At 37.8% G+C, this 131,746-nt stretch overlaps 4 protein-coding genes across 15 annotated transcripts; 2 read left to right on the top strand and 2 right to left on the bottom strand.

Annotated features, from left to right (window-relative positions):
* Nucleotides 1-21,690: 21,690 nt before the first annotated feature.
* Nucleotides 21,691-26,217, bottom strand: LOC117335840 (probable splicing factor, arginine/serine-rich 6). Of its 2 annotated transcripts, XM_033896081.1 has the most exons (7): nt 26,062-26,190; nt 25,685-25,696; nt 25,066-25,106; nt 24,033-24,369; nt 23,273-23,374; nt 22,659-22,795; nt 21,691-22,322 (listed from the first exon to the last, which is right to left on the bottom strand). In XM_033896081.1, the coding sequence occupies exons 4-7, from the start codon at nt 24,102-24,104 to the stop codon at nt 21,989-21,991; spliced, it is 645 nt and encodes a 214-aa protein (XP_033751972.1). In that variant the 5' UTR covers nt 24,105-24,369; nt 25,066-25,106; nt 25,685-25,696; nt 26,062-26,190; the 3' UTR covers nt 21,691-21,988. The 2 variants fall into 2 exon arrangements, with proteins under 2 accessions (XP_033751972.1, XP_033751971.1); XM_033896080.1 differs by lacking the exon at nt 24,033-24,369 and having other exon boundaries at nt 26,062-26,217.
* An 8,199-nt stretch (nt 26,218-34,416) lies between these two features.
* Nucleotides 34,417-46,119, top strand: LOC117335451 (ADP-ribosylation factor-like protein 1). The gene is made up of 6 exons (XM_033895456.1): nt 34,417-34,487; nt 35,099-35,233; nt 36,495-36,576; nt 40,070-40,181; nt 40,605-40,780; nt 41,027-46,119. Exons 1-6 carry the CDS (start codon nt 34,484-34,486, stop codon nt 41,055-41,057), a joined length of 540 nt encoding a protein of 179 aa, XP_033751347.1. The 5' UTR covers nt 34,417-34,483; the 3' UTR covers nt 41,058-46,119.
* Nucleotides 46,120-47,699: 1,580 nt separating this feature from the next.
* Nucleotides 47,700-74,426, bottom strand: LOC117336082. Its single transcript, XM_033896451.1, has 7 exons — nt 74,082-74,426; nt 71,441-71,574; nt 70,295-70,463; nt 55,217-55,543; nt 51,397-51,591; nt 50,679-50,864; nt 47,700-49,563 (listed from the first exon to the last, which is right to left on the bottom strand). Exons 1-7 carry the CDS (start codon nt 74,209-74,211, stop codon nt 49,202-49,204), a joined length of 1,503 nt encoding a protein of 500 aa, XP_033752342.1. The 5' UTR covers nt 74,212-74,426; the 3' UTR covers nt 47,700-49,201.
* Nucleotides 74,427-74,503: 77 nt separating this feature from the next.
* LOC117335825 (DNA polymerase delta catalytic subunit-like) lies at nt 74,504-118,883 on the top strand. Of its 11 annotated transcripts, none has more exons than XM_033896043.1 (28): nt 74,504-74,544; nt 75,728-75,804; nt 76,290-76,402; nt 86,579-86,695; nt 87,872-88,044; nt 90,894-90,987; nt 91,778-91,946; nt 92,888-93,132; nt 93,588-93,754; nt 95,787-96,032; nt 96,915-97,025; nt 97,712-97,903; nt 99,488-99,576; nt 100,780-100,896; nt 102,182-102,295; nt 102,873-103,020; nt 105,154-105,249; nt 105,434-105,571; nt 108,782-108,954; nt 110,412-110,564; nt 111,792-111,894; nt 112,352-112,484; nt 112,889-112,999; nt 113,364-113,517; nt 114,725-116,011; nt 117,913-118,006; nt 118,360-118,461; nt 118,719-118,883. In XM_033896043.1, the coding sequence occupies exons 2-25, from the start codon at nt 75,764-75,766 to the stop codon at nt 114,819-114,821; spliced, it is 3,294 nt and encodes a 1,097-aa protein (XP_033751934.1). In that variant the 5' UTR covers nt 74,504-74,544; nt 75,728-75,763; the 3' UTR covers nt 114,822-116,011; nt 117,913-118,006; nt 118,360-118,461; nt 118,719-118,883. The 11 variants fall into 11 exon arrangements, with proteins under 11 accessions (XP_033751934.1, XP_033751932.1, XP_033751928.1 ...); XM_033896041.1 differs by having other exon boundaries at nt 118,617-118,883; XM_033896037.1 differs by having other exon boundaries at nt 118,562-118,883.
* Nucleotides 118,884-131,746: the final 12,863 nt, after the last annotated feature.

The raw sequence follows: 131,746 nt of genomic DNA, 5'->3' as shown, positions 1-131,746 counted from the left end.
GGCTGTTTCGAGACGTGTAGCAGTAAGAGGTGTAAACTCTGTCCGTACACTCACAACACCAATTCATTCAATTGTGAGACTAATAGACAGAAATACCGCATCCTTCAGTCAGTCTCCTGCACATCGGCCAATGTAATATACCTTATTGCCAAGTGTAGCATGCAGTATGTAGGGGAGACCAAAACACCACTGAATCTGAAGATAAATAACCACCGTTGTTCTATCAAACAGAAACGCCAGGACTTGCCAGTAGCGAGACATTTCAACATGCCGAGCCACACATGGCACGACATGCAGGTTGTCCCCATTGACCACTGCAGGGGTTGGAATGACCAGCAACGCCTGAATAGGGAACGACATTGGATCAACCAACTACAAACCGGCTACCATCTCGGCTACTCCAACAATGTTAGAGGTTTTACACGGCGAGATACTTTTGACTAGCGCCGTGTAACCTCTAACTGCCCATAGCTGATTTTCCCGATGCTGACGATGAAATTTTCAAAGTTCGTTTATTGCAAAAATATAGCGTGTCAACTTACATTTAAATGATCAACGGTGTCCAATATATATTTCTGTCCATAATCCAATGATTAAATGAGAATAATTTCGTAACAAACACATATTGTGAAGTTTTCTTCTTCCGAAGCGGAGCAGAGCGCAAGCAGACAATACTCCCGTTAGTGATAGTAAAAATACCACGTGATTTGCCGGTTAATACAAAAATGGATTACAACCTATGTCCTACAAGCGGAATACAACAAAGTCCGTATCATTTCGTTCCGTTTGAAATAACGACCAACTATTTTGTATCAACCTTTAGGCAGCCATTTTTAAAAACGACTAGAAAAGTGCTACAACGACATGGGCATGTATTTTGTGTGTTATATTATATATTTGTGTCTGTGACATACATATGGGATAAATATTGCATACATGATACGTAGACATCGTTGTAATGACCTGTCAACCTCTTACGTGTTTTTTTCAAGCATATTTAGTTCCGCCCGAAATCCGGGCGGAAACTGCATCAAAGAATTAGTGCTTCGGAAATAAGAGGTCGCAGTCGGCAAAATAATATCCGATAGAAAAAGAGCCGACCAGCGACCTCTTATGTTATAGGAGTACCATCTCGGCATGAATGAGAGATAATCCTCCACATGTTACGTAGTTGAGGGACTCTCACAATAGAAACTCCTCACTATATGTCAAAACTGCAGATTTATTCGCCTCTCTCATTCACTTGGAGTTAAAATGACGGAATAAATATCTATTCTCGCCACACACAACAAATATTGTGCACAGATTCATAGCATATAGGAGCACATGTGTTATCAAAGGACCTTACAACGGACGGGGAAACCCCCATCTGGGGAATTCCCGCCTTTTTTCCACCTGTAGTCCTACGCCATCCTATTTTTAGTATGTTCTTCAAACCTTATTCCTATAATCTCTATTCTCGCTTATAGGAAGTACCCAATCCATATTTTAATTGATCAGACCAACCCCTACAGGCCCCACAGACACACCTTCCTTAGGGACTTGGTTTACATGAAACAGCAGCTGATTGGCTGAATAAGTTGGGCGAGTACATGTTGTCGGTTTGTGACGAGTCGTCCTGACATTCGGTTTTCGTCACGATAATAGGATCTTTCGACCACCTTTTTGTTTGGTTTCTATTGTCTAAATTTTACCTTTCTACACAATTACATCTATATGTTTTGAATACTTGTTCCATTTCATTTAAACGAACTAATTTTAATATGGGATTGGCCACCCGATATTGTCACTGCAACCCGCTGTTTGGGCCGAGTTTTGCGGGACGAAATGTACATATCGAGGGAGGGGAAAAAACAATAACAAAAACATTCATGACATAACACGCGCTGCCATCACATCGAATCGACCCGCGATGCTTTTCTGTTAAACCTTTAAGTTATATTATTTATCTATTTACTTATTTATTTGTTCATTCATTCATTCATTTACTTTTAGCATCTGTACACCACCAAAGATGTTTCCTTATTAATCATAATAGGCCCTCGGCGAATTTAGTATCGGCCGAGGGGGATCATTTTTACAACATTATGATACTTTTTGTTGTTTATACCTACTATATTTGTGTAACTGTTCCATGTTCTATATGTGATCGTATGTAATTTACCTGTGTCTTGATAAAGGGGCGGATTGCCTCGAAAATTTGACAATTTACTTGTCTGTACTGTCGTTATTACTACTTGACATATATATATATATCTCTATATATAGTGCTCTGTTTGTACTTATAAAGTCCGTTTTTAGATTACATTATATATTTCCTGGGTAGATATTAAATAGTGTGATTATGAATAAAGAGAAACACTCGAGGTGCAGCTATCTAAGGATAAAACTCTTTAGATAAGATAAAACAATATAATTATGTATTTTACACGCAGCTTCCCAAAACACACATACGCACTCGCCACATGCATGTTGCACGCACGGGAGGCCGTCCTTAAATGACCTAAGCTGTTGATAGGACGTTAAATAAATAGTCAAACCAACCTAAATCAGCTTCTGTGCAGGCTGAGTTTGTAATAGGCCGACTTCAGTATGGTCCGAGTTTGAAATAGTCCGACTTCAGTATGGTTCGAGTTCGAAATATATAGTCCGACTAAGTATGGTCCGAGTTTGTAATAATCGAATATAATAATGATCCGAGTTTGTATTAGTTCGACTTCGGTATGGTCCGAGTTTGTAATTATCGAATATAATGATGATCCGAGTTTGTATTAGTTTGTGGTCCGAGTTCTCCTGTAACGTTCCATAAGATATGTGTATATTTGAACTAAATTAAGTTTATCAGTGGAATAAACATTCGGATGTAACACATTTAGTACTGTGTTCTTTATGTAAAACCTCTTCTTATCTATGCTAGATCTACCATCTTTTTTACGTAGCTGTGTTTGATGAAGATTTATCTTTAAATGTTAACAGTTAATGGTATAAGGGTATCGATTTTAATTAATCAAATAATTTACACAATAGTACAGACCCAAATCCAATAAATAAAAATAAACACCTAAATTCCGTGTGATTTGGACGTACTTGATCATATATATAAGATCGTGCTATACATATTTTAATTTTCAATGAACAACATGTGCTTTTGCTAAAACACTTATTACTTAGTTACAGAGACAGGACTTATTTAAACATTGAACGTCTGTCTTTGGAAAGTTATGGCAATTCTCATAGGATTGCAGAAACATAAATAGCGCACGTTAGCCCATTCCAAATACAGGGGCATGTCTAGTCTTATATTTAAAATAAAATAGTATTTTTTTATTTTCCCAGTCTCGATATGTACCATAAGGCACCGACCTACACTGCGCCAACAAATAATTACACTATACCGTCACCCTATTAATGAAACAGTCACATTATCGATGATACTGCTCGCTCCAGTGTGGAAATAAACAGTCACCTAACTGATGATCCTTTACACACCTGTGTGGATATGGGGTCATCTTATTGATGATCATGTACACACCGGTGTGGATATCGAGTAATCTAATTGATGATCCTGTACACACCGGTGTGGATATCGGGTCATCTAATTGATGATCCTGTACACCGGTGTAGATATCAGGTCATCTTATTGATGATCCTGTACACACCAGTGTGGATATCGGGTCATGTTATTGATGATCCTGTACACATCGGTGTGGATATCGGGTAATTTTATTGATGATCCTGTACACGCCTCTGTGGATATCAGGTCATCTTATTGATGATCCTGTACATCGGTGTGGATATCGGGTCATCTTATTGATGATCCTGTACACAACGGTGTGGATATCCAGTCATCTTATTGATGATCCTGTACACATTGGTGTGGATATCAGGTCATCTTATTGATGATCCTGTACACACCGGTGTGGATATCATGTCATCTTATTGATGATCCTGTACACATTGGTGTGGATATCGGGTCATCTTATTGATGATCCTGTACACCGGTGTGGATATCAGGTCTTCTTATTGATGATCCCGTATACCGGTGTGGATATCAGGTCATCTTATTGATGATCCTGTACACCGGTGTGGATATCGGGTTATGTTATTGATGATCCTGTACACATTGGTGTGGATATCGGGTCATCTTATTGATGATCCTGTACACCGGTGTAGATATCAGGTCATCTTATTGATGATCCTGTACACACCGGTGTGGATATCCAGTCATCTTATTGATGATCCTGTACACATTGGTGTGGATATCGGGTCATCTTATTGATGATCCTGTACACCGGTGTGGATATCAGGTCTTCTTATTGATGATCCCGTATACCGGTGTGGATATCAGGTCATCTTATTGATGATCCTGTACACCGGTGTGGATATCGGGTTATGTTATTGATGATCCTGTACACATTGGTGTGGATATCGGGTCATCTTATTGATGATCCTGTACACATCTGTGTGGATATCGCGTCATCTTATTGATGATCCTGTACATCTGTGTGGATATCGGGTAATCTTATTGATGATCCTGTACACACCGGTGTGGATATCGTGTCATCTTATTGATGATCCTGTATACACCGGTGTGGATATCAGGTCATCTTATTGATGATCCTGTACACACCGGTGTGGATATCATGTCATCTTGTTGATGATCCTGTATACCGGTGTGGATATCAGGTAATCTTATTGATGATCCTGTATACACCGGTGTGGATATCAGGTCATCTTATTGATGATCCTGTACACACCGGTGTGGATATCAGGTAATCTTATTGATGATCCTGTACACCAGTGTGGATATCGGGTCATCTTATTGTTGATCCTGTATACCGGTGTGGATATCGGGTCATCTTATTGGTGATCCTGTACACACTGGTGTGGATATCGGGTCATCTTATTGATGATTCTGTACACACTGATGTGGATATCATGTCATCTTATTGATGATCCTGTACACACCGATGTGGATATCAGGTCATCTTATTGATGATCCTGTACACACCGGTGTAGATATCGGGTCATCTTATTGATGATCCTGTAAACCAGTGTGGATATCATGTCATCTTATTGATGATCCTGTACACATCGGTGTGGATATCAGGTAATCTTATTGATGATCCTGTACACACCGGTGTGGATATCAGGTCTTCTTATTGATGATCCTGTATACTGGTGTGAATATCAGGTCATCTTATTGATGATCCTGTACACACCAGTGTGGATACCAGGTCATCTTATTGATGATCCTGTACACACCGGTGTGGATATCAAGTCATCTTATTGATGATCCTGTACACACCGGTGTGGATATCAGGTCATCTTATTGATGATCCTGTACACCAGTGTGGATATCATGTCATCTTATTGGTGATCCTGTACACACCGGTGTGGATATCGGGTCATCTTATTGATGATTCTGTACACACCGGTGTGGATATCAGGTCATCTTATTGATGATCCTGTACACACCGGTGTGGATATCATGTCATCTTGTTGATGATCCTGTATACCGGTGTGGATATCAGGTAATCTTATTGATGATCCTGTATACACCGGTGTGGATATCGGGTCATCTTATTGATGATCTTGTACACATCGGTGTTGATATCAGGTCATCTTATTGATGATCTTGTACACATCGGTGTGGATATCATGTCATCTTATTGATGATCCCGTATACCGGTGTGGATATCAGGTCATCTTCATTGATGATCCTGTACACAACGGTGTGAATATCAGGTCATCTTATTGATGATCCTGTACACCAGTGTGGATATCGGGTTATCTTATTGATGATCCTGTACACCAGTGTGGATATCGGGTTATCTTATTGATGATCCTGTACACCAGTGTGGATATGGGGTAATCTTATTGATGATCTTGTACACACCGGTGTGGATATCGGGTCATCTCATTGATGATCCTGTACACTGGTATGGATATCGGGTCATCTCATTGATGATCCTGTACACATCTGTGTGGATATCAAGTCATCTTATTGATGATCCTGTACACACCAGTGTGGATATCAGGTCATCTTATTGATGATCCTGTATACACCGTTGTGGATATCAGGTCATCTCATTGATGATCCCGACACATCTGTGTGGATATCAAGTCATCTTATTGATGATCCTGTACACACCAGTGTGGATATCGGGTTATCTTATTGATGATCCCGTATACCGGTGTGGATATCAGGTCATCTTCATTGATGATCCTGTACACCAGTGTGGATATCGGGTTATCTTATTGATGATCCTGTACACCAGTGTGCATATCGGGTTATCTTATTGATGATCCTGTACACCAGTGTGGATATCAGGACATCTTATTGATGATCCTGTACACCAGTGTGCATATCGGGTCATCTGATTGATGATCCTGTACACCAGTGTGCATATCGGGTTATCTTATTGATGATCCTGTACACCAGTGTGGATATCAAGTCATCTTATTGATGATCCTGTACACCAGTGTGGATATCAAGTCATCTTATTGATGATCCTGTACACCAGTGTGGATATCAGGTCATCTTATTGATGATCCTGTACACCAGTGTATATATCGGGTCATCTTATTGATGATCCTGTACACCAGTGTGGATATCGGGTCATCTTATTGATGATCCTGTACATATCGGTGTGGATATCAAGTCATCTTATTGATGATCCTGTACACCAGTGTGGATATCAAGTCATTTTATTGATGATCCTGTACACCAGTGTGGATATCAAGTCATCTTATTGATGATCCTGTACACCAGTGTGGATATCAGGTCATCTTATTGATGATCCTGTACACCAGTGTATATATCGGGTCATCTTATTGATGATCCTGTACACCAGTGTGGATATCGGGTCATCTTATTGATTATCCTGTACATATCGGTGTGGATATCAAGTCATCTTATTGATGATCCTGTACACTGGTGTGGATATCATGTCATTTTATTGATGATCCTGTATACACCAGTGTGAATATCGGGTCATCTTATTGATGATCCTGTACACCAGTGTGGATATCAGGTCATCTTATTGATGATCCTGTACACCAGTGTGGATATCAGGTCATCTTATTGATGATCCTGTACACACCGGTGTGGATATCGGGTCATCTTATTGATGATCCTGTACACAACCGTGATGATATCGGATCATCGTATTGATGATCCTGTACACACCGGTGTGGATATCAGGTCATCTTGTTGATGATCCTGTACACACCAGTGTGGATATCAGGTCATCTTATTGATGATCCTGTACACTGGTATGGATATCGGGTCATTTCATTGATGATCCTGTACACATCTGTGTGGATATCAAGTCATCTTATTGATGATCCTGTACACACCAGTGTGGATATCAGGTCATCTTATTGATGATCCTGTATACACCGTTGTGGATATCAGGTCATCTCATTGATGATCCCGACACATCTGTGTGGATATCAAGGCATCTTATTGATGATCCTGTACACAACGGTGTGAATATCAGGTCATCTTATTGATGATCCTGTACACCAGTGTGGATATCGGGATATCTTATTGATGATCCTGTACACCAGTGTGCATATCGAGTTATCTTATTGATGATCCTGTACACCAGTGTGGATATCAGGTAATCTTATTGATGATCCGGTGTGGATATCGGGTCATCTTATTGATGATCCTGTACACATCGGTGTTGATATCAGGTAATCTTATTGATGATCCTGTACACACCGGTGTGGATATCGGGTCATCTTATTGATGATCCTGTACACAACCGTGATGATATCGGATCATCGTATTGATGATCCTGTACACACCGGTGTGGATATCAGGTAATCTTATTGATGATCCTGTACACATCTGTGTGTATATCCGGTCATCTTATTGATGATCCTGTACACACCGGTGTAGATATCAGGTCATCTTAATAATTATCCTGTACACACCAGTGTGGATATCAGGTCATCTTATTGATGATCCTGTACACAACGGTGTAGATATCAGGTCATCTTATTGATGATCCTGTACACACCGGTGTGGATATCGGGTAATCTTATTGATGATCCTGTACACATCGGTGTAGATATCAGGTCATCTTATTGATGATCCTGTATACACCGGTGTGGATATCATGTCATCTTATTGATGATCCTGTACACACCGGTGTGGATATTGGGTCATCTTATTGATGATCCTGTACACCGTTGTAGATATCATGTCATCTTATTGATGATACTGTACACCAGTGTAGATAACGGGTCATCTTATTGATGATCCTGTACACACCAGTGTGGATATCGGGTAATCTTATTGATGATCCTGTACACCGTTGTAGATATCATGTCATCTTATTGATGATACTGTACACCAGTGTAGATATCGGGTCATCTTATTGATGATCCTGTACACCAGTGTGGATATCGGGTCATCTTATTGATGATACTGTACACCAGTGTATATATCGGGTCATCTTATTGATGATCCTGTACACAATGGTGTGGATATCGGGTCATCTTATTGATGATCCTGTACACATAGGTGTGGATATCGGGTCATCTTATTGATGATCCTGTACACACCGGTGTGGATATCGGGTCATCTTATTGATGATCCTGTATACACCGGTGTGGATATCGGGTCATCTTATTGATGATCCTGTACACACCAGTGTGGATATCATGTCATCTTATTGATGATCTTGTACACACCAGTGTGGATATCATGTCATCTAATTGATGATCCTGTACACAACCGTGATGATATCGGGTCATCTTATTGATGATCCTGTATACACTGGTATGGATATATGGTCATCTTATTGATGATCCTGTACACACCAGTGTGGATATCATGTCATCTAATTGATGATCCTGTACAACAGTGTGGATATCATGTCATTTTATTGATGATCCTGTACACCAGTGTGGATATCGTGTCATCTTATTGATGATCCTGTACACACCAGTGTAGATATCAGGTCATCTTATTGATGATCCTGTACACCAGTGTAGATATCGGGTCACCTTATTGATGATCCTGTACACACCGGTGTAGATATCAGGTCATCTTATTGATGATCCTGTACACACCGGTGTAGATATCAGGTCATCTTATTGATGATCCTGTACACACCAGTGTGGATATCGGGTCATCTTATTGATGATCCTGTACACACCGGTGTTGATATCATGTCATCTTATTGATGATCCTGTACACCAGTGTGGATATCAAGTCATCTTATTGATGATCCGGTACACACCAGTGTGAATAAAGGGTCATCTTATTGATTATCCTGTATACACCGATGTGGATATCGGGTCATCTTATTGATGATCCTGTACACACCAGTGTGGATATCATGTCATCTAATTGATGATCCTGTACAACAGTGTGGATATCATGTCATTTTATTGATGATCCTGTATACACCGGTGTTGATATCATGCCATCTTATTTATGATGCTGTATACACCGTTGTGGATATCGGGTCATCTTATTGATGATCCTGTACACCAGTGTGGATATCGGGTCATATTATTGATGATCCTGTACACACCTGTGTGGATATCGGGTTATCTTATTGATGATCCTGTACACACCAGTGTTGATATCATGTCATCTAATTGATGATCCTGTACAACAGTGTGGATATCATGCCATCTTATTGATGATCCTGTACACACCGGTGTGAATATCAGGTAATCTTATTGATGATCCTGTATACACCAGTGTGGATATCGGGTCATCTTATTGATGATCCTGTACACACCAGTGTGGATATCGGGTCATCTTATTGATGATCCTGTACACCAGTGTGGATATCAGGTAATCTTATTGATGATCCTGTACACACCAGTGTGAATATCAGGTAATCTTATTGATGATCCTGTATACACCGGTGTGGATATCGGGTAATCTTATTGATGATCCTGTACACCGTTGTAGATATCATGTCATCTTATTGATGATACTGTACGCCAGTGTAGATATCGGGCCATCTTATTGATGATCCTGTACACCAGTGTGGATATCGGGTCATCTTATTGATGATACTGTACACCAGTGTATATATCGGGTCAGCTTATTGATGATCCTGTACACCAGTATGGATATCGGGTCATCTTATTGATAATCCTGTTCATATCGGTGTGGATATCAAGTCATCTTATTGATGATCCTGTACACTGGTGTGGATATCATGTCATTTTATTGATGATCCTGTACACATCGGTGTGGCTATCGTGTCATCTTATTGATGATCGTGTACACCAGTGTGAATATCGGGTCATCTTATTGATGATCCTGTACACATCGGTGTGGCTATCGTGTCATCTTATTGATGATCCTGTACACCAGTGTTGATATGGGGTCATCTTATTGATGATCCTGTACACATTGGTGTTGGTATCAGGCTATTTAATTGATGATCCTACACACCTGTGTGGATATCAGGTCATCTTATTGATGATCCTGTACACCAGTGTAGATATCGGGTCATCTTATTGATGATCCTGTACACACCGGTGTGGATATCAGGTCATCTTTTTGATGATCCTGTACACCGGTGTGGATATCAGGTCATCTTATTGATGATCCTGTACACACCAGTGTGGATATCAGGTCATCTTATTGATGATCCTGTACACACCGGTGTGGATATCGGGTAATCTTATTGATGATCCTGTACACACTGGTGTGGATATCAGGTCATCTTATTGATGATCCTGTACACACCGGTGTGGATATCCGGTCATCGTATTGATGATCCTGTACACAACGGTGTGGATATCAGGTCATCTTATTGATGATCCTGTACACACCGGTGTGGATATCGGGTAATCTTATTGATGATCCTGTACACACTGGTGTGGATATCAGGTCATCTTATTGATCATCCTGTACACACCGGTGTGGATATCAGGTCATCTTATTGATGATCCTGTACACACCGGTGTGGATATCGGGTAATCTTATTGATGATCCTGTACACATCCATGTGGATATGGGATCATCGTATTGATGATCCTGTACACACCGGTGTGGATATCGGGTCATCTTATTGATGATCCTGTACACAACGGTGTGGATATCGGGTCATCTTATTGATGATCCTGTACACACTGGTGTTGATATCAGGTAATGTTATTGATGATCCTGTACACATCTGTGTGTATATCCGGTCATCTTATTGATGATCCTGTACACACCGGTGTAGATATCAGGTCATCTTAATAATGATCCTGTACACACCAGTGTGGATATCAGGTCATCTTATTGATGATCCTGTACACCGGTGTGGATATCGGGTCATCTTATTGATGATCCTGTATACACTGGTGTGGATATCGGGTTATCTTATTGATGATCCTGTACACACCGGTGTGGATATCGGGTTATCTTATTGATGATCCTGTACACCAGTGTGGATATCGGGTTATCTTATTGATGATCCTGTACACACCAGTGTGGATATCGGGTAATCTTATTGATGATCCTGTACACCGTTGTAGATATCATGTCATCTTATTGATGATACTGTACGCCAGTGTAGATATCGGGCCATCTTATTGATGATCCTGTACACCAGTGTGGATATCGGGTCATCTTATTGATGATACTGTACACCAGTGTATATATCGGGTCAGCTTATTGATGATCCTGTACACCAGTGTGGATATCGGGTCATCTTATTGATAATCCTGTTCATATCGGTGTGGATATCAAGTCATCTTATTGATGATCCTGTACACTGGTGTGGATATCATGTCATTTTATTGATGATCCTGTACACATCGGTGTGGCTATCGTGTCATCTTATTGATGATCCTGTACACCAGTGTGAATATCGGGTCATCTTATTGATGATCCTGTACACATCGGTGTGGCTATCGTGTCATCTTATTGATGATCCTGTACACCAGTGTTGATATGGGGTCATCTTATTGATGATCCTGTACACATTGGTGTTGGTATCAGGCTATTTAATTGATGATCCTACACACCTGTGTGGATATCAGGTCATCTTATTGATGATCTTGTACACACCGGTGTGGATATCGGGTCATCTCATTGATGATCCTGTACACTGGTATGGATATCGGGTCATCTTATTGATGATCCTGTACACATCTGTGTGGATATCAAGTCATCTTATTGATGATCCTGTACACACCAGTGTGGATATCAGGTCATCTTATTGATGATCCTGTATACACCGTTGTGGATATCAGGTCATCTTCATTGATGATCCTGTACACAACGGTGTGAATATCAGGTCATCTTATTGATGATCCTGTACACCAGTGTGGATATCGGGTTATCTTATTGATGATCCTGTACACCAGTGTGGATATCGGGTTATCTTATTGATGATCCTGTACACCAGTGTGCATATCGAGTTATCTTATTGATGATCCTGTACACCAGTGTGGATATCAGGTAATCTTATTGATGATCCTGTACACCAGTGTGCATATCGGGTCATCTTATTGATGATCCTGTACACCAGTGTGCATATCGGGTTATCTTATTGATGATCCTGTACACCAGTGTGGATATCAAGTCATCTTATTGATGATCCTGTACACCAGTGTGGATATCAGGTCATCTTATTGATGATCCTGTACACCAGTGTGGATATCAGGTCATCTTATTGATGATCCTGTACACCAGTGTGCATATCGGGTTATCTTATTGATGATCCTGTACACCAGTGTGGATATCAGGTAATCTTATTGATGATCCTGTACACCAGTGTGGATATCAGGTCATCTTATTGATGATCCTGTACACCAGTGTGGATATCAGGTCATCTTATTGATGATCCTGTACACCGGTGTGGATATCAGGTCATCTTGTTGATGATCCTGTACACACTGGTGTGGATATCGGGTCATCTTATTGATGATCCTGTACACATCGGTGTTGATATCAGGTCATCTTATTGATGATCCTGTACACACCGGTGTGGATATCGGGTCATCTTATTGATGATCCTGTACACACCGGTGTGGATATCGGGTCATCTTATTGATGATCCTGTACACAACCGTGATGATATCGGATCATCGTATTGATGATCCTGTACACACCGGTGTGGATATCAGGTAATCTTATTGATGATCCTGTACACATCTGTGTGTATATCCGGTCATCTTATTGATGATCCTGTACACACCGGTGTAGATATCAGGTCATCTTAATAATGATCCTGTACACACCAGTGTGGATATCAGGTCATCTTATTGATGATCCTGTACACCGGTGTGGATATCGGGTCATCTTATTGATGATCCTGTATACACTGGTGTGGATATCGGGTTATCTTATTGATGATCCTATACACCAGTGTGGATATCAGGTCATCTTATTGATGATCCTGTACACACCGGTGTGGATATCGGGTAATCTTATTGATGATCCTGTACACATCGGTGTAGATATCAGGTCATCTTATTGATGATCCTGTATACACCGGTGTGGATACCATGTCATCTTATTGATGATCCTGTACACACCAGTGTGGATATTGGGTCATCTTATTGATGATCCTGTACACCGTTGTAGATATCATGTCATCTTATTGATGATACTGTACACCAGTGTAGATAACGGGTCATCTTATTGATGATCCTGTACACCAGTGTGGATATCATGTCATCTTATTGATGATACTGTACACCAGTGTAGATAACGGGTCATCTTATTGATGATCCTGTACACGCCTCTGTGGATATCGGGTCATCTTATTGATGATACTGTACACCAGTGTATATATCGGGTCATCTTATTGATGATCCTGTACACCAGTGTGGATATCGGGTCATCTTATTGATAATCCTGTACATATCGGTGTGGATATCAAGTCATATTATTGATGATCCTGTACACTGGTGTGGATATCATGTCATTTTATTGATGATCCTGTACACATCGGTGTGGCTATCGTGTCATCTTATTGATGATCCTGTACACCAGTGTGCATATCGGGTTATCTTATTGATGATCCTGTACACCAGTGTGGATATCAAGTCATCTTATTGATGATCCTGTACACCAGTGTGGATATCAAGTCATCTTATTGATGATCCTGTACACCAGTGTGGATATCAGGTCATCTTATTGATGATCCTGTACACCAGTGTATATATCGGGTCATCTTATTGATGATCCTGTACACCAGTGTGGATATCGGGTCATCTTATTGATTATCCTGTACATATCGGTGTGGATATCAAGTCATCTTATTGATGATCCTGTACACCAGTGTGGATATCAAGTCATTTTATTGATGATCCTGTACACCAGTGTGGATATCAAGTCATCTTATTGATGATCCTGTACACCAGTGTGGATATCAGGTCATCTTATTGATGATCCTGTACACCAGTGTATATATCGGGTCATCTTATTGATGATCCTGTACACCAGTGTGGATATCGGGTCATCTTATTGATAATCCTGTACATATCGGTGTGGATATCAAGTCATCTTATTGATGATCCTGTACACTGGTGTGGATATCATGTCATTTTATTGATGATCCTGTATACACCAGTGTGAATATCGGGTCATCTTATTGATGATCCTGTACACCAGTGTGGATATCAGGTCATCTTATTGATGATCCTGTACACCAGTGTGGATATCAGGTCATCTTATTGATGATCCTGTACACACCGGTGTGGATATCGGGTCATCTTATTGATGATCCTGTACACAACCGTGATGATATCGGATCATCGTATTGATGATCCTGTACACACCGGTGTGGATATCAGGTCATCTTGTTGATGATCCTGTACACACCAGTGTGGATATCAGGTCATCTTATTGATGATCCTGTACACTGGTATGGATATCGGGTCATTTCATTGATGATCCTGTACACATCTGTGTGGATATCAAGTCATCTTATTGATGATCCTGTACACACCAGTGTGGATATCAGGTCATCTTATTGATGATCCTGTATACACCGTTGTGGATATCAGGTCATCTCATTGATGATCCCGACACATCTGTGTGGATATCAAGGCATCTTATTGATGATCCTGTACACAACGGTGTGAATATCAGGTCATCTTATTGATGATCCTGTACACCAGTGTGGATATCGGGATATCTTATTGATGATCCTGTACACCAGTGTGCATATCGAGTTATCTTATTGATGATCCTGTACACCAGTGTGGATATCAGGTAATCTTATTGATGATCCGGTGTGGATATCGGGTCATCTTATTGATGATCCTGTACACATCGGTGTTGATATCAGGTAATCTTATTGATGATCCTGTACACACCGGTGTGGATATCGGGTCATCTTATTGATGATCCTGTACACAACCGTGATGATATCGGATCATCGTATTGATGATCCTGTACACACCGTTGTGGATATCAGGTAATCTTATTGATGATCCTGTACACATCTGTGTGTATATCCGGTCATCTTATTGATGATCCTGTACACACCGGTGTAGATATCAGGTCATCTTAATAATGATCCTGTACACACCAGTGTGGATATCAGGTCATCTTATTGATGATCCTGTACACCGGTGTGGATATCGGGTCATCTTATTGATGATCCTGTATACACTGGTGTGGATATCGGGTTATCTTATTGATGATCCTATACACCAGTGTGGATATCAGGTCATCTTATTGATGATCCTGTACACACCGGTGTGGATATCGGGTAATCTTATTGATGATCCTGTACACATCGGTGTAGATATCAGGTCATCTTATTGATGATCCTGTATACACCGGTGTGGATACCATGTCATCTTATTGATGATCCTGTACACACCAGTGTGGATATTGGGTCATCTTATTGATGATCCTGTACACCGTTGTAGATATCATGTCATCTTATTGATGATACTGTACACCAGTGTAGATAACGGGTCATCTTATTGATGATCCTGTACACCAGTGTGGATATCATGTCATCTTATTGATGATACTGTACACCAGTGTAGATAACGGGTCATCTTATTGATAATCCTGTACACGCCTCTGTGGATATCGGGTCATCTTATTGATGATACTGTACACCAGTGTATATATCGGGTCATCTTATTGATGATCCTGTACACCAGTGTGGATATCGGGTCATCTTATTGATAATCCTGTACATATCGGTGTGGATATCAAGTCATATTATTGATGATCCTGTACACTGGTGTGGATATCATGTCATTTTATTGATGATCCTGTACACATCGGTGTGGCTATCGTGTCATCTTATTGATGATCCTGTATACCAGTGTGAATATCGGGTCATCTTATTGATGATCCTGTACACATCGGTGTGGCTATCGTGTCATCTTATTGATGATCCTGTACACCAGTGTTGATATGGGGTAATCTTATTGATGATCCTGTACACACCAGTGTGGATATCGGGTCATCTTATTGATGATCCTGTACACAACGGTGTGGATATCAGGTCATCTTATTGATGATCCTGTACACAATGGTGTGGATATCGGGTCAACTTATTGATGATCCTGTACACACCGGTGTGGATATCGGGTCATCTTATTGATGATCCTGTACACAGTGGTGTTGATATCAGGTAATCTTATTAATGATCCTGTACACATCGGTGTAGATATCGTGTCATCTTATTGATGATCCTGTACACCAGTGTTGATATGGGGTAATCTTATTGATGATCCTGTACACACCAGTGTGGATATCGGGTCATCTTATTGATGATCCTGTACACAACGGTGTGGATATCAGGTCATCTTATTGATGATCCTGTACACAATGGTGTGGATATCGGGTCATCTTATTGATGATCCTGTACACAACCGTGATGATATCGGATCATCGTATTGATGATCCTGTACACACCGGTGTGGATATCAGGTAATCTTATTGATGATCCTGTACACATCTGTGTGTATATCCGGTCATCTTATTGATGATCCTGTACACACCGGTGTAGATATCAGGTCATCTTAATAATGATCCTGTACACACCAGTGTGGATATCAGGTCATCTTATTGATGATCCTGTACACCGGTGTGGATATCGGGTCATCTTATTGATGATCCTGTATACACTGGTGTGGATATCGGGTTATCTTATTGATGATCCTATACACCAGTGTGGATATCAGGTCATCTTATTGATGATCCTGTACACACCGGTGTGGATATCGGGTAATCTTATTGATGATCCTGTACACATCGGTGAAGATATCAGGTCATCTTATTGATGATCCTGTATACACCGGTGTGGATATCATGTCATCTTATTGATGATCCTGTACACACCAGTGTGGATATTGGGTCATCTTATTGATGATCCTGTACACCGTTGTAGATATCATGTCATCTTATTGATGATACTGTACACCAGTGTAGATAACGGGTCATCTTATTGATGATCCTGTACACCAGTGTGGATATCGGGTCATCTTATTGATGATACTGTACACCAGTGTATATATCGGGTCATCTTATTGATGATCCTGTACACCAGTGTGGATATCGGGTCATCTTATTGATAATCCTGTACATATCGGTGTGGATATCAAGTCATATTATTGATGATCCTGTACACTGGTGTGGATATCATGTCATTTTATTGATGATCCTGTACACATCGGTGTGGCTATCGTGTCATCTTATTGATGATCCTGTATACCAGTGTGAATATCGGGTCATCTTATTGATGATCCTGTACACATCGGTGTGGCTATCGTGTCATCTTATTGATGATCCTGTACACCAGTGTTGATATGGGGTAATCTTATTGATGATCCTGTACACACCAGTGTGGATATCGGGTCATCTTATTGATGATCCTGTACACCAGTGTGCATATCGGGTCATCTTATTGATGATCCTGTACACAATGGTGTGGATATCGGGTCATCTTATTGATGATCCTGTACACACCGGTGTGGATATCGGGTCATCTTATTGATGATCCTGTACACAGTGGTGTTGATATCAGGTAATCTTATTAATGATCCTGTACACATCGGTGTAGATATCAGGTCATCTTAATAATGATCCGGTACACACCGGTGTGGATATCAGGGCATCTTAATAATGATTCTGTACACACCGGTGTGGATATCAGGTAATCGTATTGATGATCCTGTACACCAGTGTGGATATCGGGTCATCTTATTGATGATCCTGTACACTGGTGTGGATATCATGTCATTTTATTGATGATCCTGTATACACCAGTTTGAATATCAGGTCATCTTATTGATGATTTTGTACACACCGGTGTGGATATCGGGTCATCTTATTGATGATCCTGTACACCAGTGTGGATATCAGGTAATCTTATTGATGATCCTGTACACATCGGTGTTGATATCAGGTAATCTTATTGATGATCCTGTATACACCGGTGTGGATATCGGGTCATCTTATTGATGATCCTGTACACTGGTATGGATATCAGGTCATCTTCATTGATGATCCTGTACACAACGGTGTGAATATCAGGTCATCTTATTGATGATCCTGTACACCAGTGTGGATATCGGGTTATCTTATTGATGATCCTGTACACAACGGTGTGAATATCAGGTCATCTTATTGATGATCCTGTACACTAGTGTGGATATCGGGTTATCTTATTGATGATCCTGTACACCAGTGTGCATATCGGGTTATCTTATTGATGATCCTGTACACCAGTGTGGATATCAGGTAATCTTATTGATGATCCTGTACACCAGTGTGCATATCGGGTCATCTTATTGATGATCCTGTACACCAGTGTGCATATCGGGTTATCTTATTGATGATCCTGTACACCAGTGTGGATATCAGGTAATCTTATTGATGATCCTGTACACCAGTGTGGATATCAGGTCATCTTATTGATGATCCTGTACACCAGTGTGGATATCAGGTCATCTTATTGATGATCCTGTACACACCAGTGTGCATATCGGGTTATCTTATTGATGATCCTGTACACCAGTGTGGATATCAGGTAATCTTATTGATGATCCTGTACACCAGTGTGGATATCAGGTAATCTTATTGATGATCCTGTACACATAGGTGTTGATATCGGGTCATCTTATTGATGATCCTGTACACAACGGTGTGGATATCGGGTTATCTTATTGATGATCCTGTATACACCGGTGTGGATATCAGGTCATCTTATTGATGATCCTGTACACACCAGTGTGGATATCGGGTCATCTTATTGATGATCCTGTACACTGGTATGGATATCGGGTCATCTCATTGATGATCCTGTACACATCTGTGTGGATATCAAGTCATCTTATTGATGATCCTGTACACACCAGTGTGGATATCAGGTCATCTTATTGATGATCCTGTACACACCAGTGTGGATATCGGGTCATCTTATTGATGATCCTGTACACTGGTATGGATATCGGGTCATCTCATTGATGATCCTGTATACACCGGTGTGGATATCAGGTCATCTTATTGATGATCCTGTACACACCAGTGTGGATATCAAGTCATCTTATTGATGATCCTGTACACATTGGTGTGGATATCGGGTCATCTTATTGATGATCCTGTATACACTGGTGTGGATATCGGGTCATCTTATTGATGATCCTGTACACTGGTATGGATATCGGGTCATCTCATTGATGATCCTGTACACATCTGTGTGGATATCAAGTCATCTTATTGATGATCCTGTACACATTGGTGTGGATATCAGGTCATCTTATTGATGATCCTGTACACCAGTGTGCATATCGGGTGATCTTATTGATGATCCTGTACACCAGTGTGGATATCAGGTAATCTTATTGATGATCCTGTACACCAGTGTGCATATCGGGTCATCTTATTGATGATCCTGTACACCAGTGTGCATATCGGGTTATCTTATTGATGATCCTGTACACCAGTGTGGATATCAGGTAATCTTATTGATGATCCTGTACACCAGTGTGGATATCAGGTCATCTTATTGATGATCCTGTACACCAGTGTGGATATCAGGTCATCTTATTGATGATCCTGTACACACCAGTGTGCATATCGGGTTATCTTATTGATGATCCTGTACACCAGTGTGGATATCAGGTAATCTTATTGATGATCCTGTACACCAGTGTGGATATCAGGTCATCTTATTGATGATCCTGTACACACCAGTGTGGATATCGGGTCATCTTATTGATGATCCTGTACACACCGGTGTGGATATCCGGTCATCTTATTGATGATCCTGTACACATCGGTGTGGATATCAGGTCATCTTGTTGATGATCCTGTACACCAGTGTGGATATCAGGTCATTTTATTGATGTTGCTGTACACACCAGTGTGGATATCAGGTAATCTTATTGATGATCCTGTACACATTGGTGTGTATATCCGGTCATCTTATTGATGATCCTGTACAAACTGAAACCTTGGGAATGGGTCAAAAGTAATTTCTTTTGCAACCCCTTTTGGACTTTAATCTAGGAACCACTCAAATATCAGGATTCATACATGTTATTTTTAACAAACATGACGTAGCGACCTTGAATGCAAGTCAAAGTACAATATTGTAATTCCTTTGTGTCAACTTTCTATGTCATCATCCCTTGAACATCAGGTCGTTTGAGAGTTTTAACAATTTGACCCCTGTGACCTATGTATGGGTCAGGGTCACTTCTTCATGCAAGCTTAGTCGAGCTTCATCCCAAGAACCAATCAAATATCTTTATTCAACACCTTTTAGTTACTAAGATTTTGAAGTGTTCCAACAAATTTGACCAAGTGACCTTGAATATTGACATAGTCATAAAAGGCCATTTATTTTCGCAAGCTATTTTCGACTTCATCTCAGGAAGTTACATGTACCAGTATACGATGGTTCTTATGCTGCTGTCTTTAGTGCGACATCCTTTGTATTCTTGTTGTGGGCCAGATGTTGACCAGGATGTATGTATGCATGCGAGGATGGAGGAGTGTTGCAATGCTTCATCTTTTTTTTATTCTCTTGGCAGTATCTTTAAACATTTTAAATTACCTTGAGTTGCATTAAGTACTGGTAAATTTACATAGCACCCTTTATTTTCTTTAACCCGTTTCAACCGACTGTAGTTTTTGGCATTGTTTATTTACACACCATGGTATAGGCGAGTGTCAGTTGCAGTACTAAATTGTTGTATTTTATAACCTTACATCATTCTATTGTAGGTTCTTCAGTGATCACCATTGCCTGTTCTAGCCTGGCAGTCCGCCACCCTTAGCTGACTACCGCCACGCTTACACCGCCAAATTCACTGGATCTGCCATGCATGTAATTGTTGCCTTACACCCCCAATTTGTATCGATTTGAAGCTCCTTGATTTTTATCCTGCCATAAACTTAATCTGTATGTGATCTAGAATTATCCTAATCTACACACTTTCCATCAGGACCTCTCGCCACACACTTGAAGCAGTGCCCTGCATGTTGTATTCTTAAGGAGATATTACAGTATATCTTTCTTGGTCCACAGGATACTACTTTGTACATTATGTATCTCAGGATGAAGGCGTGTCACATACAAAACAGTGCACCTTCAGTTATTTTTTGTTTGGGAGGCGATTTAAACTGCAGCCTTGCTGTATATATAATGTAATCATGTTGTAGTGAATGTAAAACATGTTGCAATGTAAAGTATTCTTAATGGCGGGGAAAAGAAAAAGAAAAGAAACAATTTAATAGAAGTTTTATTCTAATTTACACCTCATAAAATAGTGACAATAACCAAACCAATGTTCACTATGTTACAAAAATCCATGATGATTTTAAAAAATCCACTCTCTGTGAAGATTTCTCGACTATATGTAGACTTGAGGAATAATGATCGTCTAATGACACTCTGCCATAAAAGTTCCTACACATGATCAGATAATGAAGATAGGTTCCCACAAAAAATATGAATCCTTGATGAAAAATGAAAAATAGCAGAATTTGACAAAAAGTCTTATTCTGTGATGATGATAATGCTCATTCTGATGCACTTGTATCTGATCGTGCTGGTGATCTGGATGCTGACTGATCACTGTTATATTCTCCGTTGGCTTGAGCTGGACTTGCACTCCGAGAACGACTCCTTGATTTTGAGGCTACAGATTTACTCTTGCTCTTTGAACGACTTCGTGATTTGGACTTGGATCTGCTTCTAGAATGACTTCTGCGTCTGCTGCTCCTTTTTCTGTTGTCACTGTGTGACCTTGACCTCCTCCTGCGGTCCCTACTACGACTCCTGCTCCTTGAACGTGACCTGGAACGCCTCCTCTTCCTCCTATCTCTATCTCTCGAGTCACTCCTGGACCTTGACCTAAAATGTTTTAAGCGCAACTCTTAGAAGAATTCATTCATGCTACTTAACCATTGACTTGTTATTGATCTTTAATGGTTAATCATATATCACACAAATACAAAATTTATGAACTATAAGAATTTTTCTTGACATTACAAGTTGCACACAGTGATGTGATAACTATATCTAGGAAGTATATGATTAAAACCACACTGTCTACAAACATAAGCTAATTACAAAGATTACAATACATCTATTATGTATACATGTATGTCTTAATTGTACACACAATGTTTCTTTGCCCATGTGTTAACAAACATTAATATCTTGCTGTGTATACTGTAGTCTATTTACCTCCTCCGCCGCCTGGGTGATGGGGATCTGTATCGTCCACTCGACTGCCCTGGACGTCTGAAGCCATAGTTACGGTCATCGGGACAGTCCCTAGCCCAGTGTCCAGATCTATGGCATCTATAGCAGTCATCGAAGCCCTGGAATCAAAACATACTGAAACAGTGTATCAACGAACACAATATCCCTAAAGTGAATTGACAAACTACTACAGGATATCTTAGTAAACTAAGAACCAAAATATTCTAATAAATATTATTAAATAAATTTTCAAAGTTCCCTTTTCTCTCCGACATCTTTGTAAAATGTAGTGTTTTATTTCAGGTATGTTGTAAAGTGCTTCAAGGTTACAGTTCTTAACATTAAGTTTCAAAAGTAAACTTATTCCAACACCTATGTCGATCCTATGTCACTTAATCCCGAAACTTACTCTTGTGAAAATTATAAAAGCCAGAGAGCGAAATGTCAGAGGAGAAAATTCCAGCAGAACCAAATTCCAATAAGTCCATGTGGTATAGTGCAACTCATTCACCAGAATTCAACAAGATAACTAGTGTTATACAGACTATTCTTACATGGATTTTTTTTACCAGCAGTAGTCAGACCCGGATACTTACTCTGCTGACAACAGGTCCACCACCTCTACGATTACCCTTCGCCCACTCCACTACGATACCAGAGCCTGCGATTTCACGACCATTTTCATACTTAATAGCATCCTGTAATAAACATAACAACAAAATTACAATTCTGTTGTGACATAATATATTACTTAATATGAATAGGACGATGATGTAAAGAAAATTTGAAAAATGTACGAAATATTAAATTATCAAATATAAATATTTATATATTAAGATAATTGCAATTTGTCAAGTATAACAAAACACAAAAGACAATAGACAATCACCATTAATACATTGAGTAACAATCAAGACAATACATGTACAGTGTAACCTGTCATACTGAACTCTTCATAATCTGTAAACCTGTACAAGAGACCTTCCCATTGATCCCATTGCTGGGAGTTTTATGGAAATAAAAGTGTTATATTCAAGCACCTGTTTATATTGGTTGTAAATTTGATACATGATAGGTGCTTGCCAACTTTTTAAAAAAAAATTGATATTTTCAATATAGAATTTCTTAAAGCAAAAGGCTTCTTTAAACAAACTTGTATGTAAATCTTCACAGATGATACTGCTCTTCTGAAATCATTGAATTTTTAAAATCATTAACATAGAAGTCAGGTCCTAAACAGGAAATCTCCCTTCTAAACTTGGAATGTTGGCAAGCATGACAATGTTCAGTTAAGACAGGTTTCACTGTATATTGTATTGAGGCTACAATGTACTAAATGACCTACTGTTCATGTACCATGGAATGGATCAGACTGATGGAGTCTGTCTTAGGAGCCTTGGTGGGACGGACAATTGACCGGTCGGACATGGATGGACACGAGAATTAACTTGGCACATTGAACTGGTCAGTTGGTGGACAGAGGATTTGTGACTGAACTGACTGACCCACCGGCTCCGGCAGGCGGAGGTACTGGTATTGTACATGGTATTTGATTGGCTAATGCTGTGACCAATGGCTAGGGTTCAATGGTCTGTCTGCCTATGGGTGTTGGCAGGCAATGGGACTTTGGCACAATCTGTACTGGCATTGGCAGGCATTGGCAAGTCATGGCAAGGCAGGGGCTCGCTCACTGCTAAGGTTTGCCACAAATTATTCATTAATTTCAGTATAAAAATAAAATTTCAAAATTTTCACCTCCAAGTAATTATTTATTTTTTATGTCAAAATATTCTCCTCTGCTAAAGATGGTATTTTCTGCTTTAAAAAATACATTGGAAAACATTTCCTCGATTTAAAAGCATTTGCTGAAGAATAATTAACTTGGTTTTCAATAATTTTACTTCAATTTAGATTTTAAACCACATGAAAATTTTGCCTTGGAATTCCAAAAAACAATAAAATGTCTAAACATGATAGAGAATTTTAGTATAAGTCAAATCGATGTATGATTCACCAGTAATCTTAAGTTAATGAATTTCAAAAAAAAAATAAAAAAAATTGATGAACATCTTGGCAACTGGCAGTATCATATAAAGTCTGGTACTTCGTATTCTTTTCACCACCATGAAATAATGCCAAAGCAAGTAGCTCCTCTTTATCTCTCAGATGGCCGATTTATTAATATGACCTGTCTGAAGTTATGACCAACTTATGTCAAACATATCTGTTACCACTATAGATACATAATACAGACAATATTGTACAGATACCATTATGCCATTTAAAACTTAAGTGCTTAAAAAAAAAATGCTTTTACACGATTGTCCTTAAAATTAGAACAATCTCTTACTTCAAAATTTCTTAATAACATTTGTTGACAACTTATTACCTCTGCATCTCTGCGATCTTCAAAGTCAACAAAGGCATATGCTGAAAGCAAACGATTGGAAAACATGTTAATTATTGTATACAAAGTATACAAGTGTCAAAAGACCTGAGAACATGCAAATTATTGTAAACCAAGTATACAACTGTCAAAAGACCGGAGAACATAGCATTGTCAATTCCTCCCCAAACAACTATACAATCTCAAGCTCTCAAGGCTAAACATCCTACCAATAGGCTCAAGGGAAATTCCTGCTAGCCTGCTGAGCTAGTAAGGTGATCTATACTCTCCGCTTAAACATATTTATGAAGTTTCAAAAAATATTACTCCACATTATATAATAATATGTGTGCATACTCCAACAATGTTAGAGGATTACATGCGACATCAGATAATAAATCGGCTTTGATATAGTGGCATCCTAAACATGTGAATCCCTCAGCGATGAGCAAAGTGTCCAATACTCGCTATTTTCATCCTTAGCCTCATTATCACAAACTATGTTATTTTTTCTAATTCCATTTAAATCAATAAGAGAAGCCAAGGCAATATTGTCAAAAAGTTTCAGATATTAAATTTCCTACGACAGACACCAAGAGTGAGATTAGCTCCATACACTTACCCATCTCAGCACCTGAAAAGAGAAAACAACAATGTGTTACAGTTATTGAGGAATATAACAATTTTGGCATGTCATTACTACTTCGAGTTACCTCCCCTGTACTCTAATGTAAAGGCCTAAATAATCTATGAACTTTGTTCGTGAGAAAATAACGAATTTCTCACAATACCATGATGAATTTGCGCTCTGATAACGACATCATTAGGAAAATTATATGCAAAGTAATTAACCATCCTAGCGGGACGAGACAATCAAAGCCACATTGTCACGATTTGGCAAAAATCACTAAACGCCATTTTGATTTTGAAGCGTCAATAAAGTGAATAAACGCTACAACAAAGATGAAATCAATCAATCCAAACAACTTATTTACATACCATATTTAACTTCGCATCTTTGTAGACGACCATACGCTTCGAAGACATCTTCTAAGTCACGTACTCTCGTACTTTTACTGAGTCTCCCAACAAAAAGCTGCCCTTCTCTACGCGACATTTTGGATTATCACACTCAGAAATGAATGCAAAAATGGCGAAACGCAACTCTTTATTTATTTTTGTTTTTCAGCATAATGTGGCATTCATTTTCAGAATGACCTTGATATGAAAGTAGTGAATATTTTTAAATATCAACCTTCAGATTGATCGATTATTCATCATTTTTGTTTACACCCTGTTTCGTTTATTATCCAGGTCATTCGTATGCAAAGTGTCTGGCGCGTTCGATTACCTTATAGAAATGTGAGAGTAGTGACATCCTTATATTCCGAATACCCTTTAGTCCGAACGCCCAATATTCCGAAGGTTTGATAGTCATAAAATAGGTAAATATTAATACATTTTGTATATAGCAATGTTGATAAATAGTTTAATGCCAACATTACTCGAATTGTATGATTTTTTTTTAGAAATCTTATTTTTAAAAATCAATAATTAGTTCATTACATATTCAAATATCAATATTCGAAGGTGAATAGTCATATAAAGATAAGATGTAAACAATGGAAGATAGCATTGTTGTAACTAGTTTAATGACAATCACACGTAATAGATATGAATTGTAAGTATAGAAATTTATGAGTTTAACATCTATAATATGTATGCATGTACGTATGAAGATTAAATGTTCCGGTAATAGAAGATAAATGAGTGTAACGTATAAGAAGGAAAGTGTAACGTAAGAACATGTATGAGTGTAACGTATGAAGATGAATGATTTTACGTATAGAAGATGAATGAGTGTAACGTATAGAAGATGTTGAGTGTAACGTATAGAGATGAATGAGGTAAACGTATAGAAGATGTATGAGTGTAACGTATAGAAGATGAATGAGTGTAACGTATAGAAGATGAATGAGTGTAACGTTATAGAATATGATTGTAACGTATAGAAGATGACTGATGTAACGTATAGAAGATGAATGAGTGTACGTATGAAATGATGATGTAACGTATAGAAGATGAATGAGTGTAACGTATAGAAGATGAATGAGTGTTACGTATAGAAGATGAATGAGTGTAATGTATAGAAGATGAATGAGTGTAACGTATAGAAGATGAATGAGTGTAACGTATAGAAGATGTATGAGTGTAACGTATAGAAGATGTATGAGTGTAACGTATAGAAGATGAATGAGTGTAACGTATAGAAGATGAATTAGTGTAACATTATAGAAGATGAATGAGTGTTACGTATAGAATATGAATGAGTGTAACGTATAGAAGATGAATGAGTGTAACGTATAGAAGATGAATGAGTGTAACGTATAGAAGATGTATAAGTGTAACGTATAGAAGATGTATGAGTGTAACGTATAGAAGATGTATGAGTGTAACGTATAGAAGATGGATGAGTGTAACGTATAGAAGATGAATGAGTGTAACGTATAGAAGATGAATGAGTGTTAACGTATAGAAGATGAATGAGTGTAACGTATAGAAGATGAATGAGTGTAACGTATAGAAGATGTATGAGTGTAACGTATAGAAGATGTATGAGTGTAACGTATAGAAGATGTATGAGTGTAACGTATAGAAGATGAATGAGTGTAACGTATAGAAGATGAATGAGTGTAACGTATAGAAGATGAATGAGTGTACGTATAGAAGATGAATGAGTGTAACGTATAGAAGATGAATGAGTGTAACGTATAGAAGATGAATGAGTGTAACGTATAGAAGATGAATGAGTGTAACGTATAGAAGATGAATGAGTGTAACGTATAGAAGATGAATGAGTGTAACGTATAGAAGATGAATGAGTGTAACGTATAGAAGATGAATGAGTGTAACGTATAGAAGATGAATGAGTGTAACGTATAGAAGATGAATGAGTGTAACGTATAGAAGATGAGTGAGTGTAACGTATAGAAGATGAATGAGTGTAACGTATAGAAGATGAATGAGTGTAACGTATAGAAGATGAATGAGTGTAACGTATAGAAGATGAATGAGTGTAACGTATATAAGATGAATGAGTGCATGAGTGTAACGTATAGAAGATGAATGAATGTAACGTATAGAAGATGAATGAGTGTAACATATAGAAGATGAATGAGTGTAACGTATAGAAGATGAATGAGTGTAACATATAGAAGATGAATGAGTGTAACGTATAGAAGATGAATGAGTGTAACGTATAGAAGATGTATGAGTGTAACATTATAGAAGATGAATGAGTGTAACGTATAGAAGATGAATGAGTGTAACGTATAGAAGATGAATGAGTGTAACGTATAGAAGATGTATGAGTGTAACGTATAGAAGATGAATGAGTGTAACGTATAGAAGATGAATGAGTGTAACGTATAGAAGATGAATGAGTGTAACGTATAGAAGATGAATGAGTGTAACGTATAGAAGATGAATGAGTGTAACGTATATAAGATGTATGAATGTAACGTATAGAAGATGAATGAGTGTATGAGTGTAACGTATAGAAGATGTATGAGTGTAACGTATAGAAGATGAATGAGTGTAACGTATAGAAGATGAATGAGTGTAACGTATAGAAGATGAATGAGTGTAACGTATAGAAGATGAATGAGTGTAACGTATAGAAGATGTATGAGTGTAACGTATAGAAGATGTTAACGTATAGAAGATGAATGAGTGTAACGTATAGAAGATGAATGGGTGTAACGTATAGAAGATGAATGAGTGTAACGTATAGAAGATGAATGAGTGTAACGTATAGAAGATGAATGAGTGTAACGTATAGAAGATGAATGAGTGTAACGTATATAAGATGTATGAATGTAACGTATAGAAGATGAATGAGTGTATGAGTGTAACGTATAGAAGATGAATGTAACGTATAGAAGATGAGTGAGTGTAACGTATAGAAGATGAATGAGTGTAACGTATAGAAGATGAATGAGTGTAACGTATAGAAGATGTATGAATGTAACGTATAGAAGATGAATGAGTGTATGAGTGTAACGTATAGAAGATGAATGAGTGTAACGTATAGAAGATGAATGAGTGTAACGTATAGAAGATGAATGAGTGTAACGTATAGAAGATGTATGAGTGTAACGTATAGAAGATGAATGAGTGTACGTATAGAAGATGAGTGAGTGTAAACGTATAGAAGATGACATGAGTGTAACGTATAGAAGATGAATGAGTGTAACGTCTAGAAGATGAATGAGTGTAACGTATAGAAGATGAATGAGTGTAACGTATAGAAGATAGGATGAGTGTAACGTATAGAAGATGAATGAGTGTAACGTATAGAAGATGAATGAGTGTACGTATAGAGATGAGATGAGTGTAACGTATAGAAGATGAATGAGTGTAACGTCTAGAGATGATGATTGTAACGTAATAGAAGATGAATGAGTGTAACGTATAGAAGATGTATAGTTTGAGTGTAACGTATAGAAGATGAATGAGTGTAACGTATAGAAGAATAATGAGTGTAACGTATAGAAGATGCATAGAGTGTAACGTATAGAAGATGTATGAGTGTAACGTATAGAAGATGTATGAATGTAACATTATAGAAGATGAATGAATGTAACGTATAGAAGATGAATGAGTGTAACGTATAGAAGATGAATGAGTGTAACGTATATAAGATGTATGAATGTAACATTATAGAAGATGAATGAGTGTAACGTATAGAAGATGAATGAGTGTAACGTATAGAAGATGAATGAGTGTAACGTATAGAAGATGAATGAATGTAACGTATAGAAGATGAATGAGTGTAACGTATAGAAGATGAATGAGTGTAACGTATATAAGATGTATGAATGTAACATTATAGAAGATAAATGAGTGTAACGTATAGAAGATGTATGAGTGTAACGTATAGAAGATGAATGAGTGTAACGTATAGAAGATGAATGAGTGTAACGTATAGAAGATGAATGAGTGTAACGTATAGAAGATGAATGAGTGTAACATATAGAAGATGAATGAGTGTAACGTATAGAAGATGTTAACGTATAGAAGATGTATGAGTGTAACGTATAGAAGATGAATGAGTGTAACGTATAGAAGATGAATGAGTGTAACGTATAGAAGATGTATGAGTGTAACGTATAGAAGATGAATGGGTGTAACGTATAGAAGATGAATGAGTGTAACGTATAGAAGATGAATGAGTGTAACGTATAGAAGATGAATGAGTGTAACGTATAGAAGATGAATGAGTGTAACGTATATAAGATGTATGAATGTAACGTATAGAAGATGAATGAGTGTAACGTATAGAAGATGAATGAGTGTAACGTATAGAAGATGTATGAGTGTAACGTATAGAAGATGAATGAGTGTAACGTATATAAGATGAATGAGTGTAACATATAGAAGATGAATGAGTGTAACGTATAGAAGATGAATGAGTGTAACGTATAGAAGATGAATGAGTGTAACGTATAGAAGATGAATGAGTGTAACGTATAGAAGATGAATGAGTGTAACGTATAGAAGATGTATGAGTGTAACGTATAGAAGATGTTAACGTATAGAAGATGAATGAGTGTAACGTATAGAAGATGAATGGGTGTAACGTATAGAAGATGAATGAGTGTAACGTATAGAAGATGAATGAGTGTAACGTATATAAGATGTATGAATGTAACGTATAGAAGATGAATGAGTGTATGAGTGTAACGTATAGAAGATGAATGTAACGTATAGAAGATGAGTGAGTGTAACGTATAGAAGATGAATGAGTGTAACGTATAGAAGATGAATGAGTGTAACGTATAGAAGATGAATGAGTGTAACGTATATAAGATGTATGAATGTAACGTATAGAAGATGAATGAGTGTATGAGTGTAACGTAAAGAAGATGAATGAGTGTAACGTATAGAAGATGAATGAGTGTAACGTATAGAAGATGAATGAGTGTAACGTATAGAAGATGTATGAGTGTAACGTATAGAAGATGTTAACGTATAGAAGATGAATGAGTGTAACGTATATAAGATGAATGGGTGTAACGTATAGAAGATGAATGAGTGTAACGTATAGAAGATGAATGAGTGTAACGTATAGAAGATGAATGAGTGTAACGTATAGAAGATGAATGAATGTAACGTATAGAAGATGAATGAGTGTAACGTATAGAAGATGAATGAGTGTAACGTATAGAAGATGAATGAGTGTAACGTATATAAGATGTATGAATGTAACGTATAGAAGATGAATGAGTGTAACGTATAGAAGATGAATGAGTGTAACGTATAGAAGATGAATGAGTGTAACGTATATAAGATGAATGAGTGTAACATATAGAAGATGAATGAGTGTAACGTATAGAAGATGTTAACGTATAGAAGATGTATGAGTGTAACGTATAGAAGATGAATGAGTGTAACGTATAGAAGATGAATGAGTGTAACGTATAGAAGATGTATGAGTGTAACGTATAGAAGATGAATGGGTGTAACGTATAGAAGATGAATGAGTGTAACGTATAGAAGATGAATGAGTGTAACGTATAGAAGATGAATGAGTGTAACGTATAGAAGATGAATGAGTGTAACGTATATAAGATGTATGAATGTAACGTATAGAAGATGAATGAGTGTAACGTATAGAAGATGAATGAGTGTAACGTATAGAAGATGAATGAGTGTAACGTATAGAAGATGAATGAGTGTAACGTATATAAGATGAATGAGTGTAACATATAGAAGATGAATGAGTGTAACGTATAGAAGATGAATGAGTGTAACGTATAGAAGATGAATGAGTGTAACGTATAGAAGATGAATGAGTGTAACGTATAGAAGATGAATGAGTGTAACGTATAGAAGATGAATGAGTGTAACATATAGAAGATGAATGAGTGTAACGTATATAAGATGAATGAGTGCATGAGTGTAACGTATAGAAGATGAATGTAACGTATAGAAGATGAGTGAGTGTAACGTATAGAAGATGAATGAGTGTAACGTATAGAAGATGAATGAGTGTAACGTATAGAAGATGAATGAGTGTAACGTATAGAAGATGAATGAGTGTAACGTGTATAAGATGTATGAATGTAACGTATAGAAGATGAATGAGTGTATGAGTGTAACGTATAGAAGATGAATGAGTGTAACGTATAGAAGATGTATGAGTGTAACGTATAGAAGATGAATGAGTGTAACGTATAGAAGATGAATGAGTGTAACGTATATAAGATGAATGAGTGTAACATATAGAAGATGAATGAGTGTAACGTATATAAGATGAATGAGTGCATGAGTGTAACGTATAGAAGATGAATGTAACGTATAGAAGATGAGTGAGTGTAACGTATAGAAGATGAATGAGTGTAACGTATAGAAGATGAATGAGTGTAACGTATATAAGATGAATGAGTGTAACATATAGAAGATGAATGAGTGTAATGTATAGAAGATGTATGAGTGTAACATTATAGAAGATGTATGAGTGTAACGTATAGAAGATGTATGAGTGTAACGTATAGAAGATGAATGAGTGTATGAGTGTAACGTATAGAAGATGAATGAGTGTAACGTATAGAAGATGAATGAGTGTAACGTATAGAATATGAATGAGTGTAACGTATAGAAGATGAATGAGTGTAACGTATAGAAGATGTATGAGTGTAACATTATAGAAGATGTATGAGTGTAACGTATAGAAGATGTATGAGTGTAACGTATAGAAGATGAATGAGTGTATGAGTGTAACGTATAGAAGATGAATGAGTGTAACGTATAGAAGATGAATGATTGTAACGTATAGAAGATGAACGAGTGTAACATTATAGAAGATGTATGAGTGTAACGTATAGAAGATGAATGAGTGTAACGTATAGAAGATGAATGAGTGTAACGTATAGAAGATGAATGAGTGTAACGTATAGAAGATGTATGAGTGTAACGTATAGAAGATGAATGAGTGTATGAGTGTAACGTATAGAAGATGTATGAGTGTAACGTATAGAAGATGAATGAGTGTAACGTATAGAAGATGAATGAGTGTAACGTATAGAAGATGAATGAGTGTAACGTATAGAAGATGAATGAGTGTAACGTATAGAAGATGAATGAGTGTAACATTATAGAAGATGAATGAGTGTAACGTATAGAAGATGAATGAGTGTAACGTATAGAAGATGAATGAGTGTAACGTATAGAAGATGAATGAGTGTAACGTATAGAAGATGAATGAGTGTAACGTATAGAAGATGAATGAGTGTAACGTATAGAAGATGTACGAGTGTAACGTATAGAAGATGAATGAGTGTAACGTATAGAAGATGAATGATTGTAACGTATAGAAGATGAATGAGTGTTTACTGTTAACTGTTCTATATTTATTGTTAGCTGTTTTTTTCATAGGAAGGATGAATATGAAAATAATAACATAATTGAATATTTTATCTTGATTTATGTCAATTTTGATAGAACAACATACTCATACATAAATGAACTGTGAACTATCCATTCTCGACAGCACTTGCAAGTAACACTTTTCACCAGCAATTCTTATCTCATTATATCGTATGTTCTAAATTTATTTTATTTGCAAACAATACTTTGCTTTAATAATTTTCATTGTAATTTGGTAACGATTAAATGTTCAAACAACCGAAATTGGCGGGAATAGATATAAGCGGTACAATTTTGAGGAAGATATATATATATAGTCATGGTGCATGGCTTCGAACTCTGACATTTGAAGGGACTCTAATCGTAGATTGTGACGGATTTTAGATGATGAAAATAGGAGGTACCAAAATGATTGAACAATGATGAGGCAATTCTGTTTGGCTCGAACGGAATGAATATAAAATTACATACGTAGTCTATCTCAGGGACGTTTATTCTGTTTTCTCCCTTTGTTCATTCAGAATACTGGGTAAAAAAGCATTACAATCATCAAAACATATACTTAAGACGTTCATTATTGGTAAAAAAAATAACGCTTTTATACAAGTACCGAAACGATTTTCGCAAAGTACCGAAACAACTTCTGAAAGTACCGAAACGACTGAGTACCGACACGACTGGGTACCGAAACGACTTGGAGAGCCATTTATCCACTTAACAATATTACCTATTTTCAGACTATCAGGCCTTTAATTAGGTAACATTTCAGCAGAGATGTATGTATCATATGCGATATGAATACGTCTCTGATTTCCGAAATTTCTTTGGTATATATATATATATATAAACGAACAGGCATCCTTAGTATTGTATTACAAGAGGTGGTCGAACACACCGGACATACAATAATTTTTGCGCATGCTCAATAGGGCTGTACACGTTTGCCAATCTAGTGACAGCAAGCTCCGGCGTGAAGAAAACAAACACAGCCATGGGTAATTAATTTGACTGGACTGTTTATGAAAACATGTAAAACTATCTGCATAAATACTATACATATGTGTGATCTACAACTCCAAATGTGTCGGGAACGACAGGTGCATTCTCGTGCTGTTAGATGACATGTTTTGATTAGCAGACCACACATGATCATGACTTACAGATCCCCCCCCCCCCCCCCCCCTTCACTTGATACCATTATACGATCTTTATCTCCATTAGAAAAAGGTATAAAAGCTAATTAAATCCCGATGACGTCAAAGATAAAATAATTTAGTTTTTCAAAACTTCTTTGACAAGTGTACGTTTCAATGTAGCCCGATTTTCCTCTGGCCCTGACACCATTTCTGGTACGTACAGTAGGGCCAGAACGCACTAGGCCTACTATATGAAAACGTGGGATTCTCCGTCACCGTTTGGTGTCGCTAAGATTTTGGTACAAATACAATAAAATCGTGTGTAACATAACATCTACTTTACAAATATGGATAAATGAGATTTTTATTTACCCCAGAACACGCATTTAGTCCCATCTATGTGTTTTATTCCATCCGTATAGACGTATAAACAGTAATAGCACCGACTTTTCTGTGATTTCTAATTTCAGGAGGAATCATTAGCTATTTTTCTGGATGGTTTGGAGCACGTGAAAGAAGAATATTGATCCTTGGATTAGATGGAGCAGGAAAAACTACAATTTTATATAAACTACAAGTAGGAGAAGTAGTGACGACTATTCCCAGTAAGTAACTGTGGCCTATGAAAATAGACCAGCTGTATTGTAATGTTCCTGGATAGATACCCAAAGTTACAGTAGTCAACAGAGGTTCTCACTATATGGTGAAAGTAATCTTCAAAAGGCCTCACGACATCCAAGAACAATATCTTATTTCTTGTGATCTAGACGTTGTCAATATGCTTCAGCTCTCTACTATACTAGGCCGCTGTCATAATGATAATTACAAATTTTATAATAATTGTTTTTATTGGGTAATAATATATATAATGGTCTTTATTTATACTTGATAACATGTTGAGCTTAAAAACTCGTCTTACACATGGTCAAGATAAGTAATAGAATATACAATATTTACAACATATAAAAGAATAATACTATAACATCAAACAAGGCACATATGATATAAAATACAACATAATTTTGGGGCTGTCATTAAATGTAAAGGATAAAAGTACAACTACGGCAGGATTACAGATTACTCCATAAAAACGTTCTTTGCTGCTTTCTTAAAAGATAAAAGTGTTGAACAGTTTCTCACATTACTTGGTAAAAGATTCCATGTGCGAGCTCCTTGATATTTAAAAGACTTTTTGAAAGTATTTGTATTGTGAGATGGTAAGTAAAAAACATTTGTGGTTGAGAATCTGGTAGACCTACAATGGACATCAGATATGCAAGTAAAACAATTTAAATTTTGTGGAGCTAGATCGTTAAGTATCTTGTACATAAAAACAGACTGACTATATAAAATCCTTTTGCTAAAAGGCAGCCATCTTCGTAATTTAAAATTGTCATTAGATGGAGTTAAAAAGTCACAATTTAAAATAATTCTGGCTGCTCTCTTCTGAAGGCGCTCCAACTTAACAATATTCTTTTTTGTACTGTTGCCCCAGACGGTAGCACAGTAGTCAATATGAGGATTGATAAAACAGTTAAAAAACGTAATACAGGAAGTCTGGCTTAAAACTGGTCTTATGTTTTTCATTTGAAAAATTTGACGTGAGCTTTTTCTACATACATTTGAGAACTGGTAATCCCAAGACATACAATCATCAACTGATTCTCCTAACAGCTTTTCATGTTTTACATTTTCTATATTTAGTCTATTTAATCTAGTAATCATTGATACTTAATTAATAATGTTAATGTTTAATTAAGTTATAATGAAACAGAGCGAACCACATGATTACTACAGTAACAATTAACTGTTTTTATTGTGTTTTAACTAAAACATGTTCAGTAAAAATGTCCTCTTTTTTTGCAGCAATTGGATTCAATGTGGAAACGGTGAATTACAAGAACCTGAAGTTTCAAGTGTGGGATTTAGGAGGTCAAACAAGTATAAGGTATAGTGTACATATTGTACTGATGTAGGGTACCACCCAGTCTTAGTGTACATATTGTACTGATGTAGGGTACCACCCAGTCTTAGTGTACATATTGTACTGATGTAGGGTACCACCCAGTCTTAGTGTACATATTGTACCGATGTAGGGTACCACCCAGTCTTAGTGTACATATTGTACTGATGTAGGGTACCACCCAGTCTTAGTGTACATATTGTACCGATGTGGGGTACCACCCAGTCTTAGTGTACATATTGTACTGATGTAGGGTACCACCCAGTCTTAGTGTACATATTGTACTGACGTAGGGTACCACCCAGTCTTAGTGTACATGTTGTACTGATGTGGGGTACCACCCAGTCTTAGTGTACATATTGTACTGATGTAGGGTACCACCCAGTCTTAGTGTACATATTGTACTGATGTAGGGTACCACCCGGTCTTAGTGTACATATTGTACTGATGTAGGGTACCACCCAGTCTTAGTGTACATATTGTACTGATGTAGGGTACCACCCAGTCTTAGTGTACATATTGTACTGATGTAGGGTACCACCCAGTCTTAGTGTACATATTGTACTGATGTAGGGTACCACCCAGTCTTAGTGTACATATTGTACTGATGTAGGGTACCACCCAGTCTTGGAGTACATATTGTACTGATGTAGGGTACCACCCAGTCTTAGTGTACATATTGTACTGATGTAGGGTACCACCCAGTCTTAGTGTACATATTGTACTGATGTAGGGTACCACCCAGTCTTAGTGTACATATTGTACTGATGTAGGGTACCACCCAGTCTTAGTGTACATATTGTACTGATGTAGGGTACCACCCAGTCTTAGTGTACATATTGTACTGATGTAGGGTACCACCCGGTCTTAGTGTACATATTGTACTGATGTAGGGTACCACCCAGTCTTAGTGTACATATTGTACTGATGTAGGGTACCACCCAGTCTTAGTGTACATATTGTACTGATGTAGGGTACCACCCAGTCTTTGTACATATTGTACTGATGTAGGGTACCACTGACCCAGTCTTAGTGTACATATTGTACTGATGTAGGGTACCACCCAGTCTTAGTGTACACATTGTACTGACGTAGGGTACCACCCAGTCTTAGTGTACATGTTGTACTGATGTAGGGTACCACCCAGTCTTAGTGTACATATTGTACTGATGTAGGGTACCACCCAGTCTTAGTGTACATGTTGTACTGATGTAGTGTACCACCCAGTCTTAGTGTACATATTGTACTGATGTAGGGTACCACCCAGTCTTAGTGTACATATTGTACTGATGTAGGGTACCACCCAGTCTTAGTGTACATATTGTACTGATGTAGGGTACCACCCAGTCTTAGTGTACATATTGTACTGATGTAGGGTACCACCCAGTCTTAGTGTACATATTGTACTGATGTAGGGTACCACCCAGTCTTAGTGTACATATTGTACTGATGTAGGGTACCACCCAGTCTTAGTGTACATGTTGTACTGATGTAGGGTACCACCCAGTCTTAGTGTACATATTGTACTGATGTAGGGTACCACCCAGTCTTAGTGTACATATTGTACTGACGTAGGGTACCACCCAGTCTTAGTGTACATATTGTACTGATGTAGGATACCACCCAGTCTTAGTGTACATGTTGTACTGATGTAGGGTACCACCCAGTCTTAGTGTACATATTGTACTGATGTAGGATACCACCCAGTCTTAGTGTACATGTTGTACTGATGTAGGGTACCACCCAGTCTTAGTGTACATATTGTACTGATGTAGGGTACCACCCAGTCTTAGTGTACATATTGTACTGATGTAGGGTACCACCCAGTCTAAGTGTACATATTGTACTGACGTAGGGTACCACCCAGTCTTAGTGTACATATTGTACTGATGTAGGGTACCACCCAGTCTTAGTGTACATGTTGTACTGACGTAGGGTACCACCCAGTCTTAATGTACATATTGTACTGATGTAGGGTACCACCCAGTCTTAGTGTACATGTTGTACCGATGTAGGGTACCACCCAGTCTTAGTGTACATATTGTACTGATGTAGGGTACCACCCAGTCTTAGTGTACATATTGTACTGATGTAGGGTACCACCCAGTCTTAGTGTACATGTTGTACTGACGTAGGGTACCACCCAGTCTTAGTGTACATGTTGTACTGATGTAGGGTACCACCCAGTCTTAATGTACATATTGTACTGATGTAGGGTACCACCCAGTCTTAGTGTACATATTGTACTGATGTAGGGTACCACCCAGTCTTAGTGTACATATTGTACTGATGTAGGGTACCACCCAGTCTTAGTGTACATATTGTACTGACGTAGGGTACCACCCAGTCTTAGTGTACATGTTGTACTGATGTAGGGTACCACCCAGTCTTAGTGTACATATTGTACTGATGTAGGGTACCACCCAGTCTTAGTGTACATATTGTACTGATGTAGGGTACCACCACCCGGTCTTAGTGTACATATTGTACCGATGTAGGGTACCACCCAGTCTTAGTGTACATATTGTACTGACGTAGGGTACCACCCAGTCTTAGTGTACATATTGTACTGATGTAGGGTACCACCCAGTATTAGTGTACATATTGTACTGATGTAGGGTACCACCCAGTATTAGTGTACATATTGTACTGATGTAGGGTACCACCCAGTCTTAGTGTACATATTGTTCCGATGTGGGGTACCACCCAGTCTTAATGTACATATTGTACCGATGTAGGGTACCACCCAGTCTTAGTGTACATATTGTACTGATGTAGGGTACCACCCAGTCTCACATCTGTTGGCCTGAACAGAGGAGATTTTCACCAATTGTCTCGGGAGCTGTGATACCTCCCAACCTATAGCTGTATGTGCCCCAGATGTGTCCTAACCAGGGGAGATAAGTAATCTAGTTTTCACTGCTGTGTTGTTTGCCCTGTCCATCTCTCCCCGCACAATGAAGTGAAATGAAGAATGTTTAATATAACGATCAATTGATATTGAATTAAATAAAATACTATCATTTTACTCATTTATAAATGTGCCATTGGTCAGGCCGCTGTTGTTACATATCAGATTTACAATGGATGTGTTTGTGTCTGATGATTTTACTCTGCCGAGATTTCCGTCGATATCAACTAGGATAGTTCAAACTCGCGCTTATTTTCTGAAGCATAATTTCGAATAATTCAAACAGGTTTGTCAATATTTATTTAATTTTGTTCGAACTAACCAGAGGTTTACCGTATATATCTAATCCATTAGTGCTGATCATGAATGGATACATATCTCCGCGAGAGATTTGGGAAAACCCCAGATATTAGTAGCCAAATGAAATGTGCGTGAAATGAAAACATTTGTAATTTGACATCTGAGATAGCTAAATGTCAAAGGTCATCTGAAAACATATTTTTTTTATAAATCAACAGTTAATTTCTTTCTTCTTTTTTCTGACATGATATTCTGTTCTACTTTCAGGCCATATTGGCGATGTTACTACTCCAATACGGACGCCATTATCTATGTGGTGGACAGTGTGGACAGAGACAGAATAGGGATCTCCAAACAGGAACTAGCCTCTATGCTCGCGGTAATTACATTTGTTCATAAAACTGGTACAGTAGAAAAGTGACTGAAAATGATATTTTAAGCTGGGTTGATAAATCTTTGTTTTCTTCACTTTGATCTGAAAACTAGAATTAAGGAAGTTTTTATTTATGGTGTATAAGTTTACTTTCCAGTCAATAAATCACATATTTCATTATAGTTGGCCTCGGGGCTTATTACAGGATATTTCAGCTGCTATACTTGTCATGCGAGAGGATTTCTATTGCTTGTGATGCCTTGTTACACACACACACTCACACCCACCCTCCCACCCTCACACCCTCACACACACACTCCCACCCTCACACACACACTCACACACACACAAAATGTATATTTTTTCAGTTGCAAAAAAAAAAGAAGAATCATTTGATTTTGTCTTATTTCCATTGAAATTTGTTTGTAGGAGGAGGAATTAAAAAATGTGGTCATTGTGGTATTTGCCAACAAGCAGGACATAGAGGGTGCCATGACCCTAAAAGAAGTCTCTGTTGCCCTCGGACTACCTTCTCTCAAGCATAATCATTATATATTCCAAACATCTGCAATAAAGGGAACAGGTTTAAATGAAGCTATGGAATGGTAAGTTGATTTATCCAATGTCAGTTGACACAAGATGATGGGTACATTTTGTACTAGGATAGATACTTTTCAAATCTCGTATAGTTTCTATGTTACTTTATCATGTTTGGACATCATCAGGGTTAACACTGGGTATTTCATAAAAGTGGTCTTTATAGCCCATCATCCAAATAATTCATCATCTGTGGTCCATCATTCGTCCTTCTGTCGTCTTTCTTGTTGGTAATTGTGTCGTTTTATTTCCAGGCTATCACAAAACCTGCCACAACAGAAATGAAGTAAAACTAAAGATTTAACCAGAATTCCAGGCAAAAGCCAGTCCAAAGCGCAGCAGCAACTTGCCAAGGACAATTGACTAGAACAAAAAACACGCTGACTAAATACAGTTGTGATGATATGTAATATAAATGAGGTAAATTGGGCTACGTCATGTCAAATGGCTCAAACTATCTTTTGAGATCATTAAGTAAGATTTCCTACAAGTTTCTACAGAAGTTAATTAAAATTGTATCAGAAATATTCTATCTATGTGTCTAATTAAATGATGTGGTCACACTTCATTGAATGGACACATTTATCAGTTAAACATTTTCCCCTTCAGTGATTTCAGTGTAACTGTGTTGACAGTTGATATAAATATATTATCAGTTCTGAAAAAAAAATAACACTACAACAATATGACCATATATTGAGATAAAGAAATTCTTACTTAATAAGATGGGGATGTCTATATTGAGGATCGATGTGAAAGAGTGGGTATATAGGGATGAGTTAATGTGTAGTGTTGTGAGGGTCTGACAAGTAGACTTAGATGTGTGAATGTCATCATTGTGTGTAAGGAACTTTGATACAAGTTACAAATTTTGTATTGAGTCTGATCATTAGTGCTGTAAAGTAGGTAATATCTGGGGGATTTCATGTTTTAATTGTTGTCATCATCGAACATGACTTGTCTTTGAATTTTAATACTCAGCAAATGTTGATACAGAGAATTAAAATCTGGATATATACACTAATCATAGATATGTGTACAAATGTTTAGCCATTTACTGCTGAATAATGATAACAACAACAACTCTGTCTGAGGGTTTTAAATTAACTTGAGAAGATACAGTGAGGACGGGAGTTTAGTAGTCACACCTGAGGACAGGAGGTTGGTAGTCACACCTGAGGACAGGAGTTTAGTAGTCACACCTGAGGACGGGAGTTTAGTAGTCACACCCGATTGATCAATTTCATGCTCTAGCCATGTCAGTACCAATTTGATTTCCAACTCTATACATAGTCAAATTAAGATAAGGTACATACTTTTATCAAAGATCACTAGGCCATGTCAGTACCAATTTGATTTCAAACTCTATACATAGTCAAATTAAGATAAGGTACATACTTTTATCAAAGATCACCAGGCCTTATCAGTACCAATTTGATTTCAAACTCTATACATAGTCAAATTAGGAAAAGGTACATGCTTGTAAGTTGTAAGAACTTTTCTATTGTTCATTTGTCATTTGGGATGATATAATATGTTAAGATTATTTAAACTCGTGGTAAACTGTGCATTTCTGTTATAAGGATTGGTTCGTGCTACTAGTTGTAAATTTAGCCTGGCTATGCTATGAAAAATATAGAATCTCTGCAAACCAGTTTTGATTTGAACAACTGCAAAATATCACCCCTTGAAATTACAGAACTCTACAGTAACATTGAATTTTATGTGTGCTTCAGGTTTTATTTGTTTTTCATGTGCAATTGTTTGTTGTGTGTTTGGTGAAAATATTCTGATATCTGAACTTTTTAAAAGTCATTTATTGAAACGGCTGACTTAAGATAGACTGATTATCAAGTAACAAGAGTTCCCAGACTGAGTACCTAGTAACAACAGTTCCTAGACTGAGTATCTAGTAACAACAATTCCTAGACTGAGTACCTAGTAACAACAGTTCCCAGACTGAGTACCTAGTAACAACAGTTCCCAGACTGAGTACCTAGTAACAACAGTTCCTAGACTGAGTACCTAGTAACAACAATTCCTAGACTGAGTACCTAGTAACAACAGTTCCCAGACTGAGTACCTAGTAACAAGAGTTCCCAGACTGAGTACCTAGTAACAAGAGTTCCTAGACTGAGTACCTAGTAACAACAGTTCCTAGACTGAGTACCTAGTAACAACAGTTCCCAGACTGAGTACCTAGTAACGAGAGTTCCCAGACTGAGTACCTAGTAACAACAGTTCCCAGACTGAGTACCTAGTAACAACAGTTCCCAGACTGAGTACCTAGTAACAACAGTTCCTAGACTGAGTACCTAGTAACAACAGTTCCCAGACTGAGTACCTAGTAACGAGAGTTCCCAGACTGAGTATCTAGTAACAACAGTTCCCAGACTGAGTATCTAGTAACAAGAGTTCCCAGACTGAGTACCTAGTAACAAGAGTTCCCAGACTGAGTACCTAGTAACAACAGTTCCCAGACTGAGTACCTAGTAACAAGAGTTACCAGACTGAGTACCTAGTAACAAGAGTTCCCAGACTGAGTACCTAGTAACAACAGTTCCCAGACTGAGTACCTAGTAACAACAGTTCCCAGACTGAGTACCTAGTAACAACAGTTCCCAGACTGAGTACCTAGTAACAAGAGTTCCCAGACTGAGTACCTAGTAACAAGAGTTCCCAGACTGAGTACCTAGTAACAAGAGTTCCCAGACTGAGTACCTAGTAACAAGAGTTCCCAGACTGAGTACCTAGTAACAAGAGTTCCCAGACTGAGTACCTAGTAACAAGAGTTCCCAGACTGAGTACCTAGTAACAAGAGTTCCCAGACTGAGTATCTAGTAACAACAGTTCCCAGACTGAGTACCTAGTAACAAGAGTTCCCAGACTGAGTACCTAGTAACAACAGTTCCCAGACTGAGTACCTAGTAACAACAGTTCCCAGACTGAGTACCTAGCAACAACAGTTCCCAGACTGAGTACCTAGTAACAACAGTACCTAGTAACAGCAGTTCCCAGACTGAGTACCTAGCAACAACAGTTCCCAGACTGAGTATCTAGTAACAAGAGTAACAAGACTGAGCCATTTCTTCCTTTAATCAGTTTAATCTACACAAAGTGGGAACAGGTAAATCATGATACCCATTCATTTGAATGTGAATGTTAAATATCCAACACAAGTACTACTGGTGATTAGCAGCAAATCATAATTATAAAGAATTCCTAACTGTAGGCATTGACTAATCAGCAGGGATCTATCTTAACTTGGTTTTCACTCGCTCTTCCTTTGTGTATGTTTAACTGAATGTGAGAGATTTGTAGGTGTGGTTTACTGATAATGTACTGTATGTGTGTTGGTATGTGGTAATATATAGTTAACATGTGTTGTCTATGATTATAAGTGTACATGTGTTGGAACATGATACAAAAGTGTACATGTGTTGGCACATGATACAAAAGTGTACATGTGTTGGAACATGATACAAAAGTGTACATGTGTTGGAACATATATTTGTTGAGGTGTTAAGAGCTGAAGAACTGTCAAAGTTTCAATGTGAACTTGGTAACAATTTCATAAAATTCTGTAGTAATTATTTATTTTTCACAGCACTTATTTATCTTTTTATATTACTAATAGCTTTATTTAATATGATATTCATCTCTTTTGATTGAAAATTAATTAATCAGGAGCTATTTTGTAGTTGTGGAGAAAAAAATAAATTGTTATCTTTACATTCAAACCTAGAAAATGTTTCTGCTTTTTATGAAAAAGCATTGTCCATGTAGGAAGTGGTTTTCAACTTAATTGAAATATAAACAGAAGATTTGAACATGGATATTTCTTGCTGTGTTACTAGTGTAGCGTAAGTATTGTAAAATGACGTATACTGTTTTTGTACAAAGTGGATGTCTCTGGTGTTAACAAGTGGGGTAGTACATTTTTAATTGATTATGAAAGGGTGGATAGGTCTTAAACTATGATAGTTATAAAGTGGAGCCCACAAAGATAAGTTTGGGATGACAGTTATATTGTTCACCCTCCACCTGTCATGATTTTTATTTCTTAAATGAAAAACCCAGATAAAGGTATATTTACAATGCTAAGCTGACATGAATACATAACCTCAGTGTTGTTCTTATTTACAGATATTTGTTTAATATTTCATGAGAAGGAAGTAAAATGTGTTTAACTTTATAGCGTGTTCGCGTGAACTGCTGCACACATATTTGTTCTGTGAATTTTACCAACTTATTCTGTTGTCCTACTTGTTTCTTCAGATTTTTGTCTTGTAATAATGCAGTCTTAAGTGTATGCTACAGTACACAGAGTTAAACATTCAGATAAAAACATCATATTTCCTCTATGAACAAATACACTAGTTTTATGAGATAACAAATACCTGGGATATCTGTTTTATAATAAGGAGGTAACGGATTGTTTTAAGATACAATGTATATGTTGATTATGATTTATCATTTGATACAATCATTGAAAGATGATTAATATTACTGTTTAATTGGTCCAAGCTTCCTCTGGCCCAAACACCAGATGTTAGACATTTTGATGGACATATGCTTGATGTAGAAGTACATTTGGTGTTTGGGCCTGGGGAAGCTCGAGCTCTACCTGTACTGTGAATGAATTTTTCATTTTAATATTATTGTCTAGTGGATTAAATGTAAAAAATATGGTTTACAATGTGCTGTAGGTTATATTGAGAGGTTAATTTATTGATAAGGTGATGTATATAAAATGTAGATTGTCAATATTGTCCAAGTATGGTTATTCAGTAGATATATTTTAAAGCTTATTTTCTTACTACAAAACGTATATCATTCAGTCCTGTTGTCTAGACATTTCTTGTGTAAATTTGCTTCAAACTTACACTGATTTTTAATTGGATTAAATGGGCTGTAGAATCTTACTCATCAGATTTCTGAAGTCTATTCATTCAACCAGATAAAAGTGTCTATATATGTCATCCTTTCACCATACCTACATTGTATCAGAAGTGCTTGTAAATTGATGGTAGAGTTTTAAAATTTCCGTGGGTCCAGTGAATTATTTTACAACACCTGTATGGAGGTAATATTTGCAATACGGTGAAATAGTCACACCAAGAACTTACCTTATATCAGTTGATCTGGAAATCATTACATGTGGGGATCATCACATCTGATGTCATACGACTATCAGTGTAAAAGTGTCTACACAACACTTGTCATGTTAGAGTTGTTACATTGTAATATCACCATATTACTCATCTTCTGTTTTTCTCTTCAACTATGTTGAAATCTGATGCACAATTACAAAATATACATGTATTAAAACAAATTGTTGAAACAACTAGCGTGGTTCGTGTTGATATTATAATGTAGCAGGGTAATGGTGTAATATTGTTGGGATTTTTCAGAGAGTTAAATGCAAATGATGAAAAAACTATAACACTGAATCCCATGTATCTTCTGGTCAGATATTAATACCATGGGACATATGAAACTTGAGCAGATTTTAATATATTGACCCAGATGACCTTGAAAATACTGTAGGTCAAGGTGATTTATACATGTATGAGGAATTTTCATGGCATATATCAGTATCTTGGGCCTTATGAAATATCAGAAGGTTCTCAAAAGGTTTTTAGGTCACCTGAAAAATTGTCTAAGATGACCTATTGTGATCGCCTTTTGTCGGATGGTGTGTGTCGTAAACAATTTACATTTTTGACTAGGTATTGGGCCAGTAGCATGCTAGGATGGAGGGCTACGAAAGTTGCTCAAATGACTGAACTTTACCTACTTTCAAGGTCACGGGTCAAATATGTTAAAAATCTTTAAAATTATATCTCAATAACCAAGGGCTCTGTGTCATGATATTTGGACAGTGGCATACTTGGATAACATACTGAAAAGTTTGTTCAACTGAAAGACCTTGACTGACATTCAAGGTCACACTGATCAAATGTATTAAGTTCTTTACGTAAAACAAAAACATGAAGTTGTATGCATTTCAGAACTCGAGTGACCGTTATGGCCCATGGGCCTCTTGTTAAATATATTTGACCTTGTGACCTCTAAGATAGAACAAAAAAATCATGGTATGGTGAAGGATCCATCCTCTGTAGTACCTTTGTCCTGACAAACTTTTAATTTAATAAATAGAGCTGTGTATCGCAAGGTGGGTAGTGATACAGGGGTTATGATACAATACGTATCACGATATATGGGAAGCTGATGACCTATCGGATATCTGGTATTCCATCGTACATTTGTTTGTGGTGTTTCCCGAATATTAGAGTCTTTGTCTACATTTGTTACAAAAAACATGTTTTGTCTGTTTCTCACGAAGTGTTCTTTAATTTAGATAATTTGGACTTGAAAGAACTCCAACAGGCATCTTTATAAGCTGCTTGAATGGCCTTTCCAGCCATGATGTTTACTACAAAACCTAAGCTAATGTTGGTCAAGGGAAATAACACATTTTCAAATATCGTGATATAAATCAAGGATAGACGAATGCATCGATGCACCACACTGCGATCCAATACATCGGTGAATCGTTACACGTGACTAGAAATAAACATTACTCATAGTAATTACCTTGACCTATTCTCAAGTTCACATATGTTAAATTATGGTATGTTAAAAGATTTGTTTTCAAGTTCAAGAAGACCCAGAGGCCTGATATTTTGTCAGAAGGTAGAATGCCATCATCTTTCCAAATAATAAATGACTTCTTTATCTGTTTTGAAGGTCACAGCGGTCACTGTCAAGTACATGTATGTTAAAATGATTGATCATTTTCAGAAGACCCATAGTAGTAATATTTGGTAGATACCAGGGCTAAAATATGTATATTTTTGAAGTCCAGGACTATTCGATACTATCTGAACACCTGACTATTTCTGTACTTATGACAAAAAGTGATTTTATGTTTGAAATTCTTTATTATCATGTATTTAACAGAAATCATCAAACTTCAAAGGTATTTTTACCTGTCCATCACATTCGTGAAAGATCTTGTCATCATAGATTACAATAAAAACGACTAGAACACAGTATAGTTCAAATTTACAACTCATAACAAATAGTGAATTTACAATAATCAATACATGATGTAACATATAATCTGAAATATGGATCATGTTAACACAACTGTTTTACAATTTTACTTCATTTCTAATTTCGAAGTCAACAAAATTATAAAACAGGCGAAACTCCATTGTCCTTGACAACAGGCAAAACACCATTGTCCTTGACAACAGGCAAAACTCTACTGTCCTTGACAACAGACAAAACTCTATTGTCTTGACAACAGGCGAAACTCCATTGTCCTTGACAACAGGCAAAACTCCATTGTCCTTGACAACAGGCGAAACTCTATTGTCCTTGACAACAGACAAAACTATTGTCTTGACAAGAGGCGAAACACCATTGTCCTTGACAAGAGGCGAAACTCTACTGTCCTTGACAACAGACAAAACTCTATTGTCTTGACAACAGGCAAAAACTCCATGTTCTGTCTTTATTTCACAAATCAGTAATATGAATCGGAGTGTCTGACATGCATGTGTTTAACAGATACAATGGGTAAAATGCTTTACTCTTTAAAATGCTTGAAAAAATCATGGAAGACATCTTGATTATATGAAGTCCCCTGCACCAAGTACATATCATTTAGTTCAAATAAATCAGTTTTATATACAAACTGCATTTTATAATAAAATTCTTTGTATATGTATACCCAACTCATATATATTTTAATTAACATAATAAAATTATCAAGATAAAATTCAATAACAAACACTAATTTTACAGTTAAAAGTAAACATCTTTTAAATTACAGCATAAATTTGATAAATACAGCAAATTTGACCATAAAATGACATCACACATGATGTGAATGTTCTTGTATCAGGAACAAAAAGGAAATGTAACAAATGTAGAATTCATTTGAGAAATATCATGATTTACTATGATAAAAAATGTAAGTCTGTAGAACCTGGACATCATTGAGGACATAAGTACATACTGTACACACACACATCTATGTAGGGGCAGATATCCTCTCCACAAGTCATCACAAGGTGATAACAAAATTTAAGTCTAAGGTCAAGGATCTTGGCCAATTCCAAAATATGGCCCCGAAAGCAAGTCTTCAGGGCAAGAACGTTATTTTTTGTGCATTTCTTATCTAACTGAAATCAAATGCTTTTAAATGTTTAATTTTTTTTCTCAAAACTCTCCTAAACCTTACACTATAGTGATCATGACTGTCCCTGATAAGGCAACAAAACTCAATAGTAAATAATCATCAAATATTGATTTTACCTTCATTTTGAATGTGAAATATATCCCATATAAATCACATTACAATGAACTTTGTGAATAGAATGTTTGGTGTGAAAGCTGATCAAGGTTCAAGTTAATCACAAGCCAAACTTTTTCAGGATACAAAGTAGAAGTTCATCCCTCACAAACACAGTATCTCTCAGATTATGGAGCTCAGTATCTGATAAATGAATACATTCCTCCACATATGTGATCTCAGCGTTGAAGCCCAGCAACACACACGAACCCTCGCCATATGTAGAGATGACCACAGCTGCCTCACGGTTTTCATAGCAAGCCAGAACCTCGGAGGTCTGTCCTCCAGTAACTGCCACATCCTCTTTCTGATGGCTGAAGCCAAACATTTGAGTAAGGTCTCCACACTTCAAATCCAAGGCAACCAAGCGACCAAGCACAGCATTATCAGCCACATGTGTTGGCTTCAAATTGCAAGTCATTTCTAAAACAATAGAAAGGAAAATCTTTAATTAGGCTTAATTACTCTTTGATAACATTCAGATACTCTCAGAATTTTCCATCTTAACATGATGTACAAGTACTTCAAGGCACTCGGCTGATTTAAATGGTAATTCAGGCTTTCTGTTCATATACAATTCACAGTAAATGGCTTTTATTCTTCAGAGTATATTCGACTATTCCAACATTGAGGGCCTCCATTACAAGTGCAGGTAATAAACACTTTCCAGAAATGTAAGTAAGAAGATATTCGTTAGCACATATGTCGTAAACAATGAGGTATACCTGTAGGTATGTAGTAAACAATGAGGTATACCTGTAGGTATGTAGTAAACAATGAGGTATAGTGACCTGTAGGTATGTAGTAAACAATGAGGTATACCTGTAGGTATGTAGTAAACAATGAGGTATACCTGTAGGTATGTAGTAAACAATGATGGTATACCTGTAGGTATGTAGTAAACAATGAGGTATACCTATAGGTGTGTAGTAAACAATGAGGTATACCTGTAGGTATGTAGTAAACAATGATGGTATACCTGTAGGTATGTAGTAAACAATGAGGTATACCTGTAGGGTGTAGTAAACAATGAGGTATACCTGTAGGTATGTAGTAAACAATGAGGTATACCTGTAGGTATGTAGTAAACAATGAGGTATACCTGTAGGTATGTAAACAATGAGGTATACCTGTAGGTATGTAGTAAACAATGAGGTATACCTGTAGGTATGTAGTAAACAATGAGGTATACCTGTAGGTATGTAGTAAACAATGAGGGTATACCTGTAGGTATGTAGTAAACAATGAGGTATACCTGTAGGTATGTAGTAAACAATGAGGTATACCTGTAGGTATGTAGTAAACAATGAGGTATACCTGTAGGTATGTAGTAAACAATGAGGTATACCTGTAGGTATGTAGTAAACAATGAGGTATACCTGTAGGTATGTAGTAAACAATGAGGTATACCTGTAGGTATGTAGTAAACAATGAGGTATACCTGTAGGTATGTAGTAAACAATGAGGTATACCTGTAGGTATGTAGTAAACAATGAGGGTATACTTGTAGGTATGTAGTAAACAATGATGGTATATACCTGTAGGTGATGCTGACTGTAGGTACGTTGTAAACATTCTGGGCACATTCCCCATCATCATGACCACCCCTCCGTTGTTTATAAATCCATGTATATTTGTAAAGGTCTGGTGAGCACGGCTGATATCCTCGGTATTCAGGACAATCTCTCCTATAGCCAACATAGCGGCGTCTTTTTTCCAAAGTCCTGTTAACAAACACCCCTTGATATTTTGTTTTTCTATTATTATACATATCTACTAGATGGCTATTCTCTTGTCACCATTGGCAGCATCAATGATCTGGACAGACACGTGACAGAAATAGAATAAAGTAAGCAATGAATCAAATAGATCTGGTGTTTATTGATCATTTTACAATAATACATTTCTGCTATTGTTTTCTTCAAGAAAGAGCTGGAGAGGTAAATAAGTACCCAAAAAGGGTTATCCCCCCATTTTATAACTGCCAAAGCTATCGATAGTTCATTAACCAAATATTCTCTTCTCAAGGAATGAAAAAAAATCCTCTATTTCCAATCCATGTATCGCATGGAAATATTGCTTTTTAAATAGTTTTACTAAATGCAACCCCTCTTGTATTTTTAATACTTTACTTTATTTTTAATACCTTACTTTACTTTTAATGAAGTTAAGTTGATAAAAATAACCAGTATATATTTAATTGCAAAGTACAAATTTAAAATGGTTGAACTCAACAAAACTATACACAGGACTGACCTTCCGCCATCTTGGAATCACTGAGAAAGGTCACGGTCGTGTGAGTCGTGTTCACAAGCGATAACATACATCTGAGCAGGGCTGCAGAGCTCCAAGGACAGGCCATCTTGCCATTGTACACATACACAGTAGAGGTCGAACAAGGTCGTATGGAGTAGTGGTCTGACATGGCTGTCAATACCTCACCTCTGTCATCTGTCGGTAAATAGATACCTCAACAACTCGTGATCAATTCACACTGACAAGATATAGGAAGTAAACAGTGTGTGTTCATGGTGGTATGAATACAACGGGAAAATATTCTCAATGCAGCTACATAAACTTTAAACAAAAGTTTAATAAGACAATGATGAAATATTCCTCTCTGTAGCAAGATTGAAAGTCACCCTCTTGGTTGTGTCTGTCCACCATTACTTTAGTATAAAAGCAAGGAGGGATTACTATCAAGTAGATCTATGTACATTTTCATTTTGTATAAGTATCTTAGGAAGTTATCGTCTACAAAATAATCAACAACACCATCGTGGTCAAACCTGGTCATACAACTGGTACCTGTCTAGGTTTTCAAAACTGGTCATATTTTTAGCCCACCATCATCAGATGGTGGGCTATTCAAATCGCCCTGCGTCCGTGGTCCGTCGTCCGTCCGTCCCTCCGTCCGTCCGTCCGTCCCTCCGTCCGTCCGTCCGTCCCTCCGTCCGTCCGTCCGTCCGTAAACAATTCTTGTTATCGCTAATCCTCAGAAAGTACTGAAGGGATCTTTCTCAAATTTCATTTGTAGGTTCCCCTTGGTGCCTAGTTATGCATATTGCATTTTGAGACCAATCGGAAAACAACATGGCCGACAGGCAGCCATCTTGGATTTTGACAATTGAAGTTTGTTATCGCTATTTCTCAGAAAGTGCTGAAGGGATCTTTCTCAGATTTCATATGTAGGTTCCCCTTAGTGCCTAGTTATGCATATTGCATTTTGAGACTAATCAGAAAACAACATGGCCGACAGGCAGCCATCTTGGATTTTGACAATTGAAGTTTGTTATCGCTATTTCTCAGAAAGTACTGAAGGGATCTTTCTCAAATTTCATATGTAGGTTCCTCTTGTTGCCTAGTTATGCATATTGCATTTTTAGACCAATCCGAAAACAACATGGCCGACAGGCAGCCATCTTGGATTTTGACAATTGATGTTTGTTATCGCTATTTCTCAGAAAGTACTGAAGGGATCTTTCTCAAATTTCATATGTAGGTTCATCTTGGTGGCTAGTTTTGTATATTGCATTTTGAGACCAAATGGAAAACAACATGGCCGACAGGCAGCCATCTTGGATTTCGACAATTGAAGTTTGTTATTGCTATTTCTCAGAAAGTACTGAAGGGATCACTCTCAAATTTCATATGTAGGTTCCCCTTGGTGCCTAGTTATGCATATTGCATTTTGAGACCAATCGGAAAACAATATGGCCGACAGGCAGCCATCTTGGATTTTGACAATTGAAGTTTGTTATCGCTATTTCTCAGAAAGTACTGAAGGGATCTTTCTCAAATTTCATATGTAGGTTCCCCTTGGTGCTTAGTTATGCGTATTGCATTTTGAGACCAATTGGAAAACAATATGGCCGACAGGCAGCCATCTTGGATTTCGACAATTGAAGTTTGTTATTGCTATTTCTCAGAAAGTACTAAAGAGATCTTTCTCAAATTTCATATGTAGGTTCCACTTGGTGCCTAGTTATGCATATTGCAGTTTGAGACCAATCAGAAAACAACATGGCCGACAGGCAGCCATCTTGGATTTTGACAATTGAAGTTTGTTATCGCTATTTCTCAGAAAGTACTGAAGGGATCTTTCTCAAATTTCATATGTAGGTTCCTCTTGTTGCCTTGTTATGCATATTGCATTTTGAGACCAATCAGAAAACAACATGGCCGACAGGTAGCCATCTTGGATATTGACAATTGAAGTTTGTTATCGCTATTTCTCAGAAAGTACAGAAGGGATCTTTCTCAAATTTCATATGTAGGTTCCCCTTGGTGCCTAGTTATGCATATTGCATTTTGAAACTAATCAGAAAACAACATGGCCGACAGGCAGCCATCTTGGATTTTGACAATTGAAGTTTGTTATCGCTATTTCTCAGAAAGCACTCAAGGGATCTTTCTCAAATTTCATATGTAGGTTCCCCTTGGTGCTTAGTTATGCGTATTGCATTTTGAGACCAATTGGAAAACAATATGGCCGACAGGCAGCCATCTTGGATTTCGACAATTGAAGTTTGTTATTGCTATTTCTCAGAAAGTACTAAAGAGATCTTTCTCAAATTTCATATGTAGGTTCCACTTGGTGCCTAGTTATGCATATTGCATTTTGAGACCAATCGGAAAACAACATGGCCGACAGGCAGCCATCTTGGATTTTGACATTTGAAGTTTGTTATCGCTATTTCTCAGAAAGTACTGAAGGGATCTTTCTCAAATTTCATATGTAGGTTCCCCTCAGTGCCTAGTTTTGCATATTGGGACCAATCCAAAAACATGGTCGACAGATCTTAAATTTTATATATAGTTTCCCCTTGTTTGAAAAGTACTAGCTATAGAGGGCTGTTTCTGTATTTACACAGATTAGGATTAGTAAGAAGGGAAAAGTAGAGAAAAGATCAATCTGACATGGAACCTATGAAGATCATTCAATGGTGGGCGCCAAGATCCCTCTGGGATCTCTTGTTATAACTATTAACAGGTGGCATGCATCAACAGGTGATCTCTATTGTGAGGTGGTCACTATTGTGAGGTGGTTACTATTGTCATATGGTCACTATAGTCATGTGGTCACTATTATCAGGTGGTCACTATTGTGATGTGGTCACTATTGTGAGGTGGTCACTATCGTCAGGTGGTCACTATCGTCAGGTGGTCATTATCGTCAGGTGGTTACTATTGTCATGTGATCACTATTGTCAGGTGGTCACTATTGTGAGGTGGTCACTATCGTCAGGTGGTCACTATTGCCAGACAGTCACTATTGTCAGGTGGTCACTATTGTCAGGTGGTCATTATTGTCATGTGATCACTATTGTGAGGTGGTCACTATTGTGAGGTGGTCACTATCGTCAGGTGGTCACTATCGTCAGGTGGTTACTATTGTCATGTGATCACTATTGTCATGTGGTCACTATTGTGAGGTGGTCACTATCGTCATGTGGTCACTATTGTCATGTGATCACTATTGTTATGTGGTCACTATTGTCAGGTGGTCACTATTGTCAGGCAGTCACTATTGTGAGGTGGTCACTATTGTGAGGTGGTTACTATTGTCAGGTGGTCACTATTGTCATGTGGTCACTATTGTGAGGTGGTCACTATTGCCAGGCAGTCACTATTGTCAGGCAGTCACTATTGTCATGTGGTCACTATTGTCATGTGGTCACTATCGTGAGGTGGTTACTATTGTCATGTGGTCACTATTGTCATGTGGTCACTATTGTGAGGTGGTCACTATTGCCAGGCAGTCACTATTGTCAGGTGGTCACTATTGTCAGGTGGTCACTATTGTCATGTGGTCACTATTGTGAGGTGGTCACTATTGTCAGGTGGTCACTATTGTCAGGTGGTCACTATTGTCAGATATTATAGAGTAACACTACAGTTTTGATGGGACTTGAATGTAGAAACCAGAGAGACTTTAATTCACATAATTTATTATATAAAATATAATTCCACAGTTATGATCAGTGTCCATTACTAATATAAACTAGAAAGAACAAGCCAGTATACTTTACCTTTGAGTGTGATGGACCAGTCGTCTCTAGCCAGTATACTTTACCTTTGAGTCTGATGGACCAGTCGTCCAGAAATTCTTCTAGTGTTCCATCTATCACCTTTTCGTCGAGATCACTATGGATCTTGACTTGCTCACCGAGCTGGAAAAGTTGGTATTTTATCGCCCTTTGAAACAAATCTTCCTTTGTGAGAGGTAACAACTCCTCCAGGTATTTGCTCATTTTTGCCAGGAACTGCTCTCTGTTAACAATATTGCCCTGCAGCTGACTGCGGGCGCTGGTTGATATCATATGAAGCTCTGGGTGTCTGCGCACATCAGCATTCAAATTCACACCGATACCAACAATGCACAGGTGTTTTGATTCATCATCTGTCCAGGATGGAAAATAAAATCTTTGAGTGAAATATTGATAAAAGTATTACATCACTTCAGATGCTACTTCATAACAAGAGGCCCAGAGAGCCTGTATTGCTCACCTGGTTTCATGAGATATAAAACAAGAATGATGCTTAAGTATATTTGTCGCTGGTATTGCTATGTCAATATATCATAAGCATTTTATATGGGTACATGTACATTGGTTTTATTGTAATTCTAAAAATGTCAATTTAGCCAAATTGACCCCTTTTGGCCCCGCCCCTCAGGCCCCCTGGGGGGTTAACCCCAACATTTGTACAATTTTGAATACCCACCCCATAACCATGCTACCATACAAATGTGGTTTTTATGTCAGAAAGTACAATTAATCCATAAAATGAAATTGACTTTGACCACAACCCCATAGGGATTGCTACCACACAAATGTGAGTGATATCAATTGCTTAGTTTCAGAGAAACCAATTGACCCCTTATGACCCCGACCTCTGCCCCCGGGGGGGTCAGCTCCTTCCTTTAAACAATTTTGAACCCCTACCACAAAAGGATGCTACCAGTGCTATATGAGTTATATCCATTATTTAGTTTCAAAGAAGAAGTTATTTAAACAAATTGACCACTTTCGGCCCTGCCCCTCAGGACCCCGGTGGGTCAGCCCCACCATTTGAACAATTTTGAATCCCTACCCCAAGGGAATGCTACATGCAGTCAAATATGACAGATATTGATTGCTCAGTTTCAGAGGAGAAGTTGTTTACCCCCGGTATATCAATTCTGCCAAACTGACCCCTTCTGGCCCCGCTGGGGGGTGTCATCCCTGTCATTTGTACAATTTTGAATCCCTACCCCAAGGGGGTGCTACCAGGCAAATATGAACATTATTCATGGTTTAGTTTCAGAAAAGTAGTTGTTTATATCAATTTAGCCAATTTGACCCCGTTTGGCCCCTCCCACCAGCCCCCCAGGGGGGTTAGCCACACCATTTGTTTTAAATTTTGAATCCCGACCCCAAAGGGATGCTCACAGTCAAATATGAGCGATATCCATTGCTGAGTTTCAGAGGAGAAGTTGTTTATATCAATTTAGCCAAATCGACTCTGTTTCGCCCCACTCCTCAGCTCCCCAGGGGTTCCGCCCTGTCATTTGTACAATTTTGAATCCCTGCCCCAAGGGAATGCTACCAGGCAAATATGAGCGATATCCATTGCTTAGTTTCAGAGAAGAAGTCGTTTATATCAATTTAGCCAAATTGAGCCCATTTGGCCCCGCCTCCCAAGACCCCCGGGGGTCAGCCTCACCATTTGTACAATTTTGAGTCCCCCCCCCCCCCCCACCATAGGGATGGTTTTGATCAAATTTGGTTTAATTCTGATCAGTGGTTATGAAGAAGAAGTCAATTGTTGACGGACGGACGGACGACAGACGCCACGGTACAGCATAAGCTCACCTTGGTCGTTCAGACCAGGTGAGCTAAAAACTATCAACAAACAAGAACTGTCGTCAGGATGGCTGCCTAAAACCCCCCACAATCTGCACAAGTCAGTGGTGAATTGGAACTCTTAATTAGAGGCTAACTAAGATAACCCAGTAATATAGTGACCAGTTGCCATAGCAACCATAATTTTGAGGAAAAGGAAATGAGATGCACATCTACACATGGTCCTCTATATTTGTGTGAAGTTTCATTGAAATCGGCCCTTCTGTTTAGGAGGAGTTGTCCGGACAAACTTAAAGTTATGGTTCTTATCGGAAAACCTGTTTATAGTGACCAGTTGCCATAGCAACCATAATTTTGAGAAAAAGAAAGTGGCATGCACATCTACACATGGTCCTCTATATTTGTGTGAAGTTTCATTGAAATCGGCCCTTCTGTTTAGGAGGAGTTGTCCGGACAAACTTAAAGTTATGGTTCTCATTGGAAAACCTGTTTATAGTGACCAGTTGCCATAGCAACCATAATTTTGAGAAGAAGAAATTGGCATGCACATCTACACATGATCATTAATATATGTGTGAAGTTTCATTGGAATCGTTCCATCAGTTACAGACAACCTGATTCCATTCCCCCCCCCTAACTTCATTGCGGGGGTATAACAAGAATTCCACGGAAATGGATGTGTCACCTGCACAGCAAGCTAGGATTTGAATTTTAAAAATCAAACTGATCTGCTTTGCAAATCAAAACAAGTTTCATGCAAAATTTAAGTGTTTTTTATACAGAAACCAGAAAACACTATTTTAATATAAAGTTTTAGGTTGATTGACCCAAAGGGAACTGGACAGATTTTCTATTTATTTACAGTGACCGTGACTTTCGAGCCTGAAAAGCAATCCCAAGAAAGCACTTTTGATAAGGTCACACAAACACTGTAGTGAGACTTACACAGACACTGTAGTGAGACTTACACAGACACTGTAGTGAGACTTACAGACACTGTAGTGAGACTTACACAGACACTGTAGTGAGACTTACACAGACACTGTAGTGAGACTTACACAGACATTGTAGTGAGACTTACACAGACATTGTAGTGAGACTTACACAGACACTGTAGTGAGACTTACACAGACACTGTAGTGAGACTTACAGACACTGTAGTGAGACTTACACAGACACTGTAGTGAGACTTACATAGACACTGTAGTGAGACTTACATAGACACTGTAGTGAGACTTACAGACACTGTAGTGAGACTTACATAGACACTGTAGTGAGACTTACAGACATTGTAGTGAGACTTACAGACACTGTAGTGAGACTTACACAGACACTGTAGTGAGACTTACACAGACATTGTAGTGAGACTTACACAGACACTGTAGTGAGACTTACAGAGACATTGTAGTGAGACTTACAGAGACATTGTAGTGAGACTTACAGAGACACTGTAGTGAGACTTACACAGACACTGTAGTGAGACTTACACAGACACTGTAGTGAGAGTTACAGACATTGTAGTGAGACTTACACAGACACTGTAGTGAGTCTTACACAGACACTGTAGTGAGACTTACAGACACTGTAGTGAGACTTACACAGACACTGTAGTGAGACTTACACTGACATTGTAGTGAGACTTACACAGACATTGTAGTGAGACTTACACAGACATTGTAGTGAGACTTACACAGACATTGTAGTGAGACTTACACAGACATTGTAGTGAGACTTACACTGACACTGTAGTGAGACTTACACTGACACTGTAGTGAGACTTACACAGACATTGTAGTGAGACTTACACTGACACTGTAGTGAGACTTACACAGACATTGTAGTGAGACTTACACAGACATTGTAGTGAGACTTACACAGACACTGTAGTGAGACTTACAGACACTGTAGTGAGACTTACACTGACACTGTAGTGAGACTTACACAGACACTGTAGTGAGACTTACAGAGACATTGTAGTGAGACTTACAGACACTGTAGTGAGACTTACAGACACTGTAGTGAGACTTACAGACACTGTAGTGAGACTTACAGACACTGTAGTGAGACTTACACAGACACTGTAGTGAGACTTACACAGACATTGTAGTGAGACTTACACAGACATTGTAGTGAGACTTACACAGACACTGTAGTGAGACTTACAGAGACATTGTAGTGAGACTTACAGAGACATTGTAGTGAGACTTACAGAGACACTGTAGTGAGACTTACACAGACACTGTAGTGAGACTTACAGACATTGTAGTGAGACTTACAGACATTGTAGTGAGACTTACACAGACATTGTAGTGAGACTTACACAGACACTGTAGTGAGACTTACACAGACACTGTAGTGAGACTTACAGACACTGTAGTGAGACTTACACAGACACTGTAGTGAGACTTACACAGACACTGTAGTGAGACTTACACAGACACTGTAGTGAGACTTACAGACATTGTAGTGAGACTTACACAGACACTGTAGTGAGACTTACAGACATTGTAGTGAGACTTACACAGACACTGTAGTGAGACTTACACAGACATTGTAGTGAGACTTACACAGACATTGTAGTGAGACTTACACAGACACTGTAGTGAGACTTACAGAGACATTGTAGTGAGACTTACAGAGACATTGTAGTGAGACTTACAGGGACATTGTAGTGAGACTTACACAGACACTGTAGTGAGACTTACACAGACATTGTAGTGAGACTTACAGACACTGTAGTGAGACTTACACAGACACTGTAGTGAGACTTACAGACACTGTAGTGAGACTTACACAGACACTGTAGTGAGACTTACAGACATTGTAGTGAGACTTACACAGACATTGTAGTGAGACTTACACAGACATTGTAGTGAGACTTACACAGACACTGTAGTGAGACTTACACAGACATTGTAGTGAGACTTACACAGACACTGTAGTGAGACTTACAGACATTGTAGTGAGACTTACAGACACTGTAGTGAGACTTACACAGACATTGTAGTGAGACTTACACAGACACTGTAGTGAGACTTACACAGACACTGTAGTGAGACTTACACAGACACTGTAGTGAGACTTACAGACATTGTAGTGAGACTTACACAGACATTGTAGTGAGACTTACACTGACACTGTAGTGAGACTTACACAGACATTGTAGTGAGACTTACACAGACACTGTAGTGAGACTTACACAGACATTGTAGTGAGACTTACACAGACATTGTAGTGAGACTTACACAGACACTGTAGTGAGACTTACAGAGACATTGTAGTGAGACTTACAGAGACATTGTAGTGAGACTTACAGAGACACTGTAGTGAGACTTACACAGACACTGTAGTGAGACTTACACAGACACTGTAGTGAGACTTACACAGACACTGTAGTGAGACTTACACAGACATTGTAGTGAGACTTACACAGACATTGTAGTGAGACTTACACAGACACTGTAGTGAGACTTACACAGACACTGTAGTGAGACTTACAGACACTGTAGTGAGACTTACACAGACATTGTAGTGAGACTTACACTGACACTGTAGTGAGACTTACACAGACATTGTAGTGAGACTTACACAGACACTGTAGTGAGACTTACACTGACACTGTAGTGAGACTTACACAGACATTGTAGTGAGACTTACACAGACACTGTAGTGAGACTTACACAGACATTGTAGAGAGACTTACACAGACATTGTAGTGAGACTTACACAGACACTGTAGTGAGACTTACAGAGACATTGTAGTGAGACTTACAGAGACATTGTAGTGAGACTTACAGAGACACTGTAGTGAGACTTACAGACATTGTAGTGAGACTTACACAGACACTGTAGTGAGACTTACAGACATTGTAGTGAGACTTACACAGACACTGTAGTGAGACTTACACAGACATTGTAGTGAGACTTACACAGACATTGTAGTGAGACTTACACAGACATTGTAGTGAGACTTACAGACATTGTAGTGAGACTTACACAGACACTGTAGTGAGACTTACAGACACTGTAGTGAGACTTACACAGACACTGTAGTGAGACTTACACAGACATTGTAGTGAGACTTACAGACATTGTAGTGAGACTTACACAGACACTGTAGTGAGACTTACACAGACATTGTAGTGAGACTTACACAGACATTGTAGTGAGACTTACACAGACACTGTAGTGAGACTTACAGAGACATTGTAGTGAGACTTACAGAGACATTGTAGTGAGACTTACACAGACATTGTAGTGAGACTTACACAGACATTGTAGTGAGACTTACACAGACAGTGTAGTGAGACTTACACAGACACTGTAGTAAGACTTACAGACACTGTAGTGAGACTTACACAGACACTGTAGTGAGACTTACATAGACACTGTAGTGAGACTTACATAGACACTGTAGTGAGACTTACAGACACTGTAGTGAGACTTACATAGACACTGTAGTGAGACTTACAGACATTGTAGTGAGACTTACAGACACTGTAGTGAGACTTACACAGACACTGTAGTGAGACTTACACAGACACTGTAGTGAGACTTACACAGACACTGTAGTGAGAGTTACAGACATTGTAGTGAGACTTACACAGACACTGTAGTGAGTCTTACACAGACACTGTAGTGAGACTTACAGACACTGTAGTGAGACTTACACAGACACTGTAGTGAGACTTACACTGACACTGTAGTGAGACTTACACAGACATTGTAGTGAGACTTACACAGACATTGTAGTGAGACTTACACAGACATTGTAGTGAGACTTACACTGACACTGTAGTGAGACTTACACAGACATTGTAGTGAGACTTACACAGACATTGTAGTGAGACTTACAGAGACATTGTAGTGAGACTTACACAGACATTGTAGTGAGACTTACACAGACATTGTAGTGAGACTTACACAGACACTGTAGTGAGACTTACACAGACACTGTAGTGAGACTTACAGACATTGTAGTGAGACTTACACAGACATTGTAGTGAGACTTACACAGACACTGTAGTGAGACTTACACAGACACTGTAGTGAGACTTACAGACACTGTAGTGAGACTTACACAGACACTGTAGTGAGACTTACACAGACACTGTAGTGAGACTTACACAGACATTGTAGTGAGACTTACAGACATTGTAGTGAGACTTACACAGACACTGTAGTGAGACTTACACAGACATTGTAGTGAGACTTACACAGACATTGTAGTGAGACTTACACAGACACTGTAGTGAGACTTACAGAGACATTGTAGTGAGACTTACAGAGACATTGTAGTGAGACTTACACAGACATTGTAGTGAGACTTACACAGACATTGTAGTGAGACTTACACAGACAGTGTAGTGAGACTTACACAGACACTGTAGTGAGACTTACAGACACTGTAGTGAGACTTACACAGACACTGTAGTGAGACTTACATAGACACTGTAGTGAGACTTACATAGACACTGTAGTGAGACTTACAGACACTGTAGTGAGACTTACATAGACACTGTAGTGAGACTTACAGACATTGTAGTGAGACTTACAGACACTGTAGTGAGACTTACACAGACACTGTAGTGAGACTTACACAGACACTGTAGTGAGACTTACACAGACACTGTAGTGAGAGTTACAGACATTGTAGTGAGACTTACACAGACACTGTAGTGAGTACTTACACAGACACTGTAGTGAGACTTACAGACACTGTAGTGAGACTTACACAGACACTGTAGTGAGACTTACACTGACACTGTAGTGAGACTTACACAGACATTGTAGTGAGACTTACACAGACATTGTAGTGAGACTTACACAGACATTGTAGTGAGACTTACACTGACACTGTAGTGAGACTTACACAGACATTGTAGTGAGACTTACACAGACACTGTAGTGAGACTTACAGAGACATTGTAGTGAGACTTACACAGACATTGTAGTGAGACTTACACAGACATTGTAGTGAGACTTACACAGACACTGTAGTGAGACTTACACAGACACTGTAGTGAGACTTACAGACATTGTAGTGAGACTTACACAGACATTGTAGTGAGACTTACACAGACACTGTAGTGAGACTTACACAGACACTGTAGTGAGACTTACAGACACTGTAGTGAGACTTACACAGACACTGTAGTGAGACTTACACAGACACTGTAGTGAGACTTACAGACATTGTAGTGAGACTTACACAGACACTGTAGTGAGACTTACAGACATTGTAGTGAGACTTACACAGACACTGTAGTGAGACTTACACAGACATTGTAGTGAGACTTACACAGACATTGTAGTGAGACTTACACAGACATTGTAGTGAGACTTACAGACATTGTAGTGAGACTTACACAGACACTGTAGTGAGACTTACAGACACTGTAGTGAGACTTACACAGACACTGTAGTGAGACTTACACAGACATTGTAGTGAGACTTACAGACATTGTAGTGAGACTTACACAGACACTGTAGTGAGACTTACACAGACATTGTAGTGAGACTTACACAGACATTGTAGTGAGACTTACACAGACACTGTAGTGAGACTTACAGAGACATTGTAGTGAGACTTACAGAGACATTGTAGTGAGACTTACAGAGACACTGTAGTGAGACTTACACAGACATTGTAGTGAGACTTACACAGACACTGTAGTGAGACTTACAGACACTGTAGTGAGACTTACACAGACACTGTAGTGAGACTTACACTGACACTGTAGTGAGACTTACACAGACATTGTAGTGAGACTTACACAGACATTGTAGTGAGACTTACACAGACACTGTAGTGAGACTTACACTGACACTGTAGTGAGACTTACAGAGACATTGTAGTGAGACTTACAGAGACATTGTAGTGAGACTTACAGAGACACTGTAGTGAGACTTACACAGACACTGTAGTGAGACTTACACAGACACTGTAGTGAGACTTACACAGACACTGTAGTGAGACTTACAGACACTGTAGTGAGACTTACACAGACACTGTAGTGAGACTTACACTGACACTGTAGTGAGACTTACACAGACATTGTAGTGAGACTTACACAGACATTGTAGTGAGACTTACACAGACACTGTAGTGAGACTTACACTGACACTGTAGTGAGACTTACACAGACATTGTAGTGAGACTTACACAGACACTGTAGTGAGACTTACACAGACACTGTAGTGAGACTTACACAGACATTGTAGTGAGACTTACACAGACATTGTAGTGAGACTTACACAGACACTGTAGTGAGACTTACAGAGACATTGTAGTGAGACTTACAGAGACATTGTAGTGAGACTTACAGAGACACTGTAGTGAGACTTACACAGACACTGTAGTGAGACTTACACAGACATTGTAGTGAGACTTACAGAGACATTGTAGTGAGACTTACACAGACACTGTAGTGAGACTTACACAGACACTGTAGTGAGACTTACAGACATTGTAGTGAGACTTACACAGACATTGTAGTGAGACTTACACAGACACTGTAGTGAGACTTACACAGACACTGTAGTGAGACTTACAGACACTGTAGTGAGACTTACACAGACACTGTAGTGAGACTTACACAGACACTGTAGTGAGACTTACACAGACATTGTAGTGAGACTTACACAGACACTGTAGTGAGACTTACAGACATTGTAGTGAGACTTACACAGACACTGTAGTGAGACTTACACAGACATTGTAGTGAGACTTACAGACATTGTAGTGAGACTTACAGACATTGTAGTGAGACTTACAGACATTGTAGTGAGACTTACAGACACTGTAGTGAGACTTACAGACACTGTAGTGAGACTTACACAGACACTGTAGTGAGACTTACACAGACACTGTAGTGAGACTTACAGACACTGTAGTGAGACTTACACAGACATTGTAGTGAGACTTACAGACACTGTAGTGAGACTTACACAGACACTGTAGTGAGACTTACAGACACTGTAGTGAGACTTACACAGACACTGTAGTGAGACTTACACAGACACTGTAGTGAGACTTACAGACACTGTAGTGAGACTTACAGACACTGTAGTGAGACTTACACAGACATTGTAGTGAGACTTACACAGACATTGTAGTGAGACTTACAGACACTGTAGTGAGACTTACACAGACACTGTAGTGAGACTTACACAGACACTGTAGTGAGACTTACACAGACACTGTAGTGAGACTTACACAGACACTGTAGTGAGACTTACACAGACATTGTAGTGAGACTTACACAGACACTGTAGTGAGACTTACACAGACATTGTAGTGAGACTTACAGACACTGTAGTGAGACTTACACAGACACTGTAGTGAGACTTACAGACACTGTAGTGAGACTTACACAGACACTGTAGTGAGACTTACAGACATTGTAGTGAGACTTACACAGACATTGTAGTGAGACTTACACAGACATTGTAGTGAGACTTACACAGACACTGTAGTGAGACTTACACAGACATTGTAGTGAGACTTACACAGACACTGTAGTGAGACTTACAGACATTGTAGTGAGACTTACAGACACTGTAGTGAGACTTACACAGACATTGTAGTGAGACTTACACTGACACTGTAGTGAGACTTACACTGACACTGTAGTGAGACTTACACAGACACTGTAGTGAGACTTACAGACATTGTAGTGAGACTTACACAGACATTGTAGTGAGACTTACACTGACACTGTAGTGAGACTTACACAGACATTGTAGTGAGACTTACACAGACACTGTAGTGAGACTTACACAGACATTGTAGAGAGACTTACACAGACATTGTAGTGAGACTTACACAGACACTGTAGTGAGACTTACAGAGACATTGTAGTGAGACTTACAGAGACATTGTAGTGAGACTTACAGGGACACTGTAGTGAGACTTACACAGACACTGTAGTGAGACTTACACAGACACTGTAGTGAGACTTACACAGACACTGTAGTGAGACTTACACAGACATTGTAGTGAGACTTACACAGACATTGTAGTGAGACTTACACAGACACTGTAGTGAGACTTACACAGACACTGTAGTGAGACTTACAGACACTGTAGTGAGACTTACACAGACATTGTAGTGAGACTTACACTGACACTGTAGTGAGACTTACACAGACATTGTAGTGAGACTTACACAGACACTGTAGTGAGACTTACACTGACACTGTAGTGAGACTTACACAGACATTGTAGTGAGACTTACACAGACACTGTAGTGAGACTTACACAGACATTGTAGAGAGACTTACACAGACATTGTAGTGAGACTTACACAGACACTGTAGTGAGACTTACAGAGACATTGTAGTGAGACTTACAGAGACATTGTAGTGAGACTTACAGAGACACTGTAGTGAGACTTACACAGACACTGTAGTGAGACTTACACAGACATTGTAGTGAGACTTACACAGACATTGTAGTGAGACTTACACAGACACTGTAGTGAGACTTACACAGACACTGTAGTGAGACTTACAGACATTGTAGTGAGACTTACACAGACATTGTAGTGAGACTTACACAGACACTGTAGTGAGACTTACACAGACACTGTAGTGAGACTTACAGACACTGTAGTGAGACTTACACAGACACTGTAGTGAGACTTACAGACATTGTAGTGAGACTTACACAGACACTGTAGTGAGACTTACAGACATTGTAGTGAGACTTACACAGACACTGTAGTGAGACTTACACAGACATTGTAGTGAGACTTACACAGACATTGTAGTGAGACTTACACAGACATTGTAGTGAGACTTACAGACATTGTAGTGAGACTTACACAGACACTGTAGTGAGACTTACAGACACTGTAGTGAGACTTACACAGACACTGTAGTGAGACTTACACAGACATTGTAGTGAGACTTACAGACATTGTAGTGAGACTTACAGACACTGTAGTGAGACTTACACAGACATTGTAGTGAGACTTACACAGACACTGTAGTGAGACTTACAGACATTGTAGTGAGACTTACACAGACATTGTAGTGAGACTTACACAGACATTGTAGTGAGACTTACACAGACACTGTAGTGAGACTTACACAGACACTGTAGTGAGACTTACACAGACATTGTAGTGAGACTTACACAGACACTGTAGTGAGACTTACACAGACACTGTAGTGAGACTTACAGACACTGTAGTGAGACTTACACAGACATTGTAGTGAGACTTACACAGACACTGTAGTGAGACTTACAGACATTGTAGTGAGACTTACAGACACTGTAGTGAGACTTACACAGACATTGTAGTGAGACTTACAGACATTGTAGTGAGAATTACACAAACATTGTAGTGAGACTTACAGACACTGTAGTGAGACTTACACAGACACTGTAGTGAGACGTACAGACATTGTAGTGAGACTTACACAGACATTGTAGTGAGACTTACACAGACATTGTAGTGAGACTTACATACATTGTAGTGAGACTTACACAGACATTGTAGTGAGACTTACAGACACTGTAGTGAGACTTACAGACATTGTAGTGAGACTTACACAGACATTGTAGTGAGACTTACACAGACATTGTAGTGAGACTTACAGACACTGTAGTGAGACTTACAGACACTGTAGTGAGAATTACACAGACATTGTAGTGAGACTTACACTGACACTGTAGTGAGACTTACAGACACTGTAGTGAGAATTACACAGACATTGTAGTGAGACTTACACAGACACTGTAGTGAGACTTACACAGACATTGTAGTGAGACTTACACAGACACTGTAGTGAGACTTACAGACATTGTAGTGAGACTTACAGACACTGTAGTGAGACTTACACAGACATTGTAGTGAGACTTACAGACATTGTAGTGAGAATTACACAAACATTGTAGTGAGACTTACAGACACTGTAGTGAGACTTACACAGACACTGTAGTGAGACGTACAGACATTGTAGTGAGACTTACACAGACATTGTAGTGAGACTTACACAGACATTGTAGTGAGACTTACATACATTGTAGTGAGACTTACACAGACATTGTAGTGAGACTTACAGACATTGTAGTGAGAATTACACAGACATTGTAGTGAGACTTACACAGACACTGTAGTGAGACTTACACAGACATTGTAGTGAGACTTACACAGACACTGTCGTGAGACTTACACAGACACTGTAGTGAGACTTACAGACACTGTAGTGAGACTTACACAGACATTGTAGTGAGACTTACAGACATTGTAGTGAGACTTACACAGACACTGTAGTGAGACTTACACAGGTATTGTAGTGAGACTTACAGACACTGTAGTGAGATTTACAGACATTGTAGTGAGACTTACACAAACATTGTAGTGAGACTTACACAAACATTGTAGTGAGACTTACACAGACACTGTAGTGAGACTTCCACAGACATTGTAGTGAGACTTACACAGACACTGTAGTGAGACTTACACAGACATTGTAGTGAGACTTACAGACATTGTAGTGAGACTTACAGACATTGTAGTGAGACTTACACAGACATTGTAGTGAGACTTACAGACATTGTAGTGAGACTTACACAGACATTGTAGTGAGACTTACAGACATTGTAGTGAGACTTACACAGACACTGTAGTGAGACTTACAGACATTGTAGTGAGACTTACACAGACATTGTAGTGAGACTTACACAGACATTGTAGTGAGACTTACACAGACACTGTAGTGAGACTTACACAGACACTGTAGTGAGACTTACACAGACATTGTAGTGAGACTTACACAGACACTGTAGTGAGACTTACAGACACTGTAGTGAGACTTACACAGACACTGTAGTGAGACTTACACAGACACTGTAGTGAGACTTACACAGACATTGTAGTGAGACTTACAGACACTGTAGTGAGAATTACACAGACATTGTAGTGAGACTTACACAGACACTGTAGTGAGACTTACACAGACATTGTAGTGAGACTTACAGACATTGTAGTGAGACTTACAGACATTGTAGTGAGACTTACACAGACATTGTTGTGAGACTTACAGACATTGTAGTGAGACTTACACAGACATTGTAGTGAGACTTACAGACATTGTAGTGAGACTTACACAGACACTGTAGTGAGACTTACAGACATTGTAGTGAGACTTACACAGACATTGTAGTGAGACTTACACAGACATTGTAGTGAGACTTACACAGACACTGTAGTGAGACTTACACAGACACTGTAGTGAGACTTACACAGACATTGTAGTGAGACTTACACAGACACTGTAGTGAGACTTACAGACACTGTAGTGAGACTTACACAGACACTGTAGTGAGACTTACACAGACACTGTAGTGAGACTTACAGACACTGTAGTGAGACTTACACAGACACTGTAGTGAGACTTACACAGACACTGTAGTGAGACTTACACAGACACTGTAGTGAGACTTACACAGACATTGTAGTGAGACTTACAGACACTGTAGTGAGACTTACAGACATTGTAATGAGACTTACACAGACACTGTAGTGAGACTTACACAGACACTGTAGTGAGACTTACACAGACACTGTAGTGAGACTTACAGACACTGTAGTGAGACTTACACAGACATTGTAGTGACACTTACACAGACATTGTAGTGAGACTTACAGACATTGTAGTGAGACTTACACAGACACTGTAGTGAGACTTACACAGACATTGTAGTGAGACTTACAGACATTGTAGTGACACTTACACAGACACTGTAGTGAGACTTACACAGACACTGTAGTGAGACTTACACAGACACTGTAGTGAGACTTACGCAGACACTGTAGTGACACTTACAGACACTGTAGTGAGACTTACACAGACACTGTAGTGACACTTACAGACACTGTAGTGAGACTTACACAGACACTGTAGTGAGACTTACACAGACACTGTAGTGAGACTTACGCAGACACTGTAGTGACACTTACAGACACTGTAGTGAGACTTACACAGACATTGTAGTGAGACTTACACAGACATTGTAGTGAGACTTACACAGACACTGTAGTGAGACTTACAGACATTGTAGTGAGACTTACAGACACTGTAGTGAGACTTACACAGACATTGTAGTGAGACTTACACAGACACTGTAGTGAGACTTACAGACACTGTAGTGAGACTTACAGACACTGTAGTGAGACTTACAGACATTGTAGTGAGACTTACACAGACATTGTAGTGAGACTTACACAGACATTGTAGTGAGACTTACACAGACATTGTAGTGAGACTTACACAGACACTGTAGTGAGACTTACGGTCCAGTGGCCCTTTATCCTCCACCAATATCCCTGCCATTTTATGACCTCTGACCCAGATGTCATTTAACCACTTGATGTTGATATCTTCCACTCCAATGTCCTGTAGAGCCATGAAGACAGACAGAGCGCCGGAAACCTCCATGAGACACTCGTCTTTTACTCTGTCCTAAAACAACACATCTGAACTGTTGTAAAACTTGCCACAAATTCAAAAGGTTTCTTATCCAACATTTTACAACAAGAGAACCCAAAGGAATATTGACGCCCACCATTGAATGATCTTTATAGGTTCAATATCAGATTGATCTTCTCTCTGTTTTTCCCTCCCTCTTACTAATCTGTGTAAATATAGAAACATCCCTCAAGGACTTTTCAAACAAGGGAAACCTATATATGAAATTCGAAATTTAGCGATAATGGCTGTCTGTCAACCTTGTTTTCAGATTGGTCCCAGAATGCAATATGCACAACTTGGGATCAAGGGGAACCTACATATGAAATTTGAGAAAGATCCCTTCAGTACTTTTTGAGAAAAAGCGATAACAAACCTCAATTGTCAAAATTCAAGATGGCTATCTGTCGGCCATGTTGTTATCTGACTGGTCCCAAAATGAAATATGTATAATGAGGGACCAAGGGACACCTGTATATGAAATTTCAGAAAGATCCCTTCAGTTCTTACTAGAGAATAAGGTTGAACATTTGGAAGAAATTAAAGGTGTGTTTTACGAAGTTGTATGCAGCAGATATCCCGTTAAGGAAGATTTTTAAGTAAGATATTCACAGGCTCTAGATATAGTTGGGATGACAAAAACATATTCAGCACAACTTCTGATAGGGGCCATAGCTGCATGTGATAAGTTATCAAACAATACACAAGCATGCTGACGTACATCTGACTATGTCATTCTAATAGATTAAACATATACTGCTGGCCTGGTAGATTATGCTTGTTATGGGTTTTTATTTCAAATGGTTTAACAACAAGATCTGAAATTGTACATTTTAAATAGATGACCTACATTGAACTAAGTCAGTACAATGTTTGTAATCAAAATGTTTTCATTAAGGTCATAAGATTTGAAAATGAAGGTTAATTGCTTCATTAACCAATTATTGAGCCTCTTATAAATAAAATGATACCTCGAGAACAGCTTGTCTATGGTAGATATAGGAGATGTATATGTTCCCTGTGTTCTGTGCATTCCATTTTCGGTTCTTCATTCCTCTAGCTTTAGACTGCTGTTCAGCCATAATGGCAGTACCATTTGGTTTCCCTATTTCAAAATAAATCTAAATCATTCACAAAAGTTTGAACTAATAATATCATTATCTTTAAATTTACATGTATACATTGATATCTCACGTGTAAAAGTGGCGAGTATAGGTCAACTTACAGGCCAGAGGTCAATCTAGCAAGATTTTATTATCAAAATTAGGTAATATTACCCGCAGATGGTGTTTTCCCCTTTGAATAAAAACAAATTCCCCATGCATCAAGAAAAAATCCCATAAAATGAAAAAAATTCTCCAAAACAGGGGAAATCATCCAAAATATGATGAAATATGTAAGAATTACAGCAAAAAATAACTGTAGAATTTTAAAGTTTAAAGAATAATTAATTCAAGACACTGCGGCCCTTCATTTCTCCTAAATTTCATAAAAGGTAGTATTCCGCAAATCCTAGATTAATCTTTGCTAGCAGGAATTTTGCTTCAGCCTTGTGAAGTTTGCTCAGAGAGGGAGAGGTCACTAAATTGAGGCCCAGCTCAGGCAGGGTACCTATTACCACAGGTACAATGATATATGAACTATTTGTTTTTCTTTTTACACATGATTTACATTATACACGTACATCTGTATGTAGTATCCTACCTACCAACAACAGTTAAAGAAATGTCAATTTACCACCCCAGGTCTACAGGTGATGAAATCAGACAAGAGTGACACATGTTTGCAAACACTTTTAAGAAAATATTGTCCCCGTGCCGTGTCATATTTTAAAATTTCATTCGACTGAAAAATTCTATGAGGGTTTGCTGTGTGAATCGAGTCTGAAAATTTTGTAAGTAGGTAACAATGAGGTAACAAAGTTAAAAATGGCTATTTCTATTGCTAGTATTGGCCAGAAAAAATGTAACATGCACCAGGGGTACAAGGGAGTGGTTACCCATCTAAATAGTAAGGTAAGATCTTGTCCCCTTAAGTATTGTAAGGGACATACATACAGGGATTGGAAACTGTCTATCTGTTAGTAATGACATGGCAAGATGATATTGAGTTAAATTCACTACCTTCAAACGATTGGACAAGAATTTTCGGAAAAAAGTGGTTCACAATAAAGTACTGTAGTTAACTGGATGTCATCCCATTACGCGATGACTAACGAATCCGGGTCATTTTGCCCTAGGTTGTTTCACCTTTAATGAAAATTTTAGGACGAAATCCTATTTGGTAATTTCTTTTCATTTTAGTAGCTTTAAGTCACCAATCAACTTTCATTAAAATCAATTTACTGTGTTACGATGTTTTGTTTTCTTGATATATAGGCCTAGTTTGTCTGTTTTTGGCTTCAGTGATAAATGAACAGGTTTGTTCACAGTCTTCCGGTATAAATCATATTGAAAAGAAATGTAAGTTTTGTATGTTTAATAATTTGTATAAAAACATATATCATCTGACGAAAAATTAGGGTGAGCGGGATGGACGAACAGGACTTACTAACAGATAGAGACACTTCCCGATCCCTGTACAAACGTCCCTGTTATAACACACTGCAGTCCTTTAAATTAAAGGTAAGGATACTTCTTCAAAGCAGTGAAAAGAACAGTCCATTTTGACACTATAATGATAGATCGCAAGGGTAATAACATCCAAATACGACCAAATGGCACAATTTAAAGTCAATAATTATATCAATTTTTTTCATGCCATATATTACAATATTTCGGTATTTACTTACTTAATAGAACATCAATTTCAACAAGTTCCTAAAAATCACAATCCGTAATAAATCACTGTGATAATACAAATTAATTAACACTAATTAAGGTGCTTCAGTACACTTGTGCCATGTAGCTTTTGCTAATTTTGCTAATTTACCAAACAGTTTGTAATCAATGATGGAACCCCTCCACAAATATTTTGATGTGATATATTTGTTAAAAATAGAGTTGCATTGATAATTTTCATGATAAAAACGGCTATTTATATTCATGTAAAACAATATCAACTGTCTAATTTGAGCTTTTTCACATTGTTCTTTTTTTTACAAAAATAAAGCCTGGTACGGCATAGATGAACACAAACACAATGATATTATTGTAACTGTTTCACAATTAATTTTTTTTAGATAATCTCTCTGAATTCTTTAGTTTTACATTACACACAAAAAAGGCGTGTAAGTTAACCATACATAGGTAAGCGTGTGGCTAACCCGTGTAGCCATACTACAGTGTGTCTTGATAATGATGACACTGTTACCTGTGCACATGCATTGTCATTCAGACAAAACGTTCGTCGGCTAGTCAACTTTTCTCAAATTTTCATATTCATACATAGTTTACGCGAATTACTGATCAACACTAGTAATTTATTGATATCAACTAGTTGACATAAATATAACAATTATATACTCTTTTAGTAATCCGTTATTATATTTGATGGCATTGAATATTAATGCTGGCGTAATATGGGGAGTACAAGTGTCATGGTCCACCTTAATTGATGACTATACAGAGATTCTGGCTGAAGCTGACGTCAACCTTAGATAAGTTTGTTTACCTTCCTTTGCAGCCTTGAAAGCATCGTCCATTGTTGTTTCCGTTATATCCTTATATATAAATGTCTTTCCAAATTCATTTGCAGTTAGATGTTTCTCGAATTCCGCCACATCAAAAGTATCAAGCGCCATATTTACGTTCCACACTAACCACACGTCAGTTTGCCTGGGTGAAAATGAAAGTAGCTCAACCGGAAGTACAACCACCAGAACTTTGACCTATTTCGTTGCCAGGATCACATGAGCTGTATTCACAATATGTGCAGTCTGTTTCCACAACACACGGGCTAAATAATTAAAACAATATAAGAAAAACTTTCAGAAATAAACTATTAAATCAAGGAAATGATATACAGAATTACAAACTCTGTATATCCTTACATTAGCTACAAGCGTACGTAGTAACGCGAGACTACACGAGAGGTCCAAACTCCCGCGTTTTCGAGATCAAACATAAATAGAAAGGTAAGCAAAGATATATTTCCCGTTATACAATTTACTCTAGAGGCGAAGTTTATAACGTTGTCGCCTTCTTATTAAGGTAACAGAGATTGAAAATGTTTTGTCATTTTCTGTGAAATATATTGGGAGACATTTCCATTTAAAACAGTGAATAACAAGTAAGACCTTGCCTGATAGAAAATAACATCAGATGCAAGGCTATTCACCTGGCAGCCAGGTACCTAAAGTACTATAAATACTATTTGCCGTGAAGCAAGATAAACATGTCGAATGACTTATTTGCCCGGTACGTAGTTGTGGGGTACACAAAAGCAAAGACTAGATTCGCCCGAAAACCATGTATACGACGTCGCTAGTATGCCTCAAGTAAGCAAATTTGAAAGATGAGTCCAAACCACAAAATTTGAAGAAGAAAAAATCTTACAAATTATAACTAAATACTTTACAAACACTTCCCCCAAAGAAAGCAAAACAACATACTTTTATTTAGTGTTAGGGTACCTGGTCTATCTTATTGTCTTTTGTTTGGTATTGTAGTAAATGTTCTTACATGAAGTAAAATTTCACAGCTCATGGAATGACGTTTTACACTGCTGCTGCTGCAAATCTGATTGATAGATAATATAGTAATGGGCATTGTGTAGAACTGCGTCTTTGTTGCAGAGCCCATTTATAAATTATATAACGGGATGCATGAACGAATTCACTGGGACCTGTATATATTATTTGCACAACTTGCAGCTACCAGGTAAATATATAGTCTTAAGCATCATCCGTACCTGATACACTGTAGCGGTATAAATAGCCACTGCCCTCTATAATAGAGAAATATGTCCAGTATTTTCTACCTGTTATATCTCTTAGTCATCTAAATCTAAACTAAATCATATTCCATAATCCTGAATGGTCACTTCAACAGGTCTGTGGTCAGAATTTTGTGGCCAATATTATAGTGATTTACGACTAACAACAGTTTGGGAATTCCATTCAAAAATTGTTTAATCATGGACTTATATTAGTTATAGTACTAAGTCTGGAGGATGGTATATAAACGACCATGATGAAGACCGGTACATATACAATAAGTTTGCATATCTGGTGATGTTTGTGTAATTTACCCTGTTTTTCACTCAGCAGAATTACATGGAGCGACTTAAAATGACTGATATTGTAATTACTGTTACAGTGTATGGCAGTTGAAAGAACTGACTAGATAAACACAATGGATTCTAAAAAATCTGGACCCCCAGCAAAGAAACCAAGGTAAATAGTATATGCTTATAAATATACTTACAGTTGATTAATTGATATTCATCCAATTCAATGTATAATGTTACTCATAAAAAAACAAGACATTCTCACAAATCAACACACAATTTCTTGATAAACTAGTAAAAGAAACATTTTGTCACTTTTTAAAACAATTGAAATTTTATTCTTCATATGATGCATCTTTTGACAAATATGACAAACTAGGGCTTTTTCTCACTGGTTTGGGAAAGGGCCTTTTTGTCTCATTTTGGGAAGAAAATTGGTGAATTGGGAAAGATTTTTTCAGGAGTGAATTCGAACTGCAAATTTTGGGAATTTGGCTTAAATATGAAATAATTTCAATTGGGAATGGGGCCCATTAACGGCCCCAAAAAGCCCCCAGAAAAAGCCCTTCAAACAGAGTTCTCTGTATGTTAATAAAATTTGAAATCTATTGTATGATCTATAAATTGAATACAGATGTATTACTTTTCCAGAAATGACTTTGATGATGATGACCCAGGTTTTGAGGACGAGCTCGAGCTGGCTTTGTTTGATGAAATGGAAACTGAGATGAAGGGAGACGTTGACATGGCAGATGTTGTTGCAGGTATAAAAAAAATCAAACTCAAATTTGAAAAAAAATGCTTGAGAAAATCCATATGGTTGACATTTCATCTAGATGAATGGCCAGTGTTATGACTGTCACCTGACCATCTTATTGATGATCAACTCCTTGGTCACAATATACCTCTTGGTTTGAGAGAACTTCTCTTTTGCTTGATCATTTGAGTGTAAGACTAGTAAGCCAGAGGTCCGGGTTCGATCCCTACTGGAGGCAGTGATTTGAATTAAATCATTCACTTTGTTTCAGGAGATTGTCTATACAATACGGCCAAATTAATTACATCATCTAAGGCGCTTCCATATTTTGTTTTAGTTAATGGTCCAGACCATACAGCCCGATTAAATACATGGTGTATATTGTAACGTATCCCTATTTTGTTATAGGTGATGGTCTGGACCATACAGCCAGATTAAATACATGGTGTATATTGTAACGTTTCCCTATTTTGTTATAGGTGATGGTCCGGACCATACAGCCCGATTAAATACATGGTGTATATTGTAACGTATCCCTATTTTGTTATAGGTGATGGTCCGGACCATACAGCCCGATTAAATACATGGTGTATATTGTAACGTATCCCTATTTTGTTATAGGTGATGGTCCGGACCATACAGCCAGATTAAATACATGGTGTATATTGTAACATATCCCTATTTTGTTATAGGTGATGGTCCGGACCATACAGCCAGATTATATACATGGTGTATATTGTAACGTATCCCTATTTTGTTATAGGTGATGGTCCGGACCATACAGCCCGATTAAATACATGGTGTATATTGTAACGTATCCCTATTTTGTTATAGGTGATGGTCCGGACCATACAGCCCGATTAAATACATGGTGTATATTGTAACGTATCCCTATTTTGTTATAGGTGATGGTCCGGACCATACAGCCAGATTATATACATGGTGTATATTGTAACGTATCCCTATTTTGTTATAAGTGATGGTCCAGACCATACAGCCCGATTAAATACATGGTGTATATTGTAACGTATCCCTATTTTGTTACAGGTGATGGTCCGGACCATGCAGCCCGATTAAATACATGGTGTATATTGTAACGTATCCCTATTTTGTTTTAGGTGATGGTCCGGACCATACAGCCCGATTAAATACATGGTGTATGTTGTAACGTTTCCCTATTTTGTTTTAGGTGATGGTCAAGACCATACAGCCCGATTAAATACATGGTGTATGTTGTAACGTTTCCCTATTTTGTTTTAGGTGATGGTCCGGACCATACAGCCCGATTAAATACATGGTGTATGTTGTAATGTTTCCCTATTTTGTTTTAGGTGATGGATGGACCATACAGCCCGATTAAATACATGGTGTATATTGTAACGTTTCCCTATTTTGTTATAGGTGATGGTCAGGACCATACAGCCCGATTAAATACATGGTGTATATTGGAACGTATCCCTATTTTGTTATAGGTGATGGTCCGGACCATACAGCCAGATTAAATACATGGTGTATATTGTAACGTATCCCTATTTTGTTATAGGTGATGGTCCAGACCATACAGCCAGATTATATACATGGTGTATATTGTAACGTATCCCTATTTTGTTATAGGTGATGGTCCGGACCATACAGCCCGATTAAATACATGGTGTATATTGTAACATATCCCTATTTTGTTATAGGTGATGGTCCGGACCATACAGCCCGATTAAATACATGGTGTATATTGTAACGTATCCCTATTTTGTTATAGGTGATGGTCCGGACCATGCAGCCCGATTAAATACATGGTGTATATTGTAACGTATCCCTATTTTGTTTTAGGTGATGGTCCGGACCATACAGCCCGATTAAATACATGGTGTATGTTGTAACGTTTCCCTATTTTGTTTTAGGTGATGGATGGACCATACAGCCCGATTAAATACATGGTGTATATTGTAACGTTTCCCTATTTTGTTATAGGTGATGGTCCGGACCATACAGCCCGATTAAATACATGGTGTATATTGGAACGTATCCCTATTTTGTTATAGGTGATGGTCCGGACCATACAGCCAGATTAAATACATGGTGTATATTGTAACGTATCCCTATTTTGTTATAGGTGATGGTCCGGACCATACAGCCAGATTAAATACATGGTGTATGTTGTAACGTTTCCCTATTTTGTTATAGGTGATGGTCCGGACCATACAGCCAGATTAAATACATGGTGTATGTTGTAACGTATCCCTATTTTGTTATAGGTGATGGTCCGGACCATACAGCCCGATTAAATACATGGTGTATATTGTAACGTATCCCTATTTTGTTATAGGTGATGGTCCGGACCATACAGCATGATTAAATACATGGTGTATATTGTAACGTATCCCTATTTTGTTATCTAGGTGATGGTCCGGACCATACAGCCCGATTAAATACATGGTGTATATTGTAACGTATCCCTATTTTGTTATAGGTGATGGTCCGGACCATACAGCCAGATTAAATACATGGTGTATATTGTAACGTATCCCTATTTTGTTATAGGTGATGGTCCGGACCATACAGCCAGATTAAATACATGGTGTATATTGTAAGGTATCCCTATTTTTAGCCCACCATCATCAGATGGTGGGCTATTCAAATCGCCCTGCGTCCGTGGTCCGTGGTCCGTCCCTCCCTCCCTCCCTCCCTCCGTCCGTCCGTCCCTCCGTCCGTAAACAATTCTTGTTATCGCTATTTCTGAGAAAGTACTGATGGGATCTTTCTCAAATTTCATATGTAGGTTCCCCTTGGTGCCTAGTTGTGCATATTGCATTTTGGGACCGATCGGAAAACAACATGGCCGACAGGCAGCCATCTTGGATTTTGACAATTGAAGTTTGTTATCTCTATTTCTGAGAAAGTATTGAAGAGATCTTTCTCAAATTTCATATGTAGGTTCCCCTTGGTGCCTAGTTATGCATATTGCATTTTGGGACCGATCAGAAAACAACATGGCCGACAGGCAGCCATCTTGGATTTTGACAACTGGAGTTTGTTATCACTATTTCTGAGGAAGTACTTAAGGGATCTTTCTCAAATTTCATATGTAGGTTCCCTTTGGTGCCTAGTTATGCATATTGCATTTTGGGACCAATCGGAAAACAACATGGCCGACAGGCAGCCATCTTGGATTTTGACAATTTGAGTTTGTTATCGCTATTTCTGAGGAAGTACTGAAGGGATCTTTCTCAAATTTCATATATAGGTTCCCTTTGGTGCCTAGTTATGCATATTGCATTTTGGGACCAATCGGAAAACAAAATGGCCGACAGGCAGCCATCTTGGATTTTGACAATTGAAGTTTGTTATCGCTATTTCTGTGAAAGTACTGAAAGGATCTTTCTCAAATTTCATATGCAGGTTCCTCTTTGTTCCTGGTTATGCATATTGCATTTTGAGACTAATTAGAAAACAACATGGCCGACAGGCAGCCATCTTGGATTCTGACAATTAAAGTTTGTTATCGCTATTTCTGTGAAAGTAATGAAGGGATCTTTCTGAAATTTCATATGCAGGTTCCCCTCAGTGCTTAGTTATGCATATTGCATTTTGAGACCAATCGGAAAACAACATGGCCGACAGGCAGCCATCTTGGATTTTGACAATTGAAATTTGTTATCGCTTTTTCTCAGAAAGTACTGAAGGGATCTTTCTGAAATTACATATGCAGGTTCCCCTCAGTGCCTAGTTATGCATATTGCATTTTGAGACTAATCAGAAAACAACATGGCTGACAGGCAGCCATCTTGGATTTTGACAATTGAAGTTTGTTATCGCTATTTCTGTGAAAGTACTGAAGGGATCTTTTTCAAATTTCATATGTAGGTTCCCCTCAGTGCCTAGTTTTGCATACTGGGACCAATACGAAAACAACATGGCCGACAGACAGCCATTATAGCTAAATCTTAAATTCTATATATAGGTTCCCCTTGTTTGAATAGTACTCGAGGGCTGTTTCTGAATTTACACAGATAAGTAAGACTTAGAGGAAGGGAAAAGTAGGGAAAAGATCAATCTGACATGGAACCTATAAAGATCATTCAATGGTGGGCGCCAAGATCCCTCTGGGATCTCTTGTGTTATAGGTGATGGTCCAGACCATACAGCCGGATTAAATACATGGTGTATATTGTAACGTATCCCTATTTTGTTATAGGTGATGGTCCGGACCATACAGCCCGATTAAATACATGGTGTATATTGTAACGTGTCCCTATTTTGTTACAGGTGATGGTCCGGACCATACAGCCCGATTAAATACATGGTGTATATTGTAACGTATCCCTATTTTGTTATAGGTGATGGTCCGGACCATACAGCCCGATTAAATACATGGTGTATATTGTAACATTTCCCTATTTTGTTACAGGTGATGGTCCGGACCATACAGCCCGATTAAATACATGGTGTATGTTGTAACGTATCCCTATTTTGTTATAGGTGATGGTCCGGACCATACAGCCAGATTAAATACATGGTGTATATTGTAACGTATCCCTATTTTGTTATAGGTGATGGTCCGGACCATACAGCCCGATTAAATACATGGTGTATATTGTAACGTATCCCTATTTTGTTTTAGGTGATGGTCCGGACCATACAGCCCGATTAAATACATAGTGCATGTTGTAACGTTTCCCTATTTTGTTTTAGGTGATGGTCAAGACCATACAGCCCGATTAAATACATGGTGTATATTGTAACATATCCCTATTTTGTTACAGGTGATGGTCCGGACCATGCAGCCCGATTAAATACATGGTGTATATTGTAACGTATCCCTATTTTGTTTTAGGTGATGGTCCGGACCATACAGCCCGATTAAATACATAGTGTATGTTGTAACGTTTCCCTATTTTGTTTTAGGTGATGGTCAAGACCATACAGCCCGATTAAATACATGGTGTATGTTGTAATGTTTCCCTATTTTGTTTTAGGTGATGGTCCGGACCATACAGCCCGATTAAATACATGGTGTATATTGTAACGTATCCCTATTTTGTTATAGGTGATGGTCCGGACCATACAGCATGATTAAATACATGGTGTATATTGTAACGTATCCCTATTTTGTTATCTAGGTGATGGTCCGGACCATACAGCCCGATTAAATACATGGTGTATATTGTAACGTATCCCTATTTTGTTATAGGTGATGGTCCGGACCATACAGCCAGATTAAATACATGGTGTATATTGTAACGTATCCCTATTTTGTTATAGGTGATGGTCCGGACCATACAGCCAGATTAAATACATGGTGTATATTGTAAGGTATCCCTATTTTTAGCCCACCATCATCAGATGGTGGGCTATTCAAATCGCCCTGCGTCCGTGGTCCGTGGTCCGTCCCTCCCTCCCTCCCTCCCTCCGTCCGTCCGTCCCTCCGTCCGTAAACAATTCTTGTTATCGCTATTTCTGAGAAAGTACTGATGGGATCTTTCTCAAATTTCATATGTAGGTTCCCCTTGGTGCCTAGTTGTGCATATTGCATTTTGGGACCGATCGGAAAACAACATGGCCGACAGGCAGCCATCTTGGATTTTGACAATTGAAGTTTGTTATCTCTATTTCTGAGAAAGTATTGAAGAGATCTTTCTCAAATTTCATATGTAGGTTCCCCTTGGTGCCTAGTTATGCATATTGCATTTTGGGACCGATCAGAAAACAACATGGCCGACAGGCAGCCATCTTGGATTTTGACAACTGGAGTTTGTTATCACTATTTCTGAGGAAGTACTTAAGGGATCTTTCTCAAATTTCATATGTAGGTTCCCTTTGGTGCCTAGTTATGCATATTGCATTTTGGGACCAATCGGAAAACAACATGGCCGACAGGCAGCCATCTTGGATTTTGACAATTTGAGTTTGTTATCGCTATTTCTGAGGAAGTACTGAAGGGATCTTTCTCAAATTTCATATATAGGTTCCCTTTGGTGCCTAGTTATGCATATTGCATTTTGGGACCAATCGGAAAACAAAATGGCCGACAGGCAGCCATCTTGGATTTTGACAATTGAAGTTTGTTATCGCTATTTCTGTGAAAGTACTGAAAGGATCTTTCTCAAATTTCATATGCAGGTTCCTCTTTGTTCCTGGTTATGCATATTGCATTTTGAGACTAATTAGAAAACAACATGGCCGACAGGCAGCCATCTTGGATTCTGACAATTAAAGTTTGTTATCGCTATTTCTGTGAAAGTAATGAAGGGATCTTTCTGAAATTTCATATGCAGGTTCCCCTCAGTGCTTAGTTATGCATATTGCATTTTGAGACCAATCGGAAAACAACATGGCCGACAGGCAGCCATCTTGGATTTTGACAATTGAAATTTGTTATCGCTTTTTCTGTGAAAGTACTGAAGGGATCTTTCTGAAATTACATATGCAGGTTCCCCTCAGTGCCTAGTTATGCATATTGCATTTTGAGACTAATCAGAAAACAACATGGCTGACAGGCAGCCATCTTGGATTTTGACAATTGAAGTTTGTTATCGCTATTTCTGTGAAAGTACTGAAGGGATCTTTTTCAAATTTCATATGTAGGTTCCCCTCAGTGCCTAGTTTTGCATACTGGGACCAATACGAAAACAACATGGCCGACAGACAGCCATTATAGCTAAATCTTAAATTCTATATATAGGTTCCCCTTGTTTGAATAGTACTCGAGGGCTGTTTCTGAATTTACACAGATAAGTAAGACTTAGAGGAAGGGAAAAGTAGGGAAAAGATCAATCTGACATGGAACCTATAAAGATCATTCAATGGTGGGCGCCAAGATCCCTCTGGGATCTCTTGTGTTATAGGTGATGGTCCAGACCATACAGCCGGATTAAATACATGGTGTATATTGTAACGTATCCCTATTTTGTTATAGGTGATGGTCCGGACCATACAGCCCGATTAAATACATGGTGTATATTGTAACGTGTCCCTATTTTGTTACAGGTGATGGTCCGGACCATACAGCCCGATTAAATACATGGTGTATATTGTAACGTATCCCTATTTTGTTATAGGTGATGGTCCGGACCATACAGCCCGATTAAATACATGGTGTATATTGTAACATTTCCCTATTTTGTTACAGGTGATGGTCCGGACCATACAGCCCGATTAAATACATGGTGTATGTTGTAACGTATCCCTATTTTGTTATAGGTGATGGTCCGGACCATACAGCCAGATTAAATACATGGTGTATATTGTAACGTATCCCTATTTTGTTATAGGTGATGGTCCGGACCATACAGCCCGATTAAATACATGGTGTATATTGTAACGTATCCCTATTTTGTTTTAGGTGATGGTCCGGACCATACAGCCCGATTAAATACATAGTGCATGTTGTAACGTTTCCCTATTTTGTTTTAGGTGATGGTCAAGACCATACAGCCCGATTAAATACATGGTGTATATTGTAACATATCCCTATTTTGTTACAGGTGATGGTCCGGACCATGCAGCCCGATTAAATACATGGTGTATATTGTAACGTATCCCTATTTTGTTTTAGGTGATGGTCCGGACCATACAGCCCGATTAAATACATAGTGTATGTTGTAACGTTTCCCTATTTTGTTTTAGGTGATGGTCAAGACCATACAGCCCGATTAAATACATGGTGTATGTTGTAATGTTTCCCTATTTTGTTTTAGGTGATGGTCCGGACCATACAGCCCGATTAAATACATGGTGTATATTGTAACGTTTCCCTATTTTGTTATAGGTGATGGTCCGGACCATACAGCCCGATTAAATACATGGTGTATATTGGAACGTATCCCTATTTTGTTATAGGTGATGGTCCGGACCATACAGCCAGATTAAATACATGGTGTATATTGTAACGTATCCCTCTTTTGTTATAGGTGATGGTCCGGACCATACAGCCCGATTAAATACATGGTGTATATTGTAACGTATCCCTATTTTGTTATAGGTGATGGTCTAGACCATACAGCATGATTAAATACATGGTGTATATTGTAACGTATCCCTATTTTGTTATCTAGGTGATGGTCCGGACCATACAGCCCGATTAAATACATGGTGTATATTGTAACGTATCCCTATTTTGTTATAGGTGATGGTCCGGACCATACAGCCAGATTAAATACATGGTGTATATTGTAACGTATCCCTATTTTGTTATAGGTGATGGTCCGGACCATACAGCCAGATTAAATACATGGTGTATATTGTAACGTATCCCTATTTTGTTATAGGTGATGGTCCGGACCATACAGCCGGATTAAATACATGGTGTATGTTGTAACGTATCCCTATTTTGTTATAGGTGATGGTCCGGACCATACAGCCAGATTAAATACATGGTGTATATTGTAACGTATCCCTATTTTGTTATAGGTGATGGTCCGGACCATGCAGCCCGATTAAATACATGGTGTATATTGTAACGTATCCCTATTTTGTTTTAGGTGATGGTCCGGACCATACAGCCCGATTAAATACATAGTGCATGTTGTAACGTTTCCCTATTTTGTTTTAGGTGATGGTCAAGACCATACAGCCCGATTAAATACATGGTGTATATTGTAACATATCCCTATTTTGTTACAGGTGATGGTCCGGACCATGCAGCCCGATTAAATACATGGTGTATATTGTAACGTATCCCTATTTTGTTTTAGGTGATGGTCCGGACCATACAGCCCGATTAAATACATGGTGTATATTGTAACGTTTCCCTATTTTGTTATAGGTGATGGTCCGGACCATACAGCCCGATTAAATACATGGTGTATATTGGAACGTATCCCTATTTTGTTATAGGTGATGGTCCGGACCATACAGCCAGATTAAATACATGGTGTATATTGTAACGTATCCCTCTTTTGTTATAGGTGATGGTCCGGACCATACAGCCCGATTAAATACATGGTGTATATTGTAACGTATCCCTATTTTGTTATAGGTGATGGTCTAGACCATACAGCATGATTAAATACATGGTGTATATTGTAACGTATCCCTATTTTGTTATCTAGGTGATGGTCCGGACCATACAGCCCGATTAAATACATGGTGTATATTGTAACGTATCCCTATTTTGTTATAGGTGATGGTCCGGACCATACAGCCAGATTAAATACATGGTGTATATTGTAACGTATCCCTATTTTGTTATAGGTGATGGTCCGGACCATACAGCCGGATTAAATACATGGTGTATATTGTAACGTATCCCTATTTTGTTATAGGTGATGGTCCGGACCATACAGCCGGATTAAATACATGGTGTATATTGTAACGTATCCCTATTTTGTTATAGGTGATGGTCCGGACCATACAGCCCGATTAAATACATGGTGTATATTGTAACGTGTCCCTATTTTGTTATAGGTGATGGTCCGGACCATACAGCCCGATTAAATACATGGTGTATATTGTAACATTTCCCTATTTTGTTACAGGTGATGGTCCGGACCATACAGCCCGATTAAATACATGGTGTATGTTGTAACGTATCCCTATTTTGTTATAGGTGATGGTCCGGACCATACAGCCAGATTAAATACATGGTGTATATTGTAACGTATCCCTATTTTGTTATAGGTGATGGTTCGGACCATACAGCCCGATTAAAGACATGGTGTATATTGTAACGTTTCCCTATTTTGTTATAGGTGATGGTCTGGACCATACAGCCCGATTAAATACATGGTGTATATTGTAATGTTTCCCTATTTTGTTACAGGTGATGGTCCGGACCATACAGCCCGATTAAATACATGGTGTATATTGTAACGTATCCCTATTTGGTTACAGGTGATGGTCCGGACCATACAGCCCGATTAAATACATGGTGTATATTGTAACGTATCCCTATTTTGTTACAGGTGATGGTCCGGATCATACAGCCAGATTAAATACATGGTGTATATTGTAACGTATCCCTATTTTGTTATAGGTGATGGTCCGGACCATACAGCCAGATTAAATACATGGTGTATATTGTAACGTATCCCTATTTTGTTACAGGTGATGGTCTGGACCATACAGCCCGATTAAATACATGGTGTATATAGTAACGTATCCCTATTTTGTTATAGGTGATGGTCCGGACCATACAGCCCGATTAAATACATGGTGTATATAGTAACGTATCCCTATTTTGTTATAGGTGATGGTCCGGACAACGTGCCCACCAGTACAAAGTGGTCCCGTCCTCCAGCTCCTGTACTGGACCCCAAGGTAGACACGGTGACCTTTCAGCAGATGGATGTGGATTTCTACGTTGGTGAGATTTTCTGTTCTTCGCTCGCATTAACAATCTTACTTGTAAGTTAGTAAGGACATTATCAAAATCCTTTACAGGGCCTATTTAGTCAAGAGAATATTTTTGACTTTCCTAAATAATATTTCTTTGTGTTAAACAGTTTGTATTAATAAGGGCATATACTAACTTACAAAATACTCAACAAAATTGTGTGTAGATGTCTGTGATGTGTTCTTTTGTGATCTATTTATATTTTAACAAAGAGGTGGATTGACTGATATTTTTGAAACCACAATGATACGTACAATTGTGTTCTTTTAAGGATTGTTTGACATGGCAACTTTGATTTCTTATCGTAGACTGTCTTAGGCATATAAATTTAACAATCGTCAGGATTTTCCTCTTCAATATCAGCCCATGTATCAAGGAGACACGTGATATATCTTGGAAATCAGTGGAAACAAATTTAGATTCACCATATATATGGGCCCAGGTCGGAAAAACAAAATAACATGAGGCCTTTGAGCTGAACAACTTCAACTTAAACCTGATTTTGTAGTGGTATTTGTATGATATGGGCCGACATTGGTGAAGCAGATTCTTGTCCAACTCTCAGAACTGATTTGACACAGATTAATATAATAGATATACATAAGCAACATACATATATAATAAACAAGAGATAAACATCATACATATAATAAACAAGAGATAAACAACATACATATAATAAACAACATACATTTAATAAACAACAGATAAACAACATACATATAATAAACAACAGATAAACAACATACATATAATAAAAAACAGATAAACAACATACATATATAATAAACAACAGATAAACAACATACATATAATAAACAACAGATAAACAACATACATATATAATAAACAACAGATAAACAACATACATATATAATAAACAACAGATAAACAACATACATATAATAAACAACAGATAAACCAATGGAACCTTGACACCCATAATACTTCTGATTTTGTGTTTTGATTTCTGAAATTGTGCAATGTCTAATGTTATGTTTACCTGTGTTGAAACTTACACCAATAAAAGTATTTCACATAAACTGTAAGAGAAATCTTCTAAAGTTCTTTGATAACAACAGATGTTGCCATTACACTCGCTGTACATTTTCAACGAGTAAGATATTAATGTGTTGGTGTCCACAGGTAAACACCTGCCAGGTATGCCTGGATCCACAAGTGGTCCCGTTCCTGTCATCAGGATGTACGGTGTGACGATGGAAGGACACAGCGTTCTTGCTCATATCCACGGATTTGCACCCTACTTCTTTGTCCCAGCTCAGCCAGGTTTTAAGAGTCAGGACTGTGATGCCTTCAGGGTAAGGATAAGCATACCTTTTAGGTGGTAGGCTTATAATTATCTCGTATGATTTCCATTTGCTTCCACTTCAATAATCAACTTTTATTAGGTCATCTGACCCGAAGGGTCAGGATGACCTATAGTCATCATGCTTCGTCCGTCGTCGTGCACCGTGCGCCGTCCGCCGTGCGTAAACTTTTCACATTTCAATCTTCTTCTCAAGTTCCACCAGTGGGATTAAGCTGAAACTTGCCTGAAATGATCCTGAGATGGTCCTGACCAAGTGTTGTTATTTTTTGGGTCAGTCCGAAATCCAAGATGGCCGCCATAGCCGCCATTTTGAAAACACATTTTAAACTTCTTCTCAAGTTCCACCAGTGCTGTTGGGCTGAAACTTGCCTGAAATGATCCTGAGATGATCCCGACCAAGTGTTGTTATTTTTCGGGTCGGTCCGAAATCCAAGATGGCCGCCATAGCCGCCATCTTGAAAAACACATTTTAAACTTCTTCTCAAGTTCCACTGGTGCCATTGAGCTGAAACTTGCCTGAAATGATCCTGAGATGATCCCGACCAAGTGTTGTTATTTTTCGGGTCGGTCCGAAATCCAAGATGGCCGCCATAGCCGCCATCTTGAAAAACACATTTTAAACTTCTTCTCAAGTTCCACTGGTGCCATTGAGCTGAAACTTGCCTGAAATGATCCTGATATGATCCCGACCAAGTGTTGTTATTTTTCGGGTCGGTCCGAAATCCAAGATGGCTGCCATAGCCGCCATCTTGAAAAACACATTTTAAACTTCTTCTCAAGTTCCACTGGTGCCATTGAGCTGAAACTTGCCTGAAATGACCCTGAGATGATCCCGACCAAGTGTTGTTATTTTTCGGGTCGGTCCGAAATCCAAGATGGCCGCCATAGCCGCCATCTTGAAAAACACATTTTAAACTTCTTCTCAAGTTCCACCAGTGCTATTGAGCTGAAACTTGCCTGAAATGATCCTGATATGATCCCGACCAAGTGTTGTTATTTTTCGGGTCGGTCAGAAATCCAAGATGGCCGCTGAGGCCGCCATCTTAAAAAACACATTTTAAACTTCTTCTCAAGTTCCACCAGTGCTATTGAGCTAAAACTTGCCAGAAATGATCCTGATATGATCCCGACCAAGTGTTGTTATTTTTTAGATTTGTCTGAAATCCAAGATGGCCACCATGGCAGCCATCTTGAAAACACATTTTAAACTTCTTCTTCAGTTCCACTGGTGCCATTGAGCTTGAAATTGGTGAGGATGTTAAGGAAGGAGGGCCAACAAAGTGTTTTGTTATTTTTTCGGTCTCGTAAAAACTTTGACATGGCAGCAATGGCGGCCATTTTGTAACATGATTGCGCAATCATGGTTTTCCTGAACAACACCTATTTCAAACTTCTTCTCAAATTCCACCAGTGGGATTCAGCTCTAACTTACCAGAAATTATCCTTAGATGGTCCAGACCAAGTGTTGTTATTTATTGGGTCCGTCAGAAATCCAAGATGGCCACCATGGCCAACAGTGCCACTATATACTTGCTACAGAGAATGCATACTACAATAATATTAGGGTTTTAATTTAGAGTCAGATGACCGTTAAGGCCCCTGGGCCTCTTGTTTAAGATATCTTTACATCATTAGATTTAATAAGACTCCCTTTAAAGCATCTCCTGAATGGATTTGAACACAATTTGGTCCCATAGGGGAAATAGAGGCAAGTCATTTAAAATTTAAATCGCTACTAGCCATAAAGTCCAGAATGAATTTGGACCAGATTTGGTTTAAAACATTCTGAGGGGAAGCGAAAAAGATTTTGATTAAATGGTGACTCTTTCCCCACCCAAGGGACTTTACACACTCCTAGTGAGTCTTTGTTTCCGGGTTATGTCTTTAACTCTTTCCGTACTCACGACGACTACAGACGTCACAAAAACGTGCTCTTGTATCCTTCATGACGACTACACACGTCACAATTAACATGCCTTCCATCCTTTGTGACGACTCAAATCGTCGTAAAACATCGCGAAAGATGTTGATATTACTTGCTGGTTTAGCATAGTCATACGAAGGAATTGACACAGAAATGATGTTTTTAAGAAATAAAAAGCAATGTAAATATTGTATTGATGGTATGTTTTACGTACCAGAAGCATATTCATTCGTTAAGATTGTCTATTTCAAAGAATTCCACCGGTTCATGCCGAGTTGTTTACATAGCTACAAAATGGCGACCTCAAATTTACTTTCGTTTTCTGCGAGATTGTTGAGGTGTTAAACACAATACAACAATTAAAAAAGATGATATATATATAATTGAGTAACGTTTATCATCAAAATAAGTAAGAAATACCTAAAATATTTTTACACACCGAAAAAACGATGTTTTGGCTGCGTGATTTCTTGCACACGTGTGACACATGTGCCGATCAACATGTCATTTCCCGCGATTCTGCCTGGTGATTTTGCCGTATTTTAAAGGAAAAATTGGGTAAAAGAGTTTCCGTACTCAGTACTTGTTCCATGTGATAAACTTCATTTAATATTAAGCATTATACAACAGTAAAAGATCGTTTTATCAATGTCTGGTGTGATAGCCATGCTCCAATACACAAAGGACCTACCCAGCATTCACCTCTGGTAGCGACCGCGAAATTTGAATGAGTACGTAAAGAGTTAAAGCAGTTGAGGTCCCCACCCCATAACCATATATAGCATTGTTCAACATCAACAAAACCAGGTGAGTGATTCGGGCCACCTTGGCTTCTTGTTTAATCTTGAGTACATACATGATATATGTGACTAAAAATAATTTTTCATGTGATTAATTAATATCATGTTTTACAGACTTCCCTAGACACTGTCGTAATGAAGGACTTACGGTCGAACAGAGAGGGTTTACAGAGTGCCGTTCTGGCTGTTGACATGGTAAACAGAGAAAGTGAGTCTTTCTTTATGCTGTCTTGATGAGATGTTATAGAACATCTCCTGTCGTCCCTGTAATAACACTGCTATATAGAACATCTCCTGTCGTCCCTGTAATAACACTGCTATATAGAACATCTCCTGTCGTCCCTGTAATAACACTGCTATATAGAACATCTCCTGTCGTCCCTGTAATAACACTGCTATATAGAACATCTCCTGTCGTCCCTGTAATAACACTGCTATATAGAACATCTCCTGTCGTCCCTGTAATAACACTGCTATATAGAACATCTCCTGTCGTCCCTGTAATAACACTGCTATATAGTACATCTCCTGTCGTCCCTGTAATAACACTGCTATATAGAACATCTCCTGTCGTCCCTGTAATAACACTGCTATATAGAACATCTCCTGTCGTCCCTGTAATAACACTGCTATATAGAACATCTCCTGTCGTCCCTGTAATAACACTGCTATATAGTACATCTCCTGTCGTCCCTGTAATAACACTGCTATATAGTACATTTCCTGTTGTCCTGTTATAACACTCCTAGAAGTTGCATTATAGGGCTATACACAGTACATTTGGGGCCCTTCCCCCAGTGAAATTTTGTTGTATTTTCCAAATTTCATGTTCATATTTTCCACATTATTGTTTTTTGTTTTGTTTTTTTTCAAATATGTAAAATATTTGTATTAAACTTTAACCTGTGTATATATTTTAAGTAATTTGAAAGTGTGTGTTTCAACAAATCATTTTGATTGGTTGTTAACTGATCCTAACCCGACTTTATTATTTTTAGGTATTTATGGTTACCATGGCAACAGAAAAATTCCTTTTCTGAAGATCACCATGGCCCTACCTCGTTTAATTGCACCAGCAAAGCGTTTATTGGAGCAGGGATTTACATGTCCTGGATATTTACAACATGGATATCTGTCTTATGAAAGCAACATTGACTTTGAAGTACGGTAAGGAAATGAGTGTCTGTCTGGAATGAATAGATTGAGGCAGACTACATCCTCCTGGACAACAAGTTGAACATTAAATATAATAAATGAAACCATCTTCTGTGATGTTCAATTTTGAGAACGTGGATATGTAAGATATGTTTTTAAGTAATTTTTGAATTTTTCGTATACATTTGTTACCTGTATGATGTGGTGGCCGAGTGGTTAAGGTGTCCTGACACTATCACTAGCCTTCCACCTCTGGGTTGCGAGTTCAAAACCTACGTGGGGCAGTTGCCAGGTACTGACCGTAGGCCAGTGGTTTTTCTCCGGGTACTCCGGCTTTCCTCCACCTCCAAAACCTGGCACGTCCTTAAATGACCCTGGCTGTTCATAGGACGTTAAACAAAAACAAACCAAACCAAACAAACCAATGATCTACTGATCCATCAGTTGCCATCTTGCCAGTTGACATTTCTGGTTTTGGATTTAAATAATACTGATTTAATCCTGACCAAGTGTGTTGACAGTCAGTTTTGATCTTATGTTGAAATTTGTATTTATTGAATAAGAAATAGAAATTTTTATGAAATGTTCACTACAATGTAATTCCATTCTATCTATCCATAAAATAAGTCATTTGATTTGATATGTCAAGTGATCTGTCATGATTTTTGTCTCGGGGATATTTGGGAGAGATTTCAGTGCTTACAGCCTGTTTTTGATGAAAGTCTTCAGTGAGATTTTCAGAATGTATTATATAGGAAGCTCCCACCCAAAAAGCCCTGATATTCTCCCATAACACCCAAGTCCCATAATTGTCCCGATTTCTCAACGATGTTCCATCAACACTGATCTTAATTTGTTTGTTCTAATATCTGAACGATGTTCCATCAACAGTGTTCTGTGTTTTCTATTCTAGCTTCATGTTGTCTATTCTAGCTTCATGTTTTCTATTCTAGCTTCATGGTAGACAGTGATGTAGTTGGCTGTAACTGGATCGAAGTTCCTGCCAGAAAATACCAACTACGTGACAGAAGGAACACCTCGAACTCCGACATCCGACATCCTGCACATACTTCACGTTGTCAGATAGAACTGGATGTGTCCTGGGAAGATTTTATATCGCATGTCCCTGAAGGGGAGTGGTCCAAGGTGGCACCCTTAAGGATCCTTAGTTATGACATAGAATGTGCTGGAAGGAAAGGTGAGTGAAGACATTATAGAATAGGTGGGATTAATTCGTAATTAACAAGATTATTTCTCTGAACAGCAAAGTCTGCCAAATATGGGAAATGTGGTCAATTTAGCAATTTATGTAGTGCAGATTAAATGACAGTTTTGGCGCACTTAAACTATTAATATAGTGTATTAGCAAATTTTAAGTGGTAAGTAGAATGATTAAGTAGTATATAAAGTCTAATTAGGATAATTGTATTTCATAGCTTACAGGGTTAAAAGTGTTTAAAGTAAAATTATTGATAAATGATAATTTGTCTATGAAGGACAGACTCATCAGACCCACTCTTTCCAATTTACTATATAATCAACCTCTGTGTGAAGGACACCTGTCTATAAAGGACACTTTTGATCCGCCCCTTTGGTGTCCTTTATAGACAGGTTTGACTGTATATCGACTGAGTTTTAACGTTTCCCTTTCAGGAATCTTCCCAGAGGCAGACAAGGACCCAGTAATACAGATAGCCAACATGGTGATCAGACAGGGGGACCATGAACCCTTTATCAGGAATGTGTTTACCCTCAATACATGTGCCCCAGTCATAGGGTCGCAGGTCCTGTGTCACATGAAAGAGGCCAACATGTTAGAGGTATGTCACTTATGTCACATGTTAGAGGTATGTCACATGTTAGAGGTATGTCACATGTTAGAGGTATGTCACTGTCAGAGGTATGTCACACGTTAGAGGTAAGTGACATGTTAGAGGTATGTCACAGCGTGTTAGAGGTATGTCACTATGTCACGACGTGTTAGAGGTATGTCACATGTTAGAGGAGGTATGTTACATGTTAGAGGTATGTCACATGTTAGAGGTATGTTACGTGTTAGAGGTATGTCACATGTTAGAGGTATGTCACATGTTAGAGGTATGTCATATGTTAGAGGTATGTCACATGTATGTCACATGTTAGAGGTATGTCACATGTTAGAGGTATGTCACATGTTAGAGGTATGTCACATGTATGTCACATGTCAGAGATATGTCACGTGTCAGAGGTATGTCACATGTCAGAGGTATGTCACATGTCAGAGGTATGTCACATGTTAGAGGTATGTCACATGTTAGAGGTATGTTACATGTTAGAGGTATATCACATGTCAGAGGTATGTCACTGTCAGAGGTATGTTACATGTTAGAGGTATATCACATGTTAGAGGTATGTCACATGTTAGAGGTATGTCACATGTCGGAGATATATCACATGTCAGAGGTATGTCACATGTTAGAGGTATGTTACATGTTAGAGGTATGTCACATGTTAGAGGTATGTCACATGTTAGAGGTATGTTACATGTTAGAGGTATATCACATGTCAGAGGTATGTCACTGTCAGAGGTATGTTACATGTTAGAGGTATGTCACATGTTAGAGGTATGTCACATGTCAGAGGTATGTCACATGTTAGAGGTATGTCACATGTCAGAGGTATGTCACATGTCAGAGGTATGTCACATGTTAGAGGTATGTCACATGTTAGAGGTATGTTACATGTTAGAGGTATATCACATGTCAGAGGTATGTCACTGTCAGAGGTATGTCACATGTCAGAGGTATGTCACATGTTAGAGGTATGTCACTGTCAGAGGTATGTCACATGTTAGAGGTATGTCACATGTTAGGGGTATGTCACATGTTAGAGGTATGTCACTGTCAGAGGTATGTCACGTGTTAGAGGTATGTCACATGTCAGAGATATGTCACGTGTTAGAGGTATGTCACTGTCAGAGGTATGTCACATGTCAGAGGTATGTCACATGTTAGAGGTATGTCACATGTTAGAGGTATGTCACATGTTAGAGGTATGTCACATGTCAGAGGTATGTCACATGTTAGAGGTATGTCACATGTTAGAGGTATGTCACATGTTAGAGGTATGTCACATGTTAGAGGTATGTCACATGTCAGAGGTATGTCACATGTTAGAGGTATGTCACATGTTAGAGGTATGTCACATGTCAGAGGTATGTCACATGTTAGAGGTATGTCACATGTTAGAGGTATGTCACATGTCAGAGGTATGTCACATGTTAGAGGTATGTCACATGTTAGAGGTATGTCACATGTTATAGGTATGTCACATGTCAGAGGTATGTCACATGTTAGAGGTATGTCATATGTTAGAGGAGGTATGTTACATGTTAGAGGTATGTCACTGTCAGAGGTATGTCACATGTCAGATGTATGTCACATGTTAGAGGTATGTCACACATTAGAGGTATGTTACATGTTAAAGGTATGTCACATGCTAGAGGTATGTCACATGTTAGAGGTATGTTACATGTTAGAGGTATGTTACATGTTAGAGGTATGTCACATGTTAGAGGTATGTCACATGTTAGAGGAGGTATGTCACATGTTAGAGATATGTTACATGTAAGAGGTATGTCACATGTTAGAGGAGGTATGTTACATGTTAGAGGTATGTCATGACATGTTAAGAGGTATGTCATGACATGTTAGAGGTATGTCACGACGTGTTAGGGGTATGTCACATGTCAGAGATTTGTCACAACGTGTTGGAGGTATGTGACGTTGTTAGAGATATGTCATGACGTATAAGAAGTATGTCACATGTTGGCGATATTACAATTCAATAATCCATGTATATGTGTTATTACAGAAATGGGCGGAGTTTGTACGAGATGTAGATCCTGACATCATCACTGGTTATAACATACAGAACTTTGACACTCCCTACCTCATCAACAGGGCCAATCACCTCAAAGTGAAGGACTTCACGTTCCTCGGACGTATACGAGACATCAAGTCTGTCATCAAGGAATCTACATTTCAGAGTAAACAGATGGGCAAACGTGAAAACAAAGTGGTCAATATGGAGGGCCGCACACAATTAGATCTCTTCCAGGTATGTCTTGGTCTTCGGTTGATTTTGACAAGTGAAATCACAACGCTGATTATTCTGGTTAAATTGATGATGAAAGTCCTTTGAAATGTTTCAGCTTAATCTACAAGGTAAAGTTAGACTTGATCTCATTGTTATTTAATTGTCGTGTAAAACCAATGTTTGTTGTATCTACTAACACTTCTCGTGTAAAACCAATGTTTGTTGTATCTACTAAGACTTCTCATGTAAAATCAATGTTTGTTGTATCTACTAAGACTTCTAGTGTAAAACCAATGTTTGTTGTATAGTAACACTTCTCGTGTAAAACCAATGTTTGTTGTATCTACTAACACTTCTAGTGTAAAACCAATGTTTGTTGTATCTACTAACACTGGAGTTTTGATTTCAGATTGTTCTGAGTGTTGTATACTAACACTGGAGTTTGGATTTCAGATTGTTCTGAGTGTTGTATCTACTAACACTGGAGTTTGGATTTCAGATTGTTCTGAGTGTTGTATACTAACACTGGGGTTTGGATTTCAGATTGTTCTGAGTGTTGTATACTAACACTGGAGTTTGGATTTCAGATTGTTCTGAGTGTTGTATACTAACACTGGAGTTTAGATTTCAGATTGTTCTGAGTGTTGTATCTACTAACACTGGAGTTTGGATTTCAGATTGTTCTGAGTGTTGTATACTAACACTGGGGTTTGGATTTCAGATTGTTCTGAGTGTTGTATACTAACACTGGAGTTTGGATTTCAGATTGTTCTGAGTGTTGTATCTACTAACACTGGGGTTTGGATTTCAGATTGTTCTGAGTGTTGTATCTACTAACACTGGGGTTTGGATTTCAGATTGTTCTGAGTGTTGTATCTACTAACACTGGAGTTTGGATTTCAGATTGTTCTGAGGGACTACAAACTACGATCATACTCGCTGAATGCTGTCTCGTTCCACTTTCTACAAGAACAGAAGGAAGATGTACAACATTCCATTATCACAGACCTTCAAGTAAGTTTCTGGTACAGTATATATGAACATCTGAAATTACTAAAAAGATCTGTTCATTTCTAACTTTTAATAACAAGATAGATAATCTTGTACTGACATTTACGTTTAAGGTATTTTTACCTGGAAGTACTTTTACAGCTCACCTTATCCAGAATCCTTGTGAATCTTTAGAATTCTACTTGTCATCAGCAGTTAATTTTATTTTGACCAAATTTGGTTAGGACATTGTTTGGTAAGAAAGATTTCACTTTGTATAAGCAGCGGTGAGGCCCATCAAGGAAAATAAAGGTAAGTCTTAAGTACTTTTCTGCCATATGGACAGTTCTTAATATAGAGCATGTCTTTGGCTGAATCTATAATCAGGGTTATGGCTATCGATTGCTTTGGGCAAATTATGTTACTGTGTATGTGCTGTTTGTAAAAACATTGCAATTGAACATGTTGAAAAACTGATGCAGAAAAAAATCAAGTTTTATGGTCTGATAGATAAAAATACATTTTCTGTATGGGTACATGTCATCGTTTTGTACAGTAATATGGACTTCATTTGTTGTATGTTTTATGAAAACTGAAATGTAATGAAATATTGCAGAAAAAAGAACTGAATTACATGTTTATGGATTACATGATTATGAATTACATGATTATGAATTACATGTTTATGGAGTGGGTTTGACTTTCCACAGAATGGTACAGATCAGACGAGACGACGTTTGGCAGTGTATTGTCTAAAGGACGCCATATTACCGCTACGTCTCCTGGACAAGCTCATGTGTGTCATCAACTACATAGAAATGGCGAGAGTAACAGGGGTACCCCTACCCTACCTGTTGTCGCGGGGCCAGCAGATCAAAGTCATATCACAGCTACTTAGAAAGGTAACATATTTATAATACTGTAAGCATCATGTAATTATACCCCCCGCAACGAAGTTAGGGGGGGTATACTGGAATCAACTTGTCTGTCCATCCGTGTGTCACAAAATTTGTCCGGCTATGCATTCGCTCATTTCTTTATGGATTTCACTCAAATTTGGTATACAGTTAGAAGACCATATGAACTTGTGTCCCCTGCAGTGATTTTGCGATTTAGCCCTTTTTAACAGAGTTATGCCCCTTTTTCTTACACAATGTGTCATAATTTTGTCCAGCTATGCATTCACTTAGTTTTTGATGGATTTTCTTGAAACTTTATACAGAGTTGAAGGATAGCATGAAGTTGTGTCTCCAGTAACAGCTTCTTGCAAAAAAACCTTTTTACAGAGTTATGACCCTTTATGTAAAAAATGGTTACTAGCTTTTCCGGCTATGCATTTGCTTTGTTTTCGATGAATTTTACTAAAATTTTGTATGTCGTTAGAGGACCCTATGAGGCTGTGCTCTATGCAAAGATTTTTGCCGAATTACCAGTGCTAATAGAGTTATGCCCCTTTTTCTTTAAAACGAGCAAAATTTTGTTCGGCTATGCATTCACTTAGTTCTTACCTAAACATAGAACATGTTTGATTTGGTTATAGTACAATAAATAGGCAGCTTCACAAAGTATCCAAACCAATCATGGAAAAGTAGGGGGTATACTTGTCACCCCCTCGGTGACAGCTCTAGTTGAAACTAAAAGTATTTCTTTACACAAGATGTTTTTATTTTACCATATTAATCCTACAGTAGTCTGCAATGTTTGACACTAATCCAATGCCCACGACGAGTGAATTTAAGCAGTGTTCGAAAGTAAGGTGGTTCAATGGATTCTACATGTTGGCCAGGTTGGCTATGAAAAGTTAGAGTCCTGACATACATTATTATTCATGTAAACAACATTTCTATATTTTCTGACAAACCATATGAAACAGAGCTTACAATCAAGATGTTTCTACCGAGAACAGTGCATTATTGGCTTCAAAACTTTTACAAGCGTTTACAAAATGGGTCTATGGAAAAATGACTTGGGCTATGATATTTCAATTTTATGTAGACCAATTGTCTAAGGAATTTTCATCTATACTTTCATACACTGTTTAAGTCTGGACTAGTTTTGTGAAAATTTAACTAGTCTTGGACTAGTGGCGTTTTCCCTCCAAAATCATAGAGAATTTATTAATAGTATACATTTTACACAATGTAAATCCGATCATGAAATAAGGCATTCCCAGAGCATTCGAAATTGAAGAATTTCAATGAGCAAGATTTGGTTCCAGATTTTAGTATTCCATAATTTGGACTCGTAAATACACAGTTGGACAATTAAAATTCTGGGTTCACTTGTCCAAAGTGAGGTAAAAAGTTAACGATACAGACTGATACAGTTAGCCTAGGAGACCCATAAACTGTTAGATAAGGGAAGTCTGATAGCTGCACAATAAAATGATTTTTGGTATTTCTGTCAATATGAAATATTAATGTTTGGGAGGCATACGTTTATTCCTACATCACTACATACAAGTAGATAAATGATTATCTTTTCAGGCCAAAGAGCAAGACCTGGTGCTACCAACACAGAAGATAGAGGTCGGTGATGAGTACGAGGGCGCCACAGTTATAGAACCTGTCAAGGGGTAAGTACTGACTCATCTTACCAGACTGTTGCTGTATAACGTAAAGGAAACTATGTAAAATATTGTCTGTTTATAAGAGGACTTTTTTTTGTAGTAGGTAGTGATGTTCCACTTGAGCTGTTGTGGATCAGAATAATGCTCCAGGCTTTGCTGAGGGTTTTAATGAGCTGTTGTGGATCAGAGTAATGCTCCAGGCTTTTCTGAGGGTTTTAATGAGCTGTTGTGGATCAGAGTAATGGTCCAGGCTTTGCTGAGGGTTTTAATGAGCTGTTGTGGATCAGAGTGATGCTCCAGGCTTTGCTGAGGGTTTTAATGAGCTGTTGTGGATCAGAGAAATGCTCCAGGCTTTGCTGAGGGTTTTAATGGGCTGTTGTGGATCAGAGTAATGGTCCAGGCTTTGCTGAGGGTTTTAATGAGCTGTTGTGGATCAGAGTAATGGTCCAGGCTTGCTGAGGGTTTTGATGAGCTGTTGTGGATCAGAGTAATGGTCCAGGCTTTGCTGAGGGTTTTGATGAGCTGTTGTGGATCAGAGTAATGGTCCAGGCTTTGCTGAGGGTTTTAATGAGCTGTTGTGGATCAGAGTAATGGTCCAGGCTTTGCTGAGGGTTTTAATGAGCTGTTGTGGATCAGAGTAATGGTCCAGGCTTGCTGAGGGTTTTAATGGGCTGTTGTGGATCAGAGTGATGCTCCAGGCTTTGCTGAGGGTTTTAATGAGCTGTTGTGGATCAGAGTAATGGTCCAGGCTTTTCTGAGGGTTTTAATGAGCTGTTGTGGATCAGAGTAATGGTCCAGGCTTTGCTGAGGGTTTTAATGAGCTGTTGTGGATCAGAGTGATGCTCCAGGCTTTTCTGAGGGTTTTAATGTGCTGTTGTGGATCAGAGAAATGCTCCAGGCTTTTCTGATGGTTTAAATTTGTAGTTACCCTGTTATCCTCATATAACTTTACTTTCACTTTAATCAACTCACAATTTGTCTCCGTTTGGAATCCTATTTACACAAGGTAAGTTGTAAATATTGAATGTTGATAATATTGACCTGTAAGTGTATCGAAAATTAGTCTGTCGCATCTGAGATATATGTCTTTGTTGTTGATAACATTTGTACTTCTTTTATGTATAAAATTTTCAGTGTGGCTGACTCCACAGAAATGTCGAGTTATGATACTAGGATAGGTAAAAGACATTAATGTTATGTATGTTTCAGGTACTACGACATGCCCATAGCGACGTTAGATTTCTCCTCCCTGTACCCCTCCATTATGATGGCTCACAACCTGTGTTACACAACACTGCTCAGTCAAACCGCTATTAATAAGGAAGGGTAAGTCTTGACTGAAAACTCGAAGACTGTATAACACGACACTGCTTAGTCAAAACACAATTAATAAGGAAGGGTAAGTGTTGACTCAAAACTCGAAGACTGTATAACACGACACTGCTCAGTCAAAACACTATTAATAAGGAAGGGTAAGTGTTGACTCAAAACTCACAACCTGTGTGTTACACAACACTTATCAGTCAAAACACCATTGATAAGGAAGGGTAAGTCTTGACTCAAAACTCACAACTGGTGTGTTACACAACACTTCTCAGTCAAAACACCATTGATAAGGAAGGGTAAGTCTTGACTCAAAACTCACAACCGGTGTGTTACACAACACTTCTCAGTCAAAACACCATTGATAAGGAAGGGTAAGTCTCCACTCAAAACTCACAACCGGTGTGTTACACAACACTTATCAGTCAAAACACCATTGATAAGGAAGGGTAAGTCTTGACTCAAAACTCACAACCGGTGTGTTACACAACACTTCTCAGTCAAAACACCATTGATAAGGAAGGGTAAGTCTTGACTGAAAACTCGCCGCTTGTATTAACCACACTGCTCAAAACTCACAGCCTGTATTACACCACACTGCTTAGGGTAAGTCTTCACTGAAAACTCATAACCTGTATTATACCACACTGCTTAGTCAAAACACCATTAATAAGGAAGGGTAAATCTTGACTGAAAACTCACAGCCTGTGTGTTACACAACACTTCCCAAAACTCCAGTCTGTATTACACCACACTACTCAGTCAAAACATTGTTGATAAAGACAACACTTCTCAAAACTCCAGTCTGTATTACACCACACTACTCGGTCAAAACACTGTTGATAAAGGGGTTAGCAGAAAACCACCCATATATCTTACATTAATCATTTAAAAATATTTCATTGCAGTGGTTTTAAATCCAAAACAATTTGGCAACAGCTTTTATGAAACCATCTCCTTGTTTACTCTGTCATAAGAATTTCCACCTGACTCATTATGAAGGACACATGTATATCCAATGTGACAATGTATTTATGAATTTATTGTGTAAATCACTGTCTACTTGAAGCTTGTCGACAATATCTTTATGTGTAAATCACTGTCTACATAAAGCTTGTCAACAATATATTATGTGTAAATCACTGTCTACATGAAGCTTGTCAACAATATATTTATGTGTAAATCACTGTCTACTTAAAGCTTGTCGGTAATATTTTTATGTGTAAATCACTGTCTACTTGAAGCTTGTCGACAATATTTTTATGTGTAAATCACTATCTACTTAAAGCTTGTCCCCAGAAGAGTACATCAAGACACCGTCTGGGAACCTTTTTATCAAAGCCCAGCACCGGAAAGGACTTCTACCAGAAATTCTAGAGCATCTGCTTGGTGCCCGAAAAAAGTAAGGTTTACTAAAGTCATGGTCATTATAATGAGGATTATGTATTAAACTGTGGAATCTTAGAAAAATGGTCATTATAATGAGGATTATGTATTAACTATTAGAAAAATGGTCATTATAATGAGGATTATGTATTAACTATTAGAAAAATGGTCATTATAATGAGGATTATGTATTAACTATTAGAAAAATGGTCATTATAATGAGGATTATGTATTAACTATTAGAAAAATGGTCATTATAATGAGGATTATGTATTAACTATTAGAAAAATGGTCATTATAATGAGGATTATGTATTAACTATTAGAAAAATGGTCATTATAATGAGGATTATGTATTAACTATTAGAAAAATGGTCATTATAATGAGGATTATGTATTAACTATTAGAAAAATGGTCATTATAATGAGGATAATGTATTAAACTGTGGAATCTTGTGGAAAATAGCAATAATGTAACCATAAAATTACTTTCTGTGTGAAATTGAATTTCATAGCAAAATGTTCACATTTTTATTGAGATCTATATATTTATGCTTGAAATAATAAGCAGTACTTTTGTTTAACTGTTCTTAGAGCTAAAGCTGATCTAAAAAAAGAAACTGACCCTTTCAAGAAAAAAGTATTGGATGGTCGCCAGCTGGCTTTGAAAATTAGTGCCAACTCTGTATATGGATTTACAGGTGCTCAGGTCGGCAAACTGCCTTGTCTGGAAATATCACAGGTAAGAAACATGTAAACCTTGACCTCAGGTCGGCAAACTGCCTTGTCTGGAAATATCGCAGGTAAGAAACATGTAAACCTAGAGCTCAGGTCGGCAAACTGTCTTGTCTGGAAATATCGCAGGTAAGAAACATGTAAACCTTGACCTCCGGTCGGCAAACTGGCTTGTCTGGAAATATCGCAGGTAAGAAACATGTAAACCTTGACCTCAGGTCGGCAAACTGCCTTGTCTGGAAATATCGCAGGTAAGAAACATGTAAACCTTGACCTCAGGGCGGCAAACTGCCTTGTCTGGAAATATCGCAGGTAAGAAATATGTAAACCTTGACCTCAGGTCGGCAAACTGCCTTGTCTGAAAATATCGCAGGTAAGAAACATGTAAACCTTGACCTCAGGTCGGCAAACTGCCTTGTCTGGAAATATCGCAGGTAAGAAACATGTAAACCTTGACCTCAGGGCGGCAAACTGTCTTGTCTGGAAATATCGCAGGTAAGAAACATGTAAACCTTGACCTCAGGTCGGCAAACTGCCTTGTCTGGAAATATCGCAGGTAAGAAACATGTAAACCTTGACCTCAGGTCGGCAAACTGCCTTGTCTGGAAATATCGCAGGTAAGAAACATGTAAACCTTGACCTCAGGGCGGCAAACTGCCTTGTCTGGAAATATCGCAGGTAAGAAATATGTAAACCTTGACCTCAGGTCGGCAAACTGCCTTGTCTGAAAATATCGCAGGTAAGAAACATGTAAACCTTGACCTCAGGTCGGCAAACTGCCTTGTCTGGAAATATCGCAGGTAAAAAACTTGTTAACATGGAACTCAGGTTGGCAAACTGTCTTGTCTGGAAATATCACAGGTAAGAAACATGTAAACTGGAGCTCTTAATCAGCTATTTGAGGCTGGTGACTATAGTCAGGTGGTTTATTTAGACAGTCTGTCCCCAGACAGGTGGTTGTAGTTGTCATGTGACCTGTCTATGTTGTAGTTGTCATGTGACCTGTCTATGTTGTAGTTGTCATGTGACCTGTCTATGTTGTAGTTGTAATGTGACCTGTCTGTGTTGTAGTTGTCATGTGACCTGTCTATGTTGTAGTTGTCGTGTGACCTGTCTATGTTGTAGTTGTAATGTGACCTGTCTATGTGGTAGTTGTCATGTGACCTGTCTAGGTTGTAGTTGTCATGTGACCTGTCTAGGTTGTAGTTGTCATGTGACCTGTCTAGGTTGTAGTTGTCATGTGACCTGTCTAGGTTGTAGTTGTCATGTGACCTGTCTATGTGGTAGTTGTCATGTGACCTGTCTATGTTGTAGTTGTCATGTGACCTGTCTAGGTTGTAGTTGTCATGTGACCTGTCTAGGTTGTAGTTGTCATGTGACCTGTCTAGGTTGTAGTTGTCATGTGACCTGTCTAGGTTGTAGTTGTCGTGTGACCTGTCTAGGTTGTAGTTGTCATGTGACCTGTCTATGTGGTAGTTGTCATGTGACCTGTCTAGGTTGTAGTTGTCATGTGACCTGTCTATGTGGTAGTTGTCATGTGACCTGTCTATGTGGTAGTTGTCATGTGACCTGTCTATGTTGTAGTTGTCATGTGACCTGTCTATGTGGTAGTTGTCATGTGACCTGTCTAGGTTGTAGTTGTCATGTGACCTGTCTATGTGGTAGTTGTCATGTGACCTGTCTATGTGGTAGTTGTCATGTGACCTGTCTATGTTGTAGTTGTCATGTGACCTGTCTAGGTTGTAGTTGTCATGTGACCTGTCTATGTGGTAGTTGTCATGTGACCTGTCTATGTGGTAGTTGTCATGTGACCTGTCTAGGTTGTAGTTGTCGTGTGACCTGTCTAGGTTGTAGTTGTCATGTGACCTGTCTATGTGGTAGTTATCATGTGACCTGTCTAGGTTGTAGTTGTCATGTGACCTGTCTAGGTTGTAGTTGTCATGTGACCTGTCTAGGTTGTAGTTGTCATGTGACCTGTCTAGGTTGTAGCTGTCATGTGACCTGTCTATGTTGTAGTTGTCATGTGACCTGTCTAGGTTGTAGTTGTCATGTGACCTGTCTATGTGGTAGTTGTCATGTGACCTGTCTATGTGGTAGTTGTCATGTACTATAAAAGTTTTGATCCTAACTTATTTTGTAGAGTGTGACTGCGTTTGGGAGGATGATGATTGAACAGACCAAGAACTATGTAGAAGAGAAGTATACCATAGCTAATGGCTACCAACATGATGCTAAGGTAACTATTTCTTTATCTTCCAAAACTATAAACCTTTCCTGTTAAAAATTTAGGACAAAAAATTGATTGATCAAATTCAAACAAGTATTTAACAGGAGTGATAAATGGAGCCAGTGCCCAATTAAGTGAAAAATGTATTTATGTTATAACATGAATAATGACTGTGCGATCTGTCTGTTTACAGGTTGTGTATGGTGACACTGACTCGGTGATGTGTAAGTTTGGTGTGGACACTGTCGCCGAGGCCATGGATCTAGGACTAGAGGCAGCTAACTTTATCTCTGCCAAGTTTGTTAGTCCCATCAAACTAGAATTTGAAAAGGTTAGAGCAATACTTCTACCCGTGTTAATAAATCCTGTGTCATTGTGGTAAGATTATAGGTCTGTAACACAGCATTTATACCTGTGTTAATAAATCCTGTGTCATTGTGGTAAGATTATAGGTCTGTAACACAGCATTTATACCCGTGTTAATAAATCCTGTGTCATTGTGGTGAGATTATAGGTCTGTAACACAGCATTTATACCCGTGTTAATAAATCCTGTGTCATTGTGGTAAGATTATAGGTCTGTAACACAGCATTTATACTCGTGTTAATAAATCCTGTGTCATTGTGGTAAGATTATAGGTCTGTAACACAGTATTTATACCCGTGTTAATAAATCCTGTCATTGTGGTAAGATTATAGGTCTGTAACACAGCATTTATACTCGTGTTAATAAATCCTGTCATTGTGGTAAGATTATAGGTCTGTAACACAGCATTTATACCCGTGTTAATAAATCCTGTGTCATTGTGGTGAGATTATAGGTCTGTAACACAGCATTTATACCCGTGTTAATAAATCCTGTGTCATTGTGGTAAGATTATAGGTCTGTAACACAGCATTTATACCTGTGTTAATAAATCCTGTGTCATTGTGGTAAGATTATAGGTCTGTAACACAGCATTTATACCCGTGTTAATAAATCCTGTGTCATTGTGGTGAGATTATAGGTCTGTAACACAGCATTTATACCCGTGTTAATAAATCCTGTGTCATTGTGGTAAGATTATAGGTCTGTAACACAGCATTTATACTCGTGTTAATAAATCCTGTGTCATTGTGGTAAGATTATAGGTCTGTAACACAGTATTTATACCCGTGTTAATAAATCCTGTCATTGTGGTAAGATTATAGGTCTGTAACACAGCATTTATACTCGTGTTAATAAATCCTGTCATTGTGGTAAGATTATAGGTCTGTAACACAGCATTTATACCCGTGTTAATAAATCCTGTGTCATTGTGGTGAGATTATAGGTCTGTAACACAGCATTTATACCCGTGTTAATAAATCCTGTGTCATTGTGGTAAGATTATAGGTCTGTAACACAGCTTTTATACCTGTGTTAATAAATCCTTTGTCATTGTGGTGAGATTATAGGTCTGTAACACAGCATTTATACCCGTGTTAATAAATCCTGTCATTGTGGTAAGATTATAGGTCTGTAACACAGCATTTATACCCGTGTTAATAAATCCTGTCATTGTGGTACGATTATAGGTCTGTAACACAGCATTTATACCCGTGTTAATAAATCCTGTGTCATTGTGGTCAGATTATAGGTGTGCAACACAGCATTTATACCCGTGTTAATAAATCCTGTGTCATTGTGGTAAGATTATAGGTCTGTAACACAGCATTTATACCCGTGTTAATAAATCCTGTGTCATTGTGGTAAGATTATAGGTCTGTAACACAGCATTTATACCCGTGTTAATAAATCCTGTGTCATTGTGGTACGATTATAGGTGTGTAACACAGCATTTATACCCGTGTTAATAAATCCTGTGTCATTGTGGTGAGATTATAGGTCTGTAACACAGCATTTATACCCGTGTTAATAAATCCTGTCATTGTGGTAAGATTATAGGTCTGTAACACAGCTTTTATACCTGTGTTAATAAATCCTTTGTCATTGTGGTGAGATTATAGGTCTGTAACACAGCATTTATACCCGTGTTAATAAATCCTGTCATTGTGGTAAGATTATAGGTCTGTAACACAGCATTTATACCCGTGTTAATAAATCCTGTGTCATTGTGGTAAGATTATAGGTGTGTAACACAGCATTTATACCCGTGTTAATAAATCCTGTGTCATTGTGGTAAGATTATAGGTCTGTAACACAGCATTTATACCCGTGTTAATAAATCCTGTGTCATTGTGGTAAGATTATAGGTGTGTAACACAGCATTTATACCCGTGTTAATAAATCCTGTGTCATTGTGGTAAGATTATAGGTCTGTAACACAGCATTTATACCCGTGTTAATAAATCCTGTGTCATTGTGGTAAGATTATAGGTCTGTAACACAGCATTTATACCCGTGTTAATAAATCCTGTGTCATTGTGGTAAGATTATAGGTCTGTAACACAGCATTTATACCCGTGTTAATAAATCCTGTCATTGTGGTAAGATTATAGGTCTGTAACACAGCATTTATACCCGTGTTAATAAATCCTGTGTCATTGTGGTAAGATTATAGGTCTGTAACACAGCATTTATACCCGTGTTAATAAATCCTGTGTCATTGTGGTGAGATTATAGGTCTGTAACACAGCATTTATACCCGTGTTAATAAATCCTGTGTCATTGTGGTCAGATTATAGGTGTACCACAGCATTTATACCCGTGTTAATAAATCCTGTGTCATTGTGGTAAGATTATAGGTCTAACACAGCATTTATACCCGTGTTAATAAATCCTGTGTCATTGTGGTAAGATTATAGGTCTAACACAGCATTTATACCTGTGTTAATAAATCCTGTGTCATTGTGGTGATATTATAGGTCTGTAACACAGCATTTATACCCGTGTTAATAAATCCTGTCATTGTGGTAAGATTATAGGTCTGTAACACAGCATTTATACTCGTGTTAATAAATCCTGTCATTGTGGTAAGATTATAGGTCTGTAACACAGCATTTATACCCGTGTTAATAAATCCTGTCATTGTGGTAAGATTATAGGTCTGTAACACAGCATTTATACTCGTGTTAATAAATCCTGTGTCATTGTGCTAAGATTATAGGTCTGTAACACAGCATTTATACCCGTGTTAATAAATCCTGTCATTGTGGTGATATTATAGGTCTGTAACACAGCATTTATACCCGTGTTAATAAATCCTGTGTCATTGTGGTAAGATTATAGGTCTGTAACACAGCATTTATACTCGTGTTAATAAATCCTGTGTCATTGTGGTGAGGTTATAGGTCTGTAACACGTCTTTAAAGACTACTTCCTTTGCTTCCCTCTGTAACTGATATTTGATGAATTTTACTCATGGTTTGATGTTCTTTTATTTAAATGCAGAAGGTTAATTCAACAAATTGAATTTTGATTCACAAAATGCCTGAACTTTGTTTGATGTGACTTCTGTTTAATTTCTCAACCTCATATAGAAAAGAAAGTTTTAATCTAGATTTAAGAACTGACAGCAAAGATTATCACAGTTTTAACTACATTGTAAACATTTTTGCAGGTTTACTTTCCTTACCTGTTAATTAACAAAAAGCGTTACGCTGGATTGTACTGGACTAACCCAAACAAACATGACAAGATGGACTGTAAAGGCATAGAGACAGTGAGGCGTGACAACAGTCCTATAGTGGCCAACCTTATCAACACTTGTCTACAGATGATCCTTATAGACAGGTAAGTGTACCCAGAGGTCCTTATAGACAGGTAAGTGTACCCAGAGGTCCTTATAGACAGGTAAGTGTACCTAGAGGTCCCTATAGACAGGTAAGTGTACTCGCATGTCACTACAAAATAGACAGGTAAGTGTACTCGCATGTCCTTATAGACAGGTAAGTGTACCTAGAGGTCCTTATAGACAGGTAATTGTACCCAGCGGTCCTTATAGACAGGTAAGTGTACCCAAAGGTCCCTATAGAGAGGTAAGTGTACTAGCATGTCCTTATAGACATGTAAGTGTACCTAGAGGTCCTTATAGACAGGTAAGTATACCCATAGGTCCCTATAGACAGGTAAGTGTACTCACATGTCACTACAAAATAGACAGGTAAGTGTACCTAGAGGTCCTTATAGACAGGTAATTGTACCCAGCGGTCCTTATAGACAGGTAAGTGTACCCAAAGGTCCCTATAGAGAGGTAAGTGTACTAGCATGTCCTTATAGACATGTAAGTGTACCTAGAGGTCCTTATAGACAGGTAAGTATACCCATAGGTCCCTATAGACAGGTAAGTGTACTCACATGTCACTACAAAATAGACAGGTAAGTGTACCTAGAGGTCCTTATAGACAGGTAAGTGTACCCAGAGGTCCCTATAGACAGGTAAGTGTACTCGCATGTCCTTATAGACAGGTAAGTGTACCAAGAGGTCCTCATAGACAGGTAAGTGTACCCAGAGGTCCTCATAGACAGGTAAGTGTACCCACAGGTCCTCATAGACAGGTGAGTGTACCCAGAGTTCTATATAGACAGGTAAGTGTACCCAGAGTTCTATATAGACAGGTAAGTGTACCCACAGGTCCTCATAGACAGGTAAGTGTACCCAGAGGTCCTCATAGACAGGTTAATGTACACAGAGGTCCTCATAGACAGGTAAGTGTACCCACAGGTCCTCATAGACAGGTAAGTGTACCCAGAGGTCCTCATAGACAGGTAAGTGTACCCACAGGTCCTCATAGACAGGTAAGTGTACCCAGAGTTCTATATAGACAGGTAAGTGTACCCAGAGTTCTATATAGACAGGTAAGTGTACCCACAGGTCCTCATAGACAGGTAAGTTTACCCACAGGTCCTCATAGACAGGTAAGTGTACCCACAGGTCCTCATAGACAGGTAAATGTACACAGAGGTCCTCATAGACAGGTAAGTGTACCCACAGGTCCTCATAGACAGGTAAGTGTACCCACAGGTCCTTATAGACAGGTAAGTATACCCAGAAGTCAGGACAATCAAAGCGGGTTTGAAAATGTCAAAATATTGAAGACAAATTAACTAAATTATGGAATAGTATTTGTAGTGTTTACATAATTTTAAGTTAAGTACATGTATTATATCATATGTGTTTGTTCTTAACCAAATTTGTGATGCAACTGTTCATGGGGACATACAGAATTTTATTATGTAAATTTTTCCAGGGACCCAACTGGTGCAGTGGAATATGCGAAGCAGACAATATCCGACCTACTGTGTAATAGGATAGATATATCCCAGTTAGTCATCACCAAGGAGCTCACAAAGACTGACGACGAGTACTCGGCCAAACAGGCCCACGTAGAACTGGCCAACAGGTAAAAAATTAACATTAGAAAAAGCTTGGGACTTTTAGAATGAGTTGGGTGTTATAAAAGTGAGATGTTTACCTTTTAAACCTTCTAGTACATAAAGCACTGTATTCAATCACTTAAATTGATTTGAAGTTCTTAATATCTCCCCTTCATAGGGGGACCAAGTGGTTAAGGTGTCTCAATTCTTTATCACTAGCCCTCCACCTCTGGGTTGCGAGTTCAAGACCTACGTGGGGCAGTTGCCAGGTACTGTCCGTAGGCCGATGGTTTTCTCCGGGTACTCCAGCTTTCCTCAAACCTCCAAAATGTGGCACGTCCTTAAATGACCTTGGCTGTTATTAGGACGTTAAACAAAAACAAACCGAACAAAGTGAAATGACCTTGGCTGTTATTAGGACGTTAAACAAAAACAAACCGAACAAAGTGAACCCCTTCGAATGAAGGGAGAGGTACTATAGGTACTGCTTCTTCTGGTTCTTTTGATAATGATAACTTCTGAACTGTTGAAGATATGTTGATGAAACGTAGAGGATACTTGCATAACCTGAAGATGTTGTTATGGATCTCCGTGCATACTTCATTAACCTAAAGTCAATGTCATTGTACTGCTGTTACGTTACTGTGACCTTGACCTTGACCTTAAGGTCAAACAAGTGCAATTCTTGTTTTTCTAATGATTTTAGACTGGGCAATAACTTGTAAGCCATTAAAGATATCTTAATGCTGTATATCTTACTCGCTCCATCATTGGGTCATTGTGACCTTGGCCTCAAGGTCAAAGGTCAAGTAAGTGCAATTTTTGTCCAGACTATATTTTCTTAACCATTTAAGTTATCTTGCAATATACATGCATTTCTTGAGGCCAATGTGCAGTTTTAAAGTGAAAGTGCACATTTTCCTAATAATTTATTATCTGGCAATAACATTTAAACCGTTCACCTCACTGACCATGTGCTATTGTGACCTTGACCCAAAAATCATTTGAGTGCAAAAAAAAAAAAAATGATAAGGAGGAAGGGGAAACATGTTTTTGTTCACAAAAGCAATCTAGTTTTTTCAGGGCTTAAATTGTGCATTCTAAAGGTCAACATTTAATTGCAATAAAAAAATAATTATATGTATGTTCAACTTAATCTATATATGAACATTTCATAGCATGGCCATCACATCCTCCTGTTTTACTGTTTCTATATCTACTTTTATCACGGATTGTTATATTGTTTACACCAGAATTAAAAAGAGAGACCCTGGCAGTGCCCCACAGCTCGGAGATAGAGTTCCTTACGTTATCGTTGCGGCAGCAAAGAAAACAGCAGCTTATATGAAGTCTGAGGTTTGTATTCAATCATACAGGTGCTGTACATCCAGTGGATAATTTGGTCACACAGTCAGGTCAAGGTATAGAGGGTGTCATACAGTTGTAACCCTGATGTCCTCTTACTGTACCTACAACTGTTCTGGGGCGACTTACTGTGTTGAACTTCATGCAGCATATTAATAAAATAACATCGTTGATTTACTCAAATATTGATAATTATTTACCTGCCTTCAATCTCAAGGTGTTATATGTTGATTATGACTTGTCCTCCTGTTATGTTGACCTATGACCTGTGGTATAATATTAACACATTTGATATTGACCTATTACTTGTCGTCCTGTTACATTGACCTATGACCTGAGGTAAAGTATTGACACATGATGTGATATTGACCTATGACTTGTCCTCCTGTTACGTTGACCTGCATTATATGATATTGACCTTTGACCTGTCATCCTTTCTCTGATTTAGGACCCTATATACGTCCTTGAGAACAACATCCCTATAGACACCCAGTATTACCTGGAGAACCAGCTATCCAAGCCTCTTCTCCGGATATTTGAACCAATTCTGGGAGAGAAGAAAGCCGAGTCTGTCCTTTTACGTGAGTTGTTTCTATTTTTTGTAAATTTCCAGAATACAAAGTATGAATGTTGCATTTCATTTATCAGACACCAGAATATGTTTCTTTAGTTTTTTTGGGGGAAAGTGACTTTACCAGTTTAGTTACCTAAAGTGTCATCACCATCATCAGAATATAAATGATGGGGCTATCAAATCACCCTTCCTGCAGTCTGTCTGTAAACAAACCATGTTAGATCCCTCCTTCTGTCTGGTCTGGTCTGTTATGGGCCGGTCCAGTACAGCGGGGGAGGGGGGGTTGGCGGGGAACTTTTATAGGATTATAAGTCATGTAAGATACAAAAAATAAGATGTTGATAACTGGGATGTTTTAACAGAAATGATTGTGTATGGAGAGAAAGCATTATAAAGTTGATTTCTTGACAGGTGGTGACCATACCCGCACTAAAACCATGGTAACGGCTAAGATTGGTGGACTCATGGCATTCGCTACCAAAAAAGAGAAATGTATTGGCTGTCGAACAGTTCTGGATGACAGTAAGTGTTATAATTCCTGATTCCAGAGGTTTAGTCAAATTAGATATTTACAGGTAAAATTAGAATGACATCATAAAAACATATATTTCTGTTAGATATTTGATAAATGTGTGATGCATTTAACAGAAATTAACACTACAAACCTAGTTATTTTCAGGAAATTATATTTCTATCTTTCAGTCATAAAAAAACATATATCTCATCATGCTGGTTCGCTTTATTAAGGAATTCCCGATAATGAGTGGGTAGCCTATCTATTCTTGGTGAATATCATCTGATATTACCCTTATAGGTCCATACTCCAGCTGGTCTCCAGCAGCCTGTACGCCTATATTTAATCTTTTCTCTTGTGTGTATTCCTCAGCGTCTGCGGTGTGTAAATACTGTAAGCCTAAGGAATCTGGTATCTATCAGAAAGAGGTATCCCATCTAAATATGTTAGAGGAAAAGTTCTCTCGTCTATGGACCCAGTGTCAGCGCTGTCAAGGTAGTCTTCACGAGGACGTGCTGTGTACGAGGTAAGTCCTCTCGACTGTAGACACAGTGTCTGTAGGGGTAAACTTCAAGAGGACGTGCTGTGTACGAGGTAAGTCCTCATCTGTAGACACAGTGTCTGTCAGGGCAGTCTTCACGAGGACGTGCTGTGTACGAGGTAAGTTCTCTCGTCTATGGACCCAGTGTCAGGGGTCTTCATGAGGACGTGCTGTGTACAAAAGTCCTCTCCTCTGTAGACCCAGTGTCTGTAGGGGTAAACTTCAAGAGGACGTGCTGTGTATGAGGTAAGTTCTCTTGTCTGTAGACACAGTGTCTGTCGGGGTAAACTTGACGAGGATGTGCTGTGTACAAGGTAAGTCCTCTCTTCTATGGACCCATTGTCAGGGGTCTTCATGAGGATGTGCTGTGTACAAAAGTCCTCTCCTCTGTAGACCCAGTGTCTGTCAGGGTAAACTTCAAGAGGACGTGCTGTGTACGAGGTAAGTTCTCATTTGTAGACCCAGTGTCTGTTAGGGTAGACTTCATAATGACATGTTTATGAAGTTGATAATGAGTTGCTTTCTGAACAGCCAGTCATTTTGAGGCAGAGTCTCTATGTAGTAGCTGATGACTACCTCAAAAATTAGTTTACAAATGGCCGATCACATGCTACCCAGAGTAATAGGGGTAAAGTGTTTTCCAAAGGAAAACCACAATAGCACATGATAGCCTCTTATCATCCTACACCAGAGATCTACGTTTGAGGTGCATTAGTGTGGTGCTGACTGAGCTAACCTGTACAGGAGTGGGGAAAGTGTATGCTGGCTGTAGCTCACTGCGTGTTGTACGAGACGACTAATTGTGGGGCCTACTGCTGGGTCAGGGTGATTTCTTTAAGTTATGTCACGACTGATTTTGTAGAGTGCGGCTACATTTGGGAGAAGGGTGAATTAACTGGCTTCAGCATCAATTATCCAGGGAAAAGTTAATGGCTATCATGCTTATTTGACAATATTTTAAATGTTAGATAAGAAAACTCTACATAAATCCACAGATTCAGTGTCGTTATTTGCATTCGAACCTGTATCGTTGGATGTCCCATAATTTAATCAGCTAGCAGTAACACTAAGATCTGATTGGTTGGTGATTTCTGGTAATTTTTTGTAACTTTTTGGCATGATGATACTGAAAAGTTAGACAAATTATTTGTAGCTGAGGTTGTTGACTCGGATATCTACTTTTTGTTTGCAGTCGAGATTGCCCTATATTCTACATGAGGAAAAAAGTGCAAAAAGACTTGGCTGATCAGGACAAACTGATGACACGATTTGGTGTTCCTTCCTGGTGATGATCAGGACAAACTGATGACACGATTTGGTGTTCCTTCCTGGTGATGAAATCTGACAATCCTCTGTGGATATCAAATATCGTGTCATTAGAGTGTAAAGCAATCAAGATGTGATCCTAGTTCTAAAGATCATCTGATCAGGACAATCTGGTGTGATTTGGTGTTCCTCTAGTATCATTGTGTCTACAGTCAAGAAGTTGTGATCCTAATTTGTGCCTAATTGCGGATTTAGAAGTGGCAAAGAACATCAAAAAAATATCTGGAAATGGAATAGTGCTGTAAGTTGAACTTGAAACTGGAGTTTTGTTTAAGTATATGATACTAGAAAACAAAATCTTGTTAATATTTGAATAACCTTAATGTAAGTCCTTTAGAAATCTGGACATTGAACTTGAAATCCTGGATTTTCTAGTGCATTAAATCTGCTTGATAAGGTGAACAAGTGTTGTGTGAACTTATAATTTATAAGTGTGTTAAGAAGATTTCTATTAATCATTTTATATAATACTGAAGTGATTTATAAGTGTGTTAGGAAGATTTCTATTAATCATGATATATAATACTGAAGTGATTTATAATTGTGATAGAAAGATTTTCTATTAATCATGTTATAAAGTGAACAATACAGGCCCACCAGGCCTCTTGTTTAAGCACCTTTAGAATAAAGCTAGAATACTGGAGTATTTGCTGGTTTGTGAGGGGATAACACATTATGATTAATCATTGATTAGTGTCAGTCCAATATGTAATGATGATGTTTGGAGTTCCTCCCACCACATATACTTGTTAGTAGAGTAATTCAAATAAGGAATTGTATAAAAGGCAGCATCATCATCATCATCATCATCATCAATGAAATAGAGTTATACACCTCACAGGCCATTTGACAGATGAAGGCATGTAGTAATGAAGGGAGATTTATTCTCCTGACTAGTAGTTCATAATAATAATTTGATTAAGATAATGTTAATGGGACCCATGTACAGGTTCCGCGTATTGAATTGTTTACGATGTAGATAAATGGGTCCCATGTACAGGTTCCGCGTATTGAATTGTTTACGATGTAGATAAATGGGACCCATGTACAAGTTCCGCGTATTGAATTGTTTACGATGTAGATAAATGGTACCCATGTACAGGTTCCCCGTATTGAATTGTTTACGATGTAGATAAATGGTACCCATGTACAGGTTCCGCGTAATTAATTGTTTACAATGTGGATAAATGACTTGTGAACATGTAATAATGAATTGACAGGGAAAGTGAAGAGAGAATAGGCCAAAAAGTAGATAAATAGGACCCATGTACAGGTTCCGCGTATTGAATTGTTTACGATGTAGATATATGGGACCCATGTACAGGTCTGTGTATTGAATTGTTTACGATGTAGATATATGGGTCCCATGTACAGGTTCCGCAGATTGAATTGTTTACGATGTAGATATATGGGACCCATGTACAGGTTCCGCGTATTGTATTGTTTACGATGTAGATAAATGGTACCCATGTACAGGTTCCGCGTATTGAATTGTTTACGATGTAGATATATGGGACCCATGTACAGGTCTGTGTATTGAATTGTTTACGATGTAGATAAATGGGTCCCATGTACAGTTTCCGCGTATTGAATTGTTTACGATGTAGATAAATGGGACCCATGTACAGGTCTGCGTATTGAATTGTTTACGATGTAGATAAATGGGTCCCATGTACAGGTTCCCGGTATTGAATTGTTTACAATGTAGATATATGGGACCCATGTACAGGTTCCCGGTATTGAATTGTTTACGATGTAGATAAATGGTACCCATGTACAGGTGTGCATATTGAATTGTTTACGATGTAGATAAATGGTACCCATGTACAGGTCTGTGTATTGAATTGTTTACGATGTCGATATATGGGACCCATGTACAGGTGTGCGTATTGAATTGTTTACGATGTAGATATATGGGACCCATGTACAGGTTCCGCGTATTGAATTGTTTACGATGTAGATAAATGGTACCAATGTACAGGTTCCGCGTATTGAATTGTTTACGATGTAGATATATGGGACCCATGTACAGGTTCCGCATATTGAATTGTTTACGATGTAGATAAATGAGACCCATGTACAGGTTCCGCATATTGAATTGTTTACGATGTAGATAAATGTGACCCATGTACAGGTTCCAGGTATTGAAATGTTTACGATGTAGATAAATGAGACCCATGTACAGGTTCCAGGTATTGAATTGTTTACGATGTAGATATATGGGTCCCATGTACAGATTCCGCGTATTGAATTGTTTACGATGTAGATAAATGGGTCCCATGTACAGGTTCCGCGTATTGAATTGTTTACGATGTAGATAAATGAGACCCATGTACAGGTCTGCGTATTGAATTGTTTATGATGTAGATAAATGGGACCCATGTACAGGTTCCGCGTATTGAATTGTTTACGATGTAGATATATGTGACCCATGTACAGGTCTGTGTATTGAATTGTTTACGATGTAGATAAATGGGTCCCATGTACAGGTCTGTGTATTGGAATTGTTTACGATGTAGATAAATGGTACCCATGTACAGGTTCCGCGTATTGAATTGTTTACGATGTAGATAAATGAGACCCATGTACAGGTTCCGCGTATTGAATTGTTTACAATGTAGATAAATGAGACCCATGTACAGGTTCCATGTATTGAATTGTTTACGATGTAGATAAATGAGACCCATGTACAGGTTCCATGTATTGAATTGTTTACGATGTTGATAAATGAGACCCATGTACAGGTTCCTGGTATTGAATTGTTTACGATGTAGATAAATGGGACCCATGTACAGGTCTGTGTATTGAATTGTTTACGATGTAGATATATGGGACCCATGTACAGGTTTCGCGTATTGAATTGTTTACGATGTAGATAAATGGGACCAATGTACAGGTCTGTGTATTGAATTGTTTACGATGTAGATATATGGGACCCATGTACAGGTTCCGCATATTGAATTGTTTACGATGTAGATAGATGTGACCCATGTACAGGTCTGCGTATTGAATTGTTTACGATGTAGATAAATGGGTCCCATGTACAGGTTCCAGGTATTGAATTGTTTACGATGTAGATAAATGGGTCCCATGTACAGGTCTGTGTATTGAATTGTTTACGATGTAGATAAATGGGTCCCATGTACAGGTCTGTGTATTGGAATTGTTTACGATGTAGATAAATGGGACCCATGTACAGGTCTGTGTATTGAATTGTTTACGATGTAGATAAATGGGACCCATGTACAGGTTCCTGGTATTGAATTGTTTACGATGTAGATAAATGGGACCCATGTACAGGTTCCAGGTATTGAATTGTTTACGATGTAGATAAATGGGTCCCATGTACAGGTCTGCGTATTGAATTGTTTACGATGTAGATAAATGGGACCCATGTACAGGTTCTGTATTGAATTGTTTACGATGTAGATAAATGGGTCCCATGTACAGGTTCCCGGTATTGAATTGTTTACGATGTAGATAAATGTGACTCATGTACAGGTTCCGCGTATTGAATTGTTTACGATGTAGATAAATGGGACCCATGTACAGGTTCCGCGTATTGAATTGTTTACGATGTAGATAAATGGGACCCATGTACAGGTTCTGTATTGAATTGTTTACGATGTAGATAAATGGTACCCATGTACAGGTTCCTGGTATTGAATTGTTTACGATGTAGATAAATGGGACACATGTACAGGTTCCGCGTATTGAATTGTTTATTTACGATGTAGATAAATGGGACCCATATACAGGTTCCAGGTATTGAATTGTTTACGATGTAGATAAATGGGACCCATGTACAGGTTCCAGGTATTGAATTGTTTACGATGTAGATAAATGGGACCCATGTACAGGTTCCGCATAATAAATTGTTTACAATGTGGATAAATGACTTGTGAGCATGTAGTAATGAATTGACAGGGAATGTGAAGAGAGAATGGGCCAAAATGTTACGAGTGCTAATCAATGTTTTGTATTCTGTATACATACAATCAATAAAATGCTGAAATGTTAAGTAAGATTATTGTTCTCATTTAACATAAAATTCTTATCACACCTGTACAATGTACATCTTAATATATATATACATCATACATACTAAATACACATCACAAAATGTCTGTATACCCCGATATATACACATCATACATACTGAATACACATCACAAAATGTCTGTATACCCCGATATATATACATCATACATACTAAATACACATCACAAAATGCCTGTATACCCCGATATATATACATCATACATACTAAATACACATCACAAAATGTCTGTATACCCCGATATATATACATCATACATACTAAATACACATCACAAAATGTCTGTATACCCCGATATATATACATCATAAATACTAAATACACACCACAAAATGCCTGTATACCCCGATATATATACATCATACATACTAAATACACATCACAAAATGTCTGTATACCCCGATATATATACATCATAAATACTAAATACACATCACAAAATGTCTGTATACCCCGATATATATACATCATACATACTAAATACACATCACAAAATGTCTGTATACCCCGATATATATACATCATACATACTAAATACACATCACAAAATGTCTGTATACCCCGATATATATACATCATACATACTAAATACACCTCACAAAATGTCTGTATACCCCGATATATATACATCATACATACTAAATACACCTCACAAAATGTCTGTATACCCCGATATATATACATCATACATACTATAACTAAATACACATCACAAAATGTCTGTATACCTCGATATATATACATCATACATACTAAATACACCTCACAAAATGTCTGTATACCCCGATATATATACATCATACATACTAAATACACCTCACAAAATGTCTGTATACCCCGATATATATACATCATACATACTATAACTAAATACACCTCACAAAATGTCTGTATACCCCGATATATATACATCATACATACTAAATACACCTCACAAAATGTCTATACCTCGATATATACACATCATACATACTAAATACACATCACAAAATGTCTGTATACCTCTATATATACACATCATAAATACTAAATACACATCACAAAATGTCTGTATACCCCGATATATACACATCATACATACTAAATACACACCACAAAATGTCTGTATACCCCGATATATACACATCATAAATAATAAATACACATCACAAAATGTCTGTATACCCCGATATATACACATCATAAATACTAAATACACATCACAAAATGCCTGTATACCCCGATATATACACATCATACATACTAAATACACATCACAAAATGCCTGTATACCCCGATATATATACATCATACATACTAAATACACATCACAAAATGCCTGTATACCCCGATATATACACATCATACATACTAAATACACACCACAAAATGTCTGTATACCCCGATATATACACATCATAAATAATAAATACACATCACAAAATGTCTGTATACCCCGATATATACACATCATAAATACTAAATACACATCACAAAATGCCTGTATACCCCGATATATACACATCATACATACTAAATACACATCACAAAATGTCTGTATACCTCGATATATACACATCATACATAATACTAAATACACCTCACAAAATGCCTGTATACCCCGATATATATACATGATACATACTAAATACACCTCACAAAATGTCTGTATACCCCGATATATATACATGATACATACTAAATACACATCACAAAATGCCTGTATACCCCGATATATATACATCATGCATACTAAATACACATCACAAAATGTCTGTATACCCCGATATATACATATCATACATACTAAATACACCTCACAAAATGCCTGTATACCCCGATATATACACATCATAAATACTAAATACACCTCACAAAATGCCTGTATACCCCGATATATATACATCATACATACTAAATACACCTCACAAAATGCCTGTATACCCCGATATATACACATCATAAATACTAAATACACCTCACAAAATGCCTGTATACCCCGATATATATACATCATACATACTAAATACACATCACAAAATGCCTGTATACCCCGATATATACACATCATACACCTTATATATGTATCTAGATTCTGAATTTCGTCTACAGCTTACAGTTAATTGAACTTTAAATTAAATGTACAATGTTAAAGTTTTCCTTTCAGCTGGGGACACTATTACGAGTAATTCTTGTCAAATTATATTTGGTTATATATTAAATCTGAAACGTGTGCTACACTAATCCCAAATGGTCCTAGGGGCCGACCTATACGCTTTAAGAGCTTTTTACTTTCTTTAATGGTGTCTTCTTTGGTACGCAAATAAAATCCAAACTAAACTGTTCTGTTTTCCCCTTGTTCCACGGAGTCAGGAATAGACACGGACAACAAACCTTCACCATTCACAATGAAAACTGTGCCCCCCTCTTGGCGGTGTTGGTGTTCATACTAGGCTGATTTCATTGGAGAGCTTATCAGAACTGGTAACAAAGACTTCGTAATTTTATATCATAGTCGTATTGATGATCGTATGTCATCAAATAACAAAAAAAATAATCAACCCTACAGATCGGATACAACCTGGAGAAGTTGAAATCAATGCCAGTATAGACTTATGTACAATGAACACACATTTAGCAGAGACAAAATTAACATGTACGATATATATGATGACTTCAGTTTTCCTATTGTTGGTCAGTATATTGATATCGGATAATGGTCAGTATATTGATATCGGATAATGGTCAGTATGATATCAGATAATGGTCAGTATGATATCAGATAATGGTCAGTATGGTATCGGATAATGGTCAGTATGTTGATATCAGATAATGGTCAGTATGTTGATATCAGATAATGGTCAGTATGATATCAGATAATGGTCAGTATGTTAATATCAGATAATGGTCAGTATATGGTATCGGATAATGGTCAGTATGTTGATATCAGATAATGGTCAGTATGTTGATATCAGATAATGGTCAGTATGATATCAGATAATGGTCAGTATGGTATCAGATAATGGTCAGTATGTTATCAGATAATGGTCAGTATGATATCAGATAATGGTCAGTATGTTGATATCGGATAATGGTCAGTATGTTGATATCAGATAATGGTCAGTATGTTGATATCAGATAATGGTCAGTATATTAATATAAGATAATGGTCAGTATGATATCAGATAATGGTCAGTATGTTGATATCAGATAATGGTCAGTATGATATCGGATAATTGTCAGTATGTTGATATCAGATAATGGTCAATATGGTATCAGATAATGGTCAGTATGTTGATATCAGATAATGGTCAGTATGTTGATATCAGATAATGGTCAGTATGTTAATATCAGATAATGGTCTGTATGTTGATATTAGATAATGGTCAATATGGTATCAGATAATGGTCAGTATGTTGATATCAGATAATGGTCAGTATGTTGATATCAGATAATGGTCAGTATGATATCAGATAATGGTCAGTATGTTGATATCAGATAATGGTCAGTATGTTGATATTTGATAATGGTCAGTATGTTATCAGATAATGGTCAGTATGATATTGGGTAATGGTCAGTATATTGATATCAGATATTGGTTAATATGATATCAGATAATGGTCAGTATGGTATCAGATAATGGTCAGTATGTTGATATCAGATATTGGTCAGTATGATATCGGATAATGGTCAGTATGGTATCAGATAATGGTCAGTATGTTATCAGATAATGGTCAGTATGGTATCAGGTAATGGTCAGTATGTTGATATCAGATATTGGTCAGTATGATATCGGATAATGGTCAGTATGGTATCAGATAATGGTCAGTATGGTATCAGGTAATGGTCAGTATGTTAATATTAGATAATGGTCAGTATGGTATCAGATAATGGTCAGTATGTTAATATCAGATAATGGTCAGTATGGTATCAGGTAATGGTCAGTATGGTATCAGATAATGGTCAGTATGGTATCAGATAATGGTCAGTATATTGATATCAGATAATGGTCAGTATGGTATCAGATAATGGTCAGTATGTTGATATCAGATAATGGTCAGTATGTTGATATCAGATAATGGTCAGTATGATATCAGATAATGGTCAGTATGTTGATATCAGATAATGGTCAGTATGATATCAGGTAATGGTCAGTATGGTATCAGATAATGGGTCAGTATGTTGATATCAGATGATGGTCAGTATGTGGATATTAGATAATGGTCAGTATGGTATCAGGTAATGGTCAGTATGTTAATATCAGATAATGGTCAGTATATTGATATCAGATATTGGTCAGTATGATATCAGATAATGGTCAGTATGTTGATATCAGATAATGGTCAGTATGGTATCAGATAATGGTCAGTATATTGATATCAGATATTGGTCAGTATGGTATCAGGTAATGGTCAGTATGTTAATATCAGATAATGGTCAGTATATTGATATCAGATAATGGTCAGTTTGTTGATATCGGATAATGGTCAGTATGTTGATATCAGATAATGGTCAGTATTTTGATATCAGATGATGGTCAGTATGTTAATATCAGATAATGGTCAGTATGTTAATATCAGATAATGGTCAGTATGATATCAGATAATGGTCAGTATGGTATTAGATAAAGGTCAATGTTTTATCAGATAACACAATCACTATATCTGCAATATCATTTTGATCAAGCACATCAAACTCATCAGCCATATGTTGATGAACACTAATGATGTATCGATTTGATGAGAAGCCGGTAGCGATAGACGAGCCTTTCACTTTATAGTTATATAGCTCCTGATGTTACCACTGTTTGATCTTAAAAGTGAACTTAAAATAGAATGACGTCCTACGTGGAGTTTTTTCTATCCGGGCTAATTGTGATGTGTCATACTATCTACTTATGAGATTCACCACTGTGATACAAGCTTCGTTAGCTGGTGGCCAGCGTCTTAAAATTGATTTTAAACACACTTAACCAGTATAAGCAGTATTTCGTTTAGGATATGAACCCAGTTGTCCAAAGCGTCATGATTCGTTAACAAGACTTCAGGTTCGAACTGCTGTTTTGAAGATTAAAAGAATACATTGACTAATTGATTCATGATGCAGGTCACCATTTGAAATGTTACATCAATGATTTTTTTTTAAAGTTTCAATCCATTAATCTATTCTTGATGACAGTTTTAAATTGGAGTCAAGTTAATTTGATTTTGGATGAATGAGCCCTGATGGTACTTATTTTTGATATTGCGATATTCAGTTATTCCTGCTTGCTTTGTAACCAATCATAAGGGCAAGTCATATTTTGTAAGAAATATCATCAAACTGTTACGGTATATGTTGTTTCCAAGGGATCATTCTTTTCGCTATTTTAGGGGTTTTGTTTCATATTTTGTTTAAACGGGGGGCCGCGGTGGCCGAGTGGTTAAGGTGTACCGACACTTTATCACTAGCCCTCCACCACTGGGTTGCGAGTTCGAAACCTACGTGGGGCAGTTGCTTGGTACTGACCGTAGGCCGGTGGTTTTTCTCCGGGTACTCCGGCTTTCCTCCACCTCCAAAACCTGGCACGTCCTTAAATGACCCTGGCTGTTAATAGGACGTTAAACAAAAAAACAAACAAATTTGTTTAAACAGACGGTTTCCGCTGTATGTATTGTATAATGTTCTATAAGCAGCTAAGGTTATTTAAGGACGGCATCCCGTGTCTGTATGAGTTTCAGGATGCTGCAGTTCGTATTTGTCTCAGTGTGATAGTGCGGAACTGATGCCGACTTTATAGTGCTGCCTCACCGAAACACACTGCTGGAGACATCCAGCAGGACACACCACCCGGTCACAATATACTAACAACGGGCGAACCAGTCGCCCTACTCCTAAAATGTGTTCCTATTTTTTAGTCTTTAAAAATTAAATGAATTTAAACATTGAATGGTTTCCCTTTGATATCATACATATATTTCACTCGTATGACAAAATATAGCGATATTTGTCTTTGTGCTTCCAACTATCCAAAGTCTTATTCATACTCCTTATATAATATAATGCAGTGACATTGGTTTGTATTGTAATCTGTTACTATGACATTGGTTTGTATTGTGACTGTAATCTGTTACTATGACATTGGTTTGTATTGTGACTGTTATCTGTTGCTATGACATTGGTTTGTATTGTAATCTGTTACTATGACATTGGTTTGTATTGTGACTGTAATCTGTTACTATGACATTGGTTTGTATTGTAATATGTTACTATGACATTGGTTTGTATTGTAATCTGTTACTATGACATTGGTTTGTATTGTGACTAATCTGTTACTATGACATTAGTTTGTATTGTAATCTGTTACTATGACATTGGTTTGTATTGTGACTGTAATATGTTACTATGACATTGGTTTGTATTGTGACCGTAATCTGTTACTATGACATTGGTTTGTATTGTAATATGTTACTATGACATTTGTTTGTATTGTGACTGTACTCTGTTACTATGACATTTGTTTGTATTGTGACTGTAATCTGTTACTATGACATTGGTTTGTATTGTGACTGTAATCTGTTACTATGACATTGGTTTGTATTGTGACTGTAATCTGTTACTATGACATTGGTTTGTATTGTAATATGTTACTATGATATTGGTTTGTATTGTACTCTGTTACTATGACATTTGTTTGTATTGTGACTGTTATCTGTTACTATGACATTGGTTTGTATTGTAATCTGTTACTATGACATTGGTTTGTATTGTACTCTGTTACTATGACATTGGTTTGTATTGTGACTGTTATCTGTTACTATGACATTGGTTTGTATTGTAATCTGTTATTAGTCCCCTGCCGTTTGAAAAACGGGGGGACTATAGGTTTACCCTCCGTCCGTCTGTCCGTCTGTCTGTCAGTCTGTCACGCAATAGTTGTCCGGACAACTCCTCCTAAAGTACTACTCCGATTTAAATGAAACTTAGTATTCATGATCAGTATAACATGTAGTTGTGCATCCTACATTTTTTTTTCTTCGAAAAACCAATTTTTAAAATGGCCCCCGACTTCTCATTGGTTGAGGCGTGTCCGGACAATCCTAAAGTACTACGATTTTAACGAAACTTGGTATACGTGATCAGTATAACACGTAGTTTAAAAAATAGGAAATAAATAGTTGCACTCCTGGTTCAGGCAGGGGACTTTGTATTGCTGTTGCAATACTATCCATCCTTGTTATGACATTGGTTTGTATTGTGACTGTAATATGTTACTATGGCATTGGTTTGTATTATAATCTGTTACTCTGACATTGGTTTGTATTGTGACTGTAATATGTTACTATGACATTGGTTTGTATTGTAATCTGTTGCTATGACAGTGGTTTGTATTGTGACTGTAATCTGTTACTATGACATTGGTTTGTACTGTACTCTGTTACTATGACATTGGTCTGTATTTTAATCTGTTACTATGGCATTGGTTTGTATTGTGGCTGTAATATGTTACTATGGCATTGGTTGGTATTGTGACTGTAATATGTTACTATGACATTAGTTTGTATTGTGACTGTTATCTGTTGCTATGACATTGGTTTGTATTGTAATCTGTTACTATGAAATTGGTTTGTATTGTAATCTGTTACTATGACATTGGTTTTTATTGTAATATGTTTCTATGACATTGGTTTGTATTGTGACTGTTATCTGTTACTATGGCATTGGTTTGTATTTTGACTGTAATATGTTACTATGACATTGGTTTGTATTGTGACTGTAATCTGTTACTATGACATTGGTTTGTATTGTGACTGTACTCTGTTACTATGGCATTGGTTTGTATTGTAATCTGTTACTATGACATTGGTTTGTATTGTGACTGTAATATGTTACTATTACATTGGTTTGTATTGTGACTGTAATCTGTTACTATGACATTGGTTTGTATTGTGACTGTTATCTGTTACTATGACATTGGTTTGTATTGTAATATGTTACTATGACATTGGTTTGTATTGTGACTGTAATCTGTTACTATGACATTGGTTTGTATTGTGACTGTTATCTGTTACTATGACATTGGTTTGTATTGTAATATGTTACTATGACATTGGTTTGTATTGTGACTGTAATATGTTACTATGACATTGGTTTGTATTGTGACTGTAATCTGTAACTATGACATTGGTTTGTATTGTAATATGTTACTATGACATTGGTTTGTATTGTGACTGTAATATGTTACTATGACATTGGTTTGTATTGTGACTGTAATCTGTAACTATGACATTGGTTTGTATTGTAATATGTTACTATGACATTGGTTTGTATTGTGACTGTAATATGTTACTATGACATTAGTTTGTATTGTGACTGTAATATGTTACTATGACATTGGTTTGTATTGTGACTGTAATCTGTTACTATGACATTGGTTTGTATTGTAATCTGTTACTATGACATTAATTTGTATTGTGACTGTAATATGTTACTATGACATTGGTTTGTATTGTGACTGTAATCTGTTACTATGACATTGGTTTGTATTGTAATCTGTTACTATGACATTGATTTGTATTGTGACTGTAATATGTTACTATGACATTGGTTTGTATTGTAATATGTTACTATGACATTGGTTTGTATTGTGACTGTAATATGTTACTATGACATTGGTTTGTATTGTGACTAATCTGTTACTATGACATTGGTTTGTATTGTGACTGTTATCTGTTACTATGACATTGGTTTGTATTGTAATCTGTTACTATGACATTGGTTTGTATTGTGACTGTAATCTGTTACTATGACATTGGTTTGTATTGTGACTGTTATCTGTTACTATGACATTGGTTTGTATTGTGACTGTAATCTGTTACTATGACATTGGTTTGTATTGTGACTGTACTCTGTTACTATGACATTGGTTTGTATTGTGACTGTAATATGTTACTATGACATTGGTTTGTATTGTGACTGTACTCTGTTACTATGACATTAGTTTGTATTGTGACTGTACTCTGTTACTATGACATTGGTTTGTATTGTAATCTGTCACTATGACATTGATTTGTATTGTGACTGTAATCTGTTACTATGACATTGGTTTGTATTGTGACTGTAATATGTTACTATGACATTGGTTTGTACTGTAATATGTTACTATGACATTGGTTTGTATTGGAATCTGTTACTATGACATTGGTTTGTATTGTGACTGTAATATGTTACTTTGGTTTGTATTGTAATCTGTTACTATGACATTGGTTTGTATTGTAATCTGTTACTATGACATTGGTTTGTATTGTAATCTGTTACTATGACATTGGTTTGTATTGTGACTGTAATCTATTACTATGACATTGGTTTGTATTGTGACTGTTATCTGTTACTGGTTCATTAATCACGCTCGGTTATCACTCCAATCGAGACTCGTATTGTAAATTACTATCAGAAATACGACACCACTTTTTTTTATTACTTGACAATGTTTTTTTATTCATATATATGATGTTATCAGACATTTTACACCGTAACAGAGAAAACAGAATCAATCGGTGATGTGAGATGACTTTGTGGTGAATTATGCCTGGGATTTCATGTGTCAGTCCTGATAGAACAAAGTCATGTCTGGTCATTGTCTGGGACGAAGGTGGCCGTCGTAAAGGGAAAGTTACCATGTATCAGGTTAGTGTGTCCTTAAACCGTTTCTATTGTAATTCCTCGTTTACATATACATGTAGGGTAAATTTCTGTCCCAAATCTTTATTTAAAGTTTTAACCCTAACTGTTGATAAAACGTTAAACCACAAATACACACATCACATCCTCACAACATCGCCCCCTATCTACAGTTGACGCTCGCTCCCTACCTCTTGGGACTTTGGTAATGCTTTACAGCGACACTGCATCGTAAACATATAAGGCGTTTGGCAGTGTATTTCATTGAGATAGCACTATAGAGTCGGCTTCAGTTCAACGTTATAACAGATCACAAATACACTCACTACACACATGCATCTATGACACAGGGGAGACCGTCTGTAAATGACAATATATGTTGATAGGTAGTTAAACAATGTAATCCAACAAACCTAACCAGCGTTACAATGTAATTATGTAAAAAAAAAAAACAACATATCAATCAATTTTGAGTTGGACGGCAACGGCCTTAATTCAGGAGAACTGGAGGAAAACCCATACGGCAAGGCTTATCCATAGGTCAAACACTCACAATGGAATTATCTCCCTTGATAAAAGGTATTTATGGAGATTGTAACAGAAAACATTGAGTAATAGTCATCGCTTAATATTCATATTTCAACTCAATTCAGACTCGATGAACCTACCACAGTTAACTCGAGTCATTTTTCAATGAACTATGTCAAGTCCGGCGTAGGAATACATTTGTTGGGCTTGGATTATATTTTTTTAATTCCTTTTCAAAAGTGATCATATTTATATGAAATAAATTCCTTTAAAACTAATATTTGTTTTAATTTGCTATTAAGTTTGTTCACAAAAGAAATCCTAAAAGTATTAACCATATGTAGACGAAGAGTGATGACGTAAATTTCGGTAAGTTCTGTGGTAGACTTGCACAAGTCCCTATATGTCAAAGACAAAATATTGTACAAAAGCAGTTCATAATAAATTTGTCTCAAGACCTATTGAGGTTTATACCCCCATACACCTCAACATAACTTTATTCAATCCTTAATTGTACACTCATGTCTTCATATTTTGTATAAAGTTTAATTCTAATTTGCTAAAACACTGCGAATTTTATTACATTGTCAATAACCTCAAAATCAGTTGATTGTTTTCGCCTGGTATATCGATTATTTACTAATAAGAATGTTCATATGGTTACTTATGGTACAAAAAGTGAAAAGAGATTAAAGTACCAATATCAAAGATAAGTATGTCCTTTAAGGTTCTAGATGCGATTGAAAACTCAAAAAAGGATTGGCTTTGCACCACTTAATTATCTTCTGTCCATTAAATCCGTAAATTAATGTATGGAGTTCGGTCTTTCAAGAACGAGCTATGGTTATCCTTTTATGTCATTTTAATTGGATCTGTACATGTCCAGGGACCTATATATATAAGATAGCTGGAGCATATTACCTGCCTCTGACACTATTCATGGGACTTATACATCTTCATTACAGGTAGGTACGAGGGGCAGTAGATATGTATTCTGATGTCTATATCACACTTTCTTGTGTCTATATCACACTTTCTGATGACTATATCACACTTTCTGATGTCTATATCACACTTTCTGATGTCTATATCACACTTTCTGGTGTCTATATCACACTTTCTGATGTCTATATTACACTTTCTGATGTCTATCACACTTTCTGATGTCTATATCACACTTTCTGATGTCTATATCACACTTTCTGATGTCTGTATCACACTTTCTGATGTCTGTATCACACTTTCTGATGTCTATATCACACTTTCTGATGTCTATATCACACTTTCTGATGTCTATATCACACTTTCTGATGTCTATTTCACACTTTCTGATGTCTATATCACACTTTCTGATGTCTATATCACACTTTCTGATGTCTGTATCAGACTTTCTGATGTCTGTATCACACTTTCTGATGTCTATATCACACTTTCTTGTGTCTATATCACACTTTCTGATGTCTGTATCACACTTTCTGATGTCTATATCACACTTTCTGATGTCTGTATCACACTTTCTGATGTCTATATCACACTTTCTGATGTCTGTATCACACTTTCTGATGTCTGTATCACACTTTCTGATGTCTATATCACACTGTCTGATGTCTATATCACACTTTCTGATGTCTATATCACACATTCTGATGTCTATATCACACTTTCTGATGTCTATATTACACTTTCTGATGTCTATATAACACTATCAGATGTCTATATCACACTTTCTGATGTCTATATCATACTTTCTAATGACTATATCACACTTTCTGATGACTATATCACACTTTCTGATGTCTATGTCACACTTTCTGATGTCTATATCACACTTTCTGATGTCTATATCACACTTTCTAATGACTATATCACACTTTCTAATGACTATATCACACTTTCTGATGTCTATATCACACTGTCTGATGTCTATATCACACTTTCTGATGTCTATATTACACTTTCTGATGTCTATATTACACTTTCTGATGTCTATATCACACTTTCTGATGTCTGTATCACACTTTCTGATGTCTATATAACACTTTCTGATGTCTGTATCACACTTTCTGAGGTCTATATCACACTTTCTGATGTCTGTATCACACTTTCTGATGTCTATATCACACTTTCTGATGTCTGTATCACACTTTCTGATGTATATATCACACTTTCTGATGTCTGTATCACACTTTCTGATGTATATATCACACTTTCTGATGTCTATATCACACTTTCTGATGTCTATATCACACTTTCTGATGTCTATATCACACTTTCTGATGTCTGTATCACACTTTCTGATGTCTATATCACACTTTCTGACGTCTATATCACACTTTCTGATGTCTGTATCACACTTTCTGATGTCTACATCACAGTTTCTGAGGTCTATATCACACTTTCTGGTGTCTATATCACACTTTCTGATGTCTATATCACACTTTCTGGTGTCTATATCACACTTTCGGATGTCTATATCACACTTTCTGATGTCTATATCATACTTTCTAATTGTTTATACGAGTTAGATTATAAATGTATACAATGTATCTGTGTTATGTTAAAGATGTATACAATGCATCTTTGTGTCATGATATAGATGTATACAATGTATCTTTGTGTTAGGTTATATATGTATACAATGTATCTTTGTGTTAGGTTATA

Source organism: Pecten maximus, chromosome 10 (genome assembly GCF_902652985.1).
Source record: "Pecten maximus chromosome 10, xPecMax1.1, whole genome shotgun sequence".
Classification (NCBI taxonomy): Eukaryota; Metazoa; Mollusca; class Bivalvia; order Pectinida; family Pectinidae; genus Pecten; species Pecten maximus.
This window is presented reverse-complemented; position numbering and strand designations above follow the sequence as displayed.

Excerpts from the sequence above, each read along its gene's own strand:
- LOC117335451 (XM_033895456.1), top strand. Across the intron at positions 35,234-36,494 it reads AGTAGTGACGACTATTCCCA|CAATTGGATTCAATGTGGAA; the intron begins GTAAGTAACTGT and ends CTTTTTTTGCAG. Across the intron at positions 36,577-40,069 it reads GGAGGTCAAACAAGTATAAG|GCCATATTGGCGATGTTACT; the intron begins GTATAGTGTACA and ends TTCTACTTTCAG.
- LOC117335840 (XM_033896080.1), bottom strand. The coding sequence starts at position 26,179 with ATGTCGCGTAGAGAAGGGCAGCTTTTTGTTGGGAGACTCAGTAAAAGT. Across the intron at positions 22,796-23,272 it reads GTGGACCTGTTGTCAGCAGA|GGCTTCGATGACTGCTATAG; the intron begins GTAAGTATCCGG and ends TTTTGATTCCAG. Across the intron at positions 22,323-22,658 it reads TCACCCAGGCGGCGGAGGAG|GTCAAGGTCCAGGAGTGACT; the intron begins GTAAATAGACTA and ends AAAACATTTTAG.
- LOC117335825 (XM_033896043.1), top strand. The coding sequence starts at position 75,764 with ATGGATTCTAAAAAATCTGGACCCCCAGCAAAGAAACCAAG. Across the intron at positions 91,947-92,887 it reads AACATTGACTTTGAAGTACG|CTTCATGGTAGACAGTGATG; the intron begins GTAAGGAAATGA and ends TTTCTATTCTAG. Across the intron at positions 102,296-102,872 it reads CTGCTTGGTGCCCGAAAAAA|AGCTAAAGCTGATCTAAAAA; the intron begins GTAAGGTTTACT and ends AACTGTTCTTAG.
- LOC117336082 (XM_033896451.1), bottom strand. The coding sequence starts at position 74,211 with ATGGCGCTTGATACTTTTGATGTGGCGGAATTCGAGAAACATCTAACT. Across the intron at positions 71,575-74,081 it reads TTTCAAGGCTGCAAAGGAAG|GGAAACCAAATGGTACTGCC; the intron begins GTAAACAAACTT and ends ATTTTGAAATAG. Across the intron at positions 55,544-70,294 it reads GGATAAAGGGCCACTGGACC|ATGATGAATCAAAACACCTG; the intron begins GTAAGTCTCACT and ends CATCCTGGACAG.